Below are 112,533 nucleotides of genomic sequence, written 5' to 3' on the forward strand. Positions count from 1 at the left end.
AGCCGTATCCTGGGCTGTGTCAAAAGAAGTATGGTCAGCAGGGTGAGGAAGGTGATCCTGCCCCTCTACTCTGTGCTGGTGAGGCCTCACCTGGAGTACTGCATCCACATGTGGAGTCCTCAGTACAGGAGAGACACAGACCCATTGGAGTATGTCCAGAGTAGGGCCACAGTGATTCAGAGATTGGAACACCCCTCCTGAGAAGACAGGCTGAGGGAGCTGGGGCTGCAAGGTGACCTGATAGCAGCATGTCAGTATCTAAAAGGAAGGTACAGGAAAGAAGGGGACAGTCTTCAGCAGAATCTGTGGTGATAGAACAAGTGAAAATAGTTTCAAGCTCAAAGAGGGTAGGTTTAGGTTAGACATGAAAAAATCTTTTACAGTGAGGGTGGTAAGGCTCTGGAACAGGTTGCCCTATGATGTAGTCAATGCCCTGTCCCTGGAGACTTTCAAGGCAAGGCTGTATAAGGCCCTTGGCAACCTGATCTAGCTGGGTTGTCCGTGTTCATTGCAGGGAAGCTGGATGAGGTGGCTTCTAGAGGTCCCTTCCAAGTCTAAGGATTCTATGATTCTATGATTCCACAATCCCAAGTTCAGGCCAAGTTCCCACATACTGCACAGAAGAAGGAATGGGCACCTGAGACCAGGAACACAAGGGATAATTCTCAGAGCAGTATCCTACATCAGCAGCAAAAAACTACATGCAATTTTAAACATAGGGAACATATTATGAAATAAATTATACCTACTTAATTAACTTTATATTTTTAAGTTTATAATATTAAGTTTAATATTACTAGCTGCTGGGAGCAACTGGCTATTTGACACTGTAGGCAGCATGGATTATGTACATGACCTGAAGTTGCAAATTGACTATAAGCAAGTGTATACAGCTCAGCTCAGTGATGTTCCAGACCTTCCCACACCGCTAGCAAAGCAACTCAGGGTCTTCTGTTGGAAACTTGGCACATCCATATAGGTCAATATAGTATCACTTCTGTAACATATGTGTGGTCAATTATTTGCAGGGTAGTTGCTCTTGTAAGGACACCAAACTCAAACCTTGATTTACAAGGGCTGAGCTTGGTATGGAAGGATATTTTCTTCTCCTCTGATTAATTTGTAGATTAATCTTTATCTGAAGCCCAAGTACCACCCACATTTGTCAGCTGATGTCCTGCATCTAGCTGCACTCCTGGCTTTACAAATTACATGAAGACCCTTGGAACAGCTAAAAAAGCACTCATAAATAGATCTAGGGGCTTTTTTTTATTTTATTTTTTTTACTTGCTACTCCTTCTCTATGCTGGTGGAATTTAAAAAGATCACTGCAAACAATACAGATTTCTGTAATACTTGACATCAATTTCTGCAACATCCAAGCTGTCTGCAATAGAACTTCGCAGTTTAATTAGAATGGCTTACATCCAGCAACTGTTTGAAATAAACAAAAATTATAGCATAGGAATGATTTTTTTTTCTTAACAGTAGCTCAAATAAGGATATGCGAGAATTTAATTACATTCACACAGTTTGTGTTAGAAGCACATTGTCAAGTCGGTGGTTTAGAGGCCAAGAGGAGTCCCCACAGGTCAGGTTAGAAGGGTTAACTGTATGTTATCCAGAGTACTAGTGGGAGGAAGAAGAGATCAGTATTAGACCTCTCACCAGAATCCTTCTCTTTGTGGTCTCAGTTCTCCATAAAGTACAGGAAATTATATGCAAAGCCTAATTTTCTTCATATGTGATTTCCTATCTTTTGAACTCTTCTTCTTGCTGAAAGTATCATGGATAAATTGAATTAGCTTTGATCTGAGCCTTTCCTAGCACTCCGTAAAACACAGCTTTGTGCACCAGGGCACGAGCAATGCTGTAAATTGAGGATTTTATGGATTCATCTGCCAAGCAGTTCTTCAGAATAGGAGAAAGACATCACAAGTCTCTGAAGATGCCAGGACTCATCAAATTGTTCGTTGACATCAAAACATCAGTCCAATTTGGTGTTCTCTACAAGCTATTTCCAAAAGAACTGCATTGTCTCCTATATATCTATACATAAGATTTCCCATGCAAACAGTTTTTCTAGAGGATGCATCCCATTCCATTCATGCCATGAGAATCTTGGTGTAGGCTTTGCATCTTCCCAAAAATTTCTGATAGTAAGTTTGGCCTTCTAGCTTTCTCATCATGGCTTGACCTAGTTTCCCCAATTCTGAGCTGAATCTGAAGAAATCGCTGAGGCACTGGCTATGAGGGAGCACCTCAGAGCATGAAATGACCCAACAGCCATGGACTTACAAAGTTATTTTAGTTATAAGGGATGTTTGGAGGTCATCTGGTCTGACTACCTTCTCAAGACTGGACTAGCTTTGACACTAGTAAATCAGGACTACCACAGTGAGAGGGTTCAGTCATGGAAGATAACATGATTTGTAGATCCCAGGCGACATCCTGACTTCTGTTACCCTGGAAAAGCCAGGAGTTGCCTGAGTCCCTGATGAGAAATCAGGCAGAGATAAGTAGCCCATGCAGTGTTCAAGGTATCATGTAGTACTCAAGACTTATAATTGATTGGAACAAGTTTCTAAGAACTTGACCAGTTCCAGTGTTCCCAGCAAGTGAAGCAATCTGATCTAGGCCCAATGTCTGTGTCAATAATGTGTCCAGAGCATGCCAAAGAGAAGCTTTCTGAATTTTCCCCTGCCTCCTCACATAGGCTGTACTGTCACAGAAGACACATTGCCCAAGACTATTGTGGGGTCAAAACATACGTGAAATTTCTCTAGATGAGTGTCCTTCCCATTGTCTTCCATTCCCTCCTGTACTCTCTTCCTTCCTCCCTTGCTGCTTTTGGTGGTGTAGACTTTGGGTATTGCCTGGGAAAGGCAGCCTTAAACCCCTTCCTAGGACTCCAGATACCTTCCCAGATGCAAATACAAGGGCGCAGGAGAGATCACCAGAAGGGTCCATGCCCTGGGAGAGATGCACTATTTGCACAGACAAAAGCTCCTCCTGCACACCTGGACACCAGCACAACCTGACCACCCAAACATTTGTGCAAAGGGAATAAAAGGAGCAGGAACGTGATCAGATGGGATCGCTAGCCAGCTTTAGCAAACATGGGCTCTAATTAATTTTTTCCTCCCATTGTTTACCCAGCTTTGTATGTAACTGAGAGCTGAACTGGGCTTATCAGTAATTACCAACAGTTCTGGAAACTTTACACATCATTGTGTTTTGTTACTACACAAGGCAGCGATCCATGAAGAAGGGTGTCTCTTCATTCATTCCTAAGCAATTTTAGATATATAAAAGAAAGAAAACCAAAAACAACAACAACAAACTACAGTAAACTCCTCTGACTTCTGTTATGGTTGTAAGAGTAGAGGGACAAACAAGGTGAAAGCAGAGGGCAGTAGCACCTCTGTTTCAGATCTAATTAGGAAACTTTCCTGGCTTCAGCGGCATAGTACCAGCGTGGCACTTCAGAGGACATGCTGCCTGAAGCCGGGCTCTGCAGCAGCTCTCACAGCCCTCAAGTTGCATTTTGCCATTCCATAGTGACACCTGCCGGGAGCAGCTGAGCCGATCGAGCTGAGATTCTCCCGCTGCTATGCTTGGCAAGGGGCTGCGAAGTACAAAATGAAGGGGATACAGCAATCAGGCAGATTGATTCTCCTCCTTTCCTTGCAGATTGAGCCAGGCTCTTAGCAGAGGGAAAAGGGATCACTGTGCTTGATTAGTGCTTAGAAATGCCTGATGTGAGCAGTCCCAGTGGTACTGACGTAGCAGCTGGGGGCTGCGGGAGAGGGGAGTGAAGGAGGCACGGAGCTGGTTCAGATACAGAGGGCCAAATTCAGCCAACATGGAAATGAGATGAGATCAGGAAGGTGTCTGTCCCCTTTGCAGAAGCTGAAAGGGGACTCAAGAGGAAAGATCATGTCACACTTGCTGTTTGCAGGTAGTTTCTCTGTAAATATTGACTGTTGTAGGAAGACAAGATCTCGGGCAGTATCTTTGCTCTGATTCAATATAGCCACTCAGAGTAGACTGACATGTGACTTCTCTCTGCTTTCTATTCTCTTCTCCTCCTGAGGATTTCAGTGCTCCTGCTCAGCACTTAGATCCCATCATGCCTACAATATGGACTGCAATGCATGCAGGCAGCATCTAGGAAAACAGAAAAATCTGGCCCCTCACCCTGCACTTCCCCTTCTCTCATTCAAAGCTGAAGGGAAAAGACAACCTGGCAGGATAAGTGCCAAAATGTTTTAGACATAAACAACAGACACCAGAGTCATCACACATTTTTCTAGGCGGGATAGTAATTTCTGTAATGTATTTTTAACAGTGAGGAGTGAAGGGAGGGAAGGGAATCTAATGCAAACAGAGGATTCGTCAGTTATGTAGTGTGTATAGTGTCATACCTAGAAAATGTTATAAAAATGGAGGGATTTGGGGGACAAGAGGCATTTCTAAAATTGGAGGTCTCCTTTTAGGGCTTTAGCCCCCTCGATCTTCCAGATCAATAGGAACATTTCTCTTCAAGGAAGAACGGGAGCCTATCTCAGACCTGTGACAGCTCCCTGGGCTGTGTGTTATTTACGGAGCTCTGCCCTTCTCTTGCACCTAACTCTCCTAGCTTTTGCCAGCTGCTGCTCCCCCTCATTGCAGTTCTTCAGTGATCCGCAAATGTTCCATGCACGGCAGGGCAGTTTCCAAATGCTTTCAGGCTGTTTTGTCCCTCCCTTTGAGGCAGTGACAGCTTCTGTGTCCAAAAACCTTATCTAATATGGAGGCTTCCTGCCGCTTCGGTTTTGGCTCTAGACTTGTCTTAAAGGTGTTAGAGACGGGACTGTGCACTCAGCTGATGCACAGTGACAGCAGTCTGGAAGCTCTGCACAGCAGTGGTTCATCAGGGTTACTTGTGCTGATCTCATTAAAAAAGCACCTCGAGATCTACGAATGAATACAATTGTTTGAATAACAATAATAAAAATATGTATTGTTGTTATTCATATGTATATTTGCAGCCTTTCAGTATCTAAAGAGGGGCTATAAGAAAGAAGGGGAAAGACCCTGTAGTAGCATCTGTTGTGGTAAGACGGAGAAACAGTTTCTAACTGAAAGAGGGGAGATTTAGACTGGATGTAAAGAGGAAGGGTTGTGAGGCATTGACACTGGTTGCCCAGAGAGGTGGTGGATGGGGTCCTTGGAGACATCCAAAGTCAGGCTGGACAGGACTCTGAGCAACCTGATGTAGCTGTAGGTGTCCCTGTTCATTGCAGGGGGGGGGCTGGACTAGACAGCCTTTAAGGGTCCCTTCCAGTTCAAATGATTCTACAATTCTATGATTATTCTCATGGCTAATGATTTAAGGAATAAATGTTTGAAGCACCCGCCGGTAGTAAAAAGAAAGCAGCACCCCAGACATAGAATTCTGGAGGGCTGTAAGGGCCGGAACCCTGGAATAAACGAGATAAACCCGGCGCTGGAAGCACACGCTCCGGGAGGGATGGGGAGAGCCGAGCGGCCGCCGCCGCTCCTCCGTGCGAGGTGGAACAAAGCCCCCCCGTGGCCGCCGTCCGCCCTGCAGTCCCCGCCTCACCTCCCCAGCCATGCCCCGTCCCCTCCCGGCTCCGTGCGCACAGCTCGCAGGACTTCCGAGTTACGGCTTGCACGCTGAGGTTGGCTGGATTTTCTTTCCAGCTAAGCAGTGAATAGAAATCTCTATCAACGTGATGCAGGCTGCGGTACTTTCACGAAGAAATCAGTTGGTGGCATCCGTGACCTGTGAGGTGAGCATCTGTTTGATGGTCTTCTGCAGATAGTTCAGGAGATCTAATGATGCAAGTGCCCTTTTCCCACTGGATATGCAAGTAATCAGTGAACAAGTGGCGTGTGTTTGCAGTGGAGCAAGGATCTGACAAAATAACCCCATCACACAACTGGTCAGACTCTCAGATCCCAAGATGTAGGACATTGGTTTCCAACTGAGCCTTCTCCTATGGTCTCGCCAGTTCATGAATTTCCTCCCTCTCCGAGTGATGAAGCTCCTTACCAAATTAAAAAGCCACTCGCCAATTCATGCACAGTCTTCATGAGGTGTGCTTATTGCACTGGAGCAGAGATACAGACATAGATAATCACAGAATCACAGAATCAGAACTATTCAGGTTGGAAAAGACCTCCAAGATCATCAAGTCCAACTGCAACCAATCTGTATTACCCTAACAACACGCCGCTAAATCATGTCCCTGAGCATCACAACCAAACAAATTTTAAACACATTCAGAGATGGCAACTCAACCACCTCCCCGAGGAGCCTATTCCAGTGCCTAACAACACTTTAAGAAGTTTTTCTTCATATCCAACCTGAGAAAATCCCCCAGAGACTGCCCTGGGTTTTGGCATCCCTTGGGAGGATCCTGGAGGTTCCACAGGGATGGCCAGCAGAGATGGAGCATGGGGAAAGTCCATACGACTCCATCCCACAGCCCAAGAGTGATAGTATCATAGAATAATTAAGGTTGGAAAAGACCTCTAAGATCATCAAGTCCAACTACCAGAGAGAAACATCAACTTTTGTTGAATAAACCTTCTTGTTGTTCATGCCCAGGGCAGTGTGCCATGGCCAAAGCAAGCTGACAGGGCCCGTGGGAAGGTGTGGCCAAGGTCCTGGTGACTAGTACGAAACACTGATGCCAAAAGCACACAAGATGCAGGGAATGGAGTGAGCAGCGGCACTAGGAAGAGCCCAGAAACTCATGCTGGGGCTAAAGCACATGCTGCAGGTGAGGACGGCTCATGGCGATCACCCAGCAATGAACTGTGACATCACTGTGGAACGGACAGTGATGTTCCAAAGTGAAGGTCAAATGAAGGTGACTCCCAGGGGCTCAGCCACGCGATGCTTTGTGACATCTCCAGGCAAGAGATTGTGACTCCATAGCCCACGCTGTGTAAGTGTGGGCGCAGCAGCTCAGCCCAGCAGTTTGTGCCTGACCTCCAACCGAGTGTGTGTGCGAGGATTGGAGTGTGGACAGGGCGAGCTTCGGTGCTGAAACGTGCTCTGGGTGCTGCTAGCACAGCTCTCAGTGGCCATTTCGGAGCCACTTGTTTGTTCTTCACCCCGAGCCTGCTGAGAGCAGGCAGACGGGACATCCCAGAGGGGCGCGTGCAGCAGCATAGGTAGGCGGTATGAAGACTGGTGGCTGGGGGGGGCATGGTGAAGGACCCTTCCCAGGCTGCAGAGTGACTAATGTCTCTTGTCTTCTTCCAGTGTCACAACTGCTGCTGTAGCATCAGTGCTGGGGAGCACGTTGCCATCTCCCTCTCCCCCTAGCCCATCGCAGCTGGTGGAAGTATGGAGGCAGACTTAGACAACCGCTGCCCCATATGCCTGGAGAACTGGGACAACGCGGCATACACCATGCCGTGCCACCACCAGTTCTGCTTCCACTGCATCCAGCGGTGGACAAGCACCAGACCCCAGTGTCCACTCTGCAAACAGGATGTGAAGTCCATCATCCAGTCTGTTCGAGCGGACAACGACTACAAGGAGCTGGTCCTCAGACCAGCTCCAGTGGCATCCATTGCCACATGGAACCCCGCAGGCCTCCGGGCAGCCCAGCCCCGGCCTGCAGTGCCCAGGCGTTCTGTGGGAGGCCTCTCCCTTGCCACCTGGGCTTTGCTCTTTATGGAGCACCTGGCCCTGCTGCAGCCCCTGTGCTTCTAGCTGCAACAGAAACTGCGACGCATCTTGGGCGCTGACGAGCCACGTGCACAGGCATTGGTAAACAGTGTCATCTCAGCCCTGCACCTCGTCAGCTTAGAGGAAGAAATCCTGCGAGAAAGTCTGGATGGCAGCCTGCAGGGCCACAGGGGGAACTTCATAAGGCAGTTCCTTGCCTTCGCTGTGCAGAGGTGAAGCAGGCAGGCTCAACTCTTGCTGGGCTTCAACGTTCCCCCCGCTGCTGGGGCAGAGGGGTCCAACTCTTCAGCAGAGCCCAGAGCTGCACCACATGGGGAGGCTCCTGTCCCTGGCCCAACACCCTCCAGCAGCCCTGCCAGCTCCAACATGGACGAAATGCCAGGCAGGGCAGGAGAAGAGCCTGAGGGGCATCCCAGCTGCCCGTGTTCCAGCCCTTCAACTGCCACCATGGAGCAGGCAGCACTTCCTTGCGAGGAGCCAGAAGTGCCCGGGTCAGGGCTTTCAGGCACCAGCCTACCTCAGCAGACCCAGCAAGCCCCAAAGAGGAAGGCCAGAAACTCCCAGGCCTCATCATCACTGAAGAAGAGGCCACCCCACCAGCAGGAATAGAGAGCTGTGGTGCAGCTCATGAGACCAGGGCCGGACAGCAGCTGGGGAGCACACCAGCCCCAAAGGACCCTCACCATCAGCGTTCAATTCCACCGCAGAAATAAAGTTCACAGAAAGACTGCAAAAGAAACAAGTGTTGGTATTGCTAACAGCACGGCGCTTGTCACTTCCCAGTCCTTGATGCTTTCTCCCCTTTCTCCTGCTGCCATGCTACCACATTCCAGACAGGACCCCCACAGGCTTCAGAGAGGGAAAGGGCAAATTTCGGCACCCAGGGAGGGACCACCCCAGACCAAGTTCAGTTCTAGCTGGGCTTTTGCTTTTCTAGTATTCTAATATTCTCACAATACAGCTTCACTATGTGTTTGCAATTCTCTTATGTTGCTTGTCCCCTCTTCTATCAACCATCCTTTTTTTCCTGAGTTCCAGCCAAACTTTTCTGTTCAGCCAGACTGGTCTCCTTCCCTTTCTGCTTCCCTTCCATGACTTGGGGATGGCCAGCTCCTGAACCTTTAGAATTAACTTCTCTGAACTATTCCCAGTCTTCCTGGGCTCCCATGAAGCCATACAGTTAAGCCACAGATGAAAAGAGAGCAGTCAGCACTTTTTCCTTGGACTGTAGCTAATCTTGCACTAGTCTGGCAATTTACAAAGTTCTTCATTTTGTGCTGTTTCTTGATTCTTGTTTTCTTCATTAAGTTTCTCTACCTCTTATCTACTCTCTCAATTCAGTAACAAAACATGAGGTAATTCACTTTTTCAAATACTGATCCCTGTATTTATATCCAGTATGTCTGTTTTCAACTTTTCTAAATGAATACTGATGTCTATCCTATCCACAACAGGATACAGAAACAGAACAGAAGTTTATTTCCCCATGTGGTACTCGCTTCCCAGTAATTCACTGACAGTTCAGTGGGAAGTTTCTTTTGTTCTTTAAAAAAAATAAAATAAATGCAACAAGTGCATTTATTCATATTCCATTTTTAAATGAAAGAAGAATAAATATGAATTTCACATCTACACCTTAAATATTCGGTTACACAATTGTCCTTGAAGTCTTCCTTGTGATAAATAGGCACTGTGAATCATAACTAGGGAAATGTCATCTGAAGTGCATTGCTTGCAGTGCTTTCTGCAGCACATACTTCCTGCCAGGTATTTCCCCAGGTATATTGGAAGGGAAACATTGCAAGCTTTTCAATTTGAAGCACATAACAACTATCAGTACTATTTTTAAAACTTACATTTACTAACAGAACTGAATAAATCAACTATTTAAAATATAATTGTTACTCATTAAAAGTCATGTTACGAACAGGAGCACAGAATTATATTTTTCAGAGATGTAGGTAACAAACACATTAAGTAATACTTACAAGGGCAAACTGAAGGGTATGGCACTGTCATTGAAAGATACATAGAATTTGTTGAGGTTCTTTTCTGCAGAGAAAAAAAATGTCAGACATGCCTTTTTATAGCAATTAATAATTGGAATATAATTACTTAATATTCCAATACATCTGAATTATGAATTAAAGCCTCTTACTATAGAAAGGTTATCCAAATATTTTCCTATTGGGTGAATCACAGGTTAGAGTTATAAGAGAGTCTCATGTACTAGAACCAGCTGTCACTGACCTGTCATTGAGCATGTATGTCACTGCCCTGTGACACAGACTTCTATGGGCTTGTTTCTACAATGAAGTACTACTGGGGTTCTCATTAACTCGTAGGAGCTGTTTGTTACTGAGCAGCCTGGAGCATTGTTCCTGGCAGTGATGAGAAGCAGGTACCTCCTGTGGAATGCATCCTCTATCGACACAAAGAATCAGAAGTTCATCGGAAATATCTTCCAATGAAGTATGAAACTGCACAGCTTCGGTACATTATCACATGAACCCAGTTGGAGAGTCACAACCTACCCATACCCCGTCCAGTTCTGAACCCCACTGGGCTCATTCAGAGGCATAGCTGATGTTTGACAGGGAAGGGTCAGGGTGGATATCTGGAAAAGGTTCTTCACCAGAATGTGGTTGGGTACTGGAACAGGCTCCCCAGAGCAGTGATCATGGCACCAAGCTCACCAGAGATCAGGAAGTGTCAGGACAACGCTCTCAAACGTACAACCTGATTTTTGGGTGGTTCTATGTGGTGCCAAGAGTTGGACCTGATGATTCTTCTGGGTCCCTTCCAACTCAGGAATGATTATATGACTTGGGAGAGCCCCACATGATCTGTGTGTTGTGCTACTCCAACGCGCAGTGTTGAAAAGTGTTTGCTATAGAAAAAGTTGGAGCGACATGACTGGGAATATGCACATATTTTAAGCAACATCTATATCCTATTTCTCATTGCCTGTGTTGGTCCTGGCACATCAAGGGCTGCTGTATGCAGTGCTCAGAGAGAGACTCAGTGCTTCCCTCCATAAAGCCTGCTCCTCGGGGAAGGCTAAATGTGACACTCTTGAATTATGTGATGTTCACACTGAAGAAACAAGTTACGGAATAACCTTTGCACTAGTCCAGAAACATACATAAATATACTCACTCTGTTGCTTTGATTAGCAGTAGAAGTTGCTATTCAAAGCTCAGGGCAAAGCTTTAAAGCCTGAAATTGTACAGGGAGGGAGAGGAAATGACAGAACTACAGAAAATTAATTAAATAAATAAGAATTACATTCAAAACTCCAACTTCCCTACCAAATGGTGCTTCTGGGTATAGCACCACCCTGGATTTTCTGAGATAGGTTAAATGCAAGCTGATCATGCCAGCTCCTCCACTGAATGCATCTATCAGGGTTAACAGCTAACTGGGTTTGAGATCAGTCACCTTATTCCTCTGGAAAATCCTCCTGTTCTCTAATGATAAAAGTTTCCTGCAGTATAATGTATGTATTGGCTAATTCTTGCTGGGAGTCGCTCATCTCGACTTTGTTCAGTGTTTTGCAAAATTGAAGATTTAGGCTCCTTATATTAAAAGCAGGATTCAAATCTCTTCCAAATCTCACAGTGGCATCCTCTCCTGCTACATAGTCTCATCCTGGGCTGTATGGATATCAGAAGAAAAAATTAGTCCTTTTCAGGAAGCAATCATCTAAGGCCGATGACCATCAAAGCATTTTACCTAGGGAAAAAAGAAAGGCCAGATTTCAGGAGAGCACAGATAGTGAGGCTGGGGCACTTGAAGCTGGTGGAATTTTTTTAAGTCATTTGCAAATACTATATCTACCCTTGACAGGTCATTTCATTCTATTTAGCACTTTTTATTCTCTGTGGTTTATAAGCTCTTAAGCAAATGTAAGAGGAGGAAAAGCTAACGTGTCTGATAATACACTGCATCAGGCTGACAGCCTAACTGAATTTCCCCTGTGGTGCTAGCAAAACACCGTTCCAAAAAAAACTAATAATGCATATCAAAAAAAAAATTGAGAAAAAGGGGAAAAAAAGATCACTGAGATCACGCCGTCACATTTAATTTCAGAGAACAAAACCTGAAGCTGATTTCTCTTTAGATCAGTTGTATACCAGTTGGAACATGGGTAGCTAGCACTGCAACAGAGTAATATGATCCGAGCTTTAAATAGCTGCCAAATAACCATGTGGTGGCTGGCAGCATTGAACATGTTGCGATGAGAGTGATCTGTTTCAAAGTGCAGCCACGTAACAGAGGATAAGTCAATCTTGATGTGATAGAGTAAAAAGGGGGGGAGGGAGGGGGGACGTTTTTCATTATCTTTCTGAGTTTCATACTTTCTTAAAAATGTTTCCATCTTAGACAAGGATTCATTTGAGGTCTTTTTCTTAACCAGTTTAAAGCTTGAATCGCATGCGGGTCATTTCAGAGAATGTCTCCCTACGTGGCCAAGGCACAGGGTGGGAAATATGATGTGCCAAATGCAAAATATCAGTGTCATGATGGCACTAAGACCATCCCATTGGTGAAACCAAGTTCAGAGTGGCTGCCTCCTGGCATGAAAGGCACCTTGCATGTGTATATACTCCCCTTAGTGTGTACCAAATGCACCCTCAACAGTTTTTAGGAGAAGGTAAGGAACAAATCTACAGCAAATAAGCTGGGGTGATTTCTGCTCCAGGCACTCCCCTTATCCTTACAGCAAAGCATGGAGCCTGGTCGCACCTCGTGAAGCCCATCTTAGAGATGCATGGAAATACCAGGTGAAGAGTTTGGAGGTATCAGACAGGAGATGTTGCCAGCCCTCCTTTCCTTCTTACCTTCATGCCAAAAGGCTCCTCTGATCCCCACCGTCATTATGTCTTCTGGGTAGATGACCAAAATTTTGGACTGGAAGGACAGACCAGCTTAAACTAGCAAAACGAGTGAGACATGCAGAGGAAAAAGGGATGCTGTCAGTACTTGTGATTTCTTTGTCCCTCCTGATACTTTTGATCATAGGTAACTGATTATACATGGCTGACTTTAGCATCTCCACGGACTTCAGTAGCGTGCATCCAAATTTCTTCTAAAAGTGAACACAGCAGAATTTCATGCAAACACCATTTACCTTGTCTTCCCAGCGTGGAAATCACGCTGCTGAAAGTACAGATAGGAACAGGAGAGACAGAGGAAAACCCAGGTGTTTCATCGGGAGGTAGATAGTTCCTTTAAGAGGTTCAGTTTGACTTCTTAGTCATGAATGCAACGTTTGTGGCAGCCAGCTAGGATTTTGCACGAATGGGGACAGCAACACAGGCATTACTTGTGAGTGTCCTAGCAGCTTACTAGCTCACCACAGAGCACAGACCCAGCTGCAGAGACATCCTGCAGAGAAACAGATCGGGCTGTCTTTTGTACTTCCTAAAGGGCAAACATTGCTTTAGCTCACCAACATACGAGTCAACAGATGACCACACGTTTCATCAAGGTCAGCTCCAGTGAAACTTCCAGCAGCCACTCCAATGAGGATAAACCAACAAGGATAAACCAGGGGCACATCCTTTCCTGTCTGTTTCTGTCAGCAGCTGCCTTTGCCGCATCATGTCAGCATGGCCCCCAGGAATTGACAACAGCTGCACAGCAAGCAGGCTGGCAGAGGCAGTGCAGAGGGACAGACGCTCACCCTCCCTTCTTGCCCCCATCCCCTCATTTTTGCACTTCCCCTGTGGTGAGCCGTCCCTGTCCTCACCAGATTTGCACTGGACAATCATCAGATCATCAGACAGGAACTAATGAAAAACTCTCTCTTACCATAACCATTGCTTTCACCATCACTTTTCCAGACACGAGTTAAAAATAATCTCTGCTGATTTGATCGCAGGCTGTTGAGCCAGCCAGGCAATTAGAAACAACCCCCAAACCCTAACAGTTCAAGGGGAACAGAGTTCTTTGACCAATTTCACAGAATATTTTGATTACAGTATCTAATTCCCTTCACAATCTTTTATCCAGCTTTAATCATGAAAATCCCTGCGTCATCGACAAGGATTTTCTGGACAAAAACATATCTATCTGGAAGAGTGCCGCAGAGAGAGTCTCCCTAGTTGCTCTGTCTCCCCACAGTTCTGACACACCCATTCCTCTGTGCACAGATTTTAATGAAACCAGAAGCATAAGAGTTAGAATATGTTTTTAGGGAATATTTATACGGGAATGCCCCCCCACCACTCATCGCCCTGGTCTACGACATCTACTTGTCACATACACATCACATGTGCTCAGGGACACCCCCTGTCTTGGTGTGAGCAAGCAGCCTGTCTGCACCTCTCAGAAGGAACCTGACTCTCAGGTCTGCCATTAGGAGAAGAAAGTGGTATCCAATTAAAGCAAATGGATAGAGCTACAGACTAGTGCCAAAAGTATGAGTCTGAATGAAGAATTTATGAGGACTTAAGCAATTTCTACTGACGCCAGAAAGGCTCCCTGCAGTTTCTAAGAGAACTGTCAGAAACACCTTGGATGTTCAATGGCCATTACTCTCGCAGCCTGACCCAAAGGGCTGACTCTGAGAGAGGGTGTCTTGCCCATAGGAGTGTAGCTAATTTAGCTGACTAATGGAGAGAGCTCTGAAGATGCACATGGGCTGAATTAAGGGCTCCACAGGAGCCTCTGGCTCATTCCTCGCCGAGTTTATTAGTTGTTGCTGCACACATGGTTAGGTTCCTGGAAGAAGTCCAGCTCTGAGACACCTCTCAATTCCTCCAGCTTCTAAAGCTTGTGAGAAAGTGGCTAAAGCATTTTGCCCCCTCTAAGCTCTTACGTAGAAGGCCTCTCCCCTGCAGAGAACTGACAGGGTTCGGGAGGGATGCCCAGCCCAATGACTCCTGATTATTGAATTTACCTTCCCAATTACTGGTGAATATCCTAGACTGTAAAGGGGTAAATACCAACAGACTGTATTATTTGAGAAACAGTACATGATTGTGTAATTAAAGGCAGGTGTAGAACACCATATGCAGCAGAGGAAGGGTAAAATTCTGCATTTCCTGATTAACCAGGGGCATTATGGTGTAGCCCTAATGTTCTCAAGATGGCTATCATTTATGTGGAGTTCATATATAAGTTTATGAATATTTGGTTAAAATTCACCCATCATACTCTCGGATACAGTAATTAAAAACATCACGTTAGTAGCCTATAAAAATATTTCAGTGATTTGGTAATTAATCCAAACATCAGAGTTCCATGCTCTCTACCTCCTGCCCTTGTTTTTTCCTGGTCTACATTGTATCAAGCTAATCTTGGTGATGGAAAAATAAATAAGTAGCAGGGGAGGCTGGAAATCTTCCAATCACAAAAGCCCTTGAAACCGAAGCAATATCCAATCTAGCTTACCACATCTTCTAGGTGGGCACTCCTTTCCTGCGTTTTAGTGATGCTTTCAGTATTCGGAACAGCTGTGGAATTAAGCATTATGAACAAGAAGAAACCAACATGCAGTCTTTATTTTTCCCCATCAGTCCCATTGAGTTATTGAGTTACAAAGTGAAAATGAACACACACACTCTCAGGTGGATTTAATTTCAGCTTGGGCCCAATGCCAGACAAACCAAGTTTCCTCACAGTTAAAACTCTACCCCATCTTTTCTATACCACGCATACAGTCCCATCCTCACTTCATCTTACACACACACGTACCAAGAACTAGCTACTCCTACAGTACAGAACCAAATCCTCCTCCCTTGATGCCTTTGCTAGTCTCATTGCTTTCCAGGGGATGACTAGCAGCCAAGCCAGGTCTGGTTTGTAATGCAGATTTTTAATATTTGAGAAAATGTAGGGTACATAAAACATACATTTTCATGCTCTAGGTGTTATCATCATAATAAATCTTTTGCGTTACACCACTAGGAAAATGTTTCTGGGAGGAGCCAATTATTCCACTCAAAAATGAAAGAGTTAAAACTTGATTAAAATATTAAAGCTATAATTCAAAGTACAGCTTTTGGCATAACTTTAACAAGAGATTCAAATATGGTATTCTGGCTTACAAAATCATGCAACAAAAATGGATCTCAGAATACACAAGTATACAGCTTTCAAATGCATACAGAAAGGAGAAATGTAACAGAAATTAAGCTTTTACACATACGGACTAGCACCAAATCGCTGTTCACTGCAATTGTGTTCTCTTGCCCTCTTCCCATGGACTCTTCATGAACAACTGCACTCTATTTTTATAGAGTGCAGACGTTTGCTTGTACCAAAGCTAAGGCAAGTAGTGGAAAACAGGAGAGGAGGTAGACTTAATGTAATGAACGTTTGTTTTCCCTCCATCTTGTACCATTCTCCACAAGTAGAAGCACATGACAAATACTAAAAGACAAATGTATAAAATGTTGATTTGGCCCATTTCACGTTGGGCTTTTGGTTGCAGAATATTTTTGCCTTCTTCTGTTTGCAGAACTGCAAGTACTACAGCATGGAGAATTATGTGTGTACTTTCTATAGAATTAAAAGCAACAAGGGGGTAGTAAAGGTGGTTTCTTCCTGTACTGAGTTTCGTGTCCTTTGCTGTTAAACAAGTAACAAAAGAAATTCCGTAAGTGTGCCTGCATACTTAGGATTGTTGTAGTGATAATGATATATAAAATTGTGTCATGAAGTCTCACTAGGATTCCTGTACTCCCTTTAACAGTGTACGACTAGTCTGAATTTAAATAAATGGCACGCCCTACCAACAAGAACAGCATTCCTGCTAATAAAGCAAAAAATACTCCTATTGGAGCCAGCATGAAAGACCAGCCATAGCGTACATAAACAGCAAAGTCTGGGCAATCTGCTTTTTTCACGTTTGTGTAGTTTTCAAGATCAGCCACCGCCTGGACCCAGATGACGTACATCACGACTACCAGTGAAAACAAGACACCTGGAAAAGAAACATCCAGTTTTAACAACAGAGTGTGAGAGAAATGCTGAGTGCATTTACTGGTTACGGTGACACTTAGAAATTCATCCATTTTTGCGGCCCCTCTGCAGGGCACAGTCAGCCACTACTGTGTACCTTGGCTTCTTCTAACAAGCTTCTCTCTTCCTCTGCCTTGCTTCTGATTTGCACTGAAAGTCATAATCTCGTGGCAAGGGGTACATCCGGTTTTGGTGTGCAGACTGGGGCACAGGCATGTTTAAGGACAAAATTCACTGCTTTGAATTCAACAGCTCGAGAAAGGGGAAGGAGAGAAGGTAGGATGGGAAAACCCGGAAAATAATTTTTGGATATGCTTCTCATACTCTGATATTTTTTCTGTAGCAGTTTTTTGGATGACATATGAAAAGCTGAAAGGGGTAGGAAATCTTTCTATTCACTTCACCTCTCCACATTTTGTGTCTTCTTCTTTTTTTTTTTTGTTAATGAGAATCGCTTTCTTTGGAATATTTGGAGTATTCTTATCAAGTATTATGCAGACAAGTTCAAATGTATTTCACTCAAAATCTCCCACATTAGAAAAGAGGTTGCTTGTATAGGAACAAAACCCAATAATAATGAAATAACCGCTATGAAGCAGGCTATTAGTGTCAACCTCAGAGTGGATACAAGAGTTTCCTGGAATTAATCCACTACATAATTCACAGACTTCTCCCAGCCACTCCTCTGAAAGGCCCTTGGACTGTTTACACATGATAGCAATAGGAGCACATGTCCTTATAAATTTTGTTAATCTCTTTGTTACTATAAACCAGAAGGACATATAAGACGAAAATGCTTTCCAAAGTATCAGTTGCATGCCTAATATTTTATTTTAGTTTAGAGGAATGTGAACACTTAAGAAATGAAAGCCTGAAGCACAGATGCTCCACCAGAAGATCCAGTGGAAAGCTGAGGGCACAGGTCTGAATTTTTTGCATGCTCCAGCCTGTACCCACTTGCTCCCTGAGCTTCAGCTGTCATAGCACATGGAATAGCAGCAAGGCTATCTATTCCAGCATTCAAATATTAGGGTCACACCACCTATTGTTTCCTCCGATGATGCTTATGTACTTCATTAAAACCAGGAGGCAATGCAGTACCTCTGGGAACATGTACTGCCAAACCAGGCTGTAGAGCAGCGCAGTACAAGTCTAAGATACTTGAGGTCTCTCCCCAGTCCTGCTAAGTACTTACTACAATGCAACCCTGAACAAATGTGACACATGTGACAAAACCCATAAATGCACTTCCTAAGCATCTACAAAGAGGCATTTGCTTCCAGACCCACTCATCAAGGTATCCTTTCATGGATCTCAGTCCTTATCCCCACCCTGAGATGCTCCCTTATCACTCCCTTTTGCTGCCTATGCTAGCCACTTTATGGGGAGCAATAGGAATTATATCAATCTCCCATTTGATTCAGGCAAAATCAGACAGGTTGGCTTCCACAACTTAAATTGGTGATCTGTTGAAATTGTTGTTGTTGCTTTATTGTCAAAATATAATAATTTTACATTCTGGACTTCCTAAACATTTGACAGGTAGAAGCTCACAACTCAGTGTTTACGATCACTACTTTTTGAAGCCCACGATAAAATGAGCTGAAGTGGTTGACCTGAGGCATAATCAAAACATGACTGAAAATCCCAAGGATTTGCAATTTTTAAGAGGCTGAAAGAGAAAATCTAAAAATAAAGAAGGAGGCAGGCACATTTCCTGACTATGAAATACAGTAATGTATTTTCAGGATTACATTTTTTGCACAGGCTTGAATTCTTAACGAAGTTTAAAAAATAAACAATGAAGGGAAAAACCCAACCCTCAACACTCAAAGACATACATTTAATTTTGAAAGTATTTTACCCAAGATAAACATAATTTTGATGGAATTCAGTGCTACAGTTGTCTTAAGCATACAACTTTTGAAACAGTCAGAAGGAAGGATCACCTCAGGGTCAGATATAAAGAGAAAAAAGTAAATTAAATTGAAGACTCCAAATAAAAGTCAAATTGGGAAGAAGATTCCTGTAACAGAACATAGAACAGAAAATGCAGGCAACAGAGGCAAACTAGAATCAGACAGAGCTCATAACTTTTGATGCAAAAAGTGCAAAGATTCAGGGCCAACTTCATAAAAGGAATTATTAGGGATGGAGTTTGTTTATTGTTTCAAAATGTCAACCAAAAAAAAATATCTCACAAGCAACGCAATTATTTGAAAAGGTACATTGATAAGATGGAAAACCCCAATCAAATACTGGAATGTATCTCCTCAATGGCTATGACTATTTCTTTTCAAATGTCCATAGTCTTCAATTTATCCTCTACACGGGGCAACCTTAATCCAAAAGGATAATATAAATACAGAAAGTAGTGATGTATATTGCCTTACTACAGCATTAGGTAAGTATAAGACCTTGAACATGTGGAACACTTTTGACCTCCAGCAGCCTGGGCAAACATGAAGATAAGCATGCAGCCCAGTTAGTTCGGAAGCACAAAAACAAGTCACCCCTTGTTCTTCAGGCAGTCTGAAGCAACACCTTGGTAGTTAAACTAGAGCAGACTCCACGTAGATGAAAAACAGCAAGCCAGTGCTGCCAGTGGTAAAACAACTTCAGCTAAGCTGAAATCCATCAGGTGATTTCACAGCAAGCAGCTAACACCCGTCTGTGGCAAATTGCTGGGTATGGAAATTTGCTCAAGAAATGTATGTCAAGCAGAGATAAATGTCCTTTAAAGGAGAAGAAAAAGGAGCGGAGAATATGTAAACCTTCTTAGTTAATTAGGAACTGAAAGAGTATTTAAGGGCTCTCACTATCTACTAATGGAAGCTAATTAGTAGGTATATTGTTCAGTGTTTTCAAGAAATGTCTTAAGCAAAAGAATCAGGCTAAGTAAAAACTGGCCAAGTCACATTGGCTCCAATAGATTTCATTTGTTATTGCTCATCTTGTCTAATTTTCACAGATATATGATTTCATGGCAGTTAAGCTCTTTCAGGGGAGCTTGCTCCTCCATGTTACGAACGCTTTCCCTTACAAAAGGGAAGCAGAAACATTTTTTCACAAATAGACCCTCTGTTTTATCAGTTTGGTTTTGTTTCCTGAGATGTTAGAGTACATTAGAGGCAGTGGTGAGAACTGAAAGAAAGCAGATCATGTACTTCCATTATCACTAGTGCATCTGCTGAAAATATTTTGATGTTTAGAGTGAGAGGCACTGCTTCCTTCCTATCCATTAAACACTCCAGGTTGCACCTAAATGTGCAAGTCTCTGACTTGAAGGGTTTTTTCCTCTTGGCATGAACACTGATCACATCAGAATACCCAATTCAAAGGCAGGCTATAAGCTTAAAGAATGTTACTAGAGTTTGAATGTTTAGCTGATTATTAGATTCTAAAAGAATTGTTTCTTTTCAGATGATGCAACTCCATGTCTGTTTCCACTGTCTCATTTTAACAAAATAGAGAGATGTCAACTTCAAGAAAAGTTTGAAAGAAGTATCAAAAACAGAATATAATTTGTTCAGTGGACTGGGTAGTGCCTAAGATTCAGATCTCAAGACATTAATTGGGACTACACATTATAAACTGTAATAGTCATATCAATTAGCAGTCACTACTCTATACGCTGTTTACAAAAATGCAAAATGTATATCAAGAGTTGTGTTTGTGTCTATTTTGAAGAAAAAAAAGAAGAGCCATAGAAAAAAAGTTATCTGAGATTCAGAGGTTTTAAATATTCAAGTACTGTCCTGGCTTTCAGAGGAGTTTTGCTCCTCAAAGCCAATGCAGATTTGTTTAACACATAACTCAGGAGTTAATAATAAACATCCTTTTTCTGCCTCTCCATCCTGCTACCTTGTGCATATATCTACACTACTTCTGCAACATTCCTTTTGTTATTCATACTAGAATCATAGAATCTTATAATTGTTTGAGTTGAAAAGGACAACTACAGGCCATCTAGTCCAAGTCCCCTGCAATGAACAGGGACACCACAGCTACATCAGGTGCTCAGATCCCCATCCAGCCTGCCCTTGAGTGAACTTGAGAGATGGGGCATCCACCACCTCTCTAGGCAGCCTGTTCCAGTGCCTCACTACCCTTATTGCAAAAAGCTTCTTTATATCCAGTCTGTCTTCCCTCTTTAAGTTTGAAACCATTTCCCCTTGTCCTACCACAACAGACCCTGCTAAAAAGTCTAACCTCTTTCTTTCTTATAGCTTCCCTTCTGGATGCACTCCAACAGGTCTATGTCTGTCATGTACTGAGGACTCCACATGTGGATGCAGTACTCCAGGTGAGGTGTGCCTCACCAGCACAGAGTAGAGGGGCAGGATCACCTTCCTCACCCTGCTGGCCACACTTCTTTTGATGCAGCCCAGGATACAGTTGTCTTTCTGGGCTGGTGAAGAACCATTCACTGGAGTGTACTTAAACAAAAGGAAAGGTATTGAACAGAATCCTGCTGAAAAATCTTCTACGGTGGTCTTTTTAGGTGTTTTAAACTAGATCACTGGAAGATCACAGAGTCACAGAATGGCTGAGGTTGAAGGCACCTCCAAAGGCCCTCTGGCCCAACCCCTGCTCCAGCAGGACCACCCAGAGCAGGGTGACCAGGACCATGTCCAGGTTCCTGGAAATCTCCAAGGAGAGGATCCCACCACCTCTGAGAAGCCTGTGCCAGTGCTCCATCATCTGCAGAGCACAGAAGTGCTGCCTGATGTTTCAAAGAGAGCCTCCTGTGTTCCAGTTGGTGCCCACAGCCTCTTGCCTTCTGATGGGTACCACTGGGAAAAGCCTGGCTCAGTCCACCACTGCATCCTCCCTTCGGGTATTTATAGACAATCAGAAAATCCCTCAAAGCTTCCTCTTTCTGCTGCCTCAATATATGTATAGAGAATACAATATATCTGAATAAAAATCATGTATTGCTAAAAGTTGAAAAATAATCTATTTCTTTACATTATCCACAATCACAAGATTTGGGCTTGATTTTGCTGCAATGCTAGTAACTCAGAAACACTAGCCATGCCCATGCAAAACTAAGGAGAGACCAGTTAGACTCTCTACTGTTGGAGAGTATTTTCTTACATAAAGTTTATGCTTCTTGTGGAGGACAACAGTAAGAAGCCTTTTGCTTATACAACTACTGCTATTCCATTCTTCTTCCCTATTCACAAGTTTGCCTTACCAGCTTGTTTCTCTCCTTCAGAATATTAGTCATGCCAATAAGAGTTGAGAAAGCATCCCATATCATCTTTAATAAGGGACGCTTGCTCATTATGAAGGAGAGTATGCTAAAATTAGTACATACTTATTCTGGGAGATCTATTCCTACATTTTTTCATTTGCTGTCATGAATGTTATGAACCCTCACAGCCAAACTCTCAGTCAAAACTGCTGAAAGTAAAAAAAAAAAAAAAAAAAAAAAAAAAAAAAACTATAAAACCACAACATCAAAAAGCAGATGTTTTTAGGAACAATGCATACTGTGATGAATTTCTACATTTTCAGCATTTAGACCTTGTCCATAGCATGCAGGTGTCCATTTGCCCTTGCCTTTTAGTTACTATAAAATAAAACAGCGGTTGCATGACTCAGGAATGACGGGAGAAATTATTCCTAGAACATGAAGCATGTCTGAGAGAGATTAAGACAAATAAATACTTCCCTCCTCCTTTTTCTTTTATTTTCTTCCATTTTGCATTTTTTTAAAAACACACATGTTTGACACACAGCTCTGTGCAGCGTGATAAGGCATGGACTTCTCTGAGGTCACTCATTTCAGTCTTTTGCATTTATTCTTTTGAATTTCTTTCAAACAAACACTTGTGCATATTGCAGAGGAAAAAGAATACAGAACCTTTAGAAATGTCTATGAATTCAAGAGGCAGTTTGCTGGCCTTTAGTACTTATTCTTCCCACGTAGAAATGCCTTTCACTTGTCAGTGGTGAATGGCTGTTTATGGCATGAATGTTTTACTATGCAGACACGAAGACAACAGGTGCTGGAAAGAATGATGTGAGCTTTTCTGCTAGAAGTTTAGAACTCTCACTTGAGGGAAACTTGAACAACTATGTGTATGCATATATATTTCAATTAAATTTTCTGTCCTTATCCTTATTATAGATCCATGTACTTTGGCCTCTTGTAACCTTTATTTGAGAACTACTGTTAACATTCCACTCCAAAGTACATGCCGAGGATCCCACTTTTTATGGGAGTTGGCACATATGTCTGAAGACAGATTTTATCCTCATCTAGGAGCTAAAATTAAAGCTTTTTCCTCTTTTGGCAGGAAGTAGAAAACATCTTTGTAATCTTGCGTCTTCAAAAGGGTGTGATTCTCTAATGCTCTGTGCACACCCTAGGTCTCTCTTGCCTGATATCAATACAACAGGAAACTGCCATCCAGACATCTTGCAGGAACAGCCCCAGGATAATCTATATTCTACTGAAGACTACTCAAGTAATTATGTTATGGCAACTTTCTCTTCTTTTCCTATGACTTTTGAAAAAACCTTAGGGCTTCTTACAGTTTGCACTACTGTAGCTGCTTTTGCTCTATCCTTTGATGTTGGAGATGAGGTTGCAATGACTGCTTGAGTCATTGACTGCAGTATTATTGAATTAATATGTTTTTTTTTCCCCACTGGCATAGCATATCTAGTTCCACGTGCAAGCTCAGGTGCAATTTGAAAGCTTAACATGGAAAGATGCTGGTCAATAGGCTGCCACAAATACTAATTGTGTGTGCTTCTTCACTTAGAAGTTCAAACACACTGTTCAGTAAAAGAACCTTGAAGACTTTCTTAAAGATTGGCATCAAAAGGCAGCTCTGTGACTCTGCCACAGATCAGGAATGAGAATTTCTTTTTGAGTAGTTTTTCTCCTTTTCTAAAGCCTAGATCTACGACACTGGAATAAAAGCTGCAGAGGCTGTTTTGCCATTGGAGTATAACCCCTTGCAGCACATTCACATGGGAACCAGTGATGCTGGCAGTGAGATCTCCAGTCCTCAAGTGGGTTCCTAGAGGGCACTAAGAGTAAGAGGTAAGGGCATGGGTGCCCAAGTGATGATGGTCTCATACATGCTGCTTGAAGATTTGGGCAAAATTTGGCATGCACTGTGCCTCAGCTCTTGCCTTTGTGACTAGTGTTGCAGTCAGGGTTTAGGGTTCTGTATCCATGGGACCCGCTCTCAGAGATATGAGGACTGCTGGGGAGAGAGGAGATCCAGTAGACAAGGGAAGAGCAATAGACTCAGTAACCCTGTGAGAAGAGTCAGAAACAAGGAACATTTGGAGATGGAGCTCAAAGCCTACAGGTAACTAATGGGAGGAGAATGGAGAACATATGCATGGGACAGAGCAACGAGGGAGGCTTATTCACTTCCACTGAGAAGGCTGCACAACTCAAACTCCATCTCAGATGCCCATACACAAATGAACCCAGTGTTGGAAAAAAACAGGAGGAATTCAAATCCTTGTAAAGTCACTGGATGATGATAACAACATGGTCAGGTAGGCTGTATGACTGAAGTGCTGCAATGGCTGGATATACATTCTTTAAGAACAAAAGGCTATTAAGAAGAGGTGGGGCGGCTGCAGTCTGCACACAAAATGAAATTCACTGAACTAATAGAGTTCTTCTAAGGAACAGGATCTTATGGGTTAAGATCAGACAGATGGCAAAAACAAAGTGATCATGGTGGGCATCTGCTACATGCCACGTAGTCAAGAACAAATGGACTGGAAGAAGAGTTACTAGTTGTCAGCAATCTCAGTATCTGCACTGTGCAGTGCAAGCAACCCAGGAGGTAGCTGGACTGCATCAACAATGACTTCTTCAGATGTGTTTGGAACAGACAAACTAATGGAAGTAGTTTGCTGGACTTGTTACTCATATAAATGAAAGCTGATGAGGGATATGATAGATGGTGCTAGCCATGACTATACTGGCCATAAAATGGTCAGGTTTAGTATCCTAGGAGAAATACAACAGGTAAACAAGAGATTGAAGAGCCAGAACTTCAGGGGAACTGACTTCAGCCTGTTCAGGGAACTAGTAGGCAGGATCCTAAGGGAGGTTACTTTGAGGGGCAAAGGCTCAAAGGCTACCTTGAAGCACAAAGGGTCCTAAAAAGTTGATTGTTCCTCACTGGCAATTTCCATAAAGCACCAGAATGATCCCTCCCAGTGTTCAAGATCTTAAGCAAAGTCGAGCAAAAAGGAAAGTCAAGCTCATATAGAGCTCCACTTAACAAAAGCACAATCAGCAGCTCTGAAAGTATTATTATTGCCCTTTACTCAGCACTTGTGACAACATATCTGGAACACGGTGTCCAGTAGGGAACTCTCTATCTTCTGCTAGCCTAATAGGTCCTGTATTCTGTCACCACCATTTTCGTCTGGGAAATCATAGCAGGACTTTACTAAATATCTTGCTCATCAACAAGAAAAACAGTAATAATTAAAATAAAACAGCCCTGCTTGATGAAGCTGGTAAAGGGACTAGAAAACAAGACTTACAAGGAGTGGCTAAGGAAACTGGGCTAGTTTTGTCTGGAGACTGAGAGGACATCTCATAGCTCTACAACTACCTGAAAGGAAGTTGCAACAAGGAGGGTGATGATTTCTTTTCTCAAGTAACAAGTGATAGAGTAAGTCGTTACAGAGAAAGCTGAAATTGGACATTAGGCAAAATTTCTACATAGAAAGGTTGGTAGAGTATTGGAACAAGCTGCCCAGGAAAGTTGTGGAGTCTGCATCCTCAAGGTACTGAAGAGTGTAGTTGTGGTAAAAAATGACAAGGTTTAGTGATGGGACTTAGTAGCTCAGGCTGATGGTTTGGCTTGGTGATTTTGAAAGTGTCTTCCAACCTAGATGATTCTATCACATGTTCATCTGAGCCACCTTCAGAATGGCTCAGCCCCTCCTCCAGGATGAAATGAATTGCTATCTGGAGAACTTCCTAGCAAAAGTTTTAACTGTTAATGACTACTGTTATTCCCTCCAGGGCAGGCTTCCTGGTGAAGCCAAGGGTGACTAGCCGACTGACCCAGAGTGGAAAAAGCACATTTCTCTTCACAGGTTGCCTTGCTAATTCCAGGTGTCTTACTATTTTCTCCCTTGTAGTCTCTGCCACTTTCTAGAGAAAGCAGAGATTTTCACAGATTACAAATGTAGCAAAGAAGCAGGACTTACAAGGGCTTTTAATTAGCAAATCAGTGACAAAAACTAATGAAATACCTTAGAATTTCCAACAGATCGTGAATATTTTTGCATGTATTTTAAAAGTGTGGAGGAGTTATTCCCAAAGGAACGAATGCAAGTATTCCGAAGTCTTTTCAGCAACAACATTATAAAATATTTCACATTTCACTGGAAATCTTTTAAGAGGAAATTAAAATCTTATTAGCCAATGTATGCAGAAATGCCAGGTGAAGTGGGTAATCACAGAATTGTAGGGGTTGGAAGGGACCTCTAGAGATCATGGAGTCCAACCCCCTGCCAAAGCAGCTCCCTAGCCCAGGTTGCACAGGTAAGCGTCCAGGCGGGTCTTGAACGTACCCAGGGAAGGAGACTCCACCAGCTCACTAGGCAGTCTGTTCCTGCACAGAACCATCACCTGCACTGTGAAGAAGTCCCCATGCACATTTGTGCTGAACTTCCTATGCTTCAGTTTGTGGCCATAAACAGGTCAGCAGGTCAATAATGGAAGCAGGAAAAGAGTCCAAGCCTACTTGGTATGAGTGCTCTGCCCCACAACGCTATGCTGTTCTTGGAACTTTCCAAGATGCATACAAACTAGGGTAGCAATGAGCATGTATTGTCATTTATATCTTAAAAAACTGCTCTTACACATCTTTCCAGACTTGTCATGGTTAACAGACTAGTGCCTCAGAAAGCTGTCTGTATCAGCTGAATACTGGTAGGATGCATCCTACCAATAACGTGAGGGTTAGGAGGAAAGAAGGAATTCGGTTATTTACTGTGTTTCATTCACAGAGGTTTAGAGCTCCCTCTTACTCATATTTGACAACTATTTTGTGTACTCCAATCACATACAAAACACATCTCCTATACTTGTCATGTGAATGTGCTGTATCTTTCAGCTTCTTTAGAATTTGCCATTACCATCTTCACTGCCTTTGTGCCACTAACTAAAAAAAACTCCTCAGCAAAAGCCCTTGAGAATCCTACAAGGCAGCATCCCTAAAAATACATTCCTTTTCCTGCTCAATATGTAGATTGAAATTGCAATGATTCCATGAGCAGTCCTAGACTTTTTGCTTTTTTACTCTAATCAAAAGGTAGCTTTCTGAATGACTTCAGATAGCTGTAGAAGGAATTGTACCCAAGGTATGTGCTCCAAAGTACAAAGGCACACTTTGGCCTCCAAGCCAAAGGACAGAGGCACAAACTTCTTTTTTTTTAGCCATGATTGACATAATTTTTGTTATAGAAAATGGGGAGAAATATCTCATGCTTTCTTTTCTTAATTGATCAAGCAAACAGTATACTCACCAGCAATGATGTAAAAGCCTCCTCCTGCTTTGTACAGAACATGGCTGGCAAAAGGAGCTGCACAGATAATGAAGAAACTAGCTATCACAATAGCAATCACTCCCAGGAGCATAAGAACTGTCCAGAAACCTCGATAAACTAGAAAAAAGGAAGAAGAAAAAAGCATGCCACACTTTTTAGAACTTAAACAAGTGACATATTTGGCTAATAAAGATTTTTCTTTTGCCCTTTTTCACTTACTGACAAACCAACCATTCATTCCATTGTGCATGTACATCATATATCATGTGGATCAGAAGAGCTTTGGAACCCAGTTCCTATCTGGTGATCATGGAAAATAGGGTTCAAGTTACCTCAAATGAAGTCCATCTGCTTAACACTTAGACAGTGACTTCAAAAACAGCAACTTGACAAAATTTATGCTGTTTAGAAAATGGTGTACTGAAGTTGTAGCAATGATTCTTTGGGGTAAATGATTGGACTAGCTGGATATAATTGTTTTACCAAAATTGACTGGGAGAAATAGAGAACTGTAACATTTTGACGTTAGTGCTGAGATCCTATCACCAAAAGCAATCTGTAAGTTATTTATAATTTTCAAGAACATAATTCTTATTAGTTATATTCAACATAAGGAAATCTAAAACAGGAAATAAGAGAAACTTAAAAAAAAAAAGGTAACTTGAAAAACAATTTTTAAACCAGGCTGTTTCCACTCTAAATTTCTTTTTATTTTATTAAAATTTGGTATTTCAAAAGTCCCTGCTAGACAGTGCCAAGCAGTGCTGAATTCATGGATGCAGCTGGCGATAAATGAGCTGAGAGTTTTGTGACATACTCTGGCCAAAAGAGTCTTTCTAACAACTATTTTTTATCTGGTTAATTGCACATCCATTTAACAAAGTCATCATTTTACAAATGCTACAAGAGTGACATAAATTTCTCCCATGAATTTAAAAATTGGTACATTAACACAACCCATTAGTAAAATTATGAGTTGCAAAGATCTCCATCGTCAGTTCTGAAAATCTTGAAGCACTGACAATTCAGTCAGTGAAAAACATTTCCACCCAACTGAGGGAAAGCTCATAAGCCAGCTGGCACGTCAGAAAAAGTGAGTCACAAAAGAAACTGCCACTTACCATTTGACAGCACCTACTTACTGTTATAGCAAAACACAACTAAGTAACTATTATAGTGGTTCATATCCTGAAAGTTTCAAATCCATTCTGACTGCTAAAGCCAGCTATTCTGGAACAGTTCGGGTTTGCTCTCATCTGAAATCTGAAGGTGAACTAGATGTTATCAGCTTGTGCTTCCCATCAGAATGTTTCAAAAATCTAGTTTTCAACTTGACCATCTTAACTCATGATGAAGTACACATAATCTTTCCTATTCCAGCACTGTAAATGTACTAGGTAGATCATATTCAGCAGATCACATTAGCCACACTTTTAAAACAACATCCTTTTTAATTCAGGCAAAAATTCAGAGACATAATTTTCTGCCACACTGATCAGCAGATTTGGGCGTAGGAAAGATGATTGTGTCTGAAATTAAAACTGCATTTTGGTTCATATCCAATACAAGGCTTACTCCTATGTAAACAAATAAATAAAGAAATAGTAAGTGAGAAATAAGGCTCTGGTGCGGCAAAGCAGTTAAGTGTGTGTTCTGCTTTAAGTACTCAAATTCTTAGGGGATTTAGGCACCTGTTTAAAGTTAAACACATAGTTTAATGATTCACTTGATGCAAATGGACAGTGAATGGAGGCTAGAGAAAGTAAATCTCTCAAGTCCTTCAGTCTTGGGTCTTGAAGCAATTTCATAGAATTTTACTCATGGGGCTACTTTGTTAAGCTTCATTGCAGTCCCCAAGTCCATGGGACATTACTTCCTCATTTAAAACCTAATACTGCTAAATCAGCCTATAACCACCCAACTCTTTTACATGGATGGCCCAAGGTACTTCAAAGTCATGCTACATAATAGAGCACATTGGCCAAAATGAACCTTGAAAAAGCTTACTTCAATATCATTATGGTCACTCACTAAAGTTATAGAGCAGTGTTTCTATTTTCTGAGATGGAAGAGGACATAAGCTTTTACAGCATTATGAAATTAGAGTGCAGTTTCATTATATTCTCTTTATAAAGGAATCTTTTTAGTTCACTTTTAGTGAAATTTTAGCAGAAAAGCTTGATTTGCTCAAATATTCTTGAAAAAATAAACACAAAAGAAGTACAAATATTACTGATGAAAAATTGTTTAAACCTCTGTGACTATACAAGAGATAAGCAGTTTCTCTGCTCCAACAGCATAACTATTTTACGTATTATGGTGAAATACTGATTTGACTTAGCTATCATCTGGCATAACCTTCCATTGTATTCCTCTAAAAATAATTATTTTCTCTATAGAAATGGGGGGATATGGTCCTAATAGCTGTTTATCCAGCAACTTCATCATTATACATCAATTAGAAAATAAAGAAGTTAGGTAAAAAAAGAGTTCCCTATATTATCTTTTTATTCAAAATCCTACTCCCACAATCTATAAGACATTAAGGTCCTTTGTGGCTCAAGTTCAAGGAAACATCTTAAGAGGTCCTGGAGCGAGACCAGAGAAAGGCAATGAAGTTCTGAGGGGTCTGGAGCACAAGTCTTACGGGGAGAGGATGAGGGAACTGAGACTGTTCAGTCTGGAGAAGAGGAGGCTCAGGGAAGACCTTATCACTTTCTACAGTGACCTGAAGGGATTCTGTGGCAAGGTGGGAGTTGGCCTCTTTTCCCAGGTAACAGAGATAGGACAAGACATAATGTGCCAGGGGAAGTTCAGGTGGGGTATTACAAGAAATGTATTCTCAGAAAGTGCAGTGAGGCACTGAAACAGGCTGCTGAGGTGGGGACACCATCCCTGGAGGTGTTTAAGAAAAGGGTAAATGAAATTCTTAGGGACATGGTCTAGTGGGCAGTATTGGTGGTAGGTGGGCGGCTGGACTAGATGATCTGGAGGTATTCTCCAACCTTAATGATTCTAAGCTTTACTAAAGTAGTAAGGCAACCATTTTTTGCAAAGAAGATTTCACTTACTTCATATTCAGACAATTTTTGCTTAGAACAGTTTTCTACCTTCTTTGTTCAAGTGAACAAGATCAGTCCCTGAGGGGCTAATGATTCAAAATTACAACGTAGCCCTATTTCTGTCATTAGCTTAGCTAGCATAAACAGATGAACACAAAAGAGTTAGTTGAAATAAGCCTACCTAATAAGGAGCCCTCTAAGTCAAAGATTTTGCTGCTTGGAAACTGAGGTGAACCATAACAGCTAAAATGCAACAAAAGATGCTGCTTTGAATTATGGTTCTTTATATCCCCTGAAAAGGAACGACACTGTGATCCAAGCAGTCTGCTTCAATAAATAATTGTTCACTGCACTTATACAAGACGTTTAGAGAATTTTGCACCATTTCAAGTCTCACTGAGGTAGTTCCTGGTCAAACAAGGAATTTGCCTCTGCAAAAGGTAATAGGTACTAAGTACATTTACTTCACAGGTATGTCATCATTAGCTACCTCAAGTAAGTATATTATGCCAAGTATTTCCTACAGTGGAAGGAATAAAAGTATAAGCATTATCACAGAATCTGAAGTAAACGTATTTGTGGTGTTAACCTTAGGAATCACTGCTCTATGTTGTAAGAGTGCTAAACAGAGATGTGTAACTTGTCTTGGTAAGCTGTCCCTTCATCAGGGTACAACATTTGTCTTGGTAGTGACAGGCAGGCCTAAAAATAAAACAGTACTTAGAGGACAACAGGAGTACAGCTGGTATGCTTGTCTTTGAGCTCTGTACTTTCAACCTATATGCTGTGGGAATAGTACAGCTGCAGTATATTCCTTCAAAACTGCATGAAAGAGTAATTTTGCCTCGCTATTGCTTTTCTTCAGAAACATCCTAATTCAGACTCTTCTGGAGACTACTGCATCATTTGAAAAGTATCCAAAGTATCGGGTTTTCGAGTAAGGGACTGGATTTTGGAGATATAGATGAAAGTTATGAAAAGGCTCCTTTTCTTATATAGCAGATCCCAGCTCTGATTATAAACTCAAGCCAAAGTTTTATATTCTAAGAATGTGAAAAAGAAGCAATAATACATTTGAAAAATTACAGTCGTGACATCTAGAAGGCACAGTTTTTAAGTAGTGGCAATGCACACCTCAGAAGTTACATAGTCAGCTATTCAGGAACAAGCTTTGCTCATGACACCATGTGGCACCCATCTACAAGTAGAGACACTGACAGTAACCTCATGGAAACTTATCACATATTTTATTGTCCTTGCTGGCTTCAGGTGTTTCAAAATCTCAACAGCGGAAAAGACTTGGCCCATACATTTTCTGTTCAAGAACTAAATCAAATCAAACAAAACAACCTACTTAATATTGAACACACATTATTGAACCCTTCAAAGCAGAAAATCTTTTTGAAGCATGTGTGTGTGTGAATACAGTGCTTCATTGCTAATAATAATATAAATGACTAGGATAACTTGCCATGAATTTTTACTCACAAATCTAAGTCATAAAGCGAACCCTTCCTGTGATCTGACTGTACAGGGTATTTTAGAATATGTTTACTATTTAATGTAAGAGATATCAAACTACTCTTGACAATAGGCATCAAAATGCCACTCACAATATAAAGTACAATGAAAGGTAAAGTGCCTGAGCTGCTCTAAATCAGGAGTATCTTCTCTGCAGATAAACGACTGTAAACAAGATCATAGCTCTCATCTGAAGCATGTAAACACAGTAAACCTTGCAAAATGATTCCAGTTTCACTCAGTACCTTTTACTATCCCTTAGTAGTAATCTTCTTTTAAAATAACCTTAACAGTAAAACAAATATAATATTCTCAGTATGAATATATTGCTTTTTTAAATACTTCTTGCTTTATCACTGCTTGGTGGCTGGGGAGCTCTCCCTTAGTCAATGTACTGTGTTACAGTTCCTCACAAAGAATTACATGACCACGTTACATAGCAGCATTTTTTCCCCCTAAAAATAGGCTACTTCTAGCATTCCACTAGACAATTATTATTTTCAGATCTCATAGCTGAAACTTCCCATATTATTTTAGGTTCATTTTAGCCCAGTAACAAACATGCCAATACATCTGATAACACCATGATAGGTTAAATAGTTAAATAGTTGCTGAACCAGAATCTTTCTTCCCTCCTATGAGCATTCTGTATTGCGTATCATATTACGTACTGCTTCAAATGCTGGCAGTGTGCCCAAGACTGGACAAAATAAGATATAAAGGTAAGGTAAAGTGTACTACCAGCTACAGATCAGAGTATTAATCGAAAGTGCCAGAGCAGTATATTAAATGGCTTCCAATTTAGCTTCAGAAGGCACCGAGGCAATTTACAAAGTTAAGAAATCATTGTTTATTTCCAAATAAAGTTGGGAAAAAAGCAACACCCAAAAATAAAATTAATGACCTAACGAAGTGCTACATCTCGCACTTCATTTTCTTAGAAATTATCCCACTATAGACAAACAAGACTACTTGCATGAGTAAGGACCCTACACATTTTCCAAAAACAAATCTAGTATTGTCTGGTAGTACAAGAGATTTTTTAATGTGAGAGCCTTGGATGTCACTGTTAACTAAACCAATGATGTGATACCATTAAATAACTTAGCTTGCAATTAATTTTTATTTAAGTACTATACTATCATGTTTTCAAAATAGCCTGATGGGATAACCAATCTAATTATGATTATACATATGTGTATGTATTTACATTTTAGAATAAAATACATAAAATAAATAAAAGGTCACTAATCTTGTACTTTCACTGTATGGTCTCACTTTTTTTTTATTTCTAGCTTTCAGTCTGTTTCACTTATGTTTGTGAATCATTATATAAATGAATCTGCTGGTGACACAATGAAGTGCTGCCTGTCTGCATAATAGCTGCACACTGGCGTAGCTGTCACCATAAACCATTGTAACATCACAGAAAGCCACTAGAGACAGGATTCCCCTGACTTCACTTAGATTCCTACTTCAGGTTAAGACAAATGGCATTGCTGCAAATTTCTTTAAGTCCATTAACTGTAAATGATGGCTAGCACAGCTATAGATTGAAACTTGCACTTTAGGTAGGTAGCTCTCCTCTCTCCATGATACTTAACAAAACTAGACATTAATAAAGCCATAATAATTGTAACAAAGACACAGAAAGCTGTGATTTCAAAGCAGTACTATCTAACCCTTCCAAGTGGATCAGGCATCTGACAGAAATGATGAAAGGAAACCATGAGACATTAAAACATGCATTTGAATAAGGCTATTACTCTTGACACCAAGTGCTCATAGCAGTGGTTTCCTCTCCAGGTTGAAGTATTTTGAGTAAAGCGTATAACACTTTAGACTTCGAGGTCTTCAGTGTTTGAATCTTTTGGGAACTGTCACATATACACCTTTATACTAATGTATGAAAGGATGTAAACAAATAAAGAAAGGATAGATTGAGCTTCTTTTCAATTATATCCCAGAAAAAAAAAAAAAAAAAGAGAGAAAAAAAACCTGATTACTGACACTAAAACCGAAGGAATTATTGCAATAAAGAACTTGGTCCAGTCACTCCACTCAAGATTAATCCGAAATTTCATGGTTCCTCAGTAAACTTATATTTGCCTGAACCATTTTAACTGGATGGTAACATAGCATTCCAGATACAAACCACAGCTGTGTTTGCACTAGGGACTGCAATTAAAGCCAATTAGCTCTGATAAATCCCCCACTGCCTCTTAAGCCAAACTGTCCATAAAAGAATTCACGTGCCTCTGCTTGCTGAGAAAGTTTTCTTAACAGAAGGCTTGAATTTTTAAGAAAATTGTGCTGTATGTACACGTTTGATTTCTCTAATGAAGTTTAGAGGTTTTTATTCAGCTGTTTATTTTTCAGCAAATTGAATGTTTTTCAGACAACATCATATTTCTTCTTATATACTCCTAATTAAAATAAGACTTGAAGGTCTGACTAAAAAGAAAGTGAAAGATCATTCTGAAGAACTAAGTGTGGTATACTTATTTTATCCCCAAAAGTAAATGTTATGAGAAAACTATGATCCGCAAAAATGGAAATATTATATCAAGATACAGTAGCAGAACAAAAAAAAAAAAAAAAGAAACAATAACCTCAATTTCTTGGTAGTCCCTTTTGTTCTGTTTTTTTTTGTTTGTTTGTTTGTTTGTTTTCTTTTCTTTTTTTACTGAGAGCATTAGATGCAGCCATGTGGATGTACAAATAGTTGACACACTATTTTTCTGCATGAAATCAAATGGAGGGTTTTCACCACTATCTTTTACAAAAAAGCGTTTCCTCCATTGTGAATCAAGAGAAAATTCCCTCAGTATTTCTTAATTTACTAACTGCAGATTCTGTGAGGTTTTAAGAAACCAAATATAATGGGCAGGCCTGTCAAAGTACGCTAAAAGAAAAATGAGTTTTGAACTAACAGAAGAGAGGATGATATAACTTTCTTAATAAAAAGTTGCAGAAGATTCTTCAATAAGTATACCTGCTTTAGTAAATAACTCCGTTTGAATGCTGAAAATGAACTGGAGGCATAAAAAAACCACTCCAGTTTTAATGAGCTCCAAAGCAATCCAACTGTATCTATTTATACAGCAGGAATGGCTCTGAATATTCTCTACCTGTGCCAGCATCTATAGTACAGTTCTGTCTATTTTTAATCTCCTAATATGAAATATAGATAGGAAAATTATATTTGAGCAGTGGTTCTTTTGGCAAATATTAACTAAAATTAATTAAACTTTTGATGATATTCCTCCTCCTTTCTTCATTCTTTGTTTGTCCACTTCTATGTAATCATGCAATATGATTTGAAGATCCTTTGTGAATGTATGAGTGCATGGTTGAATACCAACTCTGTCTAGATTATTAGGAGCAGATGGCTCTGTCATTTTCAAATGAAAAGATAAACTGTTCTAGATGTGCTTCAACATTACAGATTAGATCTCTGACTCTGAATGGTAAGGTATGAATTCTTCCTGGACAAACAGTTCATAATTTCTAAAGATTAACAGAACTGTTACCAATCCAAACTTTTTTCTAATTTTTGCAGCATAAAAATGTATTAGGAAGATGTTTCGAAGTTAGCAAAGGTATAATTACAGCTTCAGGGATCACTTAAGTCGTTCAGTCAGTAGGCTCAGAAACGTACAGCATTCATATACATCACAGGTTATTTTAAAACTTATATGAAACAAGCATCAGAAGTGATAGTCTTCAAATATATTTGCAAAAAGCCTTTGATCTGATGAAATGTGACCAATTCTTCGAGTTGAATAGAAAAAAAAAAAAAAACAGAGCTTTCCAGAGCTTTCCTTGTGTCTATTCAAACATAAAGTTTTCAGTGCTCTGTATCTTACATATATATACACATATGAAACTCTGCACCAGAGTTTCTCAATGTTAATATCTCAGCCTAACTAAGTAAATATTTTCAAATAGTAGAACTTAATTCACAGAACAATACTGCACACTACTGCAGAGTTGGTCTATATTATTAATGTGTGGCACATGATACTCAGTGTCAGTGTCAGTAGAGAGAAGCCAGCACCTCCAGCATTCAGTGCAGTATACCTGAGTTGAATAAAGTTAGGCAATAACAAGGCTCCTCTCCTTCCTTCTCATAAGGTAAAAATGAATATATTTCTGCATGTGATTATTTATTTAACAAGAAACAGTTTAATTGCAATACAAGAGAAGAAGTAATTATTTAAGCATTAATCTCAAGGAAGATACTTCTTATTTTGAAGAAAAAAAAAAGCGTGAAAAGGAAATGTTTCTGCTTTTAGAAATGATTTCCATTCTGCCATCATACTTAAAGCTATGTGTTCATTTAAGTGCTTTGCTAAATAGTGTCTAAAATATGCATGTTGTAAATGTTGGAGAAGCACGAAAATACCAAAACTCTATTAATTAAACTGTGTGGAGAGAAAATGCAGTTCTGCACTGAAGCATCCAAATTGTTTTCTTGAAATTACAGACATCCATTTGCTAACAAAAAAATACTTACTGACTGCAGAGTCGTAGGAGGTTGAGTTGTGTTCATCTCGGATATGAGGAAACGGTGAGAGGTAAGCATGTGTACAATTCTTAGAAGGTGACTGGTTGGCTAAAAGAAGAAGACAGAGAATTATTCATATTTTACTGCCTTGACAATTTAATATCCTAAGACTGTTCTTCAAATAGATAAACAAAGTTTCATAGGTCAAGATTCCATGTTCCTTCCAAGAAGCTTTACAGTGAATTTTACTTTCATAAAAGACAACAGCCTTGATATCCAACCACGGATATTCCTTAAAGGGCAGCTCAGATTTCTACTATGGGAACAGTAAAGCAGCCTTGTTGAAAGGAAGGATCTGTTACACTGCAATGTATATGCAATGCATACATATGCTTTTACATGCACATGCATTTTTCTGTTGTTACAGTTAATTACTTTTTGCTCGTTACAAAAAGAAAAGAAAAAGGAAAAGGAAAAGGAAAAGGAAGAGGAAAAGGAAAAGGAAAAGGAAAAGGAAAAGGAAAAGGAAAAGGAAAAGGAAAAGGAAAAGGAAAAGGAAAAGGAAAAGGAAAAGGAAAAGGAAAAGGAAAAGGAAAAGGAAAAGACAATGTATTTATCTTAATCTTGCAAAACAATAATGAAAAAAATATTGAGCATCTTCTGAAAGTGTACAGTCTCAACAAATATGAGTTCAGTGTATGAAATCAAGTATCATCCTTGCAAGGACAAAGGCTGACATTAGTTTAAACCACAGTCCAATTTCAAATTCCTCACTGCAGAACTCTCCAGATGAAAAATAAAGGGAAATTAACTACGGTGAACATTACATTTGCTATCTAAATCCAAGTAACATATTTTGCAAAACATGGGTTATTGAAGTTAGAATTGTATGATAGCACCTGTTCTCCATGACGTTTGTTGAAACTCAGCAATAAGGTGAGGGATAACTGCAAATCACATGTTGGGTCAAACACAACAAGGTAAGTTTTGCGACTTCTTCATTTAAAATTTTGGTGGCAAATACTATCTTCCAGAATCCTGGCATGTAGTGAAAAAAACAGGCCATCTACACATTCAGTAGAGAGAGTTTTTCTGAAGGAGATGTGTGCTACACCATTCCCACCTACTCAACTAGCTGGAGACTCATGGATCATCCTAACCACAAGGCTTTTTTCCCTGCTTTACAGAAATGAAGAGTCTGTTAATGGCATAACAAGAGACTGTCTTGTTAAAAATGGACTCATAGTTAATATGACAGGCTATCACTGAAAGAGTAAGCTGATAGTTAACATGGATTATTTTGTCCTGGGATATCCCTTAGTAAAGATTTTAAAATTGTTTGTTGCTCTTGAATTTATTTGAAGATAGCTGAAGAATCTGATCACAGAAGAAACCAAATGAAATTCAGTGATTCATAAACACTAAAAAAATCTCTGTAGCTTAAAGATCCAACTACTGTAGGTAAGATAAAAAGAAAGGTATTACTTACTGTACCAGAACTTCCACATGCTGGTGTTATGTTCTCTTACATTTCCACTAAACCAGCACCGCCAGAAGAAACCTTCATGATGAAAAGTGGCCTTCTCTGTCTATGAAAAGTAAAAATAAAAAAATAAAAAACAAAATAAAAAAAATTAAAATTAAAGCTTTTATCCTATTTTTCAGACAGCTGAAAGAATCAAGTTCAAGTGAAATTAAGATATTTAGGTAAAAAAGAACACCATCACAATGACACACAGGCTGTCTGAATATAGGTGAGCTATAGACTATCTACACAGTAATAGCTCCTTTGAAAGAATGCCATATTACAAAAGTAGAATCATAAAAGATGAATGAATTTTAGGCTTGATAACAGCTGTTCAAAAATTCATACAAAATTGAATTCTTAAGAAATAAATGCATCCAAGGAAACAAAATATACATAAATCTCATCACAAACAAAAATCCATACAAACCCCAACCTCCTCAGGTGCTTTTGAACACCTTCCTATTTCTGTAGCGAGAAGCCAATAATCGGTTCCAAATGCCACCAAAAAGAGCAAAACTCCTAGAGCTGCAAATAAACCTCCAAAAAATATCCCCACACTCAGTTTCATTATTAAAGTTAACTTCAAAAAAAAAAAAAAGCAACTTTTTTTTCTAGTTTCTTAAGAAAATAATGAAAATAATTAGGCAAGAGGCTAGAAATTAGTTTGGAGAGTATAGCTCATATCTGAAGAAGTTTCTCTTTGCTTGACTTTCTGCCTGTGTTTCCCAATGCCCTGTGAATTGATTTGTGTTTCCTAATTTGTGTTCCATGTGGTTGGCTCAAGCATGACAGATGAAAAGGGCCATCTATTTTAGGACACTGATGGCAGAGCTTCATTCTGTTTCTCTGTCTGGGCGAGGCCAGTCAGAAATAGCTGACCTTCCCCTAACTAATCAGGGATTGACTTGAAATATTATTGCAGCTGGTACACCAACTTCAGTGGAGCTGGAGCTGCGATGGCAGACCATGTGAAACATGGTTCAGAGTGCAGAGAAGCAGTAAGAGCTCCTAAGATCCAGTACTGGTAGTGAAAGTTTCCCTGGCTACTAGCAGGGAATGAAACACACACATCACTTTGAAAGTTACCAGCAGTCACTTTACTAAATAAAGGCTGAGATTTTTTTATGGAACTGTGAGAACACGGTAGCCAAATCACAGAGATGCCTTTGAGAAGTCCTGATCGTTATTATAAATGCACTTAGTTTTAGTAATTTATACCATACCCATAAAGTAATAGTTTAATTACACTAAACTAATCAATTAACTACTTTTTTTTAAGATTCATTTTATTTGCATACATCATGAATACATGCAACTAAAATTAAAAGAATTTCCTAAAACTGAAAAACTGAAATTAACACCTATACTATACCTTCCCACAGCTGACACAGAAACATTACTCTTTTTCAAAAAAAAAAAAAAGAAGACACTTTTCCACGTGTGCTTTGTCCATTTTGGAAGGTGGTCAGGTAACACATAAAAATTCTAAGGACTCAAGAAAAAGGCTTTTCCAACAATTTCTTGTCATGCTAAGCAGCCCTTCTCTAACATCTCCAGTGGATCACAGAGCAAGCTCCTGTAGAAATGTGTTGAGTTTATAGTATGCACCAGATCCTGCAGTCCTTACACAGCGACATTCCACTGGCATTATCTATTACCAGAGGAAATAATATTCCATCATCTTTCTACACTGGGAAGGGCTGGGACCAAAAGAAAGATGAAGTCAATTCATCCTAGAAAATATCCATCGCAGACTTTTTTGCAACAGACTTAGCTCTCTGTACTGGTACTCCTACTGCCATCTTCTACTTGGACAATACAGCAGCATGCTAAAGGAAACTGACAGAAAAGACTGATTCTACTCTCTCTAATATCCAGAGAGATGAACCAGAGAGGTGTCCTTAGTATTTTTATAACACTACATTATCTGCCTATAGTCATATTTTCAAGTTACAATTCATACTCTGTTAAAATTTGATAGTACAGTAATTTAACACAAGCATTTCTGGAATTTTTGACACTTCTACATTGCATAGTTTCAGTGTACACAAAACAGTAAATGAACATCCAGTCAAACAAACTCTGTCATATTTGCTTTCCCTGACAGACTGATGCAGTACATTTTGCTATACCTGAAGGTGATGATTTTTGGAAAATATGCTATTAAAGAACAATAAACAATTTTAATAAATTATTGATATAAATTATTAATAAATTATTATGAAATTATTATGAAATAAAATGAAGAATTTATAGGTGGTGGAGTAACTGTCCGTGGAAGCGTTCAAGAAACAGGTGAACGTAGTAGTGACGGACATGGTTAGTGGACATGGTGGGGATGGGTTGATGGTTGGACTAGATGACCTTAGTGATCTTTTCCAACTTACTGATTTTAGGATTCTATGAATGTGTGAGAAAATAATGCATATTTTAAGCATGTTTTAGAAAACAACTACTTGTTACTTAAAAAAAATGTGTAGAAAAAAAGCAGAGAAAGAATGACAGAAAAATTGGATTCAGTGCATGACTTACCTGTCCACATTTAATAATTTAATGTGAACTACATGTCTATCCATTATAGTCAATATAGCTCTATTAAATACAAATGGTGGAGCCTGGAGAGAGGTGCAGCATAACCTAGACCTAAAGAGCGCAGTTCAGTCCCTCATCCACACTTAGCTCCACATATTTCTGAGTGTTTCCTATTGGCTTTCATCTGCTACTCCACAGAATCATAAAATCATAGAATCCTTAGAGTTGGAAGGGACCTTTAAAGGTTGTCTAGTCCAGCTCCCCTGCAATGAACAGGGACAGGCACAGCTAGATCAGGTTGCCCAGAGCCTGATCCAGCCTCACCTTAAAAGCCTCCAGGGACAGGACAACCACCACTCTGGGCAGCCTATTCCAGTGCCTCAATAACCTCAGTGTAAAAGACACTACAGATGGGAATGTTCTTCTACCAGCATTTATCAGCCCTGCTCAGGGATCTAAGATACCTACTAACACCTCAAAGGTCAGTAGGAGCTTGTGTGAGTGTGACTGAATTAAGCCTGGAGAGAGGGATACAGTTGCCTTATCATCATTCTGTATCACTGGGTCCTCCAGGATGTCTAATACATCTATATTTGTCAAGCAAGTATGAGATGAAACCAACAGGAGATTCATATCTTTCTTGAATCTTCAACTACAGCCCAAATTCACATCACCTAAAAATGGAGTTAAGTATCTCTATTTAGACAGCTAAAAACAGTCTTCCTTAGATGGTCAGATCATTCCAGAAGTCATTTGGGGTGATTGTTTTAACTAAATCTCAATTTAACAGCAGTACAAATCTCTATGTCACATGGAGACAGTGAGAGTCAAGGTCTTACTCTGGAACTAAATCCCACTCTGTGGGTAGGAGTTCCCAACAATTTTATTTGTTGTATGAGTGGGCTTTCAAAGGATTCATACAAAATTTAAGAAATTTTATTCAGTGGTATGCAGAGATGTAGGTACTCACAACACTAAAATATAATAAAAATAAATAAATAAAATAAAATAAACAACATGTAACAGCTTATCCTTATCCATTAAAAATAAAAATAAAAATAAAAGTTAATTACTTCAGATGGACTAGTGCTTGGATCATCTTAAAAATTATTTTTTTGGTTGCTTCCAAAATACAAATTGGACAAGGTTTTGCATAAGTACTGCAAAAGGCACTGCAGAATGTGGTGAATTCTGACAGTGAAAATAACACAAATGCTTTTCATTCTCATGCTGTAATCTGCAAATCTCAAAGCTCTTTTCAAAATTATTATTTGCTGCTATTCATAGGAAGCAACAAGGAAACCACAGCACACAACAGCAAAATGCCTTTTTCAATGCTGTATCTGAAGTGAAAAGAAACTCCAGACTCCTGACAGCCACTGAACACAAATAATGAAAGAAATAAAATGGTTGGTTTCATTCTTACTACACTTGCCTGCCTCCAGGTGACTTCAGGTCAGACAGAAGAAAATACATCAGTGACTCTGTGAACTCATTTCTGCACGGAAGTAACTTCTTCTCATACGTAGCTTCATGGGAATCAGTCTGTACGAAGAGTTTCACTGTATTCAAATGACAGCTGAAGCACTGTAGTAAAAGTATTTATTTTTAATATACCATACGCATTTTGGACTCCGTGTAGAAAGTTCTTCCTGAGATGATCTACTTTAATTATTCTCTTTTATATTTATGGCACATTCTCTGGCAGCACTACCTTCCAAATAAATCATCTAACATCTACTTCTACACTACTTAAATGCTCATGGAAAGTCCCAGGGCACATTTTATTAAATTAAATTTGGAATGTTCCTCTATAGAATAGAGAAAGTTTCAAGGTAGTGAAAATAGGGCGAGGCTTATCAAACAAAAACAATAATTAATCTGATTCTTAAACAAGTTAATTCCCCAATTCCTTCCAACACTCCTACAGAATTTCTGCAGAAGGACTGACACTTTAAAATCAAAGCCAAATTCATCCCTACTATAATGACAATGATATAATTAAATCAGTTTTAACATGCAATCAATTTGGTCAATTACGCCCAACAGCCATTGATTTTGTTGATTCATAGTGAGAAGACTGAAGGCTCTTTATAATGGATACATTCCAGTCTCATTGAACAAAGCTGGCAAAAGTTTTATGATTTTATTTCTGTTTAATTTTCTATTGCAGATAAGGCTAAACTAATTCCTAAATCTGCATATTTTTGTTTACTTATGTATCTAAATGGCTCCAGCATCAATACAGTATCTGAGCCCCTCCTCATATTTACAAATAAAAAAGAATTAAAAACAAAACAAAACAATACAATAGCAAGCTATTTCTTTTCTCCTCTTCTATCTGAAGGAAAAAAAAGCTTGATTAGTTTCTGGGAGGAGGAGGCTGTTTATTTGCTTGTTTATGTTTATATGTGATTGAGTAAATGTCACATGTGTACATTTGGAATTGGCAAGCAGCTCCTTATCTGTGCTGGCAGATATGTCCATGATCTAAAAACAGGCTTTTAGAACCGTATGCATGTCTCACTACATACCAAGAAACAATTTCAGCAGCTGCCTCAAAGCTGGGTCCTTCTGAAACCCCATTGCCCATTTACTTTCAAAGAAAAATAATTTGAACATCTATAGAATACCTCATCCACTGATTCAGATCCTCATCCTGCCCATTCTTCCCAGCAGGATAGCACATTAACCATTGCACCTTCAAGATCAATTGTCAGCAGTGTGCTAGGCAGACATACAGACTATATAATACACCTTGTCAATTAAGTCCTTGGCTGGGATTCATCCCACCTAACACTAGACAGCTGCAGTGTAGCTGCCTTCAATTAAACTTGTCACCTCAGTTTTCCTATTTGGCACTTTTAGGACACAATCCATGATCTATTTTTGGATGACTACTTCAATGTGCAATGAATCACACCCTAGAAGTGCATTTCTTTTCTATTATGTCTTTTTTCACCGCTGACTGAAAGATGGTCTGGAATTACTAGTTTGGGATGTGACCACTTTAAAACTAATGCTATAGTAAATCAGGTCACTAATCACAGAATCACAGAATGGTTGAGGTTGGAAAGGACCTCTGTAGGCCGTGTGATCAGCTCCCTACTCAAGCAGGATTACCTAGAGATGCTTGCCCAGGACAACATCCAGGTGGCAACTGAAGATCTTCGAGGTGGAATTGGCACTCAAGATGATCTGTTTCATAACCTTCTTTGGCACCAAGGTCAGACTAGTAGGCCTTTAGCACTGATGAAACCCCCTGAGACTTCTCTTCTCTAGTCTGAACACCCACAGCTTTCTTAACCTTTCTGCATAGGAAAGGTGCTGCTGTCTTATTTATTTTTTATTTTTGTGGCTCTATGTTGCACTCCCTCCATCATGTCTATGACTGTTTTGCATTGAGGTTTCTAGATCTGGATTCAGTTCTTTATATGTGGCCTCACTAGTGCTGAGGGGAAGAACCACTGCTCTGGATGTGCTAATAACAGTCCCCCTAATGCAGACCAAGATACCATTAACCTTCTCTGTGGTAAGGGATCATATAAATCCAGAGTAGATATTGTAGAGCAGAAGTTCTCTACACATGGATGAAATCAAGTCATTCATTCTGCAGCACCGCTATGCTGACATGCAGTATAACTCATGAAGGGATGATAAGAACTGCACATACAGTAACTACACTTCTGATCTAAACCAGTTACAGCTTCAACAGGAACACTCTTACACTAACAACAACAATTTTTCTTATGCAGTAGCATATCTACACATTTTAATGTATCTAGAAATTGTATCATATGCTATGCTTATTTACTGTGTGGGAGGTAATGAAAACTCCAGCCTCTCCCTGCCTCTTCTGTTTGCACAATTTGGTGCAACTTGCATCTGCATGAACATGCACCAGGCTTGCAGCCACCCAGACGAACTGCAGAGTTTATAACCCCTTTGGACCCTAGCACATACCATTTGTATGCTTGGAACTTTCATACTATAAGGGAAAGACACCCCTGCATACATTTTTCTCAGATGTAAAAGAATTACCTAATGTTAGGTGTTCCAGGCAGTCTGCCATGAAAACAATCACGTGCCTGCTCTCCAGAAATGGTCAGAAATTAAGAGCTGACCCTTTCTTCAGCATTTCCACTGTTGTCTTACATGGATCTCTTCGTAGCATGAAGCTGTTACAAAACTCACCTTGAGGCAGTAACTCCTACCATCCCACTGCACAGATATTTTTCATTACATATTTTAGGATTTTACTCAGGAAGACTGAGGAAACAGCCTCCAGTCTTTTCTGTACATTTCTATCTTCTCTGTGGCTATCGAGTCCTTACAAAACATACAAATAAACAAAAAAACATAGGTCGGGGAGGTGTGAAGAATATTGCAGTATGACAGGAAGTGGACTGAAGTGTAAAGGACTTAACCCAGGCCATCCTCTGTTCTAAAGCAGCATCTGTGGTAACTAAATCGTTCCTGAAATGTTTTTTCAATTTGTTAAGCATTAATTGAAAGAACGATTGAAAGTTACATAGTCATTGTTATGTTGCCACAGAAAACTCCAGAATGGGAGAACTAGGCCCAGTGGATAAAAAATTCTTTGTTAAAAAAATGTTTAGAAATACTTTCTAGGCCGTTCTGTCTTGCCCACAAGTATTTATAGTTTTGATGTAGAAAATCAATAAAAGGTTTCTTTCTATGTCCCTGAAATCTGCAGACCTTTCAGAAAGATTACATTTTAAATGTATTTGACATTATTAATCAGCATCTTTCAAACTCAAGTTCATTTACAGTACCTCTCAAAATGTTCTGGACCACTGGATTGTAACTTTTTCTACTGAGCTGACTTTGTATATGAAAGCTGAAATGACTGATAAACGTCACTGTTATGGTCTGAAGCTGTAAACCAGAATGAAATAAGTCACTGTAAGACTTGCTAAATTTGGTCATTGTAATTTTTGCTAAATTTGATGACAGATGATGTATTTGGGGTCTATTTGTAATGCAGGATGAAATTCATCAATAAGTGCCTTTTACAGCAATGAATTTTTGTAGTTGTTGTAGATCTAACGTACAAAATAATTTTAGGAACTTTATCTGACAATACATAAGGTTTAAAATTTTCTCCCTTGATAAAGGAATGAAAGGATCTTTTTAGAGAACTTTGTTAAATTTCAGATGACTTCCATCACAGCTTTCACTTTATTTTGGGTTGAAGCACACACAGCTCCAACTTGGCTGAGGAAGGATAGGTACAGACCACGTCAACCCCTTCCTTAGCAGGAGACACATTAGCATTTGCCACAGGAGATGTTTTTAGTGAAAGACTGCTGATCCCTTATCCCTCTTCCTCATTAGCAAACTATACCTCAGACATCCACTCCCAGAGTACCTCTCCTCTCATTCATTATCTGAGGCGTGTCTGAGGATGGTCAGATGTATAGCAACCTCACATCATAAGATAAGCTTTCTTTTTGCTATTAAAGCTCATTTTTAGAACCTTATTGAACATTATCCTTCAGTTATGACACCAGAACTAGTCACAACAGTGCATTAGTATCCAAACCAAATAGTTTTGATACTACTGCTGCTTCTAGGTAATGGAAAAAAGGTTAAGAAATGAGAGGAGCACCTAGATGTACTACTTCTTGGGAGAAGATAGTCCATTCACAATTTCAGTCTGGAGACATATCCAAAAATTCTGAATCCACATGCTGTTTGTTTGCCATTTCTGAGTATGTACTGCTTTATTGATTTAATCAAATAATCATCCAGTAGAAAGTCAAATATCTTACAGTAAGGAAAGTATATAATATTTGCTGTATCAACCAAGTAGTTTTGCCCTAAAAGATATATTAGATTAGTTATATTTAAATAAGACTGTGATAAAAAGCCTTAATTGTATTTCTATCCTTTAATTCCTTGTTAGGTGTCTCTTATCAGACATATCCTTTTTATGTGGGAGCTTTTATCTTAATTTTTTCATTGCAGTGACAGAACAAGAGTGGGATGTTCTGAGGTAGCAGGAAACATCTGCCATCAGTTCAAAGACAACAGAGATCTTTTCTGTTATTATACATTATGGACTTTTTCTTACACATTATGCAAAATAAGACAGTTGCACAACTTTTTAAATAATGTAAACAAGTTTGCCAGTACAAAACCAATAAGATATCTGTTAAAAGAACATACACCTGTATGAGTGGGTTTTTTCTGGTCCATAACAGTTGGCATTGAACATGTTATTGCAGCAATCAAAAACTTTGAGTTCTGTCTGTCATTACACTGGAAATAAAAAACAAAACTAAAAATCAGTTCTTATTAACAAGGGCAGCCTACAATGTTTTGTCCCCATTATATCAGATCATTTGGATCTTCACAATCTGAAGATAATGTAGTATTATTGATTGCATTCTGAGACTTACTGCAGAGACTGACATTTACAAAAAATCTGAACTTCTTCAGTTGGGTGCACTTGGGCACAAGAGTGAATCTGCCCTACAGCCCAGGAACACTGTCTAAACCCTTGCAACATCTTTTGATCATCCACTTCTTAAATAGTTTACAGCCTTTAGACCATTTCTTCTATCAGAGTCGAAGTGACCAAATTAGCATAATAGTGAGCAGACTGACAATGTAATGTCAATTCTCATGATACTCCAATACTTCAATATCTCAGTGCATTTTCTTGCATTTCAGAGGAAGTGTATCTATGTTTCTCAGTAATGCTATATTCAAAATTTTAAAAATGTCATTATTCTGAGAGAACGTTATTCAAAGTGAATGGATGGCGTTAGAGAGCTAAATGGGTTGAACTCCAAGATATTACAGGCACTGGGATATTAAGCAGCTGATTTATCAGGGACATAGATAGCATCTTTGTCCCTGTGCATAAACAAGGCTATCCTTTTTGGTATCTTACATGTATCTTACATGTATCTAGGAATATTTCTTGTCTTCAAGCTTTTTTCTCTTCTAACTTAACTATTCAGAACAATGAGGAAAATGGCATTCCCTTCTCTCCTCCTGTTTTGTGACTTAATTCTTTTGAAGACCTTCAACACTGTGATATTTATTTATTTTTTAAAACATGAGGATAGGACTTAAGTTAGCCCATTAATCAGTCAACAACTGACATTCTCTAATTTTAACTGGTACTAATGTTTAAAATGTAAACATCGTCATCATTTCTCAAAAGCAGCTTCTTAGAAATAATGAAATAATTGCTAATCATTAATAATAAGACCTTCATTACAAGAAAGACATTGAGGGTTTAGATGTCCACAGAAGGGCAACAGAGATGTGAAGGTCTGGAGCTCTTATGGGAAGTGTCTGAAGGAGCTGGGACTCTTCAGCCTGGAGAAGAAGAGGCTCAGGGAAGAACTTATCATTCTCTACAATGACCTGAGGTGAGATTGTGTTGAGGTGGGGGTCAACATCTTCTCCCATGTAACTAGTGGTGAGAGAGAATGGCCTCAAGTTGTGCCAGGGAAGGTTCAGTTTGGATATGAGGAAAAATTACTTCTCAGAAAGAGCAGTGAGGCAGTGGCACAGGCTGCCTAGGGAGGTGGTGAAGTCACTGTCCCTGGAGGTGTTGAAGAACCGTGTGGATATGGCACTGAGGGATGTGTCAGTAGGCATGGTGGGGGTAGGCTGACAGTTAGACTATTATCAGAGAGGTTTTTCCCAGCCTTAAAGATTCTATGATTCTTAACTATGTGCGCTCCAAGAAGAAACCAGAATACCCATCTTCCCTAGATGCGTAGCAGCCATCAGCCAGTTTACACATAGCACTGCAAGGAAGCACTGTGCCATCAGAAACACTTGAAGTGCAGTGATAGTTGGGCAGGGCTGTTCCCCAAGGAGGGAGGCAGAACCAGAAGGGTACTGGTTTAAAATTCATCATTCTACAGCAGCCAGGAGGACTGTGAAGAGGGCTGTCAACCATTCTGCTAGGCCTTATTTCTGCTTCCAAAACTCCTGCTTCTGCTTTTCTCAGTGCCTCGGCCCTGCTCAACGAAAAGCTCCCCAAAAGTGTCAGGAAGGGCAAATTCCTACAGGCAACAAGAGGAAGGCAAGGATTCTGAAAGTTTCCAAAAGCTGAAGATACCTCCTTCCCCAGCCCGAAGGAGAGAAAACACCAATACAGTGATTGACACATAGTCGTTGACACAAACCAAGCGCCCGGGTTAATGCAGACACCCCACATGAACGCCCGCCCTCCCCCGCCGCCATATTCCCGCCGCCCGCCGCTACTGCGCATGCCCAGCGCGACCGCTGCGGGGCGCGGGCCCGGGGCAGCCGGATGGCGGAGGATGGAGGCCGTGGGGCCGCGGCTAGTCCGGCGGCGGCACGCCGCTTCGTGCGCTGTCTGTACGTCGTGGGCTTCCTGGTAAGCGCTGAGTGGCGAGGGGGAGTGCTTCCACGCCCCACGGGAGCTGGCTGTGGCGGCCCTGTGGCTCTGGGGCCCTCTGCTGGGGCTCCTGGAGGGCGTCGGAGGGGCCGTGCTCGCAGCGGCAGCGGCAGCAGTCGTGGTTGTGGTTATGGTGGGAGAGCGCACCTTTCCTATAAGGACAGGCTGAGAGAGTTGGGGCTGTACAGCGTGGAGAAGGCTGCCCGGTGACCTGACAGCTCCTTTCACTTTCTAAAGGGGAGCTACAGGAAAGAAGGGGACGAACTTTTCAGCAGGATCTGTGGTGACAGGACAAGGGGAAATGGTTTCAAGCTCCGGGAGGGTAGATTTAGCTTAGATATAAGGAAAAAGTCTTTACAGTGAGGCACTGAAACAGGTTATCTTCTGTGATGCCCTGTCCCTGGAGACTTTCAAGGCTGGATAAGGCCCTGGGCAACCTGATCTAGCTGTGTGTCCCTGCACATTGCAAGAGAGTTGCACTAAGTGGCCTTCAGAGGCCCCTTCCAACTCTTAAGGATTCTACGATTCTGTGCTAGGAAATGATCTAAAGGACAAAGTGCATAAAAACAGTCTTTGTGTCTTCATACTGTCTCTGTGATACCGTGACGTGGAGCATGGAATACACTCTGAAAGCAGGCAAGAAATTAGTGCAATTTCAAAGGTGTAGAATGTGGTGAAATGTAATAAAGAGCAACATTACCTATTACGCAAGCTTCCTGTAGCCAAGCAGATGCAATGTCATTACCAGTTGATATAAGGAATTTTAAGTGAGATAACAAATAACCTGTTATAGAAGAATGGTTAATGGGTCTTGCACAACCTGCATGCCTGTGACAAGTCGAGTACTACTGGTGTGTATTCTGAGACCTGAACTTTTTAATACCTTTATCCATGACCTGGACAAAGTTGCAGACTACTGTCTCTTCAGGTTTGCAGATGAAGTATGGGAATGCAATTTAAGACAGGGGTGCCATCCAAGGGGCACCTGTAGTGATGTGGTGGGATGGGTTGATGGCTGGACAAGACAACCTGATGGGTTGTTTCCAACCTTAATGATTCTGTGATTGTAGGCAGGATGAATAGATGGGCTGACAGGAGCCTTATGAAACTCAACGTGGACAGCTACTAAGTCCTACACTTTCCAAGTTTCCAAACACAGAGGGGTGCTTTTGTGGGTAAGGAGGTTATCAAAAAGATGGAGTCAGCTCCTCGGTGTGGAGCATGGCAGAGGAAAGAGGAACAAAGGTCTTGTATGCAGTCAGAACTTCTCGTAACTTCAAGAAAGCCTGCCTCAAAAAATCATAAAATTGTTTGAATTGGAAGGGATCCTTAAATGTCATCTGGTCCAACTACCCTGCAGTGAACAAGGACACCTACAGCTAGATCAGGTTGCTCAGAGCCTGGTTTAGCCTGACCTTGAGTGTCTCCAGGGATGGGGCATCCACCACCTCACTGGGCAACCTGTGCCAGTGCCTCACCATCCTCACTGTAAAATACTTTTATCTTGTATCCAATGTAAATCTCCCCTAATTTAATTAGAAGCCATTTTCCCTTGTCCTATCACAACAGATGCTGCTAAAGAGTCTGTCCCCTTCTTTCTTACGGCTCCTCTTTAGATAATGAAAAACTGCTGTCGTGTCTCTGTGGAGCCTTCTCCTCTGCAGGCTGAACAGTCCCAGCTTTCAGCCTGTCCTTGTAGGGGAGGTGATCTGTCCCTTGGATAATTTTTGTGGCCTTACTCTGACTACACTACAACAGGTCCATCTGTACAGAGGATGGACACATCTTTTCACATGCAGACAGCAGTGGGAAAGGTTGCCAGAGGAGTTATGCAGTCTCTGTCCTTGAAGATTTTCAAGGCAAGACTGACTGGGTTAAGCCTTGAGAGTTTGAACTCTGAGCTGGCTCTGCTGAGAGCACGGCTAGAAACCTGAGATCCCTTCAGTGTGAATTAATGTTATTCCATGATTCTTTCTGTTAGTGGTTGGAATAGCTTTCTGATCCCCAAAGCATTGTTTTACTGATGATGTGAGTGAGTTGTGTGGGCTTTCTATTCATGCTAATATATTTAGTGTCCTAACTTCTTGTTTCAACCATCATAAGATACTTAATGATAGACTGTAATAATTTACTCAGTACTGTGCATTGTGACAGTTACTCTGACTATGGGTGTGCTATGAACTGAAGCTACAGCAGTCAGTGATAAAAGATGATCTTGCTTCAATAGCTCTCTTCTGTAAGGTTCAGCTGTGATAAAGGAGTTATGGCAGGAGCATATAGTGAAGGAACAGCTGGGTTAACGTGGCTAGCTCAACAAAAGATAAAGTGTCGAAAGGACTGAGTAGAAGATTCTTGTACCTTTCAGGATGAGTAGTGTCCTTTGCCCTCTTACAAAACGTTTTCTACTACACTTCACGATATTTTTTTTCATGTTTCTGTCTTTACATTTCTGAACTTATAAAGAAAGGCCATCTTTGAATAGATTCAGATCTGTATTAGCTTATTCCTTGTCATGGTTGATAGTGAAACTATAGTAGATTTTTCTTTTGCACGAGTACAGAGTGTTTTGGGTGACTGAAATAAAAACATTTAGATATCTATCTTTGGAATGTTTGTATGTGCAGGAGGGAGGAGTACTAATGTTAGAGTACTAATGTTAGGAGTATTAATGTTAGTACTAATGTCCTTTGTGAGGCAGACCTTTTCTTTATTGTTCTCTGTGATTTTAATTTTGTCCATCCAGGGTACCCTGTAGAGGTTATGACATACCACATTAGCCATGAAAAATTTTCTTTGAATCTTGTACTGATATAGAAGTCATTGAAATCCTTGAAAATGCTGTCTGGTTGTTCTTAAAACAAGTTGCTACCATCCTCATAGAAATAATCACGTATCAAAAATTTTCCCACCTTCTTTTCAGGATTTGTTTGGTGTGAGTATGGTTGTTCCTTTAATGAATCTTCACATCAAATCTCTAGGAGCAAGCCCTACAGTTGCTGGAATAATAGGTGAGTTGCAATAATCAATTGATGTACCAAAGGGTAAGATAATGGTAACTGAAATATCTCTTCCTGTAAATAGGATATTATAGCATAATTCTTCCTTGCTAGTAGCATAATAAAAGAAATGACAAATTCCAAATAGAAGTGTAAGGAAAACCATGCTGCATTTGTACAGAGAGCTATCCAACCTCACATCCTGACAGTACCCAAAAGCAGATGCCTGAGAAAGTACATTCTTGGAAAGAAGAAGGTAGGCTTGCAGTAATACTTGCACAGGTGCTTTTCAAGCTGTCTGGTTTCTTCAGCATCCAAGAATTTACAGCTTAGCAACCTTGGGAGCTAGAGCTGTTGGTTTTATTTTTTATTATTATTTGCAGGCTTTGCAGGCAGTATGTCCACAGCTGGTTCTCCTGAGCTTTCCAATGGCCTTGATTGGTCCCAGTTTGATTAAATTCCTTGCAGCTACCTTTTAGCAAAGATACTCATCATCCTTAAAGAATGTTTATCAGGGAATTCTAAAGATTTGGAATTCTATCTATAGATATATACTGTAGTACTGTTCATGGTTTGCTGTGATAGAAGTATGATATTCTTCTTAGCTACACGTGGTTGACTTGGGCTTTGTTACTCTTTTTTATTTACTTATTTTTATTTTGGATGAGAGCAGTTTGTAAAGTAACTCTGGTTTTGCTCTGAGGTGACTGTAGTATTTTAAGCATTGATTCATCAAAAATACATTTTCACCTGCTTTCATTTAAACTTAAAAAAAATAGATTTTGAGGTGCATTCATATAAATGAAAGGGATTGGCAGATGTTTCTCTGCGCTTATCTTTTCTGCTTCTCTTCTGTCACTAACTGCTGCTAAACTCAGCCTCCAAAATGAAAGAGTAGGGTCTGTGGTTTCTGTAGGGTTTCTGTGGTGCCTTAGTAGGTTGAAGAGCTGAGTGGAAAGTAATTACAGCCTCCCAGTAATGAAATTCACTTCTGATTCTGAGAAAGGAATCACAAATGCCGAGATCTCTTTTGCTTAATGCACCTTCCAAAGCAACATCCCTCTACATTATGTAGTTTTATAAGTTTGATTAGCAGTTGCTTTATTGTGGGTTTTTTTTTTTTCATTTCTGAAACTATTTCCCTTGTTTTCTAATCTTCACCCTCCCCTCTTCATTTAGTAAATTATTCTCAGAATTACTTTCATGTTTTCATAAAATAAGGAATGTGTTAATGTTTTTTACTGTTGGTATTTTACTTGTTTATTTTAGGATCCCTCTATGGTATAATGCAATTGTTTTCCAGCACGTTTGTGGTGAGTTCTAACACTGTGTTTTTAAGTACATTTTTATTTCTATGGATTTTAATGAGGGGAGAGGGGGAGGGAGAGAAAGGAGAAGGAAGATGTTAGTGACAGCATTTATTAAAACCTTGAAAATGTTTGTTGATCATGTAAGTGGTTTTTTTTTTTGAAAGATCCTGCTTTAAGTTTGCCTTTTTGTTTCACTCGCAGGGAGTACTCAGATCCCTTGTAACACTACTAAATAGAATGCAGACTTTACTAAAACTAAAATGCAGATTTGGGATCAGACAGACATTGCTGAGCTAATTTTCAGTCACACAGGGTTGTCTCCGATGTAGGTGCTAGTAGCACAGTTCTCTTAATTCAGTAGCTTATCCAGAAAGCAGTCTCATGAGTCAGCTCTTCATAAGCCTGTTATATAGAGCTTGCTTTCCCTGCTTAATAAGCTGTATCTTGTAATCTGCCATATGGCCTAAACTCCTATGCAGTGTATCTTTGAGCTTTCGTTGGTTTTATTTTCTTACAGCCTTGTTAAGGCCAAACTTCCTGAAAGTATGCTTTACCTTTCAGTGCCATAGATCCCTGTATTTAACCAGGAAAGCCTTTAATTCTATCCTGCTATCTCCTGTCTCTCAGGAGAGCACATTTTCAGCATGTCATGAAAAAGTGTTTTGGAGTTTGTACTGCTGGCCACCTGGGATAACTTGCTTGTGTAATGTGGCATTATCTTCAGATTGCAAGACCATTACCTCCTTCATTAAAAATCTACTTGCTGCTTGGAATCAAACTGTCTTATAAACATACTACAGCAAGTTTACTCTTTGTCCTTTTCATCACTAGTTACTGCTCATCTGTTCTAAGATGACAAACTAGATAAGACTGTTCCTTTTAGGATGCTGAACGAAAGTACACTCCATAGCTACCAAAAATTTGTGGTTGGTTGTGCTAACGTGTTCAGAGTGCCAGTAGTAGTAATAATGGAGGGTTTATTGCAGGATTGTGTTTTTTAAAGGGAGAAAGTATTAAAATAAATAAATAAATCTGTATACCTAACCTTAGATAGGATACAGTTTCAGCATGTGCACTACCAGCCAGGCAGAACTCTGTTCACCTCCAGACTTAACGCACTTAGACAAGTTGTGTAATAAGCTTATTAAGCTTCTGCAAACAGTCCTTTGAACTTATTTCTCAGTTTAACTTAGGTAAAGTGATTGTTCGTTGTACGTGATTAAATGTTATAAAATGTTCTTAACTTCCTGCTTTGTGAAGGGCTGCTGGAGTGATATAGTAGGAAGACAGTACTCCCTGCTTGCTTGTATTCTTCTCAGTGCACTGGGTTACTTTCTTCTTGGAACATCCACCACTGTGTTCCTGTTTGCCCTTTCTCGAGTCCCTGTAGGTGAGTAAACACTTGGCATTTTGCAGTTTAATTTCATGTAGTCTCAGCTTGAGCATTACTATTAGAGAGGTGGTGGTACATAGATACCTACACAGTATCATCCAACAGCATCTGCTGAACCTGGTAATAGAGGCATCTCTGCTGATTAAACATTCTCATGATTTTTCTGGAAATTGAAATATATACTCAAACTGTCAAAACTTTTATACCACTGTAAGTGGCTGAATTTTATAATAGGATTGCTTGAAAGTAGCTGTTGTACTGTTAGTCATTAGGAGTACCCGGTATACCCACTGGAAATCTTGGCCTGCACTCACGATGTAGAATGGAACGATATGTGCATTATTGTCTTTTTCTTATGCTGTCAACATTTTTCAAAATGATAACTGCAAAACCTGTCTGAAAATTTAGATTCAACAGAACATGTACTGAAGCAAGTGTGTTTGCAGCTCTGAAGCTAAGTTTGTGGCAAGTTTCATATCAGAATTCTTACAGTAGCTGAACATCTATTATACATTCGGGCATACAACTTATATATTCTGATCCAATAAGCATTGGCTTTACTTGGAATGAATCTACAAAAGGGTACTTCTGTGGCCCACAGTCTTGGTCTAGGAACTCCTCTTACTGTTTCTTAAAGAAAAATTGCTAATGAATGATTTGGTTGGTATTTGGTTAAACAGTAAAAGTAATACTTTTTAATTCTAATAGTCCTGTGCCTGTGATGGTTGATTCTTCACTCTGAGCAGGGCAGGAATATAAAAGTTTGCATTATTACTGTTCTTGCAGCACACTTGCATGCCACACTGGTCTCCCACATGAATTTGGTGCCTTGTAATCCTGGAAATCTCCATACTCAGCAGAGTTGTTACAGAGCTATGTTCATAAACAAACAAGCCATTTCTACTCCACCTTTACCCACAGGAACCTATTTTAGAGGCTGTGTTATTCCTAGAGAGCTCCAGCACAAGCTTATTTACTTATCCTTCCAGTAAGGTTGGAGGAGCATTCCCTTAAAACAAATGCCTGAATAATTTTGTTTCTTATGTCCAAATCCTTGAACAGCCAGGATAATGATTGTGGCTCAACAGACTGCATGACTGTAGCACGAAGAATTTTTGCTCTGTGTAACATTAAACTTAGGAATTGTACAATTTTAACGTTGATACATCAGATAGCTTATGTCATTTCTTAATCTTTTGAATTAAGCAATACATGTTTGGGTTTTTATTTATGCTGCAGGTATTTTCAAGCACACGTTATCCATCTCTAAAGCCCTGCTTTCTGACCTGGTTTCTGAGAGAGACCGCCCGCTGGTAATGGGACGTTTCAATGCAGCCTCTGGTGTGGGCTTCATTCTGGGGCCTGTTGTTGGTGGCTACCTTACAGAGTTGGAAGATGGCTTTTATCAAACGTCTTTAATCTGTGCCTCCATCTTCCTTCTGAATGCTGGTAAGTTTTATGTCCTGTTTTGTTCCACTCATTTGTATTTATGCTATTTATGATACCTAGAATTTGTAATATTTCTTACCATATTTGGCATACGTGTTTTGTATTATGAATTCAAACCTGTCAAAAAGAGGAATTTTGAAGCAGTTAACACTTAGGTGCTTCTCTGTTTAAATTATTTATATTGTTTCTACAGGCACAGGAATAGGAACTTATGTGCCCAAAGGTGACAGCTGAAAATTAGAATTTTGGCTTCAGCCACTAGATTTGTGTTGTGTGTTGTCTTAAAGCTTTCCTTCATTGCTTTTATCACATTTAAAACTGAACTGTGAATTAACACTATATGTAATCTTGGCAATTTTTTAAAGTGATTTTAAAAAAATAATTTAAGTCTTTGAATTTTGTTCTTTATGCTGAGTAAACTGTTACCATCAGAGTAATGGGAAACCATGTAAAAATTGTGTAATTAAATTATGTCAATTAATATTCTGATCTGTATAGGTCTTGTGTGGATGTTACCCTGGAATGAAGAAAATGCTGTCAATAAGAAACATGAACAAAGCAAGAAAAGGACAGACAGTTCCTCAGCAGAAGGAGATTGTGACTCACATTTGAAACCAGTAAATAATGGAGCTATGGCAAATGATAGTCCTTTCCAGTCTCCATGGGTCCAAATTGCAACAGTGCTGAAGAGGATTAAAGGAATTGCATCCTCTGATTTGTGGGATATATTTTTAATACGGTTACTGATGTCTGTTGCTATACTGTTGTACTATAGTAATTTTACTCTGGCTTTGGATGAGAGATTTGGGGTGAAACCCTTGTTCTCTGGATACCTAATGAGCTATAGCAGCACACTTGGAGTTCTGGCTGGTTGTCTTCTTGGACCAATAACGAGACTGTATCAGCACAACACTTACAGACTTCTGCTGCACTCTAGCACTTTTACCTGCATGTTGATTCTTCTGTATGCATCAGCACTTAGCATGTGGATGGTCATTTTGTCTTCCACATTTTTAGCCTTTTCAACTACTATAGGTCGTACTTGCATCATTGACCTGGAATTGACCATCGGTGGGAATGAGGCCAGCGGTACTCTCCTTGGTGTTGGACAGTCTGTGACATCAGTGGGACGTATAATTGCTCCACTCCTTTCCGGAATTGCTCAGGAATTCAGTCCCTGTGGCCCACCAAGTTTGGGAGTTGGCTTAGCTTTAATAGCTATTCTGATAATGAACATAAACAAGCAAAAATACTGTAGTAGTGGAAATGTTAAGTTAAAAAATCAATAGCTGCAAATTTGGATTTTACTGAAGAGGCACAGTGAATCAACCTGGGTTGACACATACACCTGCCAGACCTGTACAGTAGTAACAGCATCATCAAAGAGGGAAAACTTCGTTCACGCAGAGACAAATGTATATATATACAGATATAAATAAATGCTTCAGAACAGTTGTCTTTCTGAACTGGGCCCACTAGAATTCATGTCAGAGGGGCGGATGTTAATGTACAGTATTGGCTGGGATTTTTTTATCAACCTTTTACTTTGGAGGGAATAGAAGAATGACTTGAAGTACACAAATCCTGCTTGTAGCTGATGTTAGAAACAGCATTTAGACTGGTATCTTGTAAAAGGTGCAGACAGATGTTAGTTTTTGTTATTAAATCAGAGGTGAGCTTTTATTATTTAATCAGAAGGAGAATTTGGAACTTAACTTACTGGGATTAATTTCTTGTGCTGTGGTCTGTTGCCATTTTCTGCTGTGACAATAGATGATTAACAAGATGTTTGCTTATCTGATTTTGTTAAGTGTACATTGACTTTAAAACTTCTGGTAGCCATCTGGCCCTGATGAGCAGTCTTTCCCAGGCAACTGAATTGGATATATGTGAATTTTGTGTATTAGCAAGCTTAAAATGGACAATTTTGGAATAACATGGAAAACACGGGGTCATTCAGACTGAAACTGAGACTGAACTTAAGCTTCACTAAAACTTGAACTGATAGTTTGTGTCTAGTGATAACTTGTACTGAGCAATTTTGTCATAAATTATTTTTAATACTTCGGTGCAGTTTTTCTGCCTTCATTTTAAGGATAAATTTGCTTCTCGAGTTTTTGGAGTGACTGCTAAAGGTATGCTGGAAAAACTAGCAATAGTTCAAAGGTGACTTTGAGGTAATGCATTCTCATCTCTGGAAGCATAGGCGACATTTTAGTGACAAGATGAAAAATGTTCATTTATTTGTATTTTAGTTTTTGTTTGAACTGCTTAACCAGTAACTTTACCCTCAGAGCTATAGTGAGAGGTGTAGTACTCTCCTTTGCTATTTGTTATTCAAGCATATATTGCTTTATAGTCACTGTTTGGATTTGTTTTGAAACACATTTTGCACTGATAAATATTCCATGTGCTTTTTTCTGAAACTACTTGATAAAACTACCGTCCACTATGTCTAATTTTTTATTAAACATTTAGTTGTCTCCCTTGAACATCTGTGCAAATAATGTTCCTACTTCAAGAGAGTCACAGGTAATGTTTTGCACTCATTTCCTTCTTTTTCCAGTGCCTGGAATTATATAAGTCCTTGTTTTAGTGATGCTATCACGAGAATATAGAGAAGAAAGCTCTGAGTTAATTTTATACATTGACATAATAAATGTCTTATTACCACTGTGATTTCAGTATCCATCATCAGAGATAATTACTGTTACAATCTGGGTTGAATTTACTTGAGGAACTTGGGGCATTTTCAAGTGTGTTATCTCCTTATTTTGCTTGGTAAATGCTTCAAAACATTCTCACCCAACATGTCCTATCTTCTTTCAATCCATGTTTTTAAATTGTTATCTGAAGTTATTCTTCTGTAAATTGGTGTTTTCTGTTTTGCAGCTGTAGCAAAAGTTAAAAGGGAATGTGGAAAGTTCCTCAAAAATTAACATTTTTGAAATATATAGTAATTTTTATTATTCTTATTGATTAGATGAGGTAAGAGATGACATTCTAGAGTTGCTATACTTTTTAAAGCTAAATTCTGTAAACACCATAGAATTCAGCTTTACTGTACAACTACCAGAATACTACTTTTCTATTTATAAAAGCTTCAAAGCCTACACATGAAATATTTTTGTTTGAAAACTAGGTCTCGATATACACTAAACAAAAATGAAGTTAATATTTGCATTGAGAAACCTTCAGAAGGTTGTGATCTCAGGGACGTTTCAAGGAATGCTGCAGAAAGTTTTTAGGCCAAAATGAAAGTGCTGTGGAAACATTTCTTTGAAAAGCCTCAGTTACAGAGAAGTTGCACTATTTTTTGTTGTTGTTGTTTTATTTTTTTAAGGAAAAGTAATAAAATGAAATTACAGTCTATCTTTTTGTCACTGTTATTTTGCTCTTCCTCTGCTGAAGCTATATCATGAAATACAGATGATCAGTTTAAAGAAGTGCAATTCTTTATGGACTAGCTCTTAATTGAAATAATAAATTGTCTGCCTGTTTTTCATATATAAGGTGAAGGAGCCCTAGGATTCAACCAAGAAGTCACTTGACAGTGAATGAAAAAGAAGAAAGGAATGCAAAGAAAGATCTTAACAGTTAGATGGGATGCTGAAAGCTGCTGTTCCTAATGTTTGGAGACCATACTTAAATGCCTTGCCGTTGTCTCTTGGTTGCCATGACCATGGAAGTTCACCAATGATGAGTGAGTGACATCCTTGAAGAGATGTGACTCCTCCCTTGAAGTTGAAGGAGGAGCAGCTGCAGCTATTTTGGGCTACACTGTTGGGCTTCACTGGAATTACTTGGCAGTTTCTTGAATCCAGTTCTGATATCTGATGATACCAAAAGAGAGATCTAAATATGGACTAAAGGTGTCAGTGTTTAAGGGGAAAGTTTCAACCTTGAAATAACTGCAAAATGAGATTTTTCCCTTGCTCACTCTTAGTTTAATTTTTAGTTTGTTATCTTGGATGTGTTGTGGGTTTTTTTGTTTTTTGTTTTTATCATTTGATACTTTCAATTTTTAAACTGACAAGGAAAAAGTGTAACTTTTCTGTAAAACAGCTGATAGCTTATGATAGATACTCATTTTGTTACTTATTAAATCTATTTTGCATTTTGGTTAATGTTTCATACACTCCAACAGACACTTTATGAATCTACGAAGTGTACATTTCCATTACTTGTAATTTTGTTGTTTTTTTCCCCCTCTGAATTTGCTCACCCCAGCCCCATCGCAGGTCTTGTAGTATTCTCATTCCCTGTGTGTATGTTGACTCAGGACTAGGTAATGCAGCAACGGAACAAGACAAGTAATGCCTACTGATGGGCTTGCTTATAATTTCAAGCACTCTTTAATGTCACTGAAGTCAAGATGACTGCAAACACTGCCTGTTCAGAAGTCACCACCTCTCCCATTCAGTTATGGGAGCTGTGGAGTATATCCCTGGGTAAGTGATGCTTTATAGCACAGCACTTTGGGATTTGGAAACAAGAACTGAATATGCTACCACTGCTATAATTTTGAAGATTTGTTCACAAAGAGCTGTGCAGGAATCTTGCAAGGCAGTTAATTAAGCCCTGAACTTGAGAATCAACCTATTTTGAGTGGAGTTCAGATCTCTTCCCCTCTTCCCTATAGAAATGAAGTAGTTCATGGAGCTTTTAAGTCTTGGAAACCTCATAGTTCAGCCTACAAGGAGGAATTAAGATACATTTTTAGTTAACTGTGTTACAGGAAATGCATCAGTATTTGAGAATTGATGCTAACCCGAAATCCCATTCTGTTCTATTGGAGGACCTGCCAAGCACCTGCAGGATTAATTCTGATGGAGGAAACAAGCAGTGCAGCATCCAAGAGGAAGGCTTCATCCTCAAATCTGACCAACTCCCAAATGCTTTTTTACAATTTTTTTTCAAGTAGCTCTCTGCTTATCTGGTCATCTGACAAGCCTCAACCTTTTGACTTGAGTGTCCTAAGACAGCTTCCTCACAGTGGTTCACACAATTGACAGCGTCAAGCACAGCTACAGCTTTATCTAGAAGGTACAAATTAGATCGTAGTTTGCAAAAGTGAGGGAGAAAAAAAGGACAGTTAGTCCTCTTTCTCCAGAATTTAAATAGCACCTGAATAAAGTGAATTAGGTAGCCTAAGACTTCCCTCTTTAGTGCATCCTAAAGCAGATCCTCTTTACCTGTGCAACCTGGTCTAGGGAGCCTGCAGTGGCAGGGGGGTTGGACTCGATTTCTAGAGGTCCCTTCCAACCCCTACAGTTCTGTGATTCTACTTGCCTGAACTTGATACCTCCTGTATCTTATTTGCCATGCTACTCCTCCAATCTAATGTTGGCCTGGCTGGCACCACATATAGCATATGCTGTGTTGTAGGCACATTCATAAGCATAGTTTTATAGGATGAGAGCTCTTGCAGTACAGAAAGCATTCCTCCAGCCGCTTTCAAAATCCATCTTCTCTTAGGAAGCTGAGAGAAGTTGGCAGAACAATTCTGGGAATGGTGACTGAGTGGCTGAGAAACTTCTTGCAGTGTCAGCCTTAAAATGTTGCTGGTGTTTGGAACTGATGAACTTGGCATCTCTCGAAAAAGCCGATGCAGTCTGTTTACTTCCAGAGATCCTACAGCACTATTCAGAACAGCATGCATGTTATTTTGGCCAGATTTTTGAGTTTGTTCCCCCATGTGATTTCTATGTGGTCTCAACAGGATATTCTCAAGTTGAATTGTTAGGCAGTGTGATCATCTTGTTTAATCAAACACCTGTGTCTTCAGTGGAACTTGCATTACACTCTAGTACCATGTAGCAAAGCCCTTAAAATCTGGTCTCTTACAGCCAATTATTATTGTTTTCTTTGTCAGGCATCTGCTTAGAACGGATAACTGGGAGTCTGTGTACACTGTAGCCTTTACTTTCCCTACTTTCTTATCCTAATTACTTTCAATGTATAGGTCTCCCAGCAGCTGAAGGGGAAAATAAACTCTCAGAAAAGGCTAACTGTACACAATGTATTTTCTACTTTCTCATCCCTAAAACTGGACAGCTGGGCATTTACCGAAGCAGTAAAGTACTGATACAACGGAGTTTACTGAGGAGTCCATCTGGAAACAACAACAACAAAAAAACCTGTGTGGGTTTGGCAAGTTTCCCAGTCACAGCTGTTTTTTTCCAAAGCAAAAATCATCCCCAGTCGATACACGATTTTCCCCATCAGATGGTGCTCAAGGACAGATTTATTGGGCATCTCATCCTCCAGCAGAAAAACTGCTACAAGCTGAAGCTAGATGGGCACTCTAGGAAGAGCCAGAAGTGCTACTGAGTTTGTTTTTCTTTTGCAGGGGAGTAAAAGAATAAGGAAGAGACAAACCACAAACCTCAGGCCTAAATGACAGCAAGAGCTGAATGAGAAGGGTTCTTTGGGACACAGCTCATGTCACTTGCTGTTGTCTTTGCCACTGAGAATTAGGGAAGCAGCTTCTGGAGGTGATGAGCTCTAGACCAGCAACTGGAGAAAAGAGCCCCAAAAGGGTGTGATGAGCAGCAGAGGGGAACAGAGAGCACTCAGGAGGAGACTGAGTGCTGGGAGACCTCTGATTCCTCTTCCTAGTGTAACCACGTTGGAGATTTGCCTTACTGCTCATCTTCTGTGGATCTCAACGTGCTCTGAAAAAGTAACAAAGTACTAATGTGTTTGGAAGCACCAAGAGCTTAGGACCCTATTTTTTCATGAAGCAACCTCCATCTTTATGCTTTTACTATGGGGAACCCAGTTTTAAATACCAATGATCCAAGCACGTGTACTAATGGACAGCAAGCAAAGCTGTTAGGTTCCTGAAACTTGCATTCATTATTTAAATTTGTGTGAACAAAGCCAAAAACAGTTTTTAAAATGAGACATCTTTGCCCAGACACAAACCAATTGATCACTAACAGCACGTGAAGGAGAAGCTCTTCCGGGAATTAACTAAAAGCTGATGTGCATCATTTTGTACTTATTTATTTGGTCAGATTTCAGGTGGGTCTGCTATAAAACAACTAAACAGTTCGATCTGCAAAGAAGTTTCAAAAAAAAAAAAAAGCAAATTCAAGGCCTCATTCAATCATTATATCAGTAATGCAGTGACAAAGTACTTGCTGACAGTTTTACAGCTGAAACATATTTTTCATTTAGAAAGATGATCAAATTTGTTTTATAGCTAAAGCTTACTGGCTTTGTTTGAGCCCAGTTTCACTCCCAAACAGGAGTAAAATAATGCCTTCCACAAAAAATCACTTTTTGAGAATAGCCATGAACATCTGACTGAGATTTCTAGGGTTCACCTAGCAATCTCTCCACAGCTTAAAATCTGCATTTGACACACAGCAGAGATTGCATAGTTTGAATGCAGGAAAACAAAAGACGTGAGCCAATAAAAGAGGTCAGACAGGTTTGGCATTTCAAATACATACATGAAATGAGTACCTTGGAAAAGCTGTTAAAGTCATTATCCCTTTTTAAACTCATTTACCATCCCAGCCCACAATTTTTTCAAAGAAATCTACCCTGTGATTTTAAAAGCAAATTCTGATTTTTAATAGTTCTTTCAAAACAAGATTAAATAAAAAAGTGAATCTTATTGCCCGCAGATTTAGAAATGTGCGAATGAAAAAGAAGAGTTATGATTTCACAGTGTACATTCTTAAATGAAAGTTATGAGTCTTGTAACAAGAAGAATTAAAATGATTTTTGCATCGTGCTGAAATGTGTATCTGTGCTAAAGCAAGCTCAAAACTTAAGATAAAGTGGGACAGAAAGTGCAAATTCCTGAGACCTATTAAGTGTCATTTATTTTAATGCATCCTTCATACCCACGTGCACTCAAGTGATGGCCACTTATGCTGGGATGAAGAAACTCTGTGTTTCTTATGGGCATTATTAAGGTGCACAGTGACTGCAACTGATTCCAGAGCCCCTGGAGTGCTACTTTTCTATACAAACAAATGAGCGGGAGAGAAAGAAAAGACAATCCTTCCCCTCTTATAGACAAAGAAATAAAAATAAAATGATTTCACCAGGGTCACAAGCATGAGAGAAGGAGCTTTCTTGTGTCTCAGTGGTCCCTGACTCAAACAGGACACTGCTCAGTTTTCTATGTGCAGTGCTCCATAACTATTCTACTGCCATGTCTGCACTGCAACGAAGATGCTAAGGTGCAAAAAGCAATCTTGAACAGGAGCACTACTTATCTACTCGAAGTTTTCTATTTTTAGGGCTTCTGGTATTCCTTTAGGTACGCTCAGTACCTAAAGTTAGTGACAATCAAGATCATTTAGATTTCCCTTGGTGATTCTCAGTACCATTTTAAAAGCTACATATTGGCAAAAATTTGGAAACTAAAAATTCAAGCAATTCAGGTCTTGTCATTGTTCCAACTTCTATGAACTGCACGTGCAATTCTCCTCCTATAGCTTGTTCCTTCTCTTCTTCCTCTTTTCCGTGTCACAGCTCTTCAAATAAATTAGGCTTCAGGAATATGTTTATGCTTCTTACAAAGTCTATATGATAGGTGCATTGTGCAGTTTTCAGTGTTACTCATATTAATGCTCTGGTCAAAATAAGTATCATTTGATCATAAATAAAATCTGAAATGATACAGATTTCTGTAAAGAACCCCTTCATCACTGAACTGTCAATGATTTTCAATTGATAGCTGGGTATTGAGCCTGCGTGATTTGGTTCCACAAGATGATAAGGCACATTTCCATCCTATTTAATAGTGGAAATAATGTAATTAAAGCATTGCCATAAGTTATTTATACATTATTTTTTTTACGCCTTCAGTAATTTGTAATTGCTCCAGTATTCCTTTCTCTCAGTTAATGATATTGGCTTTACCCAAATGGAAATGCTGAGATCCACGTTGAAGTTTGTCTTCTCTTTACTGGATCCTATTTTCTGGTCAGATTGTTTAGAATCTGAATCTGGTACATCCATGGTTCAATACAAACAGTTCAATCTTTTGCTATGTTCAGTACAGCTGGTTCTCAGGCTTACTTCTCTGCCTTTCCCCTTGTGATGCCTGCCTAACTAATCGTGGTGGTGGCACAGGTCTTGCCAACCCATGGTCTGCAGTCAAATCTTCCCTGCTCAATGAGCCAAATCTTGGTCTCGTCAGCAGTGGCTGCCTGAACCCAATGGATGGCTGAGGCAGGCTGCCTGACTCCTGCTGCTCTCCTCGTCCGTTCTGGCTCCCATCAACTTCGTTCTTCCACTCCATGCTAAACTCAGAGGGTGGCCGCTGTTGTCTCAGTCTTTGCTCTCTCAAGATTTTCCCTGCTCTGGGTCTTAAATTGAGCACTGTGGTAGTGGCATCCATTTCAGAGTCACTGCTGTCACCCACTGTTAATTGAAAACAAAATAAGGATTTTAGCTGCAAAATGCTTCTGCTTCAAGAATACTCACACATCAGCACACCGAACAGCAACAGCCATAGAAAAATGTTTCATTGTGTTTCTTAAATTCATTGTTTTGTGATTAGGCACAGCAATAAACACGTTAAGATTTGACTTTCTAACATCCCTCTCCTCAAAATGGTGATACTCAGAAATCCCTCACTGTCAGAGTGCTACCTTTTTTAAGCTGACATTTCCCCAGGCTCTTCAGATCTGACAGGACACGGAGTAAATGGAATAAACTTGACCCTCTCTGAGCTACTTGGGATCTAGTCCCCAGTGCTGTTCAAGCAAGATGAAGAAATGAGATTTCCTCACATATCAAGCCTAATCTGAGGCATTTCCAGGGCACTGCATCTACAGGGACTCTAGAAACTGGGCTTTGGAAAGGGAGCATCAATGCATCACCAAGCAAAGGTGGGCAGTGACCAGATGAAATAAAACAGCCCATCCTTAAGATGCCTGAATGTACGATATCAAAGGATAACCACAGGGCAAATCTCAGCTTGCCATAGACTCCTTCACCCACTTGCAGCAGGGTAGAAAATGGCCAAGAGAAAGCTGGCATAATCATTTAAGGAATGCAGTGATCGTTATCAGGTAAACTAAGCTGGGAACAATCAGGCTGTGTAGATGTGCAATATATTTTCCCCAGCAGACTTAGAAGCACAGAATATTTCAAGTTGGAAGGTGCCCATGAGAGTCATGAATTCCAACTCCTGGTTCCACACAGGACCACCCAAAATTCAAGTCATAGGTCTGAGAGCAGTCTCCAAATGCTCTTTGAACTCTGGCTGGTTGGGGCTGTGCCCTATTCCAGTGCCTGGCTACTCACCCAGTAAAGAACCTTTTCCTTCTTTTTAATTGACCAATATCTTCAACAAAACTGGCATGTTTCAGTCATTTGATAAGCGTGTTAACAATTATTTATGAATGACTCAAATTTATTCTTAGATTTAAGTCAGATATGGTGTTTCAAATAAATCAAAGAATAATTTATTGCACAACTGTCATAAGCTCAACTTCCATTAGTAGCCTACATATTATTTATTTTTAAAAGGCGAGGAAGAGGTCAACAAAACATATCACCACATAATTGTCCATTCACCCAGATAATTTTATATCAAGGAAGGTCTTCATCAGTTTATGTTTGCAGGCTTTTTCCCTCATAAATATGTCAAATTGTATATTTTTTGACAATTGAATAATCTGGAGGCATATTTCCTCTTTAATGTTTAATACTAGGTGACAGTAGGTGACCTCTGTAGTCATAACTATGGAATAAAAGACATCCTGCACTCAGGAGAGCAAAGATGTAATTAGCAACAAAGACATGGTCTATTGCTAAATTAATTTGGAAGAATGGGAAACTAATTGTTTTGGGGTGTGGTCAGGGAATTTTAGTGAGTGTGCAGAGATTTAATCTCCCCAACAAGATATTGATCACGCAAATGATAACAAGCAGAAGTAATGTGTAGATCTAACCAAAGTTTTCACATCAGATAGTTGCATTCCTTCAGATTATTTTTTTTTTTAGTTTTATAATTCAAGACCTCCAAAATGAAATGTTTGTGAGTTTAGGCATAAAAAAGTAGACATTCAGGTTGTTAACAACAGAATTTTGAAAAGTTCTTCATGAGATCTATATGTCAGTCATCATGTCTTCATTTTTCTCAGTGGTTCACTTCTCAGGGCACTGCCTACTCTGACCTCAGTGAGAAAAGAAACCACATAGGGTCATAATTTAAGAGGGAGATTTGGACATTATCCAATAAAGACAAAAAGAATGAGCAATGGCAGTTTCTGGTGAAAATGTCTCAGGCTGAAAACTCCACAAGACTGTTTGTTGGGGCATTTCTTCACACTAAAATACCTGTTTTAGTACAAGTGCTATTCTAGCCCTTGCAGATAAAGCAGTTAATATTTTTTCTGAAAATCAATATGCTAATTTCTGTACATCATCCCTGGAAAAACCTTCCTTCTAGGTAGGCAAGATGAGTGCAGCACACTAGGGGGCAGAAAAATTTCCATTACCTCTGGAAGATGTTTTGTTTCTCACACGTAGTTTCTCTGGGAGTTTAGTATTTTTAGGAAGTGAAAGAAATCTTTTTGTATTTGCAGCAGCCTGTGCAAAGAATAAAAGAATCATTAAGATACAGCAGACTGAAGTACTTGCATAATGCATATTAAGATACACAGCTGAGGCTTGAATAGACTTAGGTAGCTCAAGGGCTAGGAAGTAGTTTGGGATTAGCTAATATGTGATCTTTTATTACACACTCAAGTTAACACTTTCTGCTGGTTGAGGTCTCTGCTAACTATGGTAAGGACTGAGTAATCTCAAGCAGTTCAATCAAAGCAAAGCCTAGTGCTATGCCCTCTGAGATCAGAGTTAATAAATGTATGCTCTCAAACTCCAGCCTTACCTGTACAGGTCTTTCGGTGGAAGGAAATATGGCTTCATTTTGTGCAACTCTATTTCGGAACTTTATTAGTCAGTTGCAAAAATTAGGCTGAGACTGAAGCTTGGGCACAAAAGCTAATCTGTATTCTGATCCTGCAAATGCTTTATACATACAAATGACTTTCCACAGTTGATTAGTCACGCTCAGGCTGATGGGGTAGCTGGGCACCTGTGTGACAGTTTACCAGCACAGGGCACAGAAGTCTTGTTTTCACAAGTTGAAGCACTACAGTCCCTAGGTGCAGAGCACACCTCACACTTCCTGGAGCATATGAGGTTCTTTCCAGGGCAGGGTGATTCTTAAAAATTCAGAAATTTCCCAAGGGTATCCTTCCTTTCATTTGTCACAAAGACCTTCTAAAACCTTGACAGTCTACCAACTTTCCCTGCCTGTACCACTCAGCAATGCACACTCAAAGTCAATGTGAAAAGAAAATCTACTTTCCATGAGACATTTTTCTTCTTTTTATACTTTTGCGCTTCTCATGATTACTGTCTTTCTTTGTGTGATGGGTTTCCTCAAGGACAATTATTTTTTAAAATTACAGCCTTTGAGTCTGAAAAATCTGTCAGACACCATCTTCCTCTCTGCCCCAAAAACATCCTTCTCCTGCCAAGTCTCTTAATTACTCCCCCTTGAAAAATCAACATAAGTGTGGTTGAGAAGGAAAAAAATCATTCAGAAACAGTCTTATTGTTACAACCAATGCTACAGGTAACCCAGGTAATGGTCACAAATGTGATATAGCATTTATTGTAGACAGCAGCAGCTGCTGCCTCAGTAGCTGAATGACAACTATATCAGCAAAGGTAGTGGTCATTAAGTGTTCCTGCAACATGAAAATACATGTTTATATGGGGATTAATTTCCTTCAGAGTTAAAATAGGGACGCTGACTTCACTGTTTAATCAGTGTACTCTTTTCAAATATGGTCTTAAGTTTACAATGATGGTATAAAACAAGTGCTTCAGAGAGTCAGATGTTGCCATGACACACCATTTCTTGAAGATGAAGGGATTTTCCTATCCTGTGTCAAAGCCTGAAGCCCTGACCACTTTTTAAGAATCCTAAGGAACCCACAGCATTTTTCAAATGAAGTGTTCACCCTTTCTGACGTGAACAGAAACTCCCCTCCTTCCCACATTCTGGAGCATTCTGTATGGAGTTTGTCTGTCTCAAAGTCATATTCTACCTCAGCTGTTGACTCTTCATCAAAAAACTGATAGAGAATTCTGATCACACCATAGAGGGACATTGTGTATGAAGCCTGCTCAGCTTCTCAGAGATAAAATCTTCGCAGCAGACACCACTTCCAGATTATATTCTACAATGTGGAAGGCTTTCGGAAGGGTTCAATGCAAACAAAGAGGCCTATGTACGCAATTCAGGGTGTAAGTGTGACATTCTAAGTGCAGTTGTCAGTCAAGTTTGGAATTTATTTTTTCTGCATTTCAGAAGATTTTTTTTCTGCATGGCACATAGCTATGGAGAATTGTTTTCCAGAAATCAACTAAAGTGCAAGTACCGGTCTTTCTCTTGACAGGCTGTTAGTTTTCCGTAGGCTCTCCCTGAGGCTGTGCCGACGACGGATCAGAATTTCTTTGGCTTGCTTCTCATTTGCATCTGCAGCCAGGCTATGTCGGTTATATGACATGGTCTGAAATAGAAAAGCTGTGGTTACTTTCTGAAAAGCACAATGTCAAATGTGTTGAGCTCTATGCACATAACAAAACATGCTTTTTGCTTTGATATTTTAATAATTGGCATAAATTCTTGTGAATAAAGTCATATTAAAGACAATTAAGAACAAGGGCAATAATTATGCCAGATTTTTTTTTTTTAGTCAGAGGATTCATGAGCACCTGTTTGGTTTTTAGGCCTGCTGATATTTATAATGAAAGAGCAGTTGGAAAAAGCTGGCTTAATACAGTGGTTACACCCGTGTTTTACTTGCTCAGTCAATATGTCAATGGAGGATGCACATTTGAAAGTGATAGGATGAGTCACCTACGGGGAAGTCATTTTTACCTCCAGCAAGCTGAAGCAAGCTCCACTTTTAAACATCTTCCAAGGGCACAGACAGTCAAACTACTTAGCCACAGGATGGTTAAATGTGAAATGTCCTTTTGCTTTTACTTCACTATTTTTCCAGCTCATCACCTCTGCTCTTAATACAAGCAAATTCACAACTGGAGGCAAGTGGGAAATCTAATCTCATATTGTAAAGTGAACAAAATACTAATAGAAGTGGGACAAGGTTGGGTTGAATTTACACTTATGATCCTTTTTAAATAATGGAAGTATATTGCATGTAGTATGCCCAAAGCACTAAGTTTTATCAATAGCATAAAGCAAAATAAGCTGTTTACACAAATGAGTATGCATATGTTGCTGAAAATGTTACAATAACAGGCATTTATTCATAGGCAATAGAAGTAAATAACAGCATTAATTGATACACTATTGTACAGTAGATATTGCATTTGCCTGAAGATCTTTTATGAAGGTAAAAAGCATGGTCAAAGAGGAGGGATATTTACGTATGCAAAACTTTATTCTTACTCGATGACGTATTTGGTAGAGATTCTTTGTAAGTATTTCCCGCATGTTTTCCATCTCAGTGGGAGAAAGTGGCTTTATTTTTCCTTCATGATATTCACTGTTGAAGAATAAAACCCAGGAAGATACACAAAAGAATGAGGAAGAGAGAATATTTTTATTTTTATGATTAGAAATTACACTTGAACTGTTTCCTTTGCATTGGAATCAGCGCAGTAAAACAACTGAGGAAAAGGTGAAAATGTAGTAGTGTCTGAGCACAAAACCTCGATCTCATCTGAGTCAACTGGTAAGGCTCAAAATCCACCCTCTGAAATCTGTACTGATTGCACTACACTGTAAATTCGACTAAGGTACTTTTCACAACATCCCTCAGGCCTCCCTTGTAGCTCCTGGCAGCAGATGTGCAGGCATTGGATCTAACCCAGCTCAGCATAACATGGCACAGCAATGTTCCTGGGAAGCTGGGTGCAGCTGCCCCTGTAAAACAGCACGCTCCGGAAGAGCAAGGCTCACTCATGCTTTGTACGTGAGCTGCTGTGAAATGATCCAGTTCCACGTCTACTTACTGTTCATGTGATATTAGGATACAGAGTGTCCTAAGTCAAAGCAATTATCCTGCCTACGGACTAGACTGTGAAGTACACAATGTGACCCTGCTGTAATGCTCAGTCGTGTAGGCCTTGCTGCCTTACCTGAGAGACACCGATGAAGGCACCTTGCTTATCATGCCACTCTCTGCCATTTCGATGGCATGCTTTATTTCCAGCTTCTTGTACAAAGAGACAATGCTGGATTTGGGCTGGTTCTCCCGGATGAGAAGTCTTCGCAGGTATTTATTGTCAAACTTTTTAAACCTGTGCATGAAGCAAACCAACCCAACCAGTTAATTTTTACTGGACAGAGTTGAGAAATGCATCTATACTCTTGCTAAAGCAATTGTGAAGGAGTTTATTCCTTGGGAATGTGCCTGTTCGTGTTAGTAACTTACTACTAGATATCATAACAAAAGGTCAAATTCATCTTTGCTTCAGAAAGTCTTAACCCATGTTTTGGTTAATCTCTTAAAGCACAATGTCCCTAGCAGCAACTTTTAGCTTCTATGTACTCTGTGTTATTGCACAATATTATTTCTAATTCTCCCTTTTCATGGAGACAAAGAGAACATTAAATATTTACTGTAACAACAAATAAGAGGTCTACATTTGCACCCACTGCTTTTTCTTTGAAACTTTAGCCTGCCCTTGTAAAAATTTTTAAGTTCTCCTTTTCTTTAGAACAACTGCAGCCCTCTTGGATGCTTAGTGAGAAAATATTGATTGGAGCAGAGTGACTTTGTTTGTCAGAAAACACCCCACACTCCAGTCATTCTGAAATTATTCTTAAATTTCAGTAAAAAATGTTTCTGAAGGTCACAAAGAGGTGGGACTCTCCTTTGGTTTGTAATCTGTTGGTGAAAGATCTCACACAAAGTGAAGGAGAACCAGGCTAAGTAAAGTTGTCATCCATCTGTCAGGACAGCATCCTCAGTCATGCTCTCAAGTCATTTGGTGAGGAATTCTCAGCCTCTGCAGCTGATGCTGTTCCTCTCTGTACAAAATGCTTCAATTCTTGTTGGAGCAATGACCAGAGGTGGGTGAGCAATGCTCTTGCTTCACGATGTCTGAAGGATTTGGGTGAAAAAAGAATGTGCTTCTGAGAAAAGGGAGTTAGATCCAAACAAACAACGATGATGATTCAGCAGCTAAGCTGCAACATAAATAATTCAGGTACAGCCACTGGTAATCTTCTTAACTGACAACGAGTCTTAAATAATACCATCAGGAACTGTGGAGCTGCCTGCCATTAGGATCCCTCATGCACCTCATGCCAGCCAGTGCCTTGATCTTCCTAACGGAAGTCACAGAGCTTTTGCTTGTTTCACATCATCTAGGGAACTAACCCCTCACTTAACACCACAGAGACAGATAGTTTGCAGCAGGAAAGCCAGCTCAGGATCAAAAGCTCGGAAGACATGCAGGGAATGCCCTGAAACTGTCAGAAACAGTGAGATTACCCACACCATCAGAAGGTAGAATAATTTACCCTGGGATCAGAGGGCTGTGCTTTTTCCCAGCTGGAAATTTTGTACTACTTGCTTGTGGTTTAGTTAAAATGACATTGTTTTACTGCTTTCTCTTTGCAACCCACGCATTCTAAAAACAACCATCTGCATTCAAGAATAAAATGCTGAAAATGAAATCTGATGCCCGGCAGCTTTCATTTGTTGCTGCGGAACCAGTTTATTCTTCCCTGTATAACAAAGTTTTAAATGCCATTCTTACTTATCTCTCCAGAAGTTGTGACCCCAGTGTCCACACACATCTTCAATTCCTGTCTTCACATGATCAAAGAACTAAAAAAGAAATGTTGATTCATTACATAAATGTATAGGCCTATACATTTGGCTTACCGTTAGACTATATTAATTTTCAACTTACCTCAAAACAGAAAAGCCAAGGCAGAATTCAGGATGATGCTCAAGTTTAACTAAATGCAGTCTAAGCAAACAAGCATGGGCTAGGCTTACAAATACTGAAAGGGGTCAGTTCTGCCCTCAGTCACATGCCTAGGGGGGCACCTGGATCCTGTTCTCCCCGGGAGTTCACAGCCCCAGAAGGACAGAAGCCAAATTCTACAATGTCAACCCTGCTCAGCTCCTGCCTAAATCTGGAGGTAAGTTGTTTTTGCCATATTTTCATTTCTTTCAAGTTCCCTAATTGCTTGGAGCTACGCCTGAAACTTCTCCAGGGACTTCCCCAGGCTTGACAGTGAGCCAGGTGTGACTTTGTGGAGGAGGCAGCCCAAGTGGGCAGTCAGCACTGCACTTTCTGAATGCCAAGCCAGCATACTGAGCTCCTGTTTTGGGGTACTGTGGTCCAGACTCACCTCAAAGTGTCCTGAGCAACCAGTATTAGAACCACATTCTTCCTCAGACTTCTACCCATTACAAAAAGGTAAATCAGTTCTGCTAAGATCTCACTAGATCCCCATGGGCAGCTCACAGCCAACTGTGCACTTGATTCAAGTAGATGTCTCTAAACTTTAGGGGGAAAACCCATTGAATATATCCAAATGGTAGCTCAAAAATGACTGACATTTTGGATGCTTAGATTCAGTACTTTACTGAATGTGTCCCTTATTATTCCTCATTTGTGTAATTTTAAACCACCAGGTCTTTGCAGCTGATATGCTGCAAGGAGAAATATAGTCAAGAATACGCATAGCTAATGAACCACAATCATTAGAGACATACGTATTCAAAACACAGATCTATTAAGACATTAATGACATGAGAGTTCAGGAAGTTTAAATGTGTCTGTAGGAGGATTTTACATGTGTTTAATTAGACTGACTCAACTACAATGTAATGTAATTAAATTGCCAAATGTTTCTTAGTGTAGTCAAGTTCTAAAATAACACATATCTCCTATGCAAAACAAATTACAAAAAGATAATTTACTTCAACAAGTGAGCAAATCCAAGAGAAGATCTCAAATTTAAAAATACCTAATAATGATAATTTTGATAATTATCAAGTGTTAAATATAAGCTTTGCAGCTATTTTGCTTAAAACAGCTATAGAAAAGAAATCTTAAAGAATGTGTCTCTTTATAATGCTGTGTGTTAAATCCTTGTCATACTGAAAGCCATCAAGAATTTCATCTCTATGAAGGTTTCATCTGTGTTAATGAAGCTACAACATACCCTGTTATAAATTTCTTCACTGACAGCAGGCTGCTTTTTATTTGACCTTTTGACATCAAGAAACTCCACCAGTGGACGAATTGTTATTCCCTGTGAAATAAAAAACAAATGTTTCTGTGTTTTTTCATAAATATGAAGGAAAAACAAAGCCTTTCAATCTTCTCTATCTCTTTCAGAGTGGTGAAAATGGCAGTGGATAACATTTTAGCTCCTAAAACATTTTAGCTCCCAAAAATCCAGTCTGACAATCCTAATAGCAAATTCACTCTTGTAACAAGTGGGTGTTACATGCAGTTGTAAAGTCCTTGGCAACACACAGACTCCAATGATACAGAAGAAAAGAAAGTTTGACTGTCTAGAGGAGAGAGGCCCAAGATGGTTAAATGACATACTGCTAATGGGATTTGTCTTGAGTGACCCACAGGTAGTCGCAAAGGTAGCATTGCTACTGAACAGTTATAGACCAGACCTGTGACACAAAGACTTTTGGTAAATATGTGTCCATGCTGCACAATTCTCAGCAAAAGAACAAAAGTTTTGGCTGCCCCAGAATGATATAATGATCCTTGAACAATTGTTTGTGGAAAAATTAACATCACTGTTTATTTGTACAGGCATACTGACAGAGGAGAGAAATGAATCTCATGGTGTTGAGATCAGTCCCTACTATCCCAGACAACTGTGCCATGTACTTGTTTTCATAAACTAATTAAGCTTTATCTCAGAAATAGTTAGGTTTCTTTGCCCCATTGCTCACATGGAACACTCCTCCTGAACCTCATTGTTCTGATAATTAGAAAGCTGCTTCTTAATTACACCATGGTCACTTTGTACCACTTTGTTCTTCTGCCAACATTGTGTTTTTAGCTTAAAGAGTGCTCCTCCTTCCCTGATGTTCACTCCCTGATATAAACAGTAATTATATTCCCTCTTCTGCTTCATTTTGCTGGGACCAAGACATCCTGGTCTTCTTTGGCACAACAGGTATATCAGTCCCATGTTATTACTCTAGAACACAACACTGTTCTCTGCTGGAAACACATGCCTCAATACATCTTTCTTATGCTTGGATTGCATTGGTGGCTTAAGCCCCAACATATCATCCATCAACACACCTGTGTCTTTTTCTCTTTTAATTCTTTTTCCAAATAAAGGTCTCCATAGTGAAAAAAAGTTCTAGCAAGAACAACATTTGAACATCCCACTGTTATAATTCTATTCTATTCCATTTCCACCATATTGGTCCACATTTACTCTCTTCTTTCTGTTGATACTTCATGTTTTCACCTTCCATGGTCCATCATTAAGAAACATCAGCACTAAAAAAATTCCTATGTTATGGTCAGTAACAACAACATTAAACAAAATCATGTCCTGGCTGTTAACAACTCATCAGCCTATTATTTGTTCAGGGTGGTTGAACACTGGAATAGCTGCCAAGAGAGGCTGAGGAATCTGCATTCACGGAGATGCTTACCATAAAACTGGCCATCACCCCGAGTAACTCAGTGTAGTTCTGCAGGTGGCCTTGTTTTGGGCATGAGGTTGCACTAGACACCCTCAGACCCAAACTACCCTTTATGTCTATTTCCCTTTATAGGAGAAACTGCCAGCTTCTTCCACACTTCCTCATACACTTTGCAATCATCTGAAAGCCAATCTAAACCTATGTGTTACTAACAGTCAAGCTAATAATCTCCTGTATGGCTCCTGTCTTCCACCTCGCCCCCAAGAAGGAAAAAGATTTTTTTAAAAAAGGGAGCTTTTAAAATAATCTAGTTTGATGAGATTACTCTCAAAAAAAAAATTGCTTATCAAAGAATGATATTAGGTTTCACTTTGGTGAACCTTGATGCATTTCATAACACATTCCCAGTACATCCACATTTTAAAGCATTTTATCCTCCAAAGTCAATGTTCACTTCCTTCTTCTCATTCATCCATTCAGATCAGATCTCCATGACCACTGTGATATCAGAGATCTGTTCTTCACATTCTTTCACACCAGTGGTGCTTATGAACGGATGTTCAGATGTTTTTCACCAGTACTGCTTAACACACAGATTCAAATGCTGCAATTCACCTTGCAGTGCCCTTAAATGTTTTCCATTCCTCTTTCCACTCTTCTTTGCACCCAAAACCTGGCTTCTTAGTAAATGTACAACTTAAACATTCTAACAAGGAGTTAGTACTGGGGCTGTACCAGATTATATTTAATCTCTACCCCAACCTCACTGGGTCCTAAATGCTTAATACTACTTACATGTTCACCTAAGTACTTAATATCTGACATAGTTTTGCTATCTGTCTGCTGACTGCATAGCATTTTTTTTTAAGTATGACCACGGAGCAATGCGGAAGTATGTTACTTCAAGTATGCTCCTTCCAGTTATTTAAGGCATCAATTTTTCTACCCACAGCTTATTTACACCTTGTCTGAGAGAGAAAAGGTCCAGAAGAAGAAAGGCATTACCTGAATAAAAACAGTAAAAAATATCACCACGATAACAGCAGTGATGAACAATTTCTTCCTGGGGAACACAGAAGGAGGAAGCAGAAATACAAGTGAAAAGCAAATAGCTCCTCGGAGGCCTCCATAGGCAATAATAAATTGGTCCTTAAAAGTGAGAGGAATTGTCCGGAACACATTAATGATCTGAGTCAGAACAAAAACACCTGAGGAAAAAAAACATGGAAATCCAAGAAAGAGAAAAAAGTAAATCAAAATTGCATTGAAATCCCCCACAATGCTAATACTTGCTCTGAAACACCAGTACTTGCTTCTTACTTGCATATTATTGAACGAATAAAATGTTACATAGCAGTGTGAAAACACCACAAATGAAAAAACAAAAATTCTTGTTAAACATATTTAGTGACCTCAGGCCAGCTGGACTTAGGACCTGAAGCACCTAACTGATACTCATGAGATAGCCACTGTGTCCTTCTTATGCAGTAATAATTCTTGTGTCAGCACGTACCAGAATCCTGAACTACTTTTTTCAATGGGAATTAAGATACTCTTGAACACTTTGGCTTCCCACCTCCAACAATCCACGCTTTGAATTCTGCAAAATCCTACTCAGATACTTAATTTCATTTCCATAAACAGGAAAGATGGAGGACTGGGGATGGAACAAGAAGACATCAGTGCAAGGTGGTGTATTCAAGGCACATGTTACAGCAATGCAGCAGGCTGGAGAAAGGCAAAAAGGCAGGGCACAAGGGAGCAAGCCAGGGGGCCAGGAGCTGAGGGGCAGTCAGGCTGTTTTTCAGCATAAGGTATGTGCAGAACTGCATATTCTTTTAAGAAAAGTGTTTGTTTGTAAAGAAATGTGTAATTAGATACATTAACTCAGATTAACAGACTTGACTACCTCTGCCTTTAGATGGGCAGGCTCAAGATCAAACTGTTTTTTGGATTTAATTTTGGGGCAAGATGGAAGGTAACCCTGAGATCTGGGACATGTTACAAATAAGATAATGGGACTCTCTACATTTTGTCATTTTCTGGTGGATGAAAGGTGGGAAGTATCACTTGTAAAGAACAAGACACACAGTCTGAGACTTGCTTACCCAGCGCCCTCCAGATTAAACAGAACAGGAGAGTGAAGCTAACGAAGGCCCAGTTCCACTCATGGTTCTTTCCAACTGTAGACACTCCCATGAAAATGAAGATTAAGGTCTCACTGACACTGCTCAACATCTTCATGAAATATTTTATTGTTGTATAGGATTTTTGGGAAACATTTTCCTCCACGTATTTATTCATAGTCATGGCACAAGCTGTAATCCTGAAAGGGAAATACAATCCTCTGTTTCATTGTCTTTTCACTTTTCCACAGTCCTCTTTAAGATACAAAGTATGACTTATTCCATCACCAACAAATCTCAAAGTTATAAATTTAGTAAACGTCCTGTTTGGGGCATGTGAGTTTATTTTTTCCATGGTAGGAAGTTTTCTGAGAAAAACTCACATCAGTGTATGAACAGTTTTTTCACCTTCTAAATCCACATGAGATGTTTAGGGCTCACTCAAATGATGCACTTTGAGAAAGGCAGAGCTGAGGAGAGCCAGGGAAGCCCTGGAGAACAGGAATTGCTGTTCCTATTGCTGCTGAAGGACATCAGAAAGACATTATTCAGATACTACCAGACAGGATGGCAACTGTAAGTCCTGGGGCAGGACTTTACTCCCTTCCCAGGCTGGCCCACCAAACCATTCCACCTTCGATGGCAATGACAGCAGCCAGCTCCTTTCTCCAGGCAAAGTAAGCAACAAGGCCACCAAAACCTTCTCCACTCTAGGACACTGCATGCTTTCCATATGCATAGAGCTGAGCATGGTCTCAGAAGAGAAAAACACAACTTGCCACTGAACATTTAAAGCACACAAAAAATGAATTAAATAGGGATCTCAGCTGGTGAGTGAGTGAACAGACAGGGCTTACTATACCTGTATGTCCATTCTCCAGGCCTGTGTTAGTAAGCATAGTTTCTCTAATTAGCAGGAAAAAAAAAGTGAAGAATGACATTACTGGTACACTAGTGATGTACTCCATGGTTCATGGGTGGCTGAGACTACTCATGTGCAAAGTTTGCAGGCTCAAAGGTGGTTAGTGGTGCTGGCTGGAAACTAACCTCAAGGTGCGGTCTCAGTGAAGGGAAATACAATCTGAATTTCCCAATCACCAAGTCTGTGGTGACAGGACAAGGGGAAATGGTTTCTAATTAAATTAGGGAAGATTTACATTGGATAGTGTAAAAAGGATAGTGAGGCACTGGCATAGGTTGCCCTGAGAGGTGGTGGATGTCCTGTTCCTGGAGACACTCAAGGTCAAGCTGGTCAGGGCTTTGAGCAACCTGACAGAGCTGTAGACAGACCTGTAGACAGACCCTGTTCACTGCAGAAGAGCTGGATTAGATGAACTTTAAAGAAGGTCCATTCCAACTTCCAATAATTCTATGAAAAATATTTTTTGCAAGTGGAAAGAGGAATCTCAGAATGAGCAGTAGCTTCAAAAGGATCTCAGAAGATTCCACCATTGATCCCAAACATATATATGCCCTCTTGTGAAGGCACTGCTTAACTGAGTAGGTGTAACAAGTCCTGGCTACCTCCAATCAATTGCACACACAGTCCAGATGGCACTGGGGCAAGTGCAGGGGCAGCAAAGGCAATCTAGCAAAAAAGCAATGGGCAGGCTGCAAAACAGCCCCTTCCAGACACACAGTTGTCTCAGAGTCTCAAAGCTGCAGCTCACTGTCCAAAACATTGATAGCTGTAGCTGTCAGGTCTGCATTGGACAGACAAAACACAACACACAATACTACTTACTGCCTTCTTAAAATAAATAGTTTTCATGATTGCAGCCATTTAGGATAGCCCTGCAGCTTGGGGAGTGGGGAAGGAAGCTCTGAACACAGTTTGTTTTTGGATTCTGAGGTAATGGAGACACTGAAATAGATGTCTGATAAGAATCTGTCACCAGATTAATCCGGATCTTCACAAGCTGTAACTTAAAACACCTACCACGTTTACCTACAAGAATTTAAAGGGACAAGACTCATATATAGAATATCCATTTCAATCACATTTTCTGTTTATCTAATTAGTGTTGACAGCTGAGTTGATTCATCAGTATAATAGTGTTGTACATTCTTCGTACTATTAAGTACTAGTAAGTACTAGTAAGTACTATTCCACAGCTCATCTCTGTTCACTTCTAGCTTTGATTTATGTGACCTGAGGTGGTTGCCTTGGTCAAGAGCAGTAGGGAAAAACAGTAATTGCAATTAACTTGCAGCCTTCTGTGCCTCTGAAGAGCTCTCCAGTACAAACAGTAGTTTCTGTCAGAAGTGAAATAAACTAGGCCCCTGTGTTCAGTCCTCAAGTTTCCTTGACCTACTAACTTTACAGTACTTTCAATGTTTTTCCATTCAGCCTGCTAAATCACTGTTGCAAAAAAAAAAAAAATAAAAAAAAGAAACATATTAGTAGTTCTGCCGCTCCACTGCCTTCATAACAAATTAGTAAGCAGTGAGTATGACATTATAATTAGAAATGGGAACCAGGCAGACCAAGTTCAGATTAACATCTGTAGTTTTCACACCCCAATCCTGATTCCAGCCTGGCTCTAATTACAGGAGGACCTCCTTCCTCTGCTGTAGAGCACTTTCTCACGGCAGCTGGCGAGGACTGAGTCAGCCCCAGAGATATTTTGGCTGTGCAACCCTGTGTATGGGCTACACTTGGATGCTTCAGGAATCATATGTCCCCAGAGTACACAGACTTATCAGAAGAGGAAGAAGAGAGCACCTCTCATTTGCCTCTGCTCCTTTACCAGTGAATTCCTGCTTCCACAGAAAAGAGGCACTCCATGCGTGTGTCGTCTATATGCCGTAACACTGCATGTTCCTACTCTTGTTTTCTGCCTGTAGTGCAGCACAGCGTGTATGTGCAAGGCCTTGCAGAGCATCTTTAAGAATCTGGGTATGAAGGAAGAGGGTATTTGTAGTTCAGCAGTAGGGTACAGGTGAAAGATGGGAAACTGGTCATTTCTTCCCTATAGGCTGAGCTACAAATGTCCACAGAATCCTGGAACAAGACAGTCTGCAAGGGGCACCTCAAGGTCATTTGGCCTAGGCTGACTCTGAGGCCAGAAGTGATCAGGAGCAGGGTACTCACTGCAGAGCGCAGCACAAGCTGCACTCCAACACAGGGCAGAGCACTCTTCCAAGTGCAAAGCCTAACTAAATGCAAAGAGCATACATAGGGCACAGAATCATAGAATCATTAAGGTTAGAAAAGACAATTAAGATCAGCCAATCCCCACCATGCCCACTGACCAAGTCCCTCAGGGCCACACCCACACGGTTCTTGAACACCTCCAGGGACAGTGACTGCACCAGTTCCCTGGGCAGCCTGTGCCACTGCCTCACCGCTCTTTCTGGGAAGTAATTTTTCCTAATATCCAACCTGAACCTCCCCTGGTGCAACTTGAGGCCATTCCCTCTCATCCTATTGCTGTTACCTGGCAGAAGAGGCCAACCCCTACCTTGCCACAACCTCCTTTCAGGTAGCTGTAGAGAGTGATAAGGTCTCCACTGAGCCTCCACTTCTTTAGACTGAACAATACCAATTCCTTCCATGGTGATGTGGGAGTTTTACTCCAAGGCACTGAGAGGTTTACAGGAGCTGCAGGTGCTCAGCAGCACTGCAGGGAAGGGACTATGCTGTGTGTCCCATGATAGCAAAGTTTCTACACCTCTGCAGAGAGCCATTCCTCCTTCCCACCAGTGTCACTTCTCCCTCAGCTGTTTTGAAGTCCACTCAGCAGAGTCTAAACATGAATAGGATATTTTAAAGATAACTAATTTTCTGTTGTACTGTTGGATGAAAAAAAAAAAAAAAGAAGAAGAAAAAGAAATACTGGAGGTTGCCATTACAAATAGAAATGAATAGCTCACTGGTGCCACACGAAGCAACGCTGTGCCGGTTCCCACTGCACCCTTCCCATTTTATCCTGGATGCAGAATGCCCAGTTTGGTGTTTTCCTGCTCTCTGATACAGCTTCTTCCATGCACAGTTTAGCCACACATCTTTGGCTTTGAAGCCCTTTAAGTATTTGATCATAGGATGTCAAGAACATGTGACTTAAGAAGTGGAGGAAACTAGAAACCACACAAATGCTATGAATAGAAGGTGGGGAAAGAGATGGCTCATTTATGAACTCGGTCAAAGTGGATGCATATGTTACTTTATTTAGGTTCATATCAGAGAAAAAAACCCATGCAATCTTTAGCTCTTACATTAAAGTACTGACCCCTCTGGTCTCATGGCATATTTCTTCTTTTATCAGATGTAAGTTTCCATGTAAACTGTTTCCCAGACCCATAAAACCTCATACTGTCAGGACTGCGATATCAAACATATCCTCACTTTCTTAGAGGATAATTACCAAATGAAGAACTGTCAAGTTTAAGTGACACTCAGTAGTAACATACAGACTTTCAAAAAAAGGTATGTTTCTTATGCCCAAATGACTCACATTTGCAACTAGAACAATACAAAGTCATTAAAGAAGGTCAGCCTTTTAAAAATATTATGTGGAACCTAAGAAAACCATTTAAACATATCAAGTGCCATAAGGGCTCTTTCTAAAGCTGAAGACGTTAGAGTACAAACAGCATCAAGAGACAGCCCGTGCTGTCTCTTTATTGAAGCCCAGGAGGGAAAGCCCACAGAGGGAAAATATTTTTATCTGTTAGTAGTGGGAAGAATAATATTATTTTGTACACAACAATGTATTCAGAGAGCACTGTAACACACAGGCACATGTACCAAGTTACTAAACTGAAGGTTTTATCACTGTAGGACTAGATTCTGCAAATCTTACTGTATTTGTAATGCAGCGGGAGTCTGACTGGATGATACACACACTGTCTCCATTGAATGGCATTTGCTGGCTGCTCACATGACTACATGAAGATGCTGTTTCACAATACCTTGGCATCAGCAGCAAAGCCAGCTCATGAGGTTTGCAGCTACCACTGCCACTCCCTGCCTGCCACGGCTGCCCCCACATCGTTGTGTGTCACCCCTGGGCTGTGACTGTGTGTGACCAGTGGCAGGGTCTCGTGAGGACACGGGTCACCCAACTGATCTGGGGTAAAAATAACCCCACCAAAAATACTAGGGATTATTTCTAATTTGGAGCATTTCAAAGATATGGTTTATGGTGCGATGCCACAGGCAGTTTTAGTGACACAGATGGTGTGGTGGCAAGCTGAGACAATGGGGTGGGAGCAGAACGGGAGAAGCCACAAATCCTCAAGCCAGCTCCACTGCCATACACAGAGAAACGAGACCATATGGCGGGGTTTGCAAAATCCAGTCCTCTCTGCAGTTCCTATTCTTATTTTGGTGCTATTATTACTGAAGTTTGGGGTACTTACGCCATGATGCCCGAGAGATGAAACATTTCAGCTGTTATGTATGACAAGTAACTGTACAGGAAGACAAAGAGTGGCTCAATCACTCGGATTTTATGGGTGAAACGGGTGGTAAAGGCTGCTACAAATCCCAAAAGGATTCCAATCAATACTCCACCGATCCCCACTATAAAGAAGTTAGCAATCCCAGCGAATATGTCAATAACCTGAATTGTGCGCATCTGGCAGAAAGACTTGAACAAATTGTACAGGACCTATGAGAAAAAGAAAGCATATTATGTTTCTGAATTCTTCTTAATTTCCCCTTGTGTCATTGTGTTTCTCTGCTTCATTGCTGGACTTTTTATTTCTCTTTTTTGAACCTACTTTTGTGAGACACTGGATTGCAGCCACCCCAGAGATTACAAGAAACATGGCATCCATGAAGCAGGCTTTCTCTAATATACTAACTATTTGGAACCCATAGTTTAAGGACTTTCCAAACTTTAGAATTTCTAAAGATTTGGATTTAATTCCCATAGAAGACCTGTGTATTTGCCCAGTTTCATTTTCCACCTTCTAACAACTGCCCTTCTAAATAAATGAGGTCAATAGGATTTTTATATTTTCTTGGCCAGATTTCCTTTTCTTTCTAAACAACAACAACAACAACAACAAAAAACCAATAATATAAAGTCCAAGTTTCTCTAATCAGTAGTTACTGCTAAAAAGACAATAATGGAATCAATCACTCTTAACAAAAAATCTTAAATGGTTTTCACAGTTGCAGATTTATTTTGAAAATTCAAGCATTGCCCAATGCTACGTGTGTGCTTCCAGCCTTGTGACACCACGATGGCTACATGATCCCTGTATACAGGCCAAAGTTTGGTCCTATTTCTAGCACAGAGCGCACCTAAGCCAGAAGTGGAAACAGGTCACAGACTTAGCCACCATGTTCATTACAAACACCAGCTAACAGGAGTTAAACCTCTGCTTTCTTTATGGACTTAGCAAATCAAACAGGCTTCTATATCAGAAATGCTATTTGAAAGAACAATCTTTTATCAGTACTTGCACTGTGCCAGCATTGTAGGTAGTTGAATACCGGGAGGTATACTAAAGACAAATGTGAAGACGGGCTATTAAAGGTCTGCTGAGCTAAGTGAAAGGAAAGAACTGAAAAAGAAAAAAGAACAAACACATATTCCAGCGCAAGCATGAAAAAAAAAAAAAGGTTAAATCAAACATAGGAGGGTCACCCAGTAATTTCTGATTTCCATTACAGAGCAACAAGCAGGGGAAGAGCAGGAGCACATACTGCTTCATAAGCATGATGCCCTCAGGATGAGTCCACCTGGGAGAAGTGTCGTTTTTCACCTGGGCAAACCCATTCACCTTGCTGCTGTGAGGCAGACTCACAGCTTTTTTTGCCTCATTCCTCGATATTATGTCCTGTGCATGACAGGTAAGTAATGTCATATGCTCCACTGGTTTTCAATCTGTTTTGATTTCTAGACCTTATGAATTTGCATGGAGAAAAGCATACCAGAATTAAGCCTCCTGACAAGGTGTGCCTTTGTTTTTCATTTTATGAAGATCCCTTCATTCCACAAACTTACAGGGCTCCCTGATTGACAGGCTGAAGAAAAAGCACTGCTGTTTTGTTTCAAGAAAGGAAAGAAATTTCCCTGAGTCACTTCTTGGCACTTGCGATTTCCCCTGAGTTGCACTATACCTAACGACACCTACAGAATCTGACCTACCTCCGTATGGATTGTGTAACATGATCATTTTCTTTGAGTCAAACAGCCTTGTTTTACATTTCAAAACGTAACTGTATAAGTATATGCATATTTATATACATGTTTGGCAAGTATCTGAAGAAAGGTCACTGACATCTGTTTGTAAAGCATATAATTTTGACCTACTCAAGCAACAGCCTTTCCATAGCATCACCTCATCTCCGCTGCAGAGTACTCAACCTGCCAACAGAACGGAGCCTGTTTCCAACATAGACACCTCTATAAATCTAGAGTCTACTGACACAACTTATTTAAAAGAAGAAACGCAGTGTTCATGGTTGAAAACCATGCCATGCTGGAAGCAGTAGGTAGGACTATGGAATGTCATGAAAATGATTTTAATCTCCTTATTGTTCTTTATTTGAACTACCATACATGAGATCACAATCAGGTTCCATTCCCTTTTATGCACAGGTAGTTCAGATTTACAGCTCTCATTAAGCTTTCAGGTGAGTTAAACAACAGCAACAGCAGCCACATTTTGCAATGCACTTGGCATGCAAACTGTTTTTTTTCAAGTTCAAGATTTACTCAACACCCTTTAGCTGAACTCACCGAAGGTTACACCAAGGAGTTATCAGTTAATCATTTTAATTGTGTCTCAGAGTATATGCACTGTTCCTAGACACTAATTGCTTATTTTCATCAGTTTTCAGTTATTAGTTTTTAATTCTGAAATTACTTCAAAGCACTCTAGCATAATTTTTTTTGTAGAGGCAGAATGCGGAGCACTGCTGTAATGTTTTTTAATACAGGAATAATATTACTGCAATGTAACCGGCTCCTTCTATGTGATTTTCAGCCCAGAATTGGAATCTGAACTGCTAACACTCAGCTTCAACAGTGATGTTGCCAACTAATATCCTCATGGTAGCTGTCACTGAACCAGGTGGTTGGTAAGGCACCAACCCAAACAGGAAGCAATACAAATGACTGGCAAATATTGTCCTCAACCAAATTCAAGCTTCAAAATTTCACCAGTGGGATCATCCAGACTGTGAAAATAGTTAGGCATGAAAGCCATATGAGAAGCATAGTAGAGCTGAGATCCCTAAGAATGCACACCACACTTAATAGCTTAAAATGAAGGTGGGGCGGCAAGTTTCCTGAAAAGGGAAAGAACAGGTGACACTGCTTTCCTTAGAAAAGCTTTTATTAGCAGCAACCCAACAATGCAAGCAGGTTAGCAGGAAAAAGGGCTTAAAGGAAGAATGTTTACTGGAGTCATGCTGTGCAGCACTGCCCATGTGTGCAGCCCCTGGCTGCTCTAACACTGCAGTGGCCTGTGTCTGTGGGCAGGAATCACACAGTCCCCACTGATGGCCAGCCTGACTTCAGCAATCCTTTTCCCCATCCTGCATCCCATTGCAGGCATGTGCAGATAGGACTGCTCCAGCAGCATTGCCATGGCGTGGGAGCAAGGTCCACCCAGGGCACTCCAGAGCAGCCTCATGCGATGGCTTGAGTTGCATTTTCAGTTTAAGCACGATTGCAGGTGTGCAAAATCATAACAAGGAGCCATTAGCAGACCAATGCTTACCATGTGGAAACCACTTGGTCTCCTGCCAAGAACCACCTCTAAGCAATAGCTGGGAAGTAGGACCGAACGTACTCTAAATCCCTTTCACTTTCCAGGAATACAAGTATGGCCAGTGCATCTGCTAGGTTGGCCCTACAGGTCCCTGAGAGTACCTCTCCCTGTGGTGGAACATCTTGGCAGGCACTTCATGAGATAAGTGCCTGAAGATGTAATGATGCCTACAGGAAATCCACAAATCACTGCCATGACAGTGCCTGTGAAAAAAAGGGTGCCTCGAAGCAATCCACCATTGGGCAATGGCATGCACACACACTTCCACCAACAAGATGAAGTGTTTCGTTAGCAAAACTTGCTAGATTAACTGACTGCTGCTTCAGTAGAAAGGCAATTGATTTTGTCATTGGAAAAGCAATTTTGGAAGGAAAAATGAAAAAATAAAATGCTTCATATTAACATTGAAGCAGACCTTTTTTTCCCCTCAAAAAATTAATATGTAAAGGATTCCCTTGAACGAGTGGTCATTAAGAGTGAATAGAGACAGACACAGCCACGGCTGAATCGTTTGAAACTCAGAATTTACACCCACTGTTTTCCCCAACTGTCTTAGGTACCAGTTTTGTAGTAACAGGCAGATGCAGCTGTAAGCTGATGAGAACAGCTAAGCTTTAAGGCAAGGCCATACGAGGGAATGCGATACAGAGTTCGGTAAAGCACAAAGCCTATATGTCTAGAACAGTCCTCCTCAGGGCACACAAGAAATAATCAGTACCAAGGCTTGGATTAAAAGACTGAAATCCACAGGTGTTAAGCAGGTGAGGGAAAGTCCCAAAAAGGAGGAAAACCAAGGGAGAATTCTGCATGGAGTGGGACAGTCGCTAAGGAGCCAGTGACAAAGATGGGGACGGCGAGGACGCAGTTCATTAATCTTCCTGATCCTTCTGTCATATGAAAAAATGGATTTCCATGGCTCATAAGAACAGAAAGCATGCCATGACATAGTTAACATGGGTAGGATTTCAAGTAGAGTACAGATAAATGGGAGTCATGTTCCAGACACGGTGTCATCAGGTACAAACAAGGGGCACTGGGAGTGTTTTTAGTGGAATTTACAGATTTCTGTCCTCAAGTCAGCACCACAAACCTGGTGCAGCTAGTTAATGATTAGAAACAGCTACCTCCAGGTGGCTGTCCTGGCTCATCTGTAGCCTAAGAGAATGTATAGGTGGGCTGTGTGGAATCCGAACCAGACAGGCACATGTGAACACCTGGCATCACTTGGATCCCATGCCCATGTAGCTCAATGACTCGCCCATTCTCCCTGAGAACACACAGAACACCCCACATTGGCCCTTTTGCCTGTCCCATCCAATGACACTTCTGCAGGTGAGGAAAGCCTCCAGTTTAAGATTACGGAAGTGACAGAATTCAAAGAAACAGAAACTAAATAGGTCAGGTAGTAAAATCACTTGAGCAAATATGCTACCATTACCCGTTGCTCTGCTGTAGCTAGATTACTGTAGTTCCTAAATCTAAAGTTCACAGAATTACGTAAATGCATTAGCACTTACTGACTTTCCTCTTTTAGCAAACTGCAATAACCACACAAGTTCAAAGAGACAACACAGTGGCATGCAAGCAGTCATTTATCATTTTAATCAACTAATCATTTATCAGGTAACTTACCACAGTTATAGCATCATTCAGCAATGACTCTCCAAACACCAGGATGTAGAGCTGCTCATTGACATGGATATTTTCAAACACAGCCAGTACTGCCACAGGATCCACAGCTGAAATGAGGCTGCCAAAGAGCAAATTCTGCAGCAAGGTGATATCAGTCAAACCAAATGCACTGATTTGGCAAATTCCATAAAGTGAAATTCCAATGCCAATGGCATTCCATAGAGTGCCCACCACGGCATACCAGAATATGGTACCAAAGTTCTCAAAGAAAAGACGAGTTGGCATGAAATATCCAGCATCGAGTACAATTGGTGGTAGAAGATACAAGAAAAACACATCACTGTTCATTACAGGTGGGGACTTCTCCTCTGCTCCAAAAATAATCCCACCAAGAAGCAATCCAACCAGAATAAGGAGACAGCTTTCAGGTACTATTGAGGGCAACTTGTGATAAAGATGAAAGCCTTCAAAGGAAATTCAAACACAAGAAAATGAAATAGTTATTTGCAAAGAATCCAAACAACTACTCTAGATTCTGTTATCTTAGCCTCTGTAGTAAACAGATAGAAACTGCAGGGCAGATTCATTTTCACTGACAGTACTGAAATGGACCACCATCACAGGTTAATGTAAACTTGTCAGCTAGCATAGTTAATTCAGTTAATTTGATGTAGAGGCAATTTAATAGCTAGACTTTCCTGCTAATGCTAGGCTGGCTAGAGCAACTGTTGCTCTGTTTGCGAATCTGTGCTGTTGTTTTTTGTTGTTTTTTTTCAAGCTCTTCGGTTGTTGTTTCGTTCTTGTTGTGGTTGCTTGTAACTTAGAATTCTACAGAAACACAGTCCAAACACTTCTGCAGGGCAAATAACACCTAGGTAGAGAAAAAAAATCTGGATAATCACTCCTTCCTCCACACACAGCTTCACAAAGGAACTTAAGAAACAAACATGTACATTTGAGTTCTTCTTTTAGATTCTCAAAACCAGGAGCACTAGTACATAATCTGCACCCACTCACCCAAGGCACTTCCTCAGTGACCATGAGGAAGCATCAGCAGCCACATTACTCTTTTAACTTCAGCAGAACCTCCAAATCAATTACACAGCCAAATATATATGTATATATGTTTTCCATTAAGTGACCATAAATTGCAGCTTGTATTATTATACTAATCCTTCCATATTATATGAATTATGGTAGTGCCAAGAGTCTATCACAAGAATCTGTGCAGAGTGATAAAGAAAATTAAAGAATAGAAAAAGGCTCTGAATGAAGACATAATGGTTGAGTGTTCCACTGCCTACTAAAATTCTCAAAGCCATATAGTTGTGATTTGAAGACTGCAGTTACTTTCAGAAGTTGACTATTGTAGGGGTGACTTTCAGTAATGAATGGCAGATGTTTGAAAGGAGCTTGCTTTGGCCAATCTAATGGAATGGTCAACCCTATGAACAAAGGTCACATTCCAGGTCATGGCGATACCAATCTTTTCCAGGCTCCTCCTTATCTATATTTGGCCCATATAATTATATAGAAAACTATCCACACCCACAAGATCCTACAATTCCCGCCTAAGTAAAAAGCATTTAAATTATTTTAAATGAGAGCTGCACAGAAACGCTGGGTGTGGTAATAACGGGCGTCTATTTCAGTAAAACTATTTCAGTAAAATTCACACCTGTAGTCGAAACAGTTAAACTTTTGCAAACTTGGAACAGTTCACATCCAGGTTCCCAGCCTGAAGCTTCTGTACCTTGTAGCACGTATTCTGCTAATTCTCCTTTCAATATTGACTTTTTCCAGGTAAAAGAAAGCCTGACTTTATAATTATGGAAACCAAGTGGTTAAAAACGACTAAGGGGGAAGTTGTTCTAATTTACAGAATTTTACTTATGTATTCAGTAACTATTAAAGCTGTTCTTAAGAATAAGCAGCTGAAGCCTCCTTTCTTTCTCTCTTCTGGATGAACAGCGTGCTCTTTAATATCTGGAAACACAGCTTTGTGATGTGCTAGGATTGCTAAATTCACTATCATTCTTTGGAACAGGAATCACTAGGATCCTGTTTGCTGTATGAGCAGAGCAGGTAATGACCCTGAGAAGATAAGAATTGCCTCTTGTACACTTGTCTCTTCACCTTTCAGACACTTCCACTTGAACATATTATGGTCTGTCTTCATTTCTACAGTGGCAGGATGCCAAGATTTCTGACAGAGTGATTAAGTAGATTCTCCTGAGAAAATAGCTTTTGCTATAAGATTTAAAAGCCCTTGGAAAATATCTTAAAACATTTTCTCAATGAAAATGGAAAACAAGGGTATTTATATAAATGCAGCTTTGAATGACAAAAGTAAAAAACAAAAAAAAAATCCAAGCAGGTCTAATGCAAAAGCAATGAAACACCTATTGTGAATGTATAGTAAAAATCTTTTTCTTCTTTTTTCCTGTACAAGTCACTCTTCGGAAAGCTCATACCTTCTCAGAGCAATTGGTACTCTACCTCATTCTTGAAAGGCTCCCACTATGCAACACATGAATGACCTTTGGCTGAACCCAAGACCATAGCTACTTTTTCCTCTTCTGACCTTGTTCTTGGACTCCTGACTATGCAGTAGAATCATGGAAGATGTTTACCCTCAGGCCACTGGGCATTGCCTAATGTGCAAGTTCAATATACTTCAATCTGAAAGGACCTTAGAATCCTGGTTTTCTATTCTTGGGTGAAGTCCAATGCTTTCTGATGCGGACAGTGCCATTGAGACATGTACTTTCGATAATGTGTAAGTGGTCCAAATCTCAGGGTTCAGGTGCTGAACAGTTTTATGCAGGAGAACCTTTTATTCCAGAAAGAGCTGGAAAGATGTTATAGAATGGTTTGGGTTGGAAGGGACCTCAAAGTGCACCCAACATCAACCCCTGATGTGGGCAGGGCTGCCCCCCACAGCTCAGGCTGCCCAGGGCTCCATCCAACCTGGCCTTGAGCACCTCCAGAGATGGGGCATCAGGTCAGTTCCCAGAGGCAGCACTTCTAATTGTGCTTGCGATTAAGCATATGAGTAATGTCAATCTGGGTGAGTTAGACATTTTCTAAGTTTAGGGGCATAGGAGTTCAGCAAGATGGGGCAGTAAGCAGACCAGTCTCACTGCCTAGAGATTACAGCATGTTTGGGGTGCACTGGATTCCACCTAATGCACCGGTGAGCTCATCAGCATCTTAAGTGACATACCTCATGTATGCTATCACCACATAAGATAAGTAACTAGAGGTAGCCAGAAATTAGCAATTATGCTCAAGGCAATTTCTTAGATTTCAAAAGTTGCTCTTGCTCTCTGTTGAAAGACAAACACTAAGTTCCTAATTTCTATGTGGAAATGTACCTCACCAAAACACACAGGTTCTCTCTGACAACTTTGAGTTTTCCTTCCTCATGCTGTCCTTTTTTCTCTTGCTAATCCTAGTCTACAGTCAGGGGATCTGAGAAGCCTACATCCCCTGTAACAGTGAGCATATTTTCAAATGTTGCTTCAATCAAACTGTGCTTCTGCAAAAACATGCCTGCTCAAAAAGACAGTCAGCAGGTGTTGGGATACAGTTCTTTGGGATCATAAGGACATGGTGAGAGCTGTTATTCAATGTGACTGTATCTTCTGCGCTCCCTGCAGCTAAGCAGTACTCAGGGCTCTGTTCATAAAGTCTTGCTGCTCAGCAGTGCCCTAAGTAAGCACCCCATGCCCAGCCCCAGAAAGGAATGCACGATGCCAGATTAAGAACCCAAGTTTCCTGGGCAGTGCACGTGCCTCAAGGTGGCATGACATGGGCAGGATGCCTGCGCTGCCTGCAAGAAATGTGGGGAGAGGAGTGTCCTGGAGAGCTGCCTCGAAGAAGGGGCTCAACAGTCCTCTCCACCCCTTTGAACTGAGGCAAACCACTCTATCCTAAAGACCTAGGATTGGGAGTGATGAGATCCCGCGCTGGGCAGGTGCGCACGATGCAGTCACTGGATAAGAAGTGCAGCAGGAGTCTGGGAGCCAGAACTGGATGTTCCTAATTCCAGCCCCACAGCCAGGGCCCTGAAGGTAGGCGTGGTGGAGCTGGTGTGGCCACACCTTGGACCTGGCCCTGGTTGCTTAGAGCATGCTGCTAACAGCAGGGACAGTGCCCTACATTGGCCACATAAACCTTCGTTTGATGTAGCTGAAAGGATTTGACAGTTATAGGCATCTCTCCTCATGTACACTCCTAGTTTACTCATTGCACTGCAGTCAGCTTGGGAAGCATAAGTAGGCAACTCTAATTTTCTTACTTCTTAGATGCCTGTGCACTAGCAAAATACCATGACAGAACACATGCAGTCCTGCAGAATCTATCTGTTCCTGTGTATGTACGTGCTGACATGTTATAGATAGATCCCCTACAATCGTTAATGATGCAAACTGAAACTGATTCAACAGTTCTTGCTTTATCTAGGCTCAGAAGCTAGAGTAAATCTGCTGCACTGAGTTCTTTCCCAAACCCCTTATGATCTGGCTATGACAGTTCTTGATTTATCTCAGTGCATCACACTGTAGCGCAAACACCTACATCCATCCTCAAGGCTAAGCACAGACCTTTAATGCATTAAGATGTGCAACCTGAATGGTTAAAAGTATTTCTGCAGAAAGCAATGAAGTTACAGCAAGAAAGCGGGGGGAAGGATCAGGCACCAGCTCAATACTGACTGTGGCTGGGGGTGAGCTCCAACATTCATTTTTGCAGAAACTCAATTACCACATGTAATGTGTAAATAATGTGACCCTATTTAAATGTCAAAAAAAGCTACATCGAAGTTTTATCAAGCCGTTCCATCAAAGTATGATCACAGCTTTGATTGAAATCACAGAACTATAGGATAACCTGAGTTGGAAGGGACCAGCTAGGACCATCGAGTCCAACTCCTAGCTCTACACAGGACCACCCAAATCTGTGCCTCAGAGTGATACTTCCCATTTAAACAAAGGATGCACAGAGCTTTTTATTTTGTTTCCACAGCTCTTTTTCTGCCATTATCTTCTAGTTGAGACAGCCCCTCATATATAGTTTCACTGACTCTAGAACAGTTCTGTAGTATGCCTTCACCTGACATCTTCAGATGACTCTACTACACTGGTTTATTTCCGTCTGGGGTACAGACTGCTCATCAAACACACCGAATGTAAACCGCACAAAACAGTGCAACTATGTAATACAAATAATTTCCACATGAGGGAATAAGTGGCCTTTGTCACTCATTCAGTGCCGCACTCTCTATCTTTCTCGGGACACGAGTGAATGGTGGGAAAGTACAACGAGGAGGCTTCCTCATAAATATTTGCTCTCCATCGATCTGTTGTTCTGTTACGGAGCTGTCATTATAGCCGGCGTTCTTTTCAGAGGAAGAAAACAGCGCTCCGATGGCAGCAGAGCCATCAAGGAACAAACCTGCCGTGCCCGGCTGAACTCTCGGCTTTCCAATCGTAACCAGCCTTTAGGGGGCTGCAGGTAACCGCCGCTCACCTGTACCTTCCCACCCCGAACCCTCCGAACGAGCCCGTCCAGGGGCACGACACCGCGAAGGGGCATCGCCGTCCCCGGGAGCCCCGCCCCGCTCCCCCCGCCCGGTGCTTCGCTCCCCGCGCCGGGCTCCCGCGGCGGTCCCCGTGGGCCGCGCTCACCGATCTTAGCGAGGGAAGCGAGCAGGATCCAGAGGGTGATCTCGAAGGGGATCTGCACGTGGGGGTAGTCCAGGGTGAAGACGTGCAGCCGCGTCTCCTCGAAGGCGGTGCCGCTGGGGCTCGGCGGGGTACCGGTGCCCATCTCCGCCGCGCCGGGTGCCTGGCTCCCCGCGGTGCCCCGCGCCTCCGCCGCCGCGGCCGCCAGCACCGCCAGCACCGCCAGCAGCCGCCGCGGAGCGCCGCGGCGCGGGGGGCCGCCACCGCCGCCCATGGCGCCCCCGCCGCCGCACCGCTGCCCGGCCCCGCCGCCGCTCTACGGCCCCCAGCCGGCCGCCGCCAACATCCCGCCGCCGCCGCCGCGGGCACCTGCCGCCGCCGCGGCCCCGCCGGCTCCGCCTCCCGCCGGTGACTGGGCGAGCCCCCGCCCGGCGCCCCGCGAGCCCCGGGGCCGCCCCCGCTGCCCCCGGCCGCCGCCCTGCCGCTGTCGGACGGAGCGATGGTGCTGGGGCTGGGCGCCGGAGCGAGGTGCTAAGTGTGAGTTACTCGAGAGGAGCTCTGCGTGTGTGTGTGTGTGTGTGTGTGTGCGCGTATTATGCGGCTTGCGGGAGTTAGGGCGCTACATGACATCGATGGACGTGTACCTGTGTATGTATCTATGTGTATGCTATACAGTGCAAAATACACGATGTCTAAATAATACTTGTAAGTATTAACTGTTACATACGTTGCCCATACAGTGCCAAAATGTGACAACACACATATGTATACATATATATGTGTTATTACGAGAGCTGCTCCAGAACTAATGCCTCCTGTGTTACGATGTTGGCCCATGACATCAGAGGTGGATGGTGTTGGAAGTTGAACCTTCCCACCAATATTCCATGACGTGTTGTTGCCATGTGACAGGCAGCAGCAAAGCGGCAGTCTGACACAACGGTGCCTGACATGGAAGTGTGGATGAAGCAAAAGGTGTGTGACTGAATTTCCTCCAAAAATGGCACTCACTGACATTCATCAACAATTACTGAACATTAATAGTGACCAAACAGTGTGTGTGAGCACAGTGATGCAGGCGGTGCTTTTCAGCAGCAGTGACAGTGACAGTGGGGCACTCCACCAGTGCCAGTTTTTATGAGTGCTGCATGCATGCTTTTGTTCGGTAAAAACATACAGCTAATGGTGGTGACTGTGTTGAAAAAGTGTGTTGTAGCTGAGAATTTGCTCTATCAAATAGTTTTATTGTGCTTTTTATTGTAGTTACCACACCAATAAATAAAAGTTACTACTTTTGGTGCAATCTACACACATATATGTGTGTTTGTATGTGTTGCTGCTACTGAACATGTCACTGGAAAAATGCAGCTGGTGCTGAAGGCACTGGAAATTGGTCATGTCTTTCAACATGGGATTCCCTCACAATACACTGAGCATTGGCCTCTTGTATTTCCTGAAACAATGAATTCACACACAACATCAGCACTTATGTGGTATTCCAAAGTTCAAACTAATAAAATCTTTATTGGTGCATGACCATTGTGCATGACTTTATGGCAAAGTGTATCTTCCTTGAGCTCAAACAAACCCAAACCACTGGCACAGGCTGCTCAGGGAGTTGGTGGAGTCACTGTCCCTGGAGGTTTTTAGGAACTGTATGGATGTTACACTGAGTGACGTGGTCAGTGGGCATGGTGAGGGTGGGCTGATGGTTGGACCAAAGACCTCAGAGGTCTTTTCCAGCCTTAATGATGCTGTGACTCTATCTATGAGTTAAAGCTAAAGCTCTGACTCAACAAGCTGAATGTCTGTGGCTGCAATTTATTTAGCCCAGAACCTGAAAGGGCACTAAGCCTGGGGTTCTAATGGCAAATTTCAAAGCATGACACCAATGAAGGATTCTGTTTTATTTGATATACGCATCCTTCAGAAGAATGCATTTAAATTTCTAACCAGCATACACATCATCTAGCCTCCTCTCCTCTCCTCTCCTCTCCTCTCCTCTCCTCTCCTCTCCTCTCCTCTCCTCTCCTCTCCTCTCCTCTCCTCTCCTCTCCTCTCCTCTCCTCTCCTCTCCTCTCCTCTCCTCTCCTCTCCTCTCCTCTCCTCTCCTCTCCTCTCCTCTCCTCTCCTCTCCTCTCCTCTCCTCTCCTCTCCTCTCCTCTCCTCTCCTCTCCTCTCCTCTCCTCTCCTCTCCTCTCCTCTCCTCTCCTCTCCTCTCCTCTCCTCTCCTCTCCTCTCCTCTCCTTCCCTTTTTCTTTTCTTTGGTGTGAAAAATGAGAAGCCAGTAAATGAGAAAAAAAAAAAAGAAAATGAGGGAAAAGCATAATTAATCCTGACAACGGTGATTTGCATTGCAGTGATAAAAATGGAAACAGTAAGAATATTGACACAGACATTGAAAGACAGTGTAAGTGAAGAGAATGCATGCGGCAAGCAGTTACTAGAGCTGACACCACTTAGTGTTATGCCAAAATAAATTATTTATTTTATAGGTAGATTGTATGAATGAGTTTATTTAGCACTGAGATGGGAATTACCCCTGCTGCATGACATATGATATAGCAGGGAATATTTGGCTTCCAAGCTTGTTGACATAGGTGCTGAGTAGACAAGCACAGTATGAGGTGCTGAGGGTCAGTGTTTGCAGCTCATGCTGCTTTCCATCTCCACCAGCCCTGTGCAGGTCCTGGAGATGTTGGGGACTGCTCCTGGGGACATCGCATATGGAGAAGAATATTCCCAAGGCACAAAACAGCCCATCAGAGAGGGAGGGGTGCCCCCAGCTGAGGAGATGTGCTGGTGTGTCCCCGGCACCACGGCGCCTCGTCATGGCTCTGCCCCTGACAGCTCAATGCATCTGCTGCTGCCTCAGAACAATTCGGTGCTGGGTCGCTCTGCACTGTTTCAGGGACAGCACAAACAGAAGCACGCCTGATTGCAGCTGAGCCACAAGGGCCCTTCCCACCATACACCCACTGATGCCTCATTGCCCCCTCTGTGCCCTGCCATCTGCACCCGTGTGTACTTTCATCCCTTGTTCTACTCTGCATTGCCTGTTCTATCAGAGACAGTGCTAACAGTGCTTCACGTGACAGAGTTTTATACATCGAGATAGTAACCCACATAATATACTTTATTTACCTTTTAATCCATCTATTGATTACTGCTTTCAAAACTAGAGCAAGGAACAGCTCTGGTACCAGCAGTGTGCTCGTTGGACTCACCACTACCACAAAGATTTGCTCAATCATGTCACTCAAAGCCCTGTCCAACCTGACTTTGTCTCCAGGGGCAAGGCATCCACCACCTCTCTGGGCAACCTGTTCCAGTGCCTCACCAACCTCAGTGTAAAAAATTCTTCTTTATGTCCAATCAAAATCTCTTTTAATTTAAAAACATTTTCCCACGTTCTGTCACCACAGACCCTGATAGATAAAGTGTCAGTCCCTTTTTTTCTTACAGCCCACCTTTAGACACTGACAGGCTGCTCTGAGGTCCCCCTGGAGCCTTCTCTGCTCCAGGCTGAACAGCCCCAACTCTTTCAGCTCTTCATTGTTTTCTGACCTTTCTTTGATATCAAAGGGAAAAAAATCACAAAATTCATAGAATTATTTGATTTGGAAGGGACTCTTAAAGGAGTCCAACTCCCCTGTGGTGAACAGGGACACCTACAGCTTGATCAGCCTGCTTAGAGCCACATCTAGCCTGACCTTGGATGTCTGTTTTCCCTCTTCATAAGAAAGGAATGAATTTCATCCTTTGTAGCCACTTCTGTAAAACAGACAAAGATTTTCTCTATTTTCTCATGAAATACAGTACAAGAGACTCAAACACAGGACATCTTGCTAATATGTATTAATGCATTACTTGGATAAATTAGCTAAAAATTATGGTGTTTCCATATGAACAAAGAAGGGGGTTTTCAGGTTGCCTCAGGTAAAAGGGTGACTTTTTGACATCTGCATCTACATGGGAAGGGCAGTAATGCACAGAAGAGGTATACCTGTGACACATGTAATCAAGATGATCAAAGTTGTGGGAAAACAAACACCAAAGAGGTGAGAGAGACTTTTTTTACTTATATAGAAATAGCTTCAGGGGAAATCTGAGGATTATAAAACACAAACATGCTTGACTGACAGTTGTTTTATTTGTGGAGAGGCACCCTCAGAATTACTTTAGCAAACGTTTCTTGAAAACTCTCTTCCACTAGAGGCGGAGTTCTTTTTCCTAGGGCTGTGCCATCATGACCTTGACCACGTAACTCTGTCTCTAAAGCCATTAATTAGCAGAAGTGTATCTCGGCTATTAAGTGATTTATTTTATGAAATCAATAGCCCATTGAGGATGTTTTTTTTTCCACAGCCCTTTCCAGGGCTGCTTGGCAACTGTCCCCATAAATCGGTTCTACCAAGGTGCTGTGCCTTCCAGAGACAGTCACTTTAATGGCAGCAATTTAGTTGTGCAGGCCTGAACTTTGGTAAGCCGATTTAATGCCTTTATGACATTAACGGTAGTGTCTCCACAACCTTGAATTTAGGTTGGAAAAGATTGAGAAAGGGCACGGGTGCCAACAGCCACCTCATTTGCCAGAGGTTGGGGAGTGACGGCAGGAGCAGCCTGCAAAGCTGCTCCCTTTAGGGCAGAGCTAAGCTGGGGTCAGGGCAATTGCATTGCATGTGCGTGCTCTCCTGAAGACTTCTACCCAGGCCTTCTCCAGCTTGGATCTGTATGCTTGTGGTTTCTTGTCCCTATGAATAAGCACCTCTGGTAGGTTCAGCCCTGGGAGGGTACTTCATGCCTTTTGATGAATAATGGAGCAGGTTTTATGGTGCTGCTGGGCATTAAACCTCATCCAGAAGAACACACTTGGCACCCTCCATCAGCTGCTGCAGAAGTGGTATTTCTAGAGGAACTATTATATCTCAAGAGCACTAATAACCTTTAAAGTTAGTTAGTGTTTTGCTGGTTCCTTGAAAGAAGAGTGTACTCATTCTGCTCATGACAACACAGGCAAAAGTGAAGGGATTTTTGTGTAGTTTTTTCCTTTCTTTCATTACTTGTGCTGTAGGTGACCTTGATAACACTGGAAAACTACATTGTTGAGCACATTTGCAGGAAACCCAAAACCAGAGATGGCAGGCTGGTCTCCATCCCTTGGGGATTAGAACAATCTCATTGTTTAATGGCTAAGCGACAGGTTTAATGTTTAAACAGTAAATTCCCTCTTTAGCTCATTCTGCACTGGGACACTTGGTTGTTGAATGATTTCTGAGGCTGTGTCCCCACATTGGGTGTCAGAAATAGTCACTGCTCTCTAGCCTGGAATTGTCACTGCCATGAATACAGAAATACCCGTTTAAATGTTTAACTTCTTGGGAAACATACTTTTGAATGCTTTCCTGTGAGTTCAAGAATTGGATTTAGTGACTGGGCAAGGCAAAAGCTGCTCCTATCCTGGAGTCTGTTCAGGCTTTCTGCTAAGCTACATTTTATGCTTGTTTTTTATTAGCGGATGGATAGCCCAGGCATATAGGGAAAATGCTTCCTTCCAAAATGCTGAGGGTTTTAGGTGTTGGGTTTTTTTCACCTAAAGAATAATTAATTATGAATGTTGCCTTGTTTATTAAGCAGTTACGAAGCAAGTAAAATTATGTCCAAGGTATGGTCTGTCTTGGATGAAACCTACTGCCTCTTTATTCCTAGGCTCGCCTATAATGATCAATTCCTCTGGCCCAGGAGCTTTCTTCTGTGAGCTTGCACCCAGTTGAAGGTCAGCCTCCACCTCCGCTGACATGAGCTCTTCTGAATAGGCACAGTGGGTTAGATGTAGACCCTTGATAAGTGCTTTTATTAAAGGACTGAGAACTTCAGGAAGAGTTTAGAAACTACCAGAACATCACCCTGCAGTCAGTGTTGCAGGTTACACTGTAACCAAGCTCATTTTCACCTGCTCCTTGTTTCTCCCAGTCTCGTCTGTCCTCTTTTTGCCAAGAACCTACATGTGAAATATGGATACAACCACCCTGAGCAGGTTCAGGGCTGAGTATCACTGGTCATTGCTGAGAACTGGGGGAACCATCCTTTAGCAAGGACACACACAAAAAAATGGCTTAGATCATCCACAGTCCTCAAAGAATTAACTGTCTGTATATGATACTGTATTTGCAGAGGTCAGAGGTTGTCCAGGACAAGCAGAAAGACACGGTAGGTGATATTTTGCTTATGTAATCTATAATTGTCTAGGCTCTGAAAGACAAATTTCATGAGTTGATGAAACTTACTTCTTTTCTGCGATTTAATTTTATGCCATGCTTATCTCCTCGATTTTCTATACTCTTTATTAATTTATATATGTATTTATTTATTTATTCTCACTTAAGTTCATTAGTCATTACTGGCAACTCTTATGTCACTGTTTTCATTGCAGAGGGTTAGTAAATCCTTGCAGGATATTTCACTGTTGATCTCAGCTGATTGGTTTTATGAGCAGAGGACAGCTGGTGTGAGCATAGGTTTTCCACATGACTTGGTGGAAGTCTGGCTTTGAATTTTACACAGAATGTTATAGATGCCTTGTTTTCAAAAGAAATTAGTTCAGTTTAGTGTTTTTCATAGGTCACATGTAAAACTAAAACCCTCTTCACCTCCTCACACAGCGTTGTCATCAGGGAAATTAGCACAGAAAAATCAGGTCAAAAATGAATAAAAATGCATTTCTTTGCATTAGAATTTTGGCTTTATGTTGATGATCACCCAAGAAGAACAGGAGGTTTGAGTTTCACTGTAGCTATCATAAGCATATGTTAAATAATGTTAAACAGAGCCTCAGTCAAAGCATCAAATCTTTATTTTATTTTATTTTTTAATAGGAAGACCTTTTGCTTGAGCTCAGGGATGATAAAGCTGGACCCAGGGTCTTTTCAAAAGAGTGCAAAGAAAATGTCAAATATTGTCATTATCAGAGTTTGCAAAATTAAAAATCAATAGTAATAGAACAAAATAGAAAATTAAGAAACCTTTTGAATAAATTTGATGGCATTTTAGGGGGGAAGAGGTGCACAGAAGCCATCAGGATTATAAACATGGGCACTTGATTGGAAATCTTTCAAATGAGTGAAAATTTAGTTAACTAATGGCTGCTGGCTATTGTAGAAATGAACAGTGTACACTAGCACTATGCGGAAGATGGCACATTTTCTTTGTATCAGTGAAATGACTTCAGTTAATCTCAGTGACATTTGATTAGCTTGTGAAATGCAAGATCTGTAGCATATCACTGGAAAGACAGATCAGCTTGTTCACAGAAAAAGTTTTCATTGTCCCTTCAGAGGTCAAGGTCCTTTGTACACTTCACTCTTGTATCAGTATCACTTCACTCTTGTACCCCGTATACCTACCTACACTCTGCATTTGAATATAATGACATGTTAGCTATAGTTGGGTAGAGAACAAGTTCACTGCTTCTGCATGGTCTAACACTCAGCCTCTTTTCTTTCTATATATATGGGTATTTTATATAAACACATATAAATCTCCATGCTTATATGTGCATGTAGGATTTTATTTATATCTTACATATTCACCATGTAATTAGCTTTGATTGACACACCTGCAGTTTTAAGGATTCCTCCCTTTCTTCATGAATGCTGATACAGAAATTGGAACCTGCTCCTGTATTTTTAAACCATTTAGTTAAGCATGGAAACTTAAATGTCAAACTTCCTGACTTAATCTCAAGCAAGTTATATTAAAAAAAAAACAAAAACAAAAAAACAAAAAAAACCAGAATTGGATCCCACAATTAAAAATAGAGATCAAAATGTGAATATACCTTTTAATCAGAGAAAAAGCTGCACAGTAAAAGAAAAAAAATCTAACCACAGGGAAGAGTGGCCCCATTCTGGTAGGTTGTACTTGACCAAAAAAGGAGATGCAATTTGCCACCTACATACCTGATAATATTAGACTTCAACATGAATGATTGCACTTTGGAACAATTATTTGTTTTATATATAGATCTTATAATATGTTTGTATATGTAATTAAGTAAAGAAAAATATTGATTTCTTGCAGGTCGCAAGTTTCCTGGCTGTCCTAAAAGTAATGGCAAGTGGGTGGTGAAATCTCTTGTGCTTTTATACAAATCTCAGTCCTAGTCATTGTTTTAGAAAGTAAAACAGGAGAGTGCAAAGGAATGGTAGAGTATATCCCAATGTTTACAACAGATAAATGTTCTCAATGTCAAGACAGTGTTGCTTTATTGAGAAGATTGTATCCATTTCCTTGTATTTGACCCTGGATCTCTGCCTTCTTGTGCAACAGTCTTTCTTGGAACATTTCCCCGTGGAAAAAAAAGGTAGAGCAATTACATTCATGATCACTAACTAGACTCTCAGTTGACTTTTTCTTGTTGTTTTTGTTTTAACTTTTCCTGAGTGACATTCCATCTATAGCTCATGACAAAAACTGGACAGGCAAAACAAACAAACAAACAAACAAAAAATGGATTAGTGAAATTCCTAATGATAATATTGGTCAAATGATTATATAATCTTTTGATATACAGAGATAAATAAGCCAACTTCTTCATTTTCAAGTAAAATGCCAGGAAAATAACAATGCCAGTTCTAAGGAGAGGAGCAGAGGCTGCACTCTGCCCTGTGCAATCGTCATTGGCTTGCCTTTTGGGAATGGAAATTTGTCACATAAGCAGTGAGCTTCTCAGCTAGGTGAGCATAGTGGTGCCAGTCCTGTAATGGCAGCAAAACCCATCCCACAGGGTTTGAAATAAACCAGAGCAGCTAGTTTTCTCAAAAACCTCAGGGAGGAAAGAGAAATCAGTCTGACCTGTGTTTTCTTCTGCATAAGTTAGAACTTAAAAGTTGAAGCTTCATGAATTCCAGCAGCTGAAGACTAACATCTTTGATTTCCATGTCCTTCAGCCCTGGCAGAGAGATTCCCAGACTGGCTCAGGAAAATTCACACAGGAACAGATATGTTATTTGGATAAAAATCCTTATTTTTTCCTGCTGCTGTTATTACAGTCAGAGGCCCAGATGAATAAGGTGCCTCCTCTCTCATCATTCACTGCATATACCACTTTACAACCATTCATAACTTCTTACAGTGATGGGAGGAAATTTGAGTTTTGGCTGTTGCTAACAAGATATGTGGCTGTGTACATTGCCTGTGTCCTCTCCAAGTGACAACTCACAAGAAGGGGAAAAAAGACATCATTTAAAGGTTAGACTAGGTGACCTCCAGAGGTCCCTTCCAACCTCAACCATTCCTTGATTAGAAGAGATTTTATCTATCCTCTTTGCTGTGGTTGCTAGTGTGGTGGCATTTGAGGAAGTCTTCTCGCCAGGTTTGTCCTACCTGGAACATGTTGAAACAGCATGAGCAGAGAGATGAAAGTTGCCAAAATCTCAATGGTCAAAAATGTCAGGTTCAGCTGCAGTTTATGGAAACAGGCATAATTGTTAGGGTTCAGAGCTGGCGTTGAGCAGAGGAGCTGGCTTTCAACTCAGGAGGTCACTCAGACTCTGGGTTTGGACTGTCCAGTTTTCCCTGAGAAATCATGCCCAAATGTTTCTGTGTGGTGCCAAAACCAGAAAGTATGTAGGTCTCCTCACTGTAAAAATCAAGCAATTATTACAGGATCTGGACAATCTCCATATGCACAAAACAATAGAAGTTTGGGGCTGTTGGAAAGAAGAAATCTTATCTCACTGGATTTGGTGGCAAAAAATTTCAAATTCAAGCATTAACTCATCCTATATTACACTCTTGCCAGTGTGGAGATTTTTGGTTATAGATAAGGATAAGCCAGGGTTTATAACAAAGTTTATTTTGTAGTAAGTCTGTAGCAGCAATTAAAGTTCCAAAACAGTTTTCACATACTAGTAATTTAAAGAAAAGTACATCTCTGAAGATGTAATTTTCCATTTTAATCTCCATCCAAAGATATTCTTTAACTTTGGGCAAATTCCTGTCAAACAGTTTGAGTTATAATTGTATGAAAAAAGATACTTTGCCAGATGTAAAAAAAAAAAAAAAAAAAAAAAAAAAAAAAAGATGAATGCTGACTTATTTTCTTTCTTTTCTACAAGATAAGCCATGAGAGCTGACCTCTGAAGAAGAGTATGCACTCAGGAACTTGTTCCTAAATGGACTGGAAAAATAAACTAGAAAAAAGAAAGCTTAAATTATTAAATCTGAATGTTGGGTAATAAGAAAGAACAGTAGAAAAATGACAATGAGATATTTAAATTCTGTTTGAATCACAACCTGCTTCCTAAACCACACCTGAAACAGTAAAGCTAGTAGATATGGAACTGTTGCTCCATAGAGATATCAGGGCATGAGTTATTACAACTTCCAGTACAAAAATTGTGGCTGTATTCAATATCACAGATGTTCATCTTAGGATTGTGTCAAGCAACTAAAGAAAAAAAAAAAACCACAACACTTAATTACCCTGTTGTAAGATTAACTTGCAAGAAAGAAATTATTCTTTATATAGAATGGTTCTGAATAAAGAATTACTTTATTTATTTACTAATAAAGAATTGGTTTACTTAATTTATAAATTCCCCCAGGAATAGAGTCCTGGAGTATCCCAACAGGAATGAGTGAGCAACTGGAGACCTTTAACTTGCAGAAGTCTATGTAGGATGCTCAGTGTATTGAATGAAAGAAATCATTAATCCATGCTACCATCCGGCTGCAGTTGCCATCCTGAATGCCCAACACAAAAATTTGTTAGACTAAGGCTGAATGAAATACAGACATAATTCCCCATGCGTCCCTGGAGGTCTTCTTCAGTATGGTTGGTTACATATGGAAGATACATCAACACTTTCTTGGTGCCTGACAGCACAAAATCCTCAAATAAGTAGCTATAATATTTGGTTTCATTGTGAAATTTTTATAATGTCCCATAAATTTTTCAGTATCTGCAATGTATGCAAACTAGGATACATTTTTACAATAACACAGCAAGTACACCTCTAAGATCCAGTTAATGGCATCATGGTGCACTGGTTTATAATTTCATTTTTTTATTTTATCTATATTCAAAACAAAATAATCTGGGATTTTTATTCCTCCTTACATTTGTAGAAGTAATTATTTATGAGGCCTGAATGAAGATACCATCATGGATCATCATACTAGTAAAGTGTCATAATCAATATGCATTTGTTTTTCATGAGAAAGATATTTTAGGATCAGGGGGACAGCACTAGTTCTGAAAAGCAGACTAAAATTAAAGCTTCTAAGGCCCAGGTGGAGGCATTAAGAAACTAAAGTACCTGAACTGAGGAAACCCCCAGCTTTGTGATTATAGTTAGACCTTCCATCCGTAACACTAGATACAGAGGGAACAATACAACAATCTGTTTTGCTGTGGCTCCTGGAGAAGCCAAAATTGTGGGTACCAGTTATTTACTGGACAGCATGAAACCACAAAATAAATTTAACAGTTTGGAGCCCTGATCCTTCTAATTTATGTTTCTGTTTTACACTGTCCTCAGCAGAAGCACAAGTCTAAAAATCCAAGGGTATAATACCCTGATTTCCACAAGCTACTTAGCCTTTAATGGAAGTTTTCTTATTGATTTCAATAACTTAAACTGTATAGAACCAATCATTATATCCTTTGCTTTATTGAGACTACTCCCAACCTTGAAGTTAAGCATTAAGGTTCATATCCTTGTGGGTATTTACGTGTTTAATTATTTTCCCACATCAGAACCAGCAGATAAAGACATGTTCCAAATTCTTGGCCATAAGGGCATGACAGTTCCTAGATACTTCTCTCTGAACCAGGCAGCCTGCCAAGTGGAAGGCTTATTTGCCTCAAAACTTCGAGAATCCGGTGTGTCAGGCAGGCACAATGAACCGGTCACTAAATTCAGATCACGTAATACGTACAAGCACGATATTTTCCTTTTGGCAGTGAAAACTACTGGAATGTAATACAACACTCTGCTAGTGTGCTACATTCTCTCTTCATGCCAATAGTGAGAATTCCATGCTAAAAAGCAAATAATTGTCTAAAAAACAAAATAAAAAATAAGCAGCCATCCTCATGAAGAAGCTGACTTCAGGGAGTGTTGGGAAATACCGTTTTTCATGTGCGACCTGAAAACCACTCCTCTTTTCACAGTTTACTTTTGGCCTTATTCAGTCCTAGAAGAAGATTTAAATGTGTCACCTTCCCTTTTTGGCTCTAAATATATTGCTAAATTCCATCGACAGAGGTCACTGCCGCTCTTTTCCTCTTTGGTGAAAGCATGCCTTTTGCAGAGGTAAAACAGAACAACAAATGCTCTCTTCTAGCAGAGTTCTGGCTTATCCTTTTAGAAACTAGTTTGAGAAAATTCATGCATAATTTTGTGAGGTTGAAAACCAAATAAAAGCAACAATAATAATAATAGATAGGAAAATACTGAAAATAGTCTCTTTTGATCCTTGGAACTTAACATAATTAATGCAATCATTATTACAGTGATATTTCGAGCTTTATCACTACATCTCTCTTTTGTTCCATTTCCTACAAGCAAGACCTGAAAGCTGGTCTTGGCACCAGCAGTCATACCTGCTCTGCAGATCTTGGTAAATCAGGTTCAGACATCTTTTCACCAGGGAAGAATAAGTGAAAAAAAATTGAGAGTACCTTCAAATTACTAAGGCTTGATTAACAAATTTGTCAGCAGTCATCACCTTCATTTGATTCCACGTTTGTATAATTAAGAAAATGATGAGGAAATATTTGGCGATACCTATCATTAAGAGGAATTCAAGCCAAAGGGTCCATTTGAACTAGCAGTAATGTGAGCCTTGCAGTTTTCCATTGCTAAATCCATTACAGTAGATTGAGCCAAACGTCTGCAGACAAAGCTCCTTGAGAACTAAAGAGAATACAACTCCTGTTGTAGACAGTGAGACACTGTTAAAAATATACATTACCTTTTTAAGCAGAAATACCTCACTATATTGATAATAAAAATAAAACTCATCTCAGAACTAAAGCAGCCATAATGTCTACTCTTGAAAAGGTGCTTTTCATTCATAGCTGTCAAAACTGCATAAAGATTGGGACAGTGGATTTCCACTTTGGACAGATGTGTTTAGATGTTCATCATGAAAATACCTACCAGTGGGATAGATGTCTGAGCTCCAAGTAGAGCTGATGGGGTCTAAATTGCTTGCCAGACCATTGCAAAGCAGCTGTCTGCATTTGTTCAAGGGATGTGTGAGCCCCTGGCTGCCTTGACCTGATGCCCATGAACTCCACGCTCAGGGGTGTAGTCCAGCTGCCATAAAGCTGCCCCAACTCCATCTCTGTCTTCCAGCTGCTGATCCAAGGAGCAGAAAGCTTCTGAGGCTCTTGTGCCTAATCTAGCATCTCTCATGTCCTGAGTCATGTCTATATGACATACCCCTGAGTGCCTTTATCTCTATTTTACATGTGAGAAAATTGACACACAGAAAGCTGAAGAGGTTTGTCCTAGTTCTAACACAAGCCAAATATCTACAACCTCTCTTCCTTACTCAACCAAAGTCTGAAACAAATTCCAAGAGTTTCTGATTCAGCTTCAAAGGAAAAAGTGTATTTCCCATAATACATTCACTTCTTACAAGTCTCTTCAGTGTTTTTTCTTGCTCTGAGAAACTTGCAGGGCATACTTAGTTTTTGGAAAGGAGCAACCATGGGAAAAATAAATGAAGAACTTTATTTTCTTTATTTTACATATATTTTAAATATGACAAAATCTTATGTTTGTTTATTTATTTATTTATTAGGACACTGAATGTTTTTAAACAACAGGTCTTGATGCCTGTCTTCAGGTGGTACACAATATCACTTCTGTGCAGATTGTTTCTCTTTTTCATTTTATTTGTGTGTGTGTGTATGTGTGTGGAAAGAACTGAAGGAACAGCTACAGTCTGTTCCTTTGTTCCTTTCTGTTAGTTTCAGTCACCTGAATCCTAAGGGAAGTAAAGGCAGACATAGGGTCAAGGGACCAGGGTCTCATGTTTGGTTCCTGGCACTGTTCCTGTGTGAGGTACACCCACAGCTCATTTGTTTTGTGCAAGTTTCTCTACCTTTCACATGGGCTTTCAACACTGGCACAATTCTCAAAATGCCATCCCTCTGAGCTATCTGTGGTTTGTATGCAAGCAAACCTGGAAGACACTGAGCAAGTATTCTCAGTATTCATCATACTGAGGCTGAATATATTTGGGTAGCTGGTTTCTGTTTGTACATTCTTCCTCACCCAGTGCAAGCTTCTGTGGTGGAAAAATTATCCTTAAGAAAGGCATGAATAAACCTATCTAGAGGGCTAGAGGTTTTATTCCAAGATCTTAAGAAAAAATAAAAAATAAAAGAGCTCTTTGACATTTCCATATAACTCACTATTTTCACTCCTTATCACTACTGATAATACAGTAAAACAAGGAACAAATGGTGTTCAACCCAGTATCTACTATCAAGTCGAAAATAGTACTTGAGGTACAAGTCTGATTTCAGGCTTCTTAAGGCCCTGGCACAGTCTACCCAGGGAAGTTGTGGGTGCCCCTTCTCTGGAGGCATTCAAGGCCAGGTTGGATGGGGCTTTGGGCAGCCTGAGCTGGTGGGGTGCAGCCCTGTCCATGGCAGGGGATTGGGACTGGTTGGGTCTTGAGGTCCTTACCAACACAAACCATTCTGTGATTCTGATTCTACAATTCTTGACAATTTTGTAGTTAGCAGAAGCTTTTGATGGGAAAGCATTGTGCAGGTATCTAGTGACCCAACCGTGCTTGCAGGTGCGGATGACTGATACCTTGTACCCTCAGCTCACAGTGGCTGCCCTTGACAGGCACTACTTTTCACCTCGTGTGCTCCCACAAGGGCAGTGTGAAAGAAATAATGGGTGATGTTCAGTTTGGATATTTACTACTGACCAGCTGTCCACTAGTGACACAATTGCCATCTGACAAAGAAAGGATAATCTGAAAATCTGGGTTTGGCACTGTTGTATTCAGACTATGTCTCATTTCTTGTGATTGAAAGGTAGCAGAAAATCCAATTGTTCCAGGAGGAAGGATGGGCTAGGAATAAACAAGAACTATTGTTAAATCATGAAAGTTCACTCATGAAACCAAAGCAGGAAAGAAAAAATAGTTTCACTCATGGATAAGATTAAGAGAGATTATCAAAAGGAAATAAATTAGGCAACTTAGTCCAGTAGATTTCCAGTTGTCCTAACTGATTCAGCATATTACTCATGTTACCATGACACCTTATATTTTAAGGTGAGTTTGATAAAACAATAAACGTAATTGTCCTACCTACAAAGCAAACAAAATATAAAGATAGAGTAATTTGTTTTTCCACTCTTAATGTTTGAGTTTGATTCATATATGTAGACAGAAAATTAGAAAAGGAGGCTATGAAGAAAGGAAGCTTAGAAAAATACTTTCCAGAGTCTCTCACAGGCATTTAAATATCAGTTTCTATTCAGATATGACAACTGAAAGGTTCCAAAGGCTACAGGAAAACCCCTGAAAATGCTGACATTCAAAACCCACATACCAGCAAGAAAACAAAAATCACAGTCGTTTTCATCATCTGTTACTTAAAAGTCAATAAATTCATCAATAGCAATTTGATGATTTAACATTAATATCGCTTCTCTAAACTCTAACTACCTCATCATAAATTTGGATTAAGCTATCATTTGCATGCTGAAAACGACCAAGGTTATTTCTTCTCTACAAGTATCAGGCCTGAAATCCTGTACAACTTTTCTGAATCCCATCAAACCTTCCATAATTGCTCGAAGTACATCCTAACTTAGTTTGTCTTTCATTTGGCCTGCTTGCTAGACTGATACACATAGCACATTTCTACCTGTCCTACAAATCACTGCATTCAAAGCTCTTGTCTGGGCACTCATTATTTTCCAGCTATTACAATTTTCTTTCTCTGTCCTTGATGGAAACACTCCTACTTCACTTACTTTAGCTTTAAGCCATGCTATGAGATGAATTGTTCCATCTCCTTATGTATTCTTTCACTGAAGTCTTCCCCTAGTGTGAGTCTTAATCTCATGTGAGTCCTTCCATAGTATCCATCTCAGTTGTGCTGGCTGGCATTACCATTCAGCAAGCACTTTGCAGTCATGGCTGCTGTACAGACAACGGCAGTCTGGATTACACAATTGCAGAAATTTCCAGTAGGCACTGTTTTCCATGGAAGAGAGAACACAGCAACGTCTTCTTGCAGTGCACTCAATAAAAAACAGTAGCTCTGAAAATTGAGAGAGGTCCTTATCTGCTGTCATATCTTGATTGTTCATGCTCCCCTTGCTGTTGTTTCTTTGGTTGTAGTCTCTCTAAGGGAGAGGTTCTCCTTTTACTTCAAGTTCTTACTTACCTAGGGGACTGGTTGAGGAGTAAGAGCTACAGGAACAGCAACAGCATCCAACAGTAATCATGCCATGTAGTAAATATGAAAGCATAGTCAGTTCCTCATAATGTACTCGTGACCTTGGAAACTCACTCTCTCCTTCTCTAGTTTGACTGTTGTTGCTTTTACTATTAAAATATTTTCCCACTGCCTTCTTATTTTCTTATTCTTTTTGTTGGTTAGCAACTTCTATTCCAGTGCATCTTATATTTTCTCTCTTATGTTGAAGTTATTCATTATTGTTATTCCTTCCTGAAACTCACCCTTCCTGTATTATCCTTCTGCCCTGAGGAAATATCTTTAACTACCTGAGTTTCTGTTTCTTCTCTAGATTTTTAATACTGATTCTTCACCTTCTGGTTATGAGTTTCCTGTGCCAATTCACCTTAAATCACAGTGCAATTTAAATTCCTGAGTAAACAGTAGCTCTTTACCAGTCTGAAAAGGAGACCTTGAAATGACTTACACATTTCCATGATGTGGCCCAGGCTGATGTTTAGAAATGCCCCCACACATGAGATCTTACAAACCAGCAGAGGGTCTAAACTCCCCCGGCCTAAAACAGTTTAGTTTTCTACACAGACCAAGTCTGGGAGTCTACAGACACAGTATAAGCTGTCTGTAATGAAACATTACTGCAGTTATTGCCATTTAAATCAGAAGCAATATGATTCTTCAAAGAGAATTCCTTTTCCACTAGTATCAAACAACCATGAAAACAAATAAACAATGCAACTTTATACATAGAAACGTATTTTGTATAGGTATCTGCAGTATGGTTTCTTGGCTAATGGCCAGCAAAGCCATTATCTACATCTAATGGAACAGAAAGAAATTTTCTTCCAGAACTACTTTCTCATTGCTAGGAAAGCAAATTAAAAATAGACATTACACATCTGGGGACCAGACAGCAAAAGCTGGGAGAGCTCTGTTAACTGCTGGATGCTCTAAGACTTTACACTCTCTGAAGATCTGGCTCACTGATTTCCTAAGAGGAAAGATTAGGAAATGAACCAAAAGAGGGAGATATGGTTCCTGCTACATACTGGCTTTATTTATATTTTAGAAAGATTTGATTATTTTTCTCCAGTTCTAATATAAGTGATCATTGGAAATTGAATGCTTTGCTCCCTGCTTATAATGGGTAACTATAAAAATGCTGCACAACTTTTACTACATTTAAAGAATCTGGGAGTCAGTTTTAAGCATGATCTTCCAAAAGTACCCTGAAAACTAGCACATAATTTCTCATGATCCATGTCTAGTTCTATTCCATGATATGGTCCCATTTACTTTCTTTATCTCACACAGAGTTTGTACCTCTCCAGTGTCCCCAGACAAACTGTTCATTAAATCTTCTTAAGAGAAAAAGCTGATTTTGCAGCTCACATTAACTCCTGTTTAATCTCTCTCTGGAGCTTCCCTTTGAAGACAGGATACTATCCTCTTTTTACCATGCTCTTAGAGTGCCACTCTCTGTTCATCACTATGCTCAATCTTTGCCTCCAATCCACATCACTCACTGCTGGAGATTCCTCCTCCTCCTGACCCCATGATGCAGAAGCAGAGCCCGTCTCTCCATTTCCCTTTCCATGCACTTACATCAGCTGTGCAACCACTCACATGAGAGCTGACTTTGCCCTCAGATAAATTTCATATGGCAACGAGGTAGCTCACAGAAAATCAAGTCTCACATTGTACTATGATCACTCTTTTTCTTTCTTAAAATAATGTTTCCATTGATATTAATTATATGTCAGTATAATTTGCTATAGGATTGAGATCTGGCATAAGGTTTTTGTTTAAAGATGATATGGAACACATCTTTGGTGGAAGGGTTTATTTGTTGATTTTCAGGTACATAACTGTGTTTGTTTGTTTATTGTCAGTACCAAAGACAAAGCTTACCCTTTCATAAAAGGAAGTTGGATAATTTATCTGGCACTGAGGAAATCCAAACAGAACTTAAATTTCAGAAAGCTGTGTACAGTTTCAGTACAGATGATTCATTATGATCTGCTAAATATATAAAACAAACTTGAAATATGAGCAAAAAAGTGTTTTTATTTTTTCCTTTCTCCAATGATGCCTTCGAAATTTGTCAGTTTAGCTGCTACCTCTGCTGAATCAGGAACCCATTGTGAAATATGAAGTCATGAATTACACTTCAAAGATCTTTTGGACTAGTGCTAACAGTTACATCTTCCCTCCGAATCAGAAAGGCGTCACTGTCAT

At 40.4% G+C, this 112,533-nt stretch overlaps 3 protein-coding genes across 3 annotated transcripts; 1 reads left to right on the top strand and 2 right to left on the bottom strand.

Annotated features, from left to right (window-relative positions):
• Positions 1-15,193: 15,193 nt before the first annotated feature.
• On the bottom strand, positions 15,194-38,456 carry TMEM182 (transmembrane protein 182). The gene is made up of 5 exons (XM_065743715.1): positions 38,296-38,456; positions 37,830-37,929; positions 36,350-36,448; positions 27,227-27,364; positions 15,194-16,649 (listed from the first exon to the last, which is right to left on the bottom strand). Exons 1-5 carry the CDS (start codon positions 38,434-38,436, stop codon positions 16,426-16,428), a joined length of 702 nt encoding a protein of 233 aa, XP_065599787.1. The 5' UTR covers positions 38,437-38,456; the 3' UTR covers positions 15,194-16,425.
• Positions 38,457-48,705: 10,249 nt separating this feature from the next.
• Positions 48,706-59,331, top strand: MFSD9 (major facilitator superfamily domain containing 9). The gene is made up of 6 exons (XM_065741122.1): positions 48,706-48,792; positions 51,734-51,821; positions 53,079-53,122; positions 54,380-54,509; positions 55,752-55,961; positions 56,460-59,331. The coding sequence occupies exons 1-6, from the start codon at positions 48,706-48,708 to the stop codon at positions 57,248-57,250; spliced, it is 1,350 nt and encodes a 449-aa protein (XP_065597194.1). The 3' UTR covers positions 57,251-59,331.
• Positions 59,332-62,744: 3,413 nt separating this feature from the next.
• On the bottom strand, positions 62,745-94,101 carry SLC9A2 (solute carrier family 9 member A2). Its single transcript, XM_065741117.1, has 12 exons — positions 93,831-94,101; positions 88,141-88,604; positions 83,137-83,387; positions 77,755-77,972; positions 76,652-76,854; positions 74,179-74,268; positions 72,756-72,826; positions 71,127-71,288; positions 70,435-70,531; positions 69,398-69,529; positions 67,442-67,532; positions 62,745-65,354 (listed from the first exon to the last, which is right to left on the bottom strand). Exons 1-12 carry the CDS (start codon positions 94,099-94,101, stop codon positions 64,984-64,986), a joined length of 2,421 nt encoding a protein of 806 aa, XP_065597189.1. The 3' UTR covers positions 62,745-64,983.
• Between the last annotated feature and the right edge of the window lie 18,432 nt (positions 94,102-112,533).

Source organism: Cyrtonyx montezumae, unplaced genomic scaffold, assembly GCF_038088225.1.
Source record: "Cyrtonyx montezumae isolate F1298 unplaced genomic scaffold, pur_monq_1.0 scaffold_3, whole genome shotgun sequence".
NCBI lineage: Eukaryota > Metazoa > Chordata > Aves > Galliformes > Odontophoridae > Cyrtonyx > Cyrtonyx montezumae.

Coding starts and splice junctions, on each gene's coding strand:
- MFSD9 (XM_065741122.1), top strand. CDS start 48,706: ATGGCGGAGGATGGAGGCCGTGGGGCCGCGGCTAGTCCGGCGGCGGCA. Junction 48,793..51,733: donor TGTACGTCGTGGGCTTCCTG/GTAAGCGCTGAG, acceptor CCTTCTTTTCAG/GATTTGTTTGGTGTGAGTAT. Junction 55,962..56,459: donor CATCTTCCTTCTGAATGCTG/GTAAGTTTTATG, acceptor TGATCTGTATAG/GTCTTGTGTGGATGTTACCC.
- TMEM182 (XM_065743715.1), bottom strand. CDS start 38,436: ATGAAACTGAGTGTGGGGATATTTTTTGGAGGTTTATTTGCAGCTCTA. Junction 37,930..38,295: donor AAGCACCTGAGGAGGTTGGG/GTTTGTATGGAT, acceptor TACTTTTCATAG/ACAGAGAAGGCCACTTTTCA. Junction 36,449..37,829: donor CATGTGGAAGTTCTGGTACA/GTAAGTAATACC, acceptor TTCTTCTTTTAG/CCAACCAGTCACCTTCTAAG.
- SLC9A2 (XM_065741117.1), bottom strand. CDS start 94,101: ATGGGCGGCGGTGGCGGCCCCCCGCGCCGCGGCGCTCCGCGGCGGCTG. Junction 67,533..69,397: donor GCCTGTCAAGAGAAAGACCG/GTACTTGCACTT, acceptor TTCTTTGCACAG/GCTGCTGCAAATACAAAAAG. Junction 65,355..67,441: donor AAACAAAACATCTTCCAGAG/GTAATGGAAATT, acceptor TTCAATTAACAG/TGGGTGACAGCAGTGACTCT.